This window comes from Capra hircus, chromosome 22 (assembly GCF_001704415.2).
Source record: "Capra hircus breed San Clemente chromosome 22, ASM170441v1, whole genome shotgun sequence".
Classification (NCBI taxonomy): domain Eukaryota; kingdom Metazoa; phylum Chordata; class Mammalia; order Artiodactyla; family Bovidae; genus Capra; species Capra hircus.
In genome coordinates this window covers 14,797,737-14,941,915 of record NC_030829.1, presented here as the reverse complement: position 1 = coordinate 14,941,915, position 144,179 = coordinate 14,797,737, and the positions used below count along the sequence as shown (strand labels likewise).

At 48.1% G+C, this 144,179-nt stretch overlaps 2 protein-coding genes and 1 non-coding gene across 4 annotated transcripts; all 3 read right to left on the bottom strand.

The window, feature by feature from the left end:
• Positions 25,267-44,345, bottom strand: POMGNT2 (protein O-linked mannose N-acetylglucosaminyltransferase 2 (beta 1,4-)). Its single transcript, XM_018038395.1, is given in 3 exon segments — positions 25,267-27,147; positions 27,150-27,575; positions 43,909-44,345. Coding segments are annotated over 2 exon segments (1,740 nt in total). The 5' UTR covers positions 27,472-27,575; positions 43,909-44,345; the 3' UTR covers positions 25,267-25,729.
• On the bottom strand, positions 61,359-137,525 carry FAM198A (family with sequence similarity 198 member A). Of its 2 annotated transcripts, XM_018066909.1 has the most exons (6): positions 137,437-137,525; positions 124,308-124,396; positions 78,625-79,911; positions 63,711-63,833; positions 62,535-62,638; positions 61,359-61,999 (listed from the first exon to the last, which is right to left on the bottom strand). In XM_018066909.1, exons 2-6 carry the CDS (start codon positions 124,341-124,343, stop codon positions 61,798-61,800), a joined length of 1,752 nt encoding a protein of 583 aa, XP_017922398.1. In that variant the 5' UTR covers positions 124,344-124,396; positions 137,437-137,525; the 3' UTR covers positions 61,359-61,797. The 2 variants fall into 2 exon arrangements, with proteins under 2 accessions (XP_017922398.1, XP_017922399.1); XM_018066910.1 differs by lacking the exons at positions 124,308-124,396; positions 137,437-137,525 and adding an exon at positions 110,620-111,007.
• On the bottom strand, positions 143,075-143,147 carry TRNAG-ACC. The gene has a single exon. It is a non-coding gene; the product is annotated as a tRNA-Gly (tRNA).

The following is a 144,179-nucleotide window of genomic DNA, read 5'->3' as shown; positions in this document are numbered from 1 at the left end:
GGGCTCCGAGGTCCTTGCTGCCTGTAGGGTCACCTGGATTCCAGGCCTCCTGCCTGTGTCAGTCCCGGAAGGCAGTGTGCCCCCTAGCTTCAAGGAGGGCGCCTCAGGGCTTGTCCTCAGCTGTCGACTCTGTGTCTCCTTTCTGGAAGCTGGAAGGGACTTCACAGATAAAACCCCAGAGCTCTGTGCTCCTCCCACACCTTGTGCTCTGGGGTTTCGACAAGCAGACCCTGGGCTCAGTGTTACAAACATTACATCTTTGCTCGCATCCCTTGCCTGCACTTCCTAACAGGGCCAGGGGCCCGCTCATCTACAATCCGCTGCGTGCTGCCCTTTCTCCTCGGGGGCTCCTTGCCCTTCTGTTCCCTGTAACACACTGGGTCTTGGCTCTCTCCTCCACTGGGCTGCGAGTGTCCTAAGGGCAGGGAGGCTGTCCTGCCCGTCTTTTCAGCATCGGTGCCTCTGCCCGTGCCGGGCATGTGGTTTGCAGATGAGTGGGTGAGCAGGCAGGCGCTGCCTTGAGAACATGTGGTCCACAAAATCTCACTACGTCCCTATCACTTTCCAAGGCTGAGAGGCCCCTTCTCAGACTCAGCACAGCTCCTGGAATTCTCCTGTATACCTGGGCCCAGTGGCATACCTGCTTTTTCAGTCTTTGCTACCTGCCATCACTCCGTCCCTTGGGGACTTATGGAGTCTTCTTCTGTCTCAATGATCAGTTCAGCCTCCTCTCATCACCTCTATAGGCAAGTTGGCATGAGAAGTAGGACAACAGGCTTAGGCAGGCATGGTTACTGGACCATTCATCTTTTATCCTGTTTCTTAGGGCTACCGTAAAAATGTGCTTCAAACTGGGTGGCATAAAAAACAGAAATTCAAAGTTCTGGAAGCTAGAATTCCAAATTCAAAGTGTCAGTAGGGTGCATTCCTTCTGAAGGCTCTGAGAGTGAGCCCGTGCCTCCCTCCCAGCTTCTGGTGGTTGCTGGCAATCTCGGCTTCTGGAAGTATCATTTCTCTGTCTCTGTCTTCACTTAGACCTCTCCCCTCCATGTCTGTGTATCTAAATCTCTCTCTCTCTCTGTTCTCTTATAATAACACTAGACTTTGGCCTACTTTTGTGGGCTGTGGGTCCAATGACCATTTAATATTCAGACCACTCTATGGTACAGTTTGGCCAGCTCAGTGTATCTGGTGACATTGGCGGGGGGGGGGGGGCGGGGGGTGCCCACGGATGCTGTCTGAGGGACTGGAGGAGCTATCTCGGGCTCAGCCACCTGCTGCCTCTAGTCAGGGGAAGGGTTTCTCCAGCCTGCAGGGACAAAGATTGCTTTCTGACTCATATGTCCATTTTTAGTAACGCTAAAATCAGTGGATTCAGGTGTTAGCAACCCGATCTGTATCTTAGAAAGTTCCTTGCCAACGTTTCACCCAATGGTTTCAGCATCTGTTAATGACTGGTACCTAAGTACATCACTTTAACTAAGTGCATCCTTCCACCTGCATCCATGAGCTGGAATTCTCTAAAAAGAACTTTCATCAGCACTATTTGGTTACCCTGAGGAACAGTCCACGCAGGTGAGACAGGACAAATGCTTTGATTCTTCCCCTTTCTTTGTTGGGATCCAACATTTGAATGTTAGCAACATTAAAAGACTGACCAGTAAAGTTTTTTTCTATTTATGTATTATTATAAATTGATGGATTTTAATCCAGTCCACTGTAATTTCAGCCTATGGCATTGATTTCTTATTTAAGACTGTTCCATTTTTAACCAGTGGGAGACCTTCGAGTTGACCCCTGGATGCCTCTGATGTAATTCCATTGGTATCTGATGGCTTCTTCCTTTTCCAGCATAACCACATGCCCCAGGACATCTGGGACAGTTTCTGCCTCAGGTGTGGAATCAACTGTTTCTCAAGGAGCCTGGACTCCTTAAAGTGAGAAATAGTATCTGGAAACAACAGTTCAGGCATGAAGGCCCATGGACAAGAGGAGCCTGGTGGAATACAGCCCATGGGGTCGCAAAGAGTCAGACAGGACTGAGCGCACACATCAACCTTAACAGCAAACCAAGCCAGGGAAACACATGCTTCTTCTTCAAAAGAAACAAAAGAAATAATGACTTCCTGATATTTTCTATTTAAATTTAGGATCACAGCGCTTCTCCACTATTTCTTTGGGTACGTCTCTTTCCTGTTCTCCGCCCCCCACCCCCTGCTTTTTAGGTCTCTCTGATTTGGGTTGAATCAACTTAACACCCCAATTCAGGTGGGTTCAGATCGATCCCTTACTCCCCTCATCTTATGTTCCCACCCAGGCACCTCCCAGCTCTGAAATGTAACAACAAGTCTGATATTTCCCCCACTAAAGCTCATGTGCAGAAATACGATGGACCTGAGGGGATGTGGTGAAAATCTCCCTACCCAGGACCAGCTTAAGGTCATCGAGCCACTGGACTCCATAATGCCAGCCATCCCTGCAAACACTCCCAGCCTGCCCAGGAAATCGCTCCTGGCAGAAACACTTCCCCAGGGACATGAAAAGCAAACGTAATTAAATGAGAAGGGTAGTTAAGAAGGAATCACCGGCGATCCCATTTCTGATAGTCCCCTGAGACTAAGCGGAGTGTTTGCTTTTCCATTCTTTTTTAAAAATCTGATCCAGGTTAAATTATGTTCCATGGCAACTTGCATCAGTGGCGTTGTCATGGTTACAGGTGAACCTGAAAGCGAGCTGTGAAAGTGAGCCCGGGCTCTGGGCTCTTGGAGCCCCTGTCTTAAAGAGACATCCATTTGCCTTCTGGTCCAGGCTAGAAAAGTAATGAGAATGTGTGCCATTTCTCAGCGAGGCCGAGCCTGCGGACTGATGCAGGCCAGGGAAAGGTGGAACCACAGGTTCTTCAAATAAACATTCTCCTCCAGCAGCCTGAGCCGGGTCCCAGGACACCTCACACAAATTCCCCACACTTTCATCTGCGCAGCGGGGACAGGAGAATCACTGAGTGAGCAGCTCTCTGATGGAGAAGCCGTGAGCCACTCCCAGGAATTCCCCTTAGATGAAAGGTAAGGAGCGTATCTCCCTTCGTCTTTGGCAGTGCTATCTAACAGAAATAAAATGCGAGCCACCAACGTGATCCACACATGTCAGTTCACATTTCCTAGGAGTCGCATTTTTAAAATGCTACAAGAAACAGATAAACTTAATTGTAATGATTTAAACTTAACCCACTGTATCCAAAAATACCATTTCAACATGTAACTAAGATAGAAATTAATGGGATATTTTATACTGTTTTTTTCATACTAAATCCTTGAATTCCGGTGTGTATTTCTCAATTCAGATGCCAAATTCTGATTGAAAATACTTGATCTACATTGAGATTTCATAAAATTTACAGTTGAAATGGTCAAGTCACATACTTGTTAACCCAAGCATACTTCAGTTTTTCAATTAAAAAACTGAGTATGTTTTACTACAATGAGGTACCACCTCACATCAGTCATTAAAAAATCTGCAAATAACAAATGCTAGAGAAGGCATGGAGAAAAGGGAACCCTCCTATACTGTTCCTGGGAATGTAAACTGGTAACATCACTATGGAGATCAGTATGGAGGTCCCTCAAAAAAACTAAAAATAGAAATGCCATATGATCCAGCAATCCCACTCCTGGGCATATACCTAGACAAAACTATAATTCAAAAAGACACATACAACTCAATGTTCATAGCAGCACTGTTCACAATATCCAAGAAATGGAAGCAATGTCACCGTCCATCAACAGGTGAATGGATAAAGATGATGTGGTGCATATATACAACAGATTATTACTCAGTCATAAAAAAAGAATGAAATGTGCCATTTGCAGCAACATGAGTGTACCTGGAGACTATCAGACTAAGTGAAGTCAGTCAGAACGAGAGAGACAAATGCCAAGTCTAAAATACGACACAAATGACCTTACCTACAAAACAGTTAACAGACTCACAGAGAGCAGACTTGTGGCTGCTGAGGGGGAAGCGGGTAGAGGAAGGATGGATTGAGAATCTGGGATTCTCAGATGCAAACTGCTATATCAGGTTGGCCCAAAAGTTCATTTGAGACTTTCCATAAGATGATATGGAAAACCCTGCAAACTAACATTTTGGCCAACACACTACCTAGACTGGACAAGCAGCAAGGTCCTGCTGAGTAGCACAGGCAACTGTATTCAGAAGCCTGTGATAAACCACGATGGAAAAGAATATGAAACAGAATGTTCCTACGTGCTTAAGTGAAGCACTTTGCTGTACAGCAGAAATTAACACAGCATAGTAAACCAACTAGGCTCCAACACAATAATTTTTAAAAATACAAATTGAGTATGTTTTAAATCTTAAGCTTTTCTCTTTTTTCAGTTCTACCAGTTTATTGCTACCAACCCACCTCCCTCCACCCTCCTCATGCACGTGTGCCTGCTCAGTCATGTAACACTGTGGACTGCAGCTTGCCAGGCTCCTCGGTCCATGGACTTCTCCAGGCAAGAATACTGGAGTGGGTCGTCCTTTCCTTCTCCATAAATCTTAAGTTTAAATGAACTAAAATGAAAGAAGATCTGAAGTCTTGCCACCTTGAAAGTGCTCGGCAGCCACACGTGGCTGGAGCTACCACATGGGACAGCAGGGATTCAAGATGGTGACTCAGCGTGGTCCTGAGGCCAGCAGCATCAGCGTCACCACGGAGGTTATTAGAAATGTGTCTGGGATCTGCCGCAGAAGCAGTGATGCAGAACCTGCACTCTTGCACACTCCCCAGATCAGTCTCAAAGCACGTTAGTTTGGGAAGCTCTGTTAAAAGGATAAAGTCAAAACTCTTGATTTGGTTTTCAAGACCCCTGCCTCCTTTTCTACTCTCGTCTCCCCACCCCTCAAGCCCTACCCCCCATCAAGCCTTTAGAGGAAACAGCAGACACTGATCCAACACCTTGATTACAGTCTTGTAAGACATCCTGAGTCAGAAGCAGCCAGCTGAGCTGTATCCGGATTCCTGACCCACCGAAACAATGAGACAATGAATGGTTGTTGTTTGGGACTGTTAAATTTAGGGGTACCTTGATATGCAGATAATGAATACAGCAGGTGATGTGAAGGCCCCTGTCTACTTATCCAGCCCCATCACCCCCAACTTTTATCCTGTGGTCCAGCCTTAACAAGCTTTCCCATTTCCTAACAACCTCTTTGCTCTGACTCGTTGGCAGGTTTCTACATTCTCTGTTTCTTCTGCCCAATACACAACCACCCCCAGCTGCCTTCATCAGTCCAATTCCTACTCATTCTTCAGCGCTCAGCTTAAATATCACTTCCTAAAGGAGACGTCTGAGCCCATCCCTGAGCTCCGGGGCTGGGTGAGGGCCATCATGGTGCCCACCACACCCTGAGTTGTATTTGCTCATTCAAGTGTCTGTAAACAGACCTCAGTAGACAGTGACTCCCACCACAGCAGGGACCATGTCTGTCCAGCTCACCACTGCACCGAACGCCCTGAAGCAGGGACAGGGCCTGGCAAATAGAAAACAGTCAATAAATATTGGTCGAGGATTATTGAAAACTAGGAAAAAGAGACTGAGAAACTAAGAAGGACTGGATGGCAGAGGGTGGGCTGGAGTCACTGGCCCCAGGACAGTAATGAAAACCACAAGCAAGGAGACAGAAGTTCAAAACGTCTCTGGGGTGGAGCTTAGGAGATAGGAGTTCACGGGGTGTAGTTGTTAGAAAGGCAGTTGAAACTGTCCTCTGCGGTTCAGAGAGAAAAGGGAGTTTCTTTCCATGGATCCCCAGAAGTGAGAGAGGATATAGCCTAGGCCTGGTGTGGAAGCAAGAAGAACTAGGAAGAAAAGGGGAAGATGCAAGGTCTGGGTGCTTAGTTTGATCAGATTGAGGGGAAGAAGGTTGTGGAGCTGAAGCTGTGGGCTACTGTCCTTTGTTCTGAATACCTGCTTCCTGGGGTCCCATTCCTTCTTCTAACCCTGCAACACTGAAACCTCCTCCTGAATCTCTCCAGAGATTCTGAACCACATGGAAAGAAGACAGGGAGAGTGAAAGATATCTGGGGACATCAAAAAAATAGAGAAAACGAGAGAGATCCATACAGATGCTGCTGGAGATGCGGATCCACTGAGATTGCTGGCGGGTGGGCGGGGGGATGGACTTCTATTTTCACAGAATTTTCCAATAATTAAGAAACACAGACTGCAAGCAGTCACTACTGAAAGTCGAAATGCTGAAGGAGAGCAAGATATTTGTGTACTCTGATCCATAAATGCTGTGTGCACATTGATGAGCACAAACAATCCTGTACAGGCAGCAAAGCACCAGCTGGCGGGAGACGGGTGACTCACCGTTCTTGACGCTGAGCCACAGCAGAAGATGTCCAGCTTTTCTTCAGCGTAGATTTTCTACCTTGATTGGATCTCGTTTGATTTTTATGTTGCTGCAGATCAAATCACATGGTAACTTACCGCTCATAATTTGCATAATTGATTTCATATCGATTTTACCCCACCTTCGTGCAATCAGAGTTGTGTTTGTCTTCTAGGAAGTTGCCCCCACCCTGCACACCTCCTTCCCTCTCCCAGTCTTGCACAAAGTCCCAAACACTTAAGTCAAAGGAAAATCAATCTGGCTGGAAGGAAGTGAGAGATAGGGAGTCAGGAGGAAATTGATGAAAACACAGGAGGACAATAAGCCACCTTGTAACTGCTGCACTATTTTCTTGGTTATTAAAAAAAAAAATCATCATCTCCTTCAACAGGCCTGTGCTGCTCTGCAGAGAGCAGGTTAAAGGAAAGAAGGCATAGGAAAGGCCATGGACCTCAGGAAAAAGCCTCTGGACAAGCCATTTCTTTCTTCAACCATCTGTCCCTGGTGATGCCAACTGAAAGAAACCCCAGAGAAACCAGAGTGGAAACCCAGCAGGGGCCCATCCATCTGTTTCATTTGCCCATATAACGCGGGTCTCATCCTTGGCAGCACATTGGAAACATCTGGAAACCTTGGGAGAGGGAAATGATATCAGTGATCCCAGCCCAGAGCGGTCAAATCAGAATGAGGAGAGGATCCAGGTACAGGTATTTTAAAACATTGGACAAGTGGTTCTCAAACTTTAAAAATCACCCAACAAATTTGTTTAAAAAAAAAAAAAGGGGGGAAGGTTTAGCAGAGCCTCTGATTCAGTAGCTCTGCAATGAGGCCCAAGTTCCCAGCGCTGCTAATGCTGCTGCCTGAGGACAACTCATTGAGAACCACACTCAGAAAGACACTTCCACTGTCTGGTACCTTCTCCCTCTGGCCTCGCCTTGACCCTCACTTCCCCCTCCCCCTCTGTTTTTGTGGTTACACGCTCCTGATCCCTGGCTTCTCCCTGGATCTGATTATAATGTGACTTCCCCAGTTTGATCCTCAACACACCCTCCTGGACATGGTTTTATACTCACTCTCCTTTCTCTTCCGTTAGCCCTGACCTCACTGGACCCCAGCCCAACTCAGGGATACTATTCTGTTATCAGCCCACATGACTGGAGCTGCTACTGTGGTTGCACAGATCCCCACAATGGGAAGGAGGTTTCAGATGGGAATGGCCTTTAACTGGGTGGTCACATTCCTATCTTGTCACAGTGTTATGACATTCCCATACCTTTCTGGTTACACTATTCTCAGGAGACAAAAGTACTTAGAAAACGTGCAATCCATTTCTGGGGTCTTAATGTGTCATTTGCCAAAATTTTATGACCCAAGTCCGGTTCTGTCTATCGTGAACCTCGATTTTATGACCCATAAAATAAAGGGACTTAACTAAAAGCATTGCTAAAGTCTTTATATATTAACATCCATAATATAATTTCCCTATGATCTGAAAGAATGAGCAATTAGCTCACATTAATGGTATAATTAGGCTAACCCTGGTGGAATAAAATATATTAATCTTTAACAAAGTAAAAACATGCACCCATGGCAACAAAGAAAATCATGGGCTTATTAAAAATAGAAAATTACCATTTAAAAGTGTCAGCGTTCATCTCAAAGGCACTTAAAGGAAAGTGGCTTTGGCCAAGGCAGATGAATCAGCAATCTCACTTCAACCTACTTGTGATTCTTGAGAGAATTGCTGTCATTTCCCGAAAACACTTCTTATTACCAGGACAGCCACAACCTTTAGCAAGTGACAAAAAATCAAGTTCCAGAACAAGGCGCACAGTATGACCTCACGTTGCATGCTGATGTACCCACACTGGAAAACAGTCTGGAAGATGATACGGCAAAAGACTAACTGTGGTGCTCTTCAGATGGTGAAACTAAGGGTAATTTTAAATTGTTTTAGCTTATACTGGCTTTTACTTTTGCCCACAATGAAGACATCATTACTGCTTCAATAAAGGAAATACAAAAGGTTTTTCAAAAAACCTTTTATTTCCAAACTGGTACTTCCTGAGTAGTATAAGCTTTGTGGAAAGAAGACTGTGCCCCAGGGATCGTCATCAGCAGAACTCCAAGGGTCCTCAACAGAAGCAAGTTGCATTCCCAGGGGGCATTTGTCCAAGTCGTTATTGCCTGCCCAGATCCCCATCCTTGGTGTCTGTCTTCAATGATGGCCCCCCCCAACACCCCCCAAAAAACAATGGATGAGTTCTGCATGTTTTCAAGCTTCAGTACATGTAGAAACTTTGATTAGATGAGAGAGCTTTTCCAGTCTTTAATTATTATGGAATCCATAAATCTTTTATAAAAAAACCTGCTTTCCATAACTAAAGCAAGATGCACTATAAGGTAAATGTAAGACCTTGGAGAATATAAAAAAGAAAGTGGTATAACTTTTTGCAATGGTATATTTTTTCCCTCTTTCTACTTTCTCCTGAGCAGCATATAATGAAATTTTATTTTCCTTAATCCAGTCTGATCATCTTTGTCTTTTAAAGGGGAATATAGTACATTCATATATACATATATGTCGACTGAATAAAGATGCACCATGTGAGAGGTGCGATTAAGTTTTATGGGGGGCAACATGAGGACTGCAGCCTGGGAGACAGCACCTCAGACAGCTTTGAGAAACTGCTGCAAAGAGGTAGTAGAGGAAGGTCAATATACATGATTTCAGTGAAGGGGGAATTTAGTGCAATCAAGCACGTATTTTACAAAAGGTTTTCTGCTAGTCATGAGAAGCTGTCCTCCTGAAGGGATTTAGTGCTTTTCTAGATATGAGGAGACGCAAGGATTGAAGTAACGAAGTAAAGTGAAGTCGCTCGGTCATGTCCGATTCTTTGCAACCCCATGGACTGTAGCCTAACAGGCTCCTCCATTCATGGGATTTTCCAGGCAAGAATACTGGAGTGGGTTGCCATTTCCTCCTCCAGAAGATCTTCCCAACCCAGGGACTGAACTCAGGTCTCCCACATTGTAGGCAGACACTTTACCACCTGAGCCACCAGGGAAGTCCGATGCAAGGATTGGGGTCATGAAATCAGTTCCTGAAAAAATACCTAACTATCTAAAGACCTGTTCCACTAGTTTCCCTGGAGCACAAAGTGCCTCACTCTCCACCCTGAATTCCCCTCAGGGTGTGCTGAAGGTCAACAGCTGCAGCGACCGCAGAGGCAGAGGGCAAATGCCCCTGGCAAGTGCCAATTTGTAGTTAACATTTATATATCCTGCCCAGGGATCAAACCCAGGTCTCCTGCATTGCAGGAAGATTCTTTACCCTCAGAGGCACCAAGGAAGCCCATATTGGAGAAGGCAATGGCAACCCACTCCAGTACTCTTGCCTAGAAAATCCCATGGATGGAGGAGCCTGGTAGGCTGCAGTCCATGGGGTCACTAAGAGTCGGACATGACTGAGCAATTTCACTTTCACTTTTCTCTTTCACGCATTGGAGAAGGAAATGGCAACCCACTCCAGTGTTCTTGCTTGGAGAATCCCAGGGACAGGGGAGCCATCTATGGGGTCGCCGTCTATGGGATCGCACAGAGTCGGACACGACTGAAGTGACTTAGCAGCAGCAGCATATATATATATGCAATTTTAAGCTAACATTTAACTCAAATTTTAAAATTTCATTAAAAATTATTTTTATTTTTAAATGTTTAAAGATGTCTTTTTTACTTCCATTAATTATTTTGAGAAGTCAGCTGTCATTCTTAATATTACTTCTTTAAAGGGAATGTGCTTTTTTCCCTTTGTCAGCTTTCAAGGTCTTCTCATTATTTCTGCATTATGGCAGTTTTACTATGATTTACCGATGCATGGTTTTGTTTCAGGTTGCCTTACTTGGATTTCGTACAGCTTCTTGGTGCTTTTTATCTGAGTTGATATCTTTAATCAGTTTTAGAAAATACTTGATGCTTTCTCTCCAAATATTGCTTCTGTGCCATTATGTCTTTTCTTCCAAATTTCCAATTTTATATATATATATATATATCAAACCTTTTGCTAAATCCCATATGTCTCTTAAATTCTTTCCGTATTTTTCTTCTATTTCCTTTCATCATATTTCTTCTGGGTCTTCTCCACTAACTTACTATTTATTATTTCTCTCTTCAGATATCTCTAATATGCTATTAAACTTACCCATTGAGCTCTTACTTTCCTTTATTATGTTTTTTAGAACCTCCATTGGACTCTTTTAAAAATACATTTAATTGATAAAATTCATTTTCACATCTATTTTCTTAAACAGTATTCACAGGAATTTTAAAGACCATGTTTGATAACATTTGAATCACCTCTGGATCTATTTTATCATTAACTTTATTGAAGTAGAGTTGATCTGCAATGTTATATTAATTTCTGCTGTACAACAAAGTGATTCAGTTATAGATATGTATATATTCTTTTTTGTATACTTTTCCATTATGGTTTATCACAGGATATTGAATATAGTTCCCTGTGCTATACAGTAGCACCTTGTTCTTTATAATTCTCTATATAATGGTTTGCATCTGCTAGTCCCAAGCTCCCACTCCATTCCTCCCCAACCCCTCCACCACTGTGGCAACTACAAGTCCGTCCTCTATGTCTGTCTGGAAGCCTGTTTTTGTTTCATAAATAAATTCGTTATATGTTAGATTCTACTTGTAAGTGATATCATACAGTATTTGTCTTTCTCTTTTTTAACTTCACTTAGCATGGTAATCTCTGGGTCCATCCATGTTGCTACAGAGGGCATTACCTCATTCTTTTTCATGGCTGAGTAGTACTCCATCATACATGCACCACGCCTTCTTCACCCATTCATCTGCTGATGCACATTCAGGTTTCCACGTCTTGGCTATCGTGAATAGTGAAGCTAGGAACACAGGGGTCCACCTATCTGCTGAATGATAGTTTTGTCTGGATATATGCCCAGGAATGGGACTGCCGGCTAGTAGGTTTCAGTTACTCACTCATATCTGACTCTTTGCGACCTCATGGGTTGCAGCACGCCAGCTTTCCCTGTCCTTCACCATCTCCCAGAGCTTGGCCAAACTAATGTCCATTGAGTTGGTGATGCCATCCAGCCATCCTGCCCTCTGTCATACCCTTCTGCTCCTGCCTTCAATCTTTCCCAGCATCAGGGTCTTTTCTAAAGAGTCAGCTCTTCACATCAGATGGCCAAAGTACTGAAGCTTCAGCTTCAGCATCAGTTTTCCAGTGAATATTCAGGACTGATTTCCTTTCAGATGGACTGGTTTGATCTCCTTGCAGTCCAAGGGACTCTCAAGAGTCTTCAACACAACACTTCAGAAGCATCAATTCCCCAGCACTCAGCCTTCTTTATGGTCCAGCTCTCACATCCATACATGATTACTGGAAAAAACTATAGCTATGACTAGATGGATGTTTGTCAGCAAAGTAATATCTCTGCTTTTTAATATACTGTATAGGTTACACAGAAGAACAGTACAAAAAAGATCTTCATGATCCACATAAGCACAATGGTGTGATCACTCACCTAGAGCCAGACATCCTGGAATGTGAAGTCAAGTGGGCCTTAGAAAGCATCACTATGAACAAAGCTAGTGGAGGTGATGGAATTCCAACTGAGCTATCTCAAATCCTAAAAGATGATGCTGTGAAAGTGCTGCACTCAATGTGTCAGCAAATTTGGAAAACTCAGCTGCGGCCACAGGACTGGAAAAGGTCAGTTTTCATTCCAATCCCAAAGAAAGGCAATGCCAAAGAATGCTCAAACTACCACACAATTGCACTCATCTCACACGCTAGTAAAGTAATGCTCAAAATTCTCCAAGCCAGGCTTCAGCAATATGTGAACCGTGAATTTTCAGATGTTCAAGCTGGTTTTAGAAAAGGCAGAGGAACCAGAGATCAAATTTCCAACATCCGCTGGATCATGGAAAAAGCAAGAGAGTTCCAGAAAAACATCTACTTCTGCTTTATTGCTATGCCAAAGCCTTTGATTGTGTGGATCACAATAAACTGTAGAAAATTCTGAAAGAGATGGGAATACCAGACCACCTGACCTGCCTCTTGAGAAATCTGTATGCAGGTCAGGAAGCAACAGTTAGAACTGCACATGGAACAACAGACTGGTTCCAAATAGGAAAAGGAGTACATCAAGGCCGTATATTGTCAGCCTGCTTATTTAACTTATATGCAGAGTACATCATGAGAAACGCTGGGCTGGAGGAAGCACAAACTGGAATCAAGACTCCCAGAAGAAATATCAATAACCTCAGATATGCAGATAACACCACCCTTATGGCCGAAAGTGAAGAGGAACTAAAAAGCTTCTTGATGAAAGTGAAAGAGGAGAGTGAAAAAGTTGGCTTAAAGCTCAACATTCAGAAAACTAAGACCATGGCACCTGGTCCCATCACTTCATGGGAAATAGATGGGAAACAGTGGAAACAGTGTCAGACTTTATTATTTTGGGCTCCAAAATCACTGCAGATGGTGATTGCAGCCATGAAATTAAAAGACACTTACTCCTTGGAAGGAAAGTTATGACCAACCTAGACAGCATATTAAAAAGCAGAGACATTACTTTGTCAACAAAGGTCCATCTAGTCAAGGCTATGGTTTTTCCAGTCGTCATGTACGGATGTGAGAGTTGGACTATAAAGAAAGCTGAGCGCCGAAGAATTGATGCTTTTGAACTGTGGTGTTGGGGAAGACTCTTGAGAGTCCCTTGCACTGCAAGGAGATCCAACCAGTCCATCCTAAAGGAAATCAATCCTGGGTGTTCATTGGAAGGTCTGATGTTGAAGCTGAAACTCCAATACTTTGGCCACCTGATGCAAAGAGCTGACTCTTTGGAAAAGACCCTGATGCTGGGAAAGATTGAGGACAGGAGGAGAAGGGGAAAACAGAGAATGAGATTTGTGGATGGCATCACCGACTCAATAGACATGAGTTTGGGTGGGCTCCAGGAGTTGGGTGTTGGACAGGGAGGCCTGGTGTGCTGCAGCTCATGGGGTCGCAAAGAGTTGAACACGGCTGAGCAGCTGTGACAGTGCAGAAATGGCCGAGAGGAGCTACCCCGTGTCCGAGGCCAGAGACAGCGCACAAGAGGAACTACCCCGCGTCCGAGGTCAGGGGCAGCAGCCGAGAGGAGCCACCAGGTGCCCAAGGCCAGGGGTGGTGGCCTGGAGGAGCCACCACGCGCCAAAGGCGAGGGGCAGTGGCCGGGAGGATCAACCCCACGTCCAAGGAGTGGTGGCTGCCTGGGCACAGGTTCCCACGTTGAAGGTCAGGAAGGGTGGCGGTGAGGAGACACCCCTCATTCAAGGTAAGGAGCAGTGGCTGCGCTTTGCTGGAGCAGCCGTGAAGAGATACCCCATGCCCAAGGTAAGAGAAACCCAAATAAGATGGTAGGTATTGCAAGAGGGCATCAGAGGGCAGATACACTGAAACCATACTCACAGAAAACTAGTCAATCTAATCACACTAGGACCACAGCCTTGTCTAACTCTATGAAACTAAGCCATGCCCGCGGGGCAACCCAAGACTGGCGGATCATGGTGGAGAGGTCTGACAGAATGTGGTCCACTGGAGAAGGGAATGGCAAGCCACTTCAGTATTATTGCCTTGAGAACCCCATGAACAGTATGAAAAGGCAAAATGATAGGATACTGAAAGAGGAACTCCCCAGGTCAGTAGGTGCCCAATATGCTACTGGAGATCAGTGGAGAAATAACTCCAGAAAGAATCAAGGGATGGAACCAAAGCAAAAACAATACCCAGTTGTAGATGTCACTGGTGATAGAAACAAGATCCGATGCTGTAAAGAACAGTATTGCATAGGAACCTGGAATGTCAGGTCCATGAATCAAGGCAAATTGGAAGTGGTCAAACAAGAGATGGCAAGAGTAAACGTCGACATTCCAGGAATCAGCAAACTAAAATGGACTGGAATGGGTGAATTTAACTCAGATGACCATTATATCTACTACTGTGGGCAGGAATCCCTCAGAAGAAATGGAGTGGCCATTGTGGTCAACAAAAGAGTCTGAAATGCAGTACTTGGATGCAGTCTCAAAAATGACAGAATGATCTCTGTTGTCTCCAAGACAAACCATTCAATATCACAGTAATCCAAGTCTATGCCCCAACCAGTAACGCTGAAGAAGCTGAAGTTGAACGGTTCTATGAAGACCTTCAAGACCTTTTAGAACTAACACCCAAAAAAGATGTCCTTTTCATTATAGGGGACTGGAATGCAAAAGTAGGAAGTCAAGAAACACCTGGAGTAACAGGCAAATTTGGCCTTGGAATGCGGAATGAAGCGGGGCAAAGACTAATAGAGTTTTGCCAAGAAAATGCACTGGTCATAGCAAACACCCTCTTCCAACAACACAAGAGAAGACTCTACACATGGACATCACCAGATGGTCAACACCGAAATCAGACTGATTATATTCTTTGCAGCCAAAGATGGAGAAGCTCTATACAGTCAACAAAACCAAGACCGGGAGCTGACTGTGGCTCAGATCACGAACTCCTTATTACTAAATTCAGACTCAAATTGAAGAAAGTAGGGAAAACCGCTAGACCATTCAGGTATGACCTAAATCAAATCCCTTATGATTATATGGTGGAAGTGAGAAATAGATTTAAGGGCCTAGATGTGATAGATAGAGTGCCTGATGAACTATGGAATGAGGTTCGTGATATTGTACAGGAGACAGGGATCAAGACCATCCCCATGGAAAAGAAATGCAAAAAAGCAAAACGGCTGTCTGGGGAAGCCTTACAAATAGCTGTGAAAAGAAGAGAAGTGAAAAGCCAAAGAGAAAAGGAAAGATAGAAGCATCTGAATGCAGAGTTCCAAAGAATAGCAAGAAGAGATAAGAAAGCCTTCTTCAGCGATCAATGCAAAGAAATAGAGGAAAAGAACAGAATGGGAAAGACTAGAGATTTCTTCAAGAAAATTAGAGATACCAATGGAACATTTCATGCAGACGGGCTCAATAAAGGACAGAAATGGTACGGACCTAACAGAAGCAGAAGATATTAAGAAGAGGTGGCAAGAATACACAGAAGAACTGTACAAAAAAGATCTTCATGACCCAGATAATCATGATGGTGTGATCACTCATCTAGAGCCAGACATCCTGGAATGTGAAGTCAAGTGGGCCTTAGAAAGCATCACTATGAACAAAGCTAGCGGAGGTGATGGAATTCCAGTTGAGCTGTTTCAAATCCTGAAAGATGATGCTGTGAAAGTGCTACACTCAATATGCCAACAAATTTGGAAAACTCAGCTGTGGCCACAGGACTGGAAAAGGTCACTTTTCATTCCAATCCCAAAGAAAGGCAATGCCAAAGAATGCTCAAACTACCACACAATTGCACTCATCTCACGCGCTAGTTAAGTAATGCTCAGAATTCTCCAAGCCAGGCTTCAGCAATACGTGAACCATGAACTTCCTGATGTTCAAGCTGGTTTTAGAAAAGGCAGAGGAACCAGAGCTCAAATTTCCAACATCCGCTGGATCATGGAAAAAGCAAGAGAGTTCCAGAAAAACATCTACTTCTGCTTTATTGACTATGCCAAAGCCTTTGGCTGTGTGGATCACAATAAACTGTGGAAAATTCTGAAAGAGATGGGAATACCACACCACCTGACCTGCCTCTTGAGAAATCTGTATGCAGGTCAGGAAGCAACAGTTAGAACTCGACATGGAACAACAGACTGGTTCCAAATAGGAAAAGGAGTATGTCAAGGCTGTATATTGTCAGCCTGCTTATTTAACTTCTATGCAGAGTACATCATGAGAAATGCTGGACTGGAAGAAACACAAGCTGGAATCAAGATTGCCGGGAGAAATATCAATAACCTCAGATATGCAGATGACACCACCCTTATGGCAGAAAGTGAAGAGGAACTAAAAAGCCTGTTGATGAAAGTGAAAGGGGAGAGTGAAAAAGTTGGCTTAAAGCTCAACATTCAGAAAACAAAGATCGTGGCATCCGGTCCCATCACTTCATGGGTAATAGGTGGGGAAACAGTGGAAACAGTGTCAGACTTTATTTTGGGGGGGCTCCAAAATCACTGCAGATGGTGATTGCAGCCATGAAATTAAAAGACACTTACTCCTTTGAAGAAAAGTTATGATCAACCTAGGTAGCATATTCAAAAGCAGAGACATTACTTTGCCAATGAATTTCTGTCTAGTCAAGGCTATGGTTTTTCCTGTGGTCATGTATGGATGTGAGAGTTGGACTGTGAAGAAGGCTGAGTGCCAAAGAATTGATGCTTTTGAACTGTGGTGTTGGAGAAGACTCTTGAGAGTCCCTTGACTGCAAGGAGATCCAACCAATCTATTCTGAAGATCAGCCCTGGGATTTCTTTAGAAGGAATGATGCTAAAGCTGAAGCTCCAGTACTTTGGCCACCTTATGCGAAGAGTTGACTCATTGGAGAAGACTTTGACGCTGGGAGGGATTGGGGGCAGGAGGAGAAGGGGACGACCGAGGATGAGATGGCTGGATGGCATCACAGACTCGATAGACGCAACTCTGAGTGAACTCCAGGAGTTGGTGATGGACAGGGAGGCCTAGCATGCTGCGATTCATGGGGTTGCAAAGAGTCGGACTCGACTGAGCAACTGAACTGAACTGAACTGAACTGAGCAACTGAACTGAACTAATAGGTTGTTCATAGCTTTTCTTCCAAGGAGCAAGCAACTTTTAATTTCATGGCTTCAGTCACTGTCTGTAGTGATATTGGAGCCCAAGAAAATAAAGTCTGTCACTATTTCCATGGTTTCCCCATCTATTTGCCATGAAGTGATGGGACCAGATGCTATGATCTTCGTTTTTTGAATGTTGAGTTTTAAGCCAGCTTTTTCACTCTTCTCTTTCACCTTCATCAAAAGGCTCCTCTTCACTTTCTGCCATGAGGGTGGTGTCATCCGCATATCTGAGGTTATTGATATTTCTCCCAGCAATCTTGATTCCAGCTTGTGCTTCCTCCAGCCTGGCATTTCGCATGATATACTCTGCATATAAGTTGAATAAGCAGGGTGACAGTATCCAGCCTTGATGTACTCCTTTCCCAATTTGGAACCAGTCTGTTGTTCCATGTCCGGTTCAAATTGTTGTTTCTTTACCTGCATACAGGTTTCACAGGAGGCAGATAAGGTGCTGGATCATATGACAATTCTATTTCTAGTTTTTTGAGGCATCTCCATGCCATTTTCCATAGCGGCTGCACCAACTTATATTCCCACCAACAGTGTAGGAAGGTTTAGGGAAGCCAGTTTTTTAAAACTGCATTTCACTTAGTCACTAATGAAGTTATCTTTCCAATTATTTTACTATTCATTTCTATTTTTCTTTCTGTGTGTGGTGTTTTTCTTTTGAGATATCTGTTCTTCCCTTGCTAATTTGTTAAGGATCTTTGAATCTAATTAGTGTAATCAATCTTCTGTTGTTAGTTCTGTTGTAAATATTTTCTTGCAGCCTGTCATTTGTCTCTTGACTTTGTTTATGGAATTTCTTGCCAAGTGGTGAATTTTAATTTCCATGTAGTCAAATCTGTTCCTCTTTCCCTTTAAATCTTCTGAGTTGTGCGCCTTCTTAAAATGGCTATCACTATTTTAAGATTATTAAAATAATCTATGTTTTCTTCTAGTATTTATACAGCATTTCATTTACATTTACTCTAAATCCATATAAAGTTTATATTTAAGAATGGGGTGAGGTGAGGGATCTAACTTCAGTTTTATTCTCCCCCCTCAAGTTTTATTCTCCCCTACTCTTTCTCACCTGATCTGAAAGCATACTCTTACAATATACTAAATTCCCACATGTACAGAGGTTTGTTTGCAAACTCTCTTCTCTTCCACTGATTTTATTTTGCTATTTGGTAGAATAAAAAAATACTGGAGAAGGCAATGGCACCCCACTCCAGTACTCTTGCCTGGAAAATCCAATGGACGGAGAAGCCTGGTGGGCTGCAGGCCATGGGGTCGCTACGAGTCGGACTTGACTGAGCGACTTCACTTTCACTTTTCACTTTCATGCACTGGAGGAGGAAATGGCAACCCACTCCAGTGTTCTTCCCTGGAGAATCCCAGGGACGGGGGAGCCTGGTGTGCTGCAGTCTATGGGGTCGCATAGAGTCGGACACGACTGAAGCGACTTCGCAGCAGCAGCAGCAGCAGAGTAAAACATCCTCATCTTTTTATTCTACTTTAATTCCCTTCTTTGCCATTTTTGTGCATTTTCCTTTAACATAATAGTGTCAGTCTATAAAGCATGACACCCGCCCCCGCCAAACAGTCCCCAAAAGTCCACTGGTGTTTTGACTGGGACTGTAATGAGTTTTTAGACTACTTATGGTTTTGACTCATTTGCAGTACTGTGTGCTCTCATTCAGGGATATGGTTTATCAATACACTTGTTTTATAACTTCCAGTAACATTTGAAAGTTTTCCTCAACAAACAAGCTCATTTTAAAGATAATTTGTAATGTTTACTGCTACTGAGAATGAGTTCCTTTTCCTGTTTTCTAGACAGATTTCTAGATATATATATATTGGAGTTTTTAAGTAGAAAATAACATCTTCAAATAACAATTTTATTCTTTTATTCCTCAAATGTGTATACATGTGCATGTAATATTATCTTCAATTATTTTTGTCATCTTACTACTTTGCTCAGGATCTCTAGAGAAGAGCTGGATAAGAGAAACAACAGCAAGCATCTCCATCTTTTTCCTAGCTTTAATGAGAGCATCTTTGGAGTTTCACCATTGACTATTGTCAGGGTTAAAGAAAGTTTCTGAAATGTGTCTTTCATTAAGTCAAGTTAGTTTCTTTTTATTTTTAGCCTGAATTTTTTAAAAATCAGGAAAGGGGATTGAATTTTATTAAATGCCTTATTAAGGTCTATAGAACAGAGTTTTTCTCACTTCTTTTCTAAAGCTTAATCAGCTTCACATTTGAGAATAAATCTACGTGGCTGAAGTATATTACAAAATGACAGGATTTAATTTGCTAATATGTTGTTGAGAATCTTTGCGTATATATTTATATGATCTAAGGTTTCTTTTTTGTGTGGGTTTCATGGCTGTCTTGTTATTAAAGTGAAGCAGGCACCATGACATAATTTCTTTTTCGTCTTTTTGGTGGCTCAGTGGTGGGGAGTCCACCTGCTGATGCAGGAGACACGAGTTCCATCCCTGACCCGGGAAGTCTCACATGTCGAGGAGCAACTAGGCCTCTGCTCTAGAGCCTGCGCTCCACAGCAAGAGAGGCCACCGCAGTGAGCAGTCCTCGCACGCGACTAGAGAAAGCCCACACAGCAATGAAGAGCCAACGTAGCCAAGAATAAGCAAGTGAACAAGTTTTGTCCCCATCTTCTTAATGTTCTGGAACAATCTACACACGAGTCACGCACTTCTCAAAGGTCTGAGAGCACTCTCCCATAAAACCGTCTGGGACTCAGCCTTTCTCTAGATGTTTTATCACCTTTTTAAGGTGCTTCCAACCTACTGTGGGAGAGGGGCAGTTGGAGGCCCATAATCAACTTTCATGCTTGGCATGTTTTCTCTGTTCTTTCCAAGGTTCGGTTCAGTTCAGTCGCTCAGTCGTGTCTGATTGTTTGTGATCCCATGAACCGTCACACGCCAGGCCTCCCTGTCCATCACCAACTTCCGGAGTCCACACAAACCCATGTCCATCGAGTCGATGATGCCATCCAACCATCTCATCCTCTGTCTTCTCCTCCTGCCCTCAATCTTTCCCAGCATCAGGGTCTTTTCCAATGAGTCAGCTCTTCACATCATGTGGCCAAAGTATTGGAGTTTCAGCCTCAACATCAGTCCTTCCAACGAACACCCAGGACTGATCTGCTTTAGGATGGATTGGTTGGATCTCCTTGCAGTCCAAGGAACTCTCAAGAGTCTTCTCCAACACCACAGTTCAAAAGCATCAATTCTTCAGTGCTCAGCTTTCCTTATAGTCCAACTCTCACATCCATACATGACCACTGGAAAAACCATAGCCTTGAGATGGACCTTCATTGGCAAAGTAATGTCTCTGCTTTTTAATATGCTGTCTAGGAGAAGGCAATGGCACCCTACTCCAGTACTCTTGCCTGGAAAATCCCATGAACGGAGGAGCCTGGTAGGCTGCAGTCTATAGGGTCGCATAGAGTCAGACACGACTGAAGAGACTTAGCAGCAGCAGCAGCAGGTTGGTCATACCTTTCCTTCCAAGGAGTAAGTGTCTTTTAATTTCATTGCTGTAATCACCAACTGCAGTGATTTTGGAGCCCAGAAAAATAAAGTCAGCCACTGTTTCCACTGTTTCCCCATCTATCTGCCATGAAGTGATGGGACCGGATGCCAAGATCTTCGTTTTCTGAATGTTGAGCTTTAAGCCAACTTTTTCACTCTCCTCTTTCACTTTCATCAAGAGGCTCTTTAGATACACTATCAAATGATGATGCCCTTCCTGGACTCAACCATTTTCCACTTTAACAGCCCCTGTTCTGCCTGCTGCCTGAAGTGTCCCTTCACTCCCTCCTGCCTGATGGACCCGCACTCAGTCAGAGGTCAGACTGAGACAACTATCACTCTAGAAAATGCTATGGACAGAGGAATATGGAGAACATTTCATTGCCAGGGCAGAGTAAGGGCTCCCATGTTGGGTTAAGACTCATTTTGCCTTTGTGACTCAACCTGCCCTTTCCAAGAAAGAGAGTTAAAGGGAGTTCCTGGTGGTCCAGTGAGTAAGATGCTACGCTCCCAATGCAGGGTGCCTGGGTTCAATTCCTGGTCAGGGAACTAGGTCCCAAATGCTGCAACTAAGTTCACAAGCTGCAACTAAAAGATCCTGCATGCCTCAAACAAGACACGGGGTAGCCAAATAAGGAAAGAAGGAAGGAAAGAAAGAGAACTAATACTGTCTCACTGTGGAGAGACTGAATATATTAATACAAGCAGACAATGGCCAGACACCTACGACAACAGAACTCTAACCCACAACCTCAGCCGCCATCAGCTCAGGAACTCAAACGACAACACCTGTGGCAATCAGCCCAGAACGGTCAGGACTTGACCATAACTCCCAGCTTCACTATTTTTTGTCCCCATTTTTCAACTGGACCAACTACAGAAAATCAAACACGCTCCCCTAATCAATTACATGGGATGCCCCTTTTCTAGTTAGCCCACCTCCAATTCCCCCAGCCCACAGCCTCCAACAGGGCATCCCTTAAGCCCCCCCTTGTTCCCACTTCTCAGTCTGCCTTGAGGTCTGAAAGCAAATGATGCTACCGAGTTCCTTGCTAGAGCAGTCTCTGAATAAACAGCCTCTGTTTGGGTGATCTCGTTTGGGTGGTCTTATTTTCACACTGCTTGCCTATGAGGCCTCAACAAAGGTTGAGGGTGATCTAGGTGAAAGCAGCTGGCCAGTGCTCTGTGAGAGGTAACTACTAGGCCCCAGAGCAGCTTTCCCTTATATTAAAACAGGTCTGGGTGGCTGCCTCGGAAAAAAGGGGAAATCTGCTCAGCAGGTGGGTGGGTGGGCTGGATGGTGTCTGTGTATGAAGAGCTTCTATGGACACCAAGCCAGAATCTTTCTCTCCATGAGCAGGGCCCCAAGTTTCCAGCAAGCACTTTTCAGTCCTTACGTGGACAGGTCCATTCAACACAGATAGGGGCCACATGGCAGGTACTGTGTGGCCCCTCCCAGCCTGCCCAATGCACGTCCACCATGGGACAGGGTCCAGCTCTCCCTCCTAGCCCACCCAGCAGGGACACTGCCTCAGGCCTCCCTTCAACGCTGGCCTCTTTTTCCCCGCGGTGTGTGTGTGTGTGTGGGAGTGGGTGGGTGTGGGGGGTGTGGATGTGTGTGGCTCCAAGCTCAGCTCTGCCCAAGTCCACAGAACTCAGTGGAGCCCCAGCCCCACCTCAGCTACCCTCAGCTGAGAACAGCTTCAATTTGGAGTATAGTCCTCTCTATGTGCTGGACCTTATGCCTCTGAAAATCTTTTTTTCTTAAATACCCTTAAATTTTTTACTTTTTTTTTTTTTTTCCAGAGGACTGAACTTGAAGGCAGCAGTTTGGGGTTCAGGCCTGGGCTTGGCCACATAATGGTTAGCACCTGACGAATGCTTCTAAGTACCAGCTAGAATAACCAGGGCTTCCCTGGTGGCTCAGACAGTATAAAATCTGCCTGCAATGCAGGAGGACCGGGTTCCATCCCTGAACTGGGAAGATCTCCTGGAGAAGGGAATGGCAACCCACTCCAGTATTCTCACCTGGAAAATCCCATGGACAGAGCAGTCTGACAAGCTACAGTCTGTGGGGTCGTAAAGTGGTGGACATGAGCAACTAATACAGATACACATAATAACCATGGGCACTTACTGAGCGATGACTACGTGCTAGGCATTGTGATCACGTTTACATGGATCAAAGCATTTGACTTCACCACCATCAATGGTAAGTGTGATGACTCTCCATTCCACACACGAGGCACAGAGGGGTTAGGTGACTTGCCCAAGGTCACCTAGCTGGTAAGTGGAAGGGCCAGAATTGAAGCCCAGGTGGGAACTGTGTTATCAAGTCTTAATCCAGGACCATCACTCAAAGGCACTCCCACTGCCCTCCCTGCCACTCTGACAGCTCCTCTTCCTCTAGTCCCTCTGGGTTCAGAGCTGATGACGAGGCAGGGCCAGTTCCTGGAGTGTGAGCAGCCAACTGACTCTGGCCAAGCACAGTCACATGAATTTGGCTTCCTGCCTGCTGCTCTTTGCTTGTTAAAGTCTGCTCAGTGTGTGAACTGTGTCTTTTCTGCAGAACCTGAAACTTCATCTACTTTTTATCCTTTTCAGAAAACACTCTCAGCCTCAGTGCTTGCTGGGGCTCCTTGCCCCCGGCTTCCACAGCCTTCACCTCTGGAATGAGAACGACATGCCAAGGGAAGCAACCAGCAGGGGATGGTGAATCAGGATGTTCCCATCAGCCTTAGAGAGGCTGCCAGGCCAGGAGCTGAGATGGGTCTGCAATATGGGGATTGTGGGGGTCTGCTTAGCTGCGGATGAATCAGCCTTAAGGAAGAAGCTGGCTGAGGGGCTCTGTAGAGACCATCACTGGTGGAACCGCAGACCTGATTCCATTCCTCAGCCCACCACTCCTGCAAGGCTAGTCCAAGGAAAATGACGGTGTTTCCAAGCAGGAGAGGAGGATGATTCACAACCTTCCAGATAGAATCCCAACAATCCCCAAGTTCTGAAAACCAAAAGCCTTTTCAGTTTTGGTGCCAAAACTCATGTCCCAGAGTGAATACACATGTTTCAGTGCAGACATGCCAGTGCGTCTGGTTCCGGGAATCCAGACTTTGGAGGGACTTCCCTGGCGGTCCAGTGGCATAGACTCCACACTCCCAATGCAGGGGACCCAGGTTCTATCCCTGGTCGGGAACTAGATTCCACATACTGCAACTAAGAGTTTGCATGCCAGATGCCACACCTAAGACCCAGCACAGCCAAATAAATATTTTTTTTTAATTCAGATTTGGAGTCACATCTGCTTTTCAGGGTTTGGGAATGGGACTCTGGACATGTAACAATATATCAGACATCCAGTGCGATGCTAAAGGTTTATATAGATGATTTCCTGAATGCCTTACAACCACCCCAGCCTATGATCCTCATCCTACAGATTAAGAACTCTTCAGCCAGTGACCAGCATACTCACCTAACCCACAGTGTTGCCTCAGCAACTCCTGGTCAGTCTGGCACAACTCTTGCAACCAAGCTACAGCTCGAGGCCCCACCTCCCTAGGCCCCTTTTCCTTCTTTCCCCAACAGGAGTCAGGTCTGCACCGCTGTCTCCCTGTGAAGAACAGGCTAAAACTCCTTCTCCTTTCCTAAGGACAAATTTGACCTTGAGTTAATTTTCCAGCTCCCTTTCCATGAAGGCTAGATAAAGGCTCAATGTCAGCAGTGATACTCAGCAAAACTGTGGATGGGTAAAAACCACCTCTGATCTGGACTGGAAGGACCCTGGGTGAACAATGAACTGTTAGGACACCACAGCGAGGCCTCCCTGAGCACGATGGCTCCTATGCCCGGGCAGCTTCCTTGAGGGAACCTGGGAACTTGCCTATTCGCTGCTTAGAAGATGATGGGCACTTCCCTGGTGGCTCAGTGGCTAAGACTCCACCTCCCAAAGCAGGGGGCCTGGGTTCAATCTCTGGTCGGGGAACTAGATCTCACATGCCACAGCTAAGACCCAGAGCAGCCAAATACATCCCTCCAGAAAATATACGTATATAAAAAAGGTAACGGTTCCTATGGGGCTCCTAAGCCAAAGCGGCTCCCACAACTAGCTATGGGGGTGTCACCTCCTGAGCAATCACGTGGGGAAGAGAATGGCCCCTGAGCCGATGTGTGGACTCCTCCTGTGGAAGAAGTCACGTGGTGTGGCCATGCCAGCCTGCGGAGCATCCTGTGTAGTGTCCTCCTAAGCGACTCCCACACCGGGTGTGCATGGCCTGCTGTGTCTGAATGTCTAGTGAAGCCTAACCAGACCCTGGCAGACGCTGCTTTTCCTCCTCACAGCCCTCTCCTCACCTACTTCCAAGCTTTCATCCCCCACAGATGGAAGTGGGGCACCCGTTCCACACCAGGATGGAATGCAGCCAGCCAGCCTGGCTTCCCGGGCCTCGATGCCACCTCTCTGCCATGGCTCCTCGGCTGACAATCAGGATGAGAGGGCCTCTGGGTACTGGCTGCTGGACCCTCTTCCTGCCCACCAGTAAAACACTTGACCAAGATATTTATAATCATTTAATGAGTGTTCCAAACATACCCTTCGTGGGGCTACAGGTGAGTTTCACGACAGTGGAAGCTGATGTACATCCACACCCACCCAAACAACCACAGCATTAGCAGCAGTTTCCAGAAACCCGACACCAACCAGAAAGATGTCAAGGGGAACAGGATGATCACTCAGCCAAAGAGGTTCTTTGGGATCCTTACTCTCCTCTTTCTCCTCCCAACTCAGGCTTTCTCCAGGGTATGGATGTTCAGCATGGGAGAAGAGGGTGGGGAGGTCCCATCACACTTGTGCAAAGAGGCACTCTGAGAACCCCACACCTCAGATGCAGTGAGATGACCCAGAGACAGAGGTCTGGTCAATAAATAAATAATTCCCAGAAGCCACCCCTGGGGTCTGGCGGGCCCAGGGTCTCCGAGGCAGAGGAGCCCCCACCCCAGGAGGCCTGGCCAGGCCGCTCGCTACGTGCTGCACACCAGCACGTCTGCAAAGGGTCCCAGCAGTGTCTTGTTGAAGATGCAGCGGATCCACACCAGGTAGGTAGTGAAGGGCTTGATGTTCTCCGTGAAGGTGTGGTTCTGCAGGGCCAGCATGTAAGGCACGTAGGTGTTCTCCCCCTGCTCCTGGAGCCACACCTCGTACTTCACCTCCCTCACCTTCAGGTACTTGAGGTTCCACGGGATCTGCCAGGAGACGGAGAGGCGGGCCTCGGAGGCGCCCTGCACCGTCGCCTGGCACCGCGCCTCCCGCACCTTGCCAGGGTACAGGCTGACCGTCCACTTCTGCTTCCTTGGCCTCGGATGGCCCTTCACCACATGCCGTATGGTTTGGATGAGCGATGGGATGTCCACCTTGGTGTCCTGGTAGATTCGGAAGAGCCACTCAGGGTTCCGGCAACAGAGGTGCCGGGGGACCTCCCGGCTTTGCAGGATCCGGGCCTGCTCGGCCCGGTCTAGGTGGGCGATGCCCCCTTGGTCCCAGGGCCGCTCGGGATGCGTGACCGTGTTCTCTGGCATCGTGTTCTGCCAGGCTATGTACTGGAGGTCCATGCCAGGCAGTGTGGCCAGCGTCTTATAGGGGGTGTAGTGGTCAGGGTTGACAGCATAGGGGAAGAGCTCCACCACAGCCGCCCCGCGGGGCAGGAACAGGGCCGTGACCAGCTGGGCCCCGTGCATGCTGACCAGCATGGAGGCGTTGCTGACCAGCCGCACCACGTCTGCAAAGGCGTGGTCTTCCAGGGACACCGTCACGGTCTTCATCTGGAACTCCTGGGCCAGGGCCAGCAGCAGCTCTGCCTCATTCAGGATGAGTCTGTTCTGGGTGCGGCTGAACACCAGGATGTACTCCTCGCCCAGGGGACCCCCGGCCTGGCTCACATTCAGCTTTTCCATCAGGAAATGCGCAAACTGTCGGATCTCGTTGCCAGAGACCAGGATGTTGGCCTTCGGGCCCTGGGGCTGGACGAATCCATACTGGTACCAGGTGGTGACCTTGGAGAGGCCCACGAAGGCATGGGAGAAGCAGAGCAGCCGGCCTAGGGCCTTCAGCTGCGCCCGCAGGAGGGGCTGCTTGGGGCTGAGCAGCTTGTAGAGGTCGAAATGGGCACCCTCTCCCCAGCCCTCCATGAAGAAGAGCCGGGCCTCGTGGGCCAGGCCGGGGAACTGCCGAAGGGTGTAGAAGAGGGGCAGCAGGTCGTCGTGGAAGACGTGCATGAGGTTGTCAGGGTTGAAGCGGTTGGCGATGAGGGCCACGTCGGGCACAAACACGGGCTTGGGCATGAAGCGCAGGGCGGCGGCAGGCAGCTCTACGAAGTTGAAGTACTGGGTGTTGTGGTCCTCCACAGTGGACAGGTCTAGCAGGGCCGGCTGGAAGCGCCGGAGCCCAGGCTGGGCAGCATCACGGAGGCGTTGCCGTGGAAAAAGATGAACTCCTCGGCCTCGCTGGAGTAGCAGAGCCACTTGAAGCGGCAGAGGCGGTCGGTGTGCGTGCGGCCGGTGCACACCATGTGCGTGCCGCCCTCGGTCAGGATCTGCAGCGCCTTCGGGTAGTCGATCCGCAGGCCGGGGGCGGAGTCGGCGGCCCGGCGGCCGACGGCCAGCTCCTCCTCCAGGGAGGCCGCATGCTCACGCAGCCGCACATGTTTCCAGAGCACGGCAGCCAGCACGGACACCAGCAGGGCGTTGAGCACGGCAGACAGGTGCATCCTAGCGCCGCCTGGGGCCCTAGAGAGACGACGGGCCCGGGGAAGCAGCTTGAGCCTGGCCGGCTTTACCCATCCCTGCGGGCTCCCGGAGGACCGGCAGAGGCCTGCGGGAGGAGAGAAGGAAAAGGAAAAGGTCTACATGGTGTGTCTCCAGTCACCCTGAGCACCCGCCTGGTGCCAGGCGCTGTGCTGGCCTCCGCTGAGGCACTGGATGCTTGCACCGTTTTGCACACTTGAAGATCTGGTAGGCTAAACGTGCTTAGTCACTCAGTCATGTCTGACTCATTGTGACCCCATCGACTACAGCCTGCCAGGCTCCTTTGTCCATGGGGATTCTGCAGGCAAGAATACTGGAGTGGGTTGCCATGCCCTCCTCCAGGGGATCTTCCCACCCCAAGGATGGAACCCAGGTCTCCCGCATTGCAGGCGGATTCACATCTGAGCCACCAGGGCAGCCCAAGAATACTGGAGTGGGTAGCCTATCCCTTCTCCAGGAATCTTCCAAACTCAGGAATTGAACTAGGGTCTCCTGCATTGCACGTGGATACAGGAATCCGCCTGGTAGGCTAGACCCTTCTTCTAAAATGTTCACCCACTTCCCTCCCCTGCTGCCTCCATGGGGGAGTACAGATCCTTGCACCTGGCCTTTGGGCTTGGCCGCATAACTTGCTTTGGCCAATGAGGTGTCAACAGACAACATATTCAGGGGCTTGAAAGGTGCTTGTGTGACTGTCTTTGCCCTCTTTATACCTAGGATGTTGCTGTGAGAAGAATGTGATCAGCTGAACTTGCTGGTCCCGGAGGAGAGAGCTATGTGGGGAGCACAGCTGTTGCAGCCATGCCAGGTGTGGCTTGGCTGACCCCCAGATGTGTAAGTGAGTGAAGACTGTCAGAACCATCAGGCAAACCCACCCGGGACTGACAAGCCCGGGCAACAGAGACATCTGAGCTGAACAGATGCCTCTTATCGTATGTCACTGAAACTCTGGAGCTGTTTGTAACGAAACACTGCTGCAAAGAAAGCTAACTGCTGTGTGTGAGAAGCCTCAAGGAAAATCCCCATTAGGGGCCCAACCTCCCTGGTACTGCCAGGGAAGGACTTCACCTTACCATGGGCACAAACGGGATGGGAGGCCTGTGGCTGCCGGTCCCAGGCTGCACACCAGGACCCCCATTATGCCCCATCTGGGACTCATGCACAGGGATTTCCTATTTGGAAATCACACCTGCTGATTTTTATGAGAAGATGGGTAACTTGTCCCCTCACGGGTCCAGTAAGAGAACTGTGTGAGTCTCACCACTGACAAGGGCTCTGTATGTGGAGGCATCACCTCCGAAGGGTTAAACTTCCTGTCCCGCATACTCTTGCCTACAGGGAGGCCTGGCTGGGCTGCGGGCATTTGCTCCCATTTTCCCCTGCTACTGGGAAGGGTATCATACTTGCTCTGAGGCCCAGGACTGTTCAGACAGCTGAAGAATGGGACTGTTCAGTCCTCATGGAAACAGGATGGGTGACACCTGACACCAGCCATGGGGTGAGAACAGGGCACCTGCTTAGCTGGCTTCTGACTGCGCCTTCAGTCAGCCCTGTTCACCTCCAGGGCAGCGCCTCTAAGAGCCTAGAAGCCCTGCAGCTAGGAAATCTGCTTAAGCATCAGTGTTTCTCAGTCTTTTCAAAGCCATATACCCACTAATAATAAAGAAAACCTCTTTCATGTCTCAAACTGATCCGTAAAGTGCAGCAACCCCTTCCGCCAAGAATCTCTCACGCACAAAACTCTTCTATATTATCTGCTCCCCAAGACAACAAGATTTCATCAATTTCTACTTTCTTTAATGAATTTTTTTTTTTTTTTTACTTTTTGGCCATGTCATGCAGCATGCAGGATCTATCTAATCTGTGCCCTCTGCAGTGGAAGTGTGGAATCGTAACTTTTGGATCGCCAGGGAAGTCCAACTTCTACTTTTCCTGAAGTTAGTATTTTATATCTATATCTGTATATATAAAATAATAATGTTGCATATACTTTTCCAAATATATGTGTCCCCATCTAGAAATTCTCCACCCAGCCGCACCAGCTAAGGACTACTTTGCTATTAGGTTGAACCATGTTAAGTTGCTGATACTTGACAATTTCTGACCAGTGTCCCATGGTCCTGCCACTATCCTAACCACCACTGTGTTAAGGATATATATATATATATATATATATATATATATATATAGATAGAGAGAGAGAGAGAGAGAGAGAGAGAGAGAGAAGAGAGAGAGATTGTACTACCAAGGCTGCTCAAGAGCGAAAACTTATGTACCCAGTGTAACATGATTGCAGCTGGAGTTCTGACATCTCTCTAGATGGTAAGAGGAGAAACCAGGAGTCAGAAAGAGGCCAAGAGGACAGATAGTTAACTCATCCTTAGGATGGGGAGAGGAAAAGAACTGAGGAAGTAAAGGCAAGGACAAGAAGAGTTCAAGAAGATAATGCAAAGGCAGGGAAGGCAAGGTGTCTCACTGGGGGTTGGTGAGACCATCCTGAGAGCCTCAGCTCAGATCTGGGCCAGAGGACTGAAAAGAGAGTCGTGACTGACTGACAGGTGGGAACTCCAGCAGGAAGAACAGCTGGGACCTATGTATCTTTCCATGCACATGGGCTCGGGGCTCTGGCCAGTGGGGGAGCGGGGCTGAGCGCAGTGACACCACAGCAGCAATGAGCACAGTCAGCACTCGAATTTCGATTTCTAAACAGCATTCTCCACTGAAAGGAACCAGGGCTCCCTGGAGAAATAACTGCTTCCAGGGCCGGGAAAGGAAAATTACAAGATGAGCTTAGAATATCTTATAGTGCCAGAATGTAAGGAAGTTCTCAAAAAATGATGGGAACATATCCAACAGACACAGGATCCAAACTGAAGGAGCTCCCAATGGCTGAATCTGGGACAATTTGAGGAACAAAGTTAAAAAGCAATAGTAATGGATTACATAACCCACAGAATAAAATAAATACCCATGAGTCAATACTGATATGAATAGATAATCGAATAAATAGGGAGAAGACACAGATCTTATAGTAGAATGCCAATTAATAAATGTAGAAACAATAATGGAAATAGAACATCACCAGTTGGCAAACATCACAGTGATAACTGTTTCAGGCAAGATTCACTGATGGCTGCTAAAATTAGTGGGTACAAGTATGGTGAGAAACAGGAAACCTGCACAGTCTCTAAGTACCTCCCTATGAGATACATATTAACTTCAAAAGTAAAAATAGAAATTTTACAGCAGAGCAGACATTGTCTGAACCAAATAATCACCATTAACATCACCAATAACAATACTGACACCATGTACCTCTTATAATGTGCTGAGGAGGGTACCTCATTTCTGGAGCCTTCCTGCCCAAAATAACATAACTTCGATCTATATTTCTAAATGGGGAAAACTTGGCTCTAGTTCTGGTTCTGGCTCTGAAGGTGGTCTGTTAATTTTAATTAATATTAATTTTAGTTAATTAAGCTAATTTTAGTTAATATTAAGATTAGTTAACAAAGAAAACATAAAACCCAAATTGAAAGATATTCTACAAAATACCTGATCAGGACCCCCGCAAGAGTTAAACATCATAAAAGAGAGGGGAAGACTGAGGAGGTCCAGACTGGACGAGAGGAAGGAGACATGACAGCTGAATGCCATGTGGGGTCCTGGGCCAGAAAAAGGACATTAATAGGACAGCTGGCAGAATCTGCGTAAGGCTCAGAGCTGTGTTCATTTCCTATGGCTGTGTAAGATGTTAACATCAGGGGAAGCTGAGTGAGGTGTTTTTGTAACTTTCCTCTAAGTCTCAAACTATTAAAAATTAGGTAAGAAACAAGAGAAGTGAGTTGAAAGTCACAGTTGTGTCCAACTCTTTGTGACCCTGTGGACTATACAGTCCATGGAATTCTCCAGGCCAGAATACTGGAGTGGGTAGCCTTTCGCTTCTTCAGGGAATCTTCCCAACCCAGGGACTGAACCCAAGTCTCCAGCACTGCAGGCTGATTCTTTACCAGTTGAGCCACAAGGGAAGCCCAAGAATACTAGAGGGGTTAGCCTATCCTTTCTCCAGTGGATCTTCCCGATCCAGGAATCAAACTGGGGTCTCCTGTGTTGCAGGAGGATTCTTTACCAATGGAGCTATCAGGGTAGCCCACAAATAAGACAACATAAGTATTTGTATGTAAAACAACAAGTACGTGGTTGGTTCTAAAATATTGCAGCAAAAAAGGCATGTAGACAGGTGAAATACAGATACTGATAGTTAAAGATGATGATGGAGTCTTTTTTTGATTCTCTTTTGAGTCTGTCTGACATTTAGTATAGAAAAAGTTTAAAACGAAACCATAAAGAATAAAATGACTATTACAAAATGACAGAATATTGGAAAGTGGATGAGTAATAAATTAATACTCAAAAAATAAAGCTGTGTCTGGCGAGACAGGAGGCAGATGGGTGTAGCACAAGCTGATGCATGTTTTGCTCTGATCACAGACAAGAACGGCTTCCAACAGCAGCTACAGCCAAAACAGACACACCCAGGGAATATCAGAAAGCAAGACTCCCAGGAAATGAAGAAAGGAAGACCACCTCCAAGCTGAGCAGGCAGCTTGGCCCCCGAGTACTCAAAAGCATCTCTTATGAGCATTCTGCTACCTGGCCCTCCCCTGCGGTGAAAAACAGGCTTGGCAGCAGGTAGGGGTGTGGGCAAGGGGCCACGGGCAAAAGGAGGACCAGGGGGCTGTGTGTGCCGCAGCCAATCCCAGTCAAGCCACTGAGGTTGGGGGCCTTGGGACAAAGCTTATGGGAACTAGCAAACATGGGGGCCTTGTGGGGCTAAAAGGCAGCCAGGCAGAGACCACCCTGGAGCTTGGGGAGTGGGAAGGACTGTTTCTAATCAGATGCTACGTCCTCCACCCACCCTCAGGCCCTGCCCACAATCGTACTGACTGAAGGCAGGACAAATATAGACTGGCCTACATGGACCTCTCATGCACACGTCAGGCTCTCCCGTGGGAGACCCTTCCAAGAGGGAAAACAGGAGGGAAGGTTTGCTGGGAATGGACAGGACATTTTCTGATAAGTAGTGTGGTGGATAAAGCATGGAGCCCTGAGGGTCAGACTGTCTAAGTTTTTACCACTTTGCCAGTTACAGGCCAGGGGACTTGCACCAACACCTGATGGGGCCAGTCGCATAAACCCCCCAATCCCATCCTACCCAGATGAGACGGCCCTAAGCCATAGTCTCCATGGGCTTCCAGAGTTCCCTAACAGATTAAGTGGATTACAGAGTTGCCTGCAGTGGGAACTGGCCTTCTTCCCTGCCCTGTCTCTCTTCTCCACTTCCCTGTTCATGTATGCTGCAATCAAGTGCAAATAATCTACTTGCACTTGAATCCATGTCCCACGATCTGCTTCTGGGGAATGTTAATTAACATGGAATACTACTGCATTTTGCCCCAGTGGAGACAGATGGAGGGCCACCCTTGCATTTTTCCCTGCTGTGAAACAGCCGAAGTGTGGTAGTAAGAATGCCAACAAGAACTAGGGCAGTCACTGCTCATTATAAAGTCCTGCCAGTCTGTTCCCTGGTTCCCCTGTGTCTGTCCACTCTCAGCTGCACAGCAGCAGCCTGCAAATGCTAGAACAGAAGGATCAGGCAAAAGCCTCAGAAATGTTTTCAAAAGATAACAGATGGAGGCAAAGGGGACATTAACCAGATCCCTGATTCTAAAGAAGCCAAAGTTCTCCCCAGTCCTGTCTGCTGGCTGAGGAGATACAGCTTTTCTGGACCATACAGGCTGCTGGAAGAGGAGGGCAGGGTCCCTGTGGCCACCCCCCATGGAGTCCTGTTACAGAGGCAAATAAAAGAGGCCTGAGTTGGCCTCCGAGACACCTTCTCTGATTGTGGGGGGGAGGGCTGACTACAGAGCTGAGTTGTTTGGAAATAAATTTGCATGGAAGAGACAGTCCTTCTTGGCCTTATAATGTGTGCTAAAGAACACTCTTGAGAGTCCCCTGGACTGCAAGGAGATCAAACCAGTCAATCCTAATGGAAATCAACCCTGAATACTCACTGACACTTGAAGGGCTCAAGCTGCAGCTGCAACACTTTGGCCACCTGATGTGAACAGCCGACTGACTTACTGGAAAAGACCTCATGCCGGGAAAAACTGAAGGCAAAAGGAGAAGAGAGTGGCAGAGCATGAGATAGCTGGATAGCATCACTGAGTCAACGGACATGAACTTGGGCAAACTCTGGAAGACAGTGAGGGACAGGGAGGCTTGAAGTGCCACAGTCCATGGGGTTGCAGAGTCAGACGTGACTTAGCGACTGAACACCACCACAAATCCCTAGCTTGGATGGTGTCTTCAGCACACCTGTCTAGGCTGGGGGTCCCAGGAGGGAAAGAGCCTGTCATCCAGGGGGCAAGCGCTGAGAAGATCCCCAGAGGAACCCCTCCTGAGGCCTGGAGGCAGGGCCGTGGTGGAAGGCTGTGCCCTTGGATCGTTCATGACGTACATCCCTAGACTCCTTCTTTCACTCTCCTGACGACAGGCTCAGTTAGATGTGGGCAGGCCCGGCCTTGGCCTGGCGTAACTATCTCTGTGGCAGAGCCAACAACCGAGCAGGCTGGACGTCGGCCGCTGAGCTCCTCTCCGCGGGCAGCGCTGGTGGGGGGCCTCCTCTCCCTTGGGTGCTGCATTTAGGACCCAGCGGGTATGAGGCACAAAGAGCTTAGTGGCTCAGCCAGGACGAAGAATGATATGGAGCAAGAATGTTTTTCAATGGTATATTTTTAGTGTTAGAATATTTTCACCAGAAACATATCAGGTTTGGTAGATATAAGATGTTTACCTAACTTTTTTCTTTAATTTTGCTGACAAGTCAATCAATAGAAAAATGGATTCAAACTAAAAAAAGAAAAAAAATACTTTTCAAAAGAAAGGGAGTAAAAAAGAAATGAGATTTAAAACATGCTTAAAACAGCCCTCTAGAAACTGAGGCAGACAGAGGAAACCACCAATTCACCCCACCCCACCCCAAACTGCTTCCCTCAGCTCCTGGACATGGATTATCAGATTCTTACAGACAGTGGGATCCCACCTTTCCAGGATCCCACCTATTCCAGGAAGCACTGGAGGAAGGTGCTGATGCTGCCGCCACACCTGCAGACACAGTAAGACCTGCAGGATCCCTACTATGGGGGCTCCCAGCCGAGGCTGCTCACCCATCCCTGGGTGCTGGCTCCACTCCCGGGGGCCCTGCCAGGCTCCAGACGCAGGCACAGAAAAGCCGTTCACAAGGGCCCCGGCATCTGATAAGGAGTAAAAGCCCCAGGAATTTCCGGCCTCGAGCAGAGGGTGCAAATTCACATGCTTACTGAGGCCAAGAACCAGCGGTCTCTAGACAGCGTGCCCCAGAGACCAAACACCCAGATTCAAGTTCAGGTTGACGAGGGCCTGGCAGTACAGTGGCCTGGCGGCACCTTCAGTATCAGTTTGCTCCAGCTGCTATAACCAAGGACTGCAGACATTTCTTTTCACACAGTTCTGGAGGCTGGAAGTCCCAGACCCAGGTGTCAACATGTATGGTTTATCCTAAGGCCTCTCTCCTGGGCTTGCAGATGGCTACCTTCTCACTTGTCCTCAGGTGACCTCCTTGTGTGCACCGAGGGGAGAGAGCTCTCTGGTCTCTCTTCTTGTTACTGGGACACCAGTCCTATCAGATTAGGGCCCCACCCTTATGACCAGGCTCCTCTGTCCATGGAATCCCTCAGGCAAGAACACTGGAATGGGTTGCCATTTCCTTCTCCACGGGATCTTCCCGACCCAAGGATCGAACCTGGGTCTCATACATTGCAGGCGGATTCTTTACCGTCTGACCTACCAGGGAAGCCCTTATGACCTTAGTTAACCTTCATTACCTCCTTAAAGGTCCTATCTCTAAATACAATCACACTGGGGGGTCAGGGCTTTGATTATGAATTTCCAAGGACACAATTCAGTCTGTAATACTACTTTTCTGGTTTTCCAGAGAAGCCAGAAATCCATTTAAAATGGGAACTGTCCTAGTCTGTAATTTCTGGCCACTGCTCCACTTGAGTGAAGATGACAGGCAGGCCCAAGGACTGGGGCTGCTAGCCTTGTTGCTGGTATAACGGGTCCAAGGATGTGAGCTCTGGTCTTAAATGAAGCCCTCTGCTGCTGACCTGGCCAACTGTACTGGGTTCCCAACTGCCAGGACCAGCCGCTGGTCACTGGTCATGCCCCCAGGAGCAGGGCGGGGAGGGTAGGACTGCCAGCACCCACCAGACCCAGGCTCAGAAGACTGGCAGGGCCAGGCCAAGACGAGGGCTGGCGATAGTGTCTAAAGAAGGTTTTCTATTAATAGTACAACAATTTTACTTTAATAGGTTGTTCATACCCCCAACTGAAAAACCAGAGAGTTCTTGTTAATTATTGAAAAATATGCTTTTACCCTAAACGCAGCTGGAATCACTGGTGCTGAATGATGGAAGCTTCCTGTCCTGCACCGATTCGTCTCACGCGTCGCCAGTTAGCGAACAGCACACAAGCTCCAATAACTCAAATGCCCTCAGAGTGATCTCTCCCTGGTCCTTGCCCCTCCTAGTTATGGCTACCAGAAGCAGAACATGGAACTGCTACTCCTCTATCATGTTTATGTGGGGTCCAAACTTAGATCTCCATCAATGCTACTGACAAGCCTGAACAAACACTGACAAGGCATCAGGGTTTCTGCCAAAAGAGTTTACATTTTGGCCAAATGTTGGCAGCCTCTGAGTACTCCTTGTAAAACCTAATATTTAAGTGATCAGGCATCTTTAACATTTAGTTACAAGTTCACATGCTTAGACCAAAAACTTAACATGGATAATAACTCCTCAGTTTAGCATAAAGAGCAAAGAAAGGCGAAGATGGAGACATTCATCCTCTATCAACAGCTAAACATAGTGACTCTTCTTTCTTATCAGCAAAATTGGATAGAACTCCCAGGGTGGACCGGTGGGGCTGAGGGTGAAGCAAAAGAATTCCAGTCTGTGTTACTCTGGCACAATGCGCAAAGGCAAGCTTTGCTGAGGACAGCCAAGGCTCCAAGGCACTCAGCACAGTCGGGACAGCTGAACAGGTGGAGGTGAGTCCCACCTACCACCAACACAGAAACCCTTGCTCGTACAACTTGCTATGACACCATCTGGCTTTTGCTTCACACCCACGGGTCACTTGCAAGTTAGAGCCCCCTGTGTTGGCCCTTTCTGGCATAACAGAAAAGCATTACTAGGCACCAATGTGGTCACAAACAGGGATGAAGCAGGAAAAAAGAATCGAGTGAGTGGCTGCTGTGATGCTCAGAACACGCCTGCACGACTGACTGCATCAAGAGGGTCAGAAGGCCACTCACTACAAGCAGCATAAAACATTCACCCAGAAGAAGGGAGAAGTGTGCATGACAGGAAATGGTCCTGGTTCAACCTGAGGCTATCCACGGAAGCGACCTAAAGGGTGGAGGGGTTTTGAGCAAGGTTTTGGAGGTGTTTTTGTGGTCGTGGGGGTTAAGATGACTGCCCCTGTTAGGTGTCCACACGTCCCTGCTGGCAATAACTATGGCAAACTTCCATCCACAGCAGACATCGCTGCGCCCAGGTCTTGCATCTGCCCACCAAGCAAGCCATGAGGTCACCCAGCTATGGGCTCCTCTCTCTCCCAGGGCTGTGACACGCAGGCCCAAAGCCACATGCAGCTGAAAGGGCAGTGAGTTACAGACAGGCGCGGAGTGGGCAGCGTCAGGGACATGCGTTTCACCGGTGGAGCCCCCAGGGCTCAAGTGATCACCTGTGAGGCCCCTGCGGCGGGGGAGCCAGGCAGTGCCAAGGTCACAGCAGTCCCTGCCAAACACTCGGGGAGCCTGGAGCCCAGCACGAGTGATAAGGAGGCGAGAGGCCTCAGCGAGGGTTTTCCTTTGGCCTCATCACCAAGATGTCACCCTCATCTCCTTCCTTGCTTCATTACCACCACCACATCAGAGCCGACATCGACTGGCCAATCACGAGGTGCCGGGTTCTCCACTTTATGTGGTGATCTTCGCTTTATAGATGGTAGAACCGAAGCCCACTGAGACCTGCCCAGGGTCCTGCAGAAGGCAGCGATGAGACTAATGAAGGCGGGCTGGCTCCAATGTCATCTCTGTTACCCGTTTTCCTTCTTTTTATCTGGAAATAATCCCAGACTTAGGAAAAAAACAAAACAAAACTGTGTGTATAGTACAAAGAACTCTCCTACAGCCTTAGCCTTACCACCAACTGCTAATCTGACACATTCATTGTACCATTTTCTTTTTTTCCGAACCTTTTAAAAATAAGCCAGAGACATCTGCCCCTTTAGTCCCTACCACTTCATCATCTGTCTCCTAAGAATGAGAACATTCTCTCATAATCACACAAAATCGGGGAATTAATATTGTTAGTAATTTGTGGTCTCCACTCTGTGGCCCAGAATCCAAGCCAAGGCGAAGCCTGGTGGCCAGGTAGCACGTCTCACTCGTCTCCCCTAATCTGGGCAGCCTCTCAGACTTTCATGGCCTCAAGTTTCTAATGGAGTCAGATATTTTCTGGTATGTTCCTCAGTTTGGGCTCGTTTGGTGTTTCTTCATGATTAGACTCTAAATATGCACCTCTGGCAGGAATCAGAGTCTATGTGCCTAATTGTTCATATGAAACTATTCTATACAAGTGCTTCTGGGATTCTCCCAGTGGGACAGCCAGGATCAGCAAAGATCCAGAAACCCCACTCTGTGTAGGATGCAAGGAGAAGTAGGGCCCTCTTCCTCGGGGAAAGGAAGCCCCTGGACCTTGGGCACTCCTCAAATGCTGAGGGGCAGAGCAGCAAGAGGGAGGCTGCCGCAGAGGGGGGCTGCACCCCTCTCTAGCTGAGTGGGCACACACGCACGCTGGCGATACATGCAACCTAGTCCCCGGGCTGAAGAAAGGACGTGTAGCTCCCGGCTGCCATGGCCACCAGGGCCCTGAAGTAAGGCCTGCGGAAGCAAGTCATGGGGGGATTTCAGCGTGGGAGACAGGAAGAGGACTTCTCCAAGGCTTAGAGCTGTTCTAACACGGAGGAATCAGCGACTGTACTGAGCCCCTTCCCTGCCAGGAAGTGGCCTGGAAAATCAAGGTCAACCTGTGAGGTGGACACAGGGTCCCCCAAGGCAGTCTTAGCATCACCTGGGATGTGGAAATGCAAAATTTAGGGCCCCTCCAGATCTGCTAAACCAGAATCCCTGAGGGAACCCAGGAACCCGTGTTTTTAATAAAGCTTTCAGGTGACTCTAGTGTGAACTCAATTTCAGAAAGTCCTCTAAGATTTCCGTAACACTCCACAATTCTGCAATTCCCTGCTTCTAAATACCCAGCAGGGCATTTCTGTCCAACCCAGGATAAACCACCAAGGACAGCCCTCCCCGTCACAAAGGCTAGTAAATCCTCTCCCCAGCCTCTGCGAAAATGATGTTCCGGGGCAGCCTATGTTCCTGGGGCAGACTGAAAAGGCTGCCATATTCTAAGCCCCACTTTGAGAAAAGTTTCCCCAGCTCACACCTTCCCACACAAGCCATATCTTATAACGCTGAGTGGCAAAACAAAACAAAAGCAGCCCAGTTCTCCAGGCCACAGCTAAATGGATGAGAGCGCGGAGGCTGGGCCTAAAGCAGCCACCGGTGGAGCTGCCCGAGAAGTCAGATCAGGTGGTGGTGGTGGTGCTGTTACCAGATGCCCACACCTGCAGGCCTGCAGGGAGGGAGGTCGCTCTCCTGAGAAATGGACTCCTGAAGGGAGCAAGGCTGGACTGCTTCTCTGGCTCTAACAGGGGCCACTGTCACTCCTCTCGGAAGCTCTGGGACCAGCCTAACCCTGGTAACTCCAGAAGTCCCCCAGGATGTGCCTTGATTCCTGCCACAAAGCCCTACTACTGAAGGTCCCCAGGGTGTTCCTTGTCACTGGGTGTCCGTCTGAACCGGGAACAACAGTGATGGTGGCAATACAGCAGACGTGGTCCCCAACCCCTCCCTGAAGCCTAGCCCAGGGCTGAGTACCCACTGCCCAGCCAGGAAAGGGCCCTCTGTTCTGCTTTCCAAAGTGGAGAAAAGAGACAACTCTTAGCATTAAGACTCTACTGATGGGACTTCCCTGGTGGTACAGGGGATAAGAATCTGCCTGCCAATGCAAGGGTCACGGGTTCGATCCCTGGTCCAGGAAGAGCCCACATGCCACGGAGCAACTACGCCCATGCGCCTCAACTACCGAGTCTGTGCTCTAGGGCCTTTGAACTGCAACTACTGAGCCCACGTGTCTGCATGACAAGAGAAGACACCACAATTAGAAGCCACAATGAAGAGTAGCCCCCGCTCGCCACAGTCAGACAAAGCCTGCACAGAGCAATGAAGTCCTAGTGCAGAAAAAAATAAAATTAATTAAAAAAAAAAAAAACTACTGATGGTAGTCACCAATGGCAGAGTGAAAGGTGTGGTTTCCTGACAGACCCTGGGTGCTGAGTATGTAGGTGAGGACCTGCAAAGCCAAACAACATGGAAAGACTGGGACTTCCCTGCTGGTCCAGTGGCTAAGACTCTGTACTCCCAATGCAGAGGGTCCGAGTTCAACCCCTGGTCAGGGAACTAGATCCCACAAGCCTAACTCCTAAAACTAAGGAGTCTGCACACTGCAACGAAGACCTGCTACAGCCAAATAAACAAATAAAACATGGAAGGATTGACAGCTGTTCTGAAACATGTCAGGAAGAGGATACTGGCCTCTGGACAGGGGGTGGAGGTTAATGCTGCCACCACCTTACTTCATGTGCACCTACTATGTGCCAGTCACTATTCTAAGCCCGTTCTCTGCCCACTTCCACTTAAGCCTCAATGCACAAGCCCTCTAATGCAAGTACTTGTGTTATCTCTGTTTTCTTTTAATATGAAAAACTAGAGCTTTGTGGGGTTAAGTACTTTCCTCTAGGTCCTCAAGCAGAAGCACTAGAATTCAAGCCTGTGCCTGACTCTGGGGTTCGCAGTAATTCAGACACAGAAGCACAGTCGGTGATGGAAAAGCAGGAAAGACCTCAGAGCTGTGAGTTCTCCTCATGCAAGGAAGGGCAGAGCAGCTGTGGACAGCTCTGGAAACAAAGACCCATAGGCCCTCAGCTGTAACTTAGCAACCCAAGGCTTCTTGTGTGTAACCATTCCCCACCCATCCAGGCAAATAGCTCAGGGAGCTGTGGTCATCCTCTCACCCAGAGGGAGGTGTGAGGCGCACAGTGGAGTGACAGTTACCCCACCCACACTGGTGCTGTGCTGACAGGGTTAACCCACATATTTAGAATGACAAAACCAACAATTTTTAGAGCTACAAGAGCCCTTAGAAATTATTTGCTCCAACTCTTTATATTATAAAAGGTCTTGAGGGGCAGTGGGAGCTCTCACAGGGGCCAAGATGAAAGTAGCGGGGCTGGCTTTCCTCAAACCCACAGGCAAATCCCCTCCCCAAAGCAGAGGTCAGGCCCAGAAGAAGCACACGCCTCCGGGCGTCTTCCCAGCTTCTAGACAAGATCACTTCTTCTCCAAACCAGGCTTCTGGTCTCATCCAGATCACGCCCTTCCCTGGCCCTGCGGTCCATGATGAGAGCCGCTAGGGCCGAGAGGGCCTTCGGCTGCCTCTTGCTAACGCTTCACCCTCCAGCCTTGGCCAACCTCAGACACGGAGAGGAAGCACCCTCCACCAGGCTGCAGGCTCCTGCCTCTTCTCCAAGCAGCCGAGGCTACCTGCTGTAACACCGGAGGCTGCCCCAGGTCACAGGCGGGCTTCCAGAACCGTAAAGACCCCAAGCAGCAGGGGAGGGGAAGTAAAGGGCTCCGGTTCTGGAGTGAGATGCCAGGATGTGAGCTCTGGTCCTGACACTCAGCAGCTGCATCATCGTACACCAATTCTTCTTTTAAATTTTTCCACCACACGAAAAGGTGTACGTAATTAACATACACAACACTCTAAGGGTGGTGATAAGTAGATACCCAGGAAACCATCACCATAATTTATGCCGTAACCTATCCATCACCTCCGAAAGTCTCCTCTGTCCCTTTATTTACTCATTTTTGTGATAAGAACACTTAACGTAAGCTCTACCCTCAAAGCAAAATCCGAAGCATATAGTACAGTATTGTGAACTGTAGGCTCACGGCTGTATGCTGTGCAGCAGGGCTCTCAGAACTCGGCCCTCTAGTCTATCTGAAACTTTACACCCTTTCACTGATACCATCTCATTTTCCCTCCCTACAACCCCTGGCAACCACCATTCCACGCTCTGCTTCTCTACATCTGACTATTCTACATTCATCCTTTAAGTGGTATTATGTAGCTATTTGTCCTTCTATGTCCACGTGGGCCGATTTTTAAACCCTGCAAGCCTCCATTTCCTAGTCTGAAAAACAGACAATTATACCGACTTTACAGGGTGGTTTTATGAATTCAAAGAGAACTCAGGCAAAGCACAGTGCCTGACAATTATTTTTGTGTAATTATTACTAACCATAAAAATGCCATAACTTCCATTCACTGGCCCTGACTCCAGGCCAGGAACAATGCTAAGTGCCTGACAAGAATTATATATTTGTTCCCTGTTACAAATCTATAACAGGTATTAACCAATCTCATTCCACGTTTGAGGACGTATGGTCAGAATTATTCAGAGAACTGCCCACTGTCCCACAGCTATCAAGTGGTGAGACTGGGATTCAAACTCAAGTTTGGTTTCAAAGCCTATGATGACATTTTTGGGCTCTGCCTTTCATGTTCATGATTTTATCCAATTAAAAAATTTACTAGGTGATAGACCTGGGGGAAAAGTATCCACTGACAACCAACTGAGAATAACAAGGAACTTCGGGGACTGGAACATTTGATAATTTAATTTTCTGGTTAGCTCAGTATTCACTAGAAGCCTATGTTATTGCTAAGTATTTTCTAAAGCAAGGCTCAGAGCAAGAACTTGCCAACCAGAAGGTCAGTTTGAAAAATGCTCTGACACCTGCCACATCGAGGCCACCAGGACACACACACAGCTGCAGTCCGGGGGAATTGCACTTGCAGTCCCCAGCAGCCCACCCTCCTTTGCTGAGGATCCCCATTCTGCTTCTCCTCACCCTCCCAGGGCCCAAGACTCAGGATCTGATGCTCTGTCCATCTCTGGGGAAGAGAGGACTCCCCTGTGCTCCTTCCTGGCTCTGCCGGCAAGTGGGACTCAGATCTCTCATTTGTAATGTGCAAGGATGAGTTGGAGAAAAGATCTCCAAGATCTATGAGAGTCAGAGTGGGCAGCTAACTCCAGTGATACAGACCTTGGTTCCAATCTCACCTCTAACATTTTCTGTTTGATAGCGACCACAAATGCTAATATTTGCTGCATGTTCACTGGGCACCAGACACTGGGCTTCCAACTTGTAAGTATTATTTTATTTAATCCTCACAGCAACCCCGTCTTGCAAAGAAATAAGAGGTTCAGAGAGGATAAGTGACTTGCTCAAGGGCTCACACTTAGTAAAGGAGAGCCAAGATTTGAATGCCCTGCACACGTAGCAGAACATATCTGGTAAATGAACCCTATTCTGTCTGTGCTGGGAGCCACCAAATCCTGAGATAGTTCACCCCATAACCATTCCCATGCCATTCTCGATTCCCCCAAAAGTAGGTTCTGAGACTTGGCTGGCATAAAGAAAGCCAACCCTAGCTGCCCACCACCTGGCAGGACTCTGGCCTGAGGGCCCTTGACCTTAGCAGAGGATATTCATCAGGAGATCGGCTCCTACACACATGTTGGGGACCGAAGCCCATTGTGTCCCTACTTCTGAGGCTATCCCGGCATTGTCAAGCAGGCGATGCCAGGCTGTCATCACCAGACACACAGTGAGCACCGTACTGAGCTCCCAAGGAGCCCCGGGGTCACCTGCGGGCTGTCCCGGTACTGCCTTCACAGGAAGCTTGGGAGGGCCAGGACCCCCTCCGTGCTTCTCGCCTGGCTCCCCGCCACCCGCGCCTCATGCGCACCATCTCCCAAGCAGAAGGGCGTGGGAACCGGCTGCCGGTGCCAGCCCCGAGCTAAGGTCTGTAGCTGACACGCCGGGGCCCGCGGTACCTGGACCTCGAGGGTCCACCTCCCCTCACCCTCGCCACCTCCCGCGCCTCCTTTGGCCCCAACCCACATCACTCGTCCCAGCCGCAAATCCCCCTCCACTCCTTCTCTCCAATCCTCCGGGGGGAGGTCGCAGGGCCGCTGCTTCAATTCCAAACCCAGCTGTGTCGCGGAACCCTTGCCCTCCGCGAGCGCGCGCACCTCACCTGCACCCTACAGCCCGGGCTCCACGGGGCTGAAGCTTCCAGGCAGGCCCTCCGCAGAGATGGCTTTGGGTGAACCCGTGCCCGCCGCTGCCCCGGCCGCCTGCTCGGAGCCGTTGAGGCCCAGGACGGGAGCGCACTCCTCCGAGGCTCGCAGGTGCCCTACGTGCGCCTGCCCAGCTGGCGGGCCCCTCGCGTCAGCTGTGCACGTGCGCAGGCTCGCCGGTTCCACCGCCTCAGCCAGAGGCCGGACCTCTTCCTTGGCTCGCGGAATTCTGGGAATTGCAGTTTGCGTCCGATGGTTGCCGGCTCCTTCGACCCGGGGGATCCTGGGAGTTGTAGTTTGCTCCTGGAGAAGTGAAGTTGCGCTTCGTGTTTTTCAGTGGTAAGTCGTGTCCGACTCTTTGTGACCCCATGGACCCTCCAGGCTCCTCTGTCCATGAGGTTCTCCAGGCAAGAATAACGGAGTGGGCTGCCATTTCCTTCTCCAGGTCGCTTGGTGTTAAGTTTATACAATTATGGGAGGCCCCATAATAAATGCAAGTTTAAACCGACAAGGAAATGTCATTTATCAAATCAAAATACTACTTTCACGTGCTTTTAAAAAATATATAATACTTGGGAGGGGGGCGCGGTTCTCAGGTGTTCGCATAGTCGTGTCCGACGCTTTGTGACCCCATGGACTGCAGAACGACAGGCTTCCCTGTCTATCACCAACTCCGCAGCCTGCTCAAACTCATGTCCATTGAGTCGGTGATGCCATCCAACCATCTCATCCTGTGTTCTTCCCTTCTCCTCCTGTCTTCAGTCTTTCCCAGCATCAGGTAAAGAACCCGCCTGCCAGTTCAGGAGACATAAGAGACGTAGATTCGATCCCTGGGTCGGGAAGATCCCCTGGAGAAGAGCATGGCAACCCGTTTCAGCATTCTTGCCTGGAGAATCCCATGGACAGAGGAGCCTGGCGGGCTATAGTCCATGAGTCGCAAAGACTTGGACACAGCATGCACACACACTGCAGGGGACTTAAATACAAAAGCACCATTGCTCTGCTCCAGTCCCCTACCCCTACTCTACCCCATCCCACAGACCTGCTCCTGAAGGACGACCATTCCCCACTTTGATGGCTGCTGCATATGGCATTTACTGATGACTGACTGCGGTAGTGACTAAACAAATCTACACGTGATAAAATGACACAAACTGTACACAACTTTATACCAATGTCAAAACCTGGTTTGGATACTGTACTCTAATTATGTGAAATGTAGCCGTTGGGGGAATCAATCTGTAAATATTTCAAAATTGAACAATGTAAGGGTTAATAGTCAGCCACCTGTTGCTGTGGCTAAGCCATGAGAAAATCACCATGGGAAAAGCAAAATACAGCAATACAGCATAACCCTAATAAAAGTACATCGGTTGATCAGTTGGAGTTGTCATGCCCTGCTAAGCTAAGGAAAAACATAGTGTGGACCTTGGAACACCATGTCAGAGCAAGTTCAGAACACTGCTTGTGCACACACTAAGAAGTTTTCCCAAAGGCACACGTGAGTCTATGACCTTCAGCTAGGTGACAGCCCTTGTGCAAGAAAATAACAAATATAGTTTACAGTAACCAATCAAATGGCAGACATGACTGGGGACCCAGAAGGCTGGTTTCATCATAACACAACAGACACCTTCCGCTTGCCAAGACACTAAATAAAAGTGATGTGGCTCTAAGGAACAGGGCTCTTGAGCCAAGAGGTCTTGAGTTCCCCAGTTCCATCTTTAAAACTTTAATTCTGTCTCTAGTTTCTTTTTCTCAAACTGCATCGACCACTTTCAGTCCCTACCTGCAGTGCTGGCTGCAGCAAAAAGTTTTTTAAAAAGAAACAAAAAACAAAAAAAATGGACATTACTTAGGTCCTCAGCTGTAAAGGACAGATTAAAAAACATCATGGACCATCTAAGAAATCGTTAAGAGAAAGTTTCAAAATAATATTCACTTAATGCTTGGAAGATATTTCATATTCAGTTCAGTTCAGTTCAGTCCCTCTGTCATGTCCAACTCTTTGTGACCCCATGAACTGCAGCACACTAGGCCTCCCTGCTGCTGCTGCTAAGTTGCTTCAGACTCTGTGCGACCCCATAGACGGCAGCCCACCATGCTCCCCTGTCCCTGGGATTCTCCAGGCAAGAACACTGGAGTGGGTGGCCATTTCCTTCTTCAATGCATGAAAATGAAAAGTGAAAGTGAAGTCGCTCAGTCATGTCCGACACTTCGAGACCCCATGGACTGCAGCCTACAAGGCTCCTCCACTCATGAGATTTTCCAGGCAAGTGTACTGGAGTGGGTTGCCATTGCCGTCTCCTTATCCATCACCAACTCCCAGAGCCTACCCAAACTCATGTCCATTGAGTCAGTAATGCCATCCAACCATCTCATCCTCTGTCATCCCCTTCTCCTCCCGCCCTCAATCTTTCCCAGCATCAGGGTCCATTCAAATGAGTCAGCTCGTCGCATCAGGGGGCCAAAGTATTGGAGTTTCAGCTTCAACATCAGTCCTTCCAATGAACACCCAGGACTGATCTCCTTTAGGATGGACTGGTTGGATCTCCTTGCAGTCCAAGGGACTCTTTAAGAGTCTTCTCCAACACCACAGTTCAAAAGCATCAATTCTTTGGCATTCTGCTTTCTTTATGGTCTCCAACTCTCACATCCACATGTGATTACTAGAAAAACCATAGCTATGACTAGACGGACCTTTGTTGACAAAGTAATGTCTCTGCTTTTTAATATGCTGTCTAGGTTGGTCATAACTTTCTTTCCAAGGAGTAAGGGTCTTTTAATTTCATAGCTGCAGTCACCATCTGCAGTGATTTTGGAGCTCCCCAAAATAAAGTCTGTCACTGGTTCCACTGTTTCCCCATCTATTTCCCATGAAGTGATGGGACCAGATGCCATGAGCTTCATTTTCTGAATGTTGAACTTTAAGCCAACTTTTTCACTCTCCTCTTTCACTTTCATCAAGAGACTGTTGATGAAGTTCTTTTTCTCTTTCTGCCATAAGGGTGGTATCATCTGCATATCTGAGGTTATTGATATTTCTCCCAGCAGTCTTGATTCCAGCTTGTGCTTCTTCCAGCCCAGCGTTTCTCATGATGTACTCTGCATATAAGTTAAATAAGCAGGCTGACAATATACAGCCTTGATGTACTCCTTTTCCTATTTGGAATCAGTCTGTTGTTCCATGTCCAGTTCTAACTGTTGCTTCTTGACCTGCATACAGGTTTCTCAAGAGGCAGGTCAGGTGGTCTGGTATTCCCATCTCTTTCAGAATTTTCCACAGTTGATTGTGATCCACACAGTCAAAGGCTTTGGCATAGTCAATAAAGCAGAAGTAGATGTTTTTCTGGAACTTTCTTGCTTTTTCCATGATCCAGCGGATGTTGGAAATTTGATCTCTGGTTCCTCTGCCTTTTCTAAATCCAGTTTGAACATCTGGAAGTTCACGGTTCACGTATTGCTGAAGCCTGTCTTGGAGAATTTTGAGCATTACTTTACTAGCGTGTGAGATGAGTGCAATTGTGCGGTAGCTTGAGCATTCTTTGGCATTGCCTTTCTTAGGGATTGGAATGAAAACTATTATATCGTATTTAATTTTAAAAAGTACCAAAACAGGCAAAGTGACTTCTTTTTAAAAAGAGTATATTGCGCAAGAGTCCAGAAGGATATCACCTGTGTGGTGAGATTAAAGGTAATTTTTATTTTCATCTTGTTCATTTTATATGTGTGTATATATATATATATATATACAGACACTCCTGGAATGAACATGTAATTTAAAGTTTACATTGTTTTTAGTTTTTAAAAAGCTCATAGGTTGAATTTATGGTTCTCAACAAGAAAGCCAGGGATGGTCTGCTGACGGAAAGAGGAACCAAGCAGCCTAGGTGGAGAGGGACTGGGTTCTGTCCAAGGCAGAGTTTTCTGGATAAGATCACAAAGGACATGGCCTGTGGGTTCCCTAGGACCAAGTTTGCAGACAAGGATGATGTTTCATTTTACAAGCCAGTCATGTTTTTAAAACTAGTCTGGTGTGGAGCACCAAAAAAAAGTGCTTTATTTACTGGCTGTTTGTTGTTGTTTAGTCACTAAATCATGTCCAACTCTTCATGACCCCATGGACTGTAGCCTGCCAGGCTTTCCTGTTCATGGGATTTTCCAGCAAGAATACTGGAGTGGGTTGCCATTTCCTTCTCCAGGGGATCTTCCCAACGCAGGGACTGAACCCACGTCTCCTGTATTGGCAGGTGGATTCTTTACCACTGAGTCAATATCCTCCTATTTTAGTTGTCTAATACTGCATAACAAATCTCCCCAAAATGCAATGGCTTAAAGCAACAATAATCATTTATTATATCTCATAGTTTTTTGGGTCTAGAATCTAGAAGTGACTTTGCTGATTGGTTCTGCCTCAGGGTCTCTCACAAAGTTGCAACTGGATGTTGGCTGAGACTGCAGTCAGCTGAAAGCTGTGTGAGACTGGAGGATCTGCTTCCAAAAGGGCGGGTTCGCATGGCTGGAAAGTTTGTTCTGCATGTGGGCCTCTCTCTACAGCCTCTTGAGTGACCCTGTGGCGAGGCAGTTCCCCAGAGCAAATGGTACAAGAGACCGAGGCAGAGGCCGAGAAGAGACCGAGACAGAACGCCTCTCATGGCCCGGTCTCCAAGCCCTCACGTGCTGTCCCATCTGTGTGTTCTATTGGTCACGCAGGTTGATGCTGATTCAACGTGGAAAGAGATTAGGCAGCGGTGCGGCTACTGAGCAACAAGGTTGCTCTAAGACCTTCCTGGAGACTGGCTACTATATAACAAGAGGTACCATCTGTTCAGTACCTAGGCTATGCTTGGCTTTAGATGGAAATCTCATTTAATCCTCACCACAACCCTATGCAGTAGATTCTGTATGTCCCCAGTTTATAGATGGGAAAGGCTGAGAGTATTAAACACTTTGCCCAGGGCCATGCTGCTGGCAGGTGGAGGGAGGGGAGGAAGCCAGTTAGTGTGACTCCATCCCGGCCTCTCCACACCCTCCCGGGCCTGGAAACCTCCACGACACTTTGTCCATCTCCCTCCTCACCGCCAATCATATAAATTCCTGCCATGTTTATCCTCCCCCTCATTCCCTTGCAACTTTCCCTCTGCAGTCCTGATTCGGGATGATCCCCCAAAATAAAAGTTTGTTTTTTTAATGCATGTTTGTTAAATTAAGAGAGAAACTCTAGCAACCTCTATAGTCTACTGGGCATGCATGCTCAGTCACTTTAATCAGACTCTGCGATCTTAAGAACTGTAGCCCACCGGGCTCCTCTGTCCATGGGATTCTCCAGGCAAGAATACTGGAGTGGGTTGCCATGTCCTTCTACCGTACTCAGTTTTAAACCCATGCATCTGCTGTATTAGAATCTTTAAAAAGAATCTGCAGGCTCAGACCAAATGGTGAAACAGGAAGCCAAATAATCTCAATGGAATCTGTGCCCAGATCAGAAAACGAGGCCAGGGCAGGCCCGGGAGAGCTGGATTAAGAGGAGAGGCGGAGAAGGAGAGTCCTTCCACTCAGTCGTTAGTCCCGGGCTGGTCTCTGGCTAAGGCCACAGAGTGCGGTTTTGGAGGGCTTGAAAACTATGCTTTTAGAAATTTAATCATTACTTTTCAGAAAAGGGAATTGTTGTAAACCTTCTCCAGTGTATGTTTTTAATTCAAGGTTATATCTGCCCAGTTCACTGATGACACATTACATCGTTTTGCTAGTATTTGGGCTCGCCAAGCCTGTTTGCTGAGGGGACATTCCACTTCTCCCACGGAGAGCACTCCCTGCAGATAAGCAAGGGGTATAATCAATGGACATGAACTTGGGCAAACTCCAGGAGATGGTGAGGGACAGGGAAGCCTGGCATGCTGCAGTCCATGGGGTCGTGAAGAGTCGGACACGACTTGGTGACTGAACAGCAACAAATAATTAGGGCTTTTGTGAGTCCCCCCTGCTGTATACTGACTTGTAGAGATAATTAAATGCTCCTGAGGGAGAACGATAACTACAAAAGACACAGCTCAGTTCAGTCGCTTAGTTGTGTCCGACTCTTTGTGACCCCATGGACTGCAGCACGCCAGGCTTCCCTGTCCATCACCAACTCCTGGAGCCTACTCAAACTCATATCCATTGAGTCGGTGATGCCATTCAACCATCTCATTCTGTCACCCCCTTCTCCCACCTTCAGTCTTTCCTAGCATCTCGATCTTTTCTAATGAGTCGGTTCTTCACATGGCCAAAGTATTGGGAGTATCAGCTTCAACATCAGTCCTTCCAAGGAATATTCAGGACTGATTTCCTTTAGGATGGACTGGTTGGATCTCATTGTGGTCCAGGGGACTCTCAAGAGTCTTCTCCAACACCACAGTTCAAAAGCATCAATTCTTCAGCGCTCAACTTTCTTATAGTCCAGCTCTCACATCCATACATGACTACTGGAAAAACAATAGCTTTGACTAGACGGACTTTGTTGACAAAGTAATGTCTCTGCTTTTTAATATGCTGTCTAAGTTGGAGAAGGAATGGCAACCCACTCCAGTACTCTTGCCTGGAAAATCCCATGGATAGAGAAGCCTGCAGGCTATAGTCCATGGGGTTGCAAAGAGTCGGACACAACTGAGTGATTTCACTTCACTTCACTAGGTTGGTCATAGCTTTTCTTCCAGGAGCAAGCGTCTTTTAATTTCATGGCTGCAGTCACCATATGCAGTGATTTTGGAGCCCCCAAAATAGTCTCTCACTGTTTCCCTTGTTTCCCCATCTATTTGTCAGGAAGTGATGGGACCAGATGCCATGATCTTTGTTTTCTGAATGTTAAGTTTTAAGCCAACTTTTTCACTCTCCTCTTTCACTTTCATCAAGAGGCTCTTTAGTTCTTCCCTTTCTGCCATAAGGGTGGTGTCATCTGCATATCTGAGGTTATTGATATTTCTCATCCAGCCCAGCGTTTCTCATGATGTACTCTGCATATGCTTGACGTACTCCTTTTCCCATTTGGAACCAGTCTGTTGTTCCATGTCTGGTTCTAACTGTTGCTTCTTGACCAGCATACAGATTTCTCAAGAGGCAGGTCAGGTGGTCTGGTATTCCCATCTCTTTCAGAATTTTCCACAGTTTGTTGTGATCCACCCGGTCAAAGGCTTTGACATAGTCCATAAAGCAAAAGTAGATGTTTTTCTGGAACTCTCTTGCTTTTTTGATGATCCAGCAGATGCTAGCAATTTGATGTCTGGTTCCTCTGCCTTTTCTAAATCCAGCTTGAACATCTGGAAGTTCACGGTTCACATACTGTTGAAGCCTGGCTTGGAGAATTTTGAGCATTACTTTGCTAGCATGTGAGATGAGTGCAATTGTGTGGTAGTTTGAACATTCTTTGGCATTGCCTTTCTTAGGGATTAGAATGAAAACTGACCTTTTCCAGTCCTGTGGCCACTGCTGAGTTTTCCAAATTTGCTGGCATATTGAGTGCATACTTTCATAGCATCATCTTTTAGGATTTGAAAGAGCTCAGCTGGAATTCCATCACCTCACTAGCTTTGTTAGTAGTGATGCTTCCTAAGGCCCACTTGACTTTGCATTCCAGGATGTCTAGCTCTAGGTGAGTGATCACACCATTGTGCTTATGTGGATCATGAAGATCTTTTTTGTATAGTTCTTCTGTGTATTCTAGTACTTTTCTGAAACTGAAGCTCAAATTATTGCCTTTAATTAACTTTAAGTTTTGGAAGAAGATGTAAAATTTGCCAAATTCAGCATCATCCCATTCTTTCATCTTCTCTCCCCCAACATTCCCCTTTTCCTTTTGCTCCTGCCAGTAACTGTTACCTAAATTATCCTGCCCATCCAGGCTTCCAGAAGATTTTACTCTGAATGTGAGAGAGAAGTAAGGCACAGCAAATGCCTTTGCATAGAAAAAACAGTGCTTTCAGTACACACACCTGGGAAATCCTAACTGAGCAAACTAGTCTCCCCACACCCTATACAATCATCCTAGGTCACTGGCTTGTCTTTCTCTGGTGTCTCATTTACTCAAATAGCTGCAGTCACCCCAATGCTAGTGGTAAAGAACCCGCCTGGCAATGCAGGAGACGTAAGAGATGCAGGTTCGATCGCTGGGTTGGGAAGATCCCCTGGAGGAGGGCATGGCAACCCATTCCAGTATTCTTAACTGGAGAATCCCATGGACAGAGGAGCCTAGTGGGCTACAATCTATAGGGTTGCAAAGAGTTGGACATTCAGAACGCACGCCCCCCAAATAACGTTTTCCCAGGTGGCACAGTGGTAATGACACTGCCAATGAAGGAGACACAAGAGGCATGGTTTTGATCCCTGGGTCGGGAAGATTCCCTGGAGTCGGAAATGGCAACCCGCTCCAGTGTTCTTGCCTGGAGAATTCCATGGACAGAGGAGCCTGGCATTCTACAGTGCATGGCGTCACAAAGAGTCAGACACGACTGAGCATGCACACACACACACACACACACACACACACACACACCCCTTGAGTATGGCTGCTCCTGAGATCTCCAACCCAGTGATTTACTTCACTTTTTCCTGCCTGATGTCCTGAATTACTTGAAGGATAATTTTGCTGTAAACTAAAGAATTAAAAATAGGGAACAGTGGCAAAGTGAAATAAATCAGACATAGAAAGACAAATACTATATAACCTCACTTATATGTGGAATCCAGGACCCCCTCCCCCCCAAAAAAAAACCCATAAGTTCCTAGACACAGAGAACAGACTGATGGCTGCCAGGGCCTGAGGTGTGGAAGGCGGGTGAAACGGGTGAGTGGAGTCAAAAGATACAAACCTCCAGTTATAAGTCGTGAGGCTGTAATGTACAGCATGGTGACCGTAGTTAATACCATACTGCATATTTGGAAGTTGCTAAGACAGTAGATCTTAAAAGTTCTCATCAAAAGAAAAAAATTCTGTAACTATGTATAGTGATGCATATTAACTAGACATATTGTGGTGGTCATTTCACAATATATACAAATACTGAATCATTATGCTGTACACATGAAACTAATATAACTCTGTATGTCAATTATGCTTCAATAAAAAATTAAATGCTAAAAATAGGGTAGGTTGTAATACCTAGTAGATGACTTACTATCTGTGGTATGAGGGAAGAGGTACTATCATACACTACAGATGAGAATATAAATCAATGTGAATAAGTCAGGGACTACATTGGGCTATTAGCAGCAGAGGGCAGCCTACATAGACATACAGTCGCTAAGTCGGGTCCGACTCTTGAGACCCCATGAACTGTATCCCACCAGGCTCCTCTTTCCATGGGATTCTCCAGGCAAGAACACTGGAGTGGGTTGCCATTTCCTTCTCCAGGGGATCTTCCCGACCCAAGGATCAAACCCAGGTCTCCTGCATTGCAGGCAGATTCTTTACCTCTTTACTGACTGAGCTACAAGGGAAGCCTGGTATAATTTAAAACAATTAAGACTTTGTTTGCTGAAGTCTGAGAAACAGCCCAGAGCTGTTTGAAAGCTCTAACAGGGCTTTCAAGGACCCAGACTCATTTGGCCTTCTTGATTCCCCATCCTTAGTACACACTGCCTATCCTCAAGGTCATAAGAAGGCTGCTGCAGCTCCTACCATCACAACAGAGATCCATATAGAAAGGGGAAAAAGGACAGGAAGCAAAAAAGGACTTTCCGGGAAGTCTCACTCAAAACTTCTGCTTACATCTCATTGGCCACTCCATCAGCATGGAAGGCCCCAAAATATAATGTTTTGATTATTAAGGGAATTAGGGTGAATGGATATTGGGTAGATTATTTGCAGTCTCTGCCATGAGATGCAGCCTCTTGGGAGGACAATTCAGAAATAGCTATCAAAATTTAAAAATTTAAATGTACTTACCTTGACTCACAAATCCCCCTGCTAGAAATTTATACTGTAGATGCATTCTCATATATGCGCAACTGCTTACACACCACAAGTTGTTTGTTCCAGCAGGAAAGGATTCAGGGACATGCATTTTCACTAAGTGTAATGTCTCAGTGAACGTCGGGCTCTGACCCATAACTTTAGCAAGTTCTCTTTCCAAGGAGGAGGTGGGTAGAGACAGGGAGCAGGAGAGTAGGTCAGGGGGAGGGGGGTCCATCTCTTAGCCAAACCAGTGAAGTGGATATCAATCTGCCTCCCAGTGCAAAGGACACAGGTTCGATTCCTTGTCTGGGAAGATTCTATATGCTGCAGAGCAACTAAGCCCATGAGCCACAACCACCGAGCCCAGGTGCTGCAGTTACTGAAGCCCAAGTGCCCAGAGCCCATGCTGTGCAACAAGAGAAGCCACTGCAATGAGAAGCCTGTGCACCCCAACTCAAGAGTAACCCCTGATCCCACATCTCGAGAAATTCTGCGCACGGCAACGAAGACCCAGCACAGCCAAAACTAAATAAATATATATTTTTAAAAACTGGAAGTGTTCCTCTTCCATTTTTCTTCCTGTGGTCCATTTCACTTCTCCTGGAGTGTCTTTCGGTGAAAATGACTAACTTCACTCACCACTGACTCTATCTAGGGCAATCTCTGGATGAGCCAGCCCTTCATGGGACTCCATAGTTGTCTGTCATCCTTAACTTGGTTTCTGCTGTGTATCTCCATCTGCCTTCACCAATTTTTGTTCCACTGTCCAGAGGCAATATGACTGAAGAATGCATTACATACAGGTGAAACCTCAGAAACTCAGCAAGACGGATAACGGCTCTGCCTTGCAAGGATGCCCCGGGTGAGCTCACTTGCTTAGTTACCCAATGAGACTCTATTTTATTTTCCAGACTACCTAAACAATCCATGGTGTACCACATACAAATTCTAGCCAGAGAATATCTGCTGACGATGACAGTAGTTGATTGGCGGAGGTCCAGCTACAGGCAAGATGAGTCTCACCCAGACGCTACATGGAACAGCGCTGCTCACAGATGGGAGTCTCCCGCTGAAGCTCAGGGGGGCTCTGGGTCTCTACTTCTACAGGGGGAAGATCAGACTTCAACAATTCCCTTCCTTCAGCAAATACCCTGTGCAACACGTTGTTTGGGATATGTATCAGCATTTGGGGTGGATCTTCAGTGTGTGTTTTCAAACTATATAACCTCAGAGAAGGCATCTGGGCCAAGTTCCATTCATCAAAGACAAGGCTGAAGGCTTGCTGGCTTTGCTTCCTTTAATTTTGGAAAAACCCTTCTAGCCTGGCTAAATCTACCTGATTCATAGCCAAGCTGGAAGGGGACAATCATCTGAAAGACATTCTAAAGAATTCTGGAGGAAAATGTCTGTTTGTCCTGCTCTCATCAGACTGCTATCACCCACTCTCTAGTTCACAGGAGAAACTGCCAGGCCTGGGCCTGCTTTGGGGTGGGAGAGTGGAGGTCAGACCCTTGAACTTACTGTGTTCCGTACTTTGTTCTTCTGTCAAGAACTTGATCCTGGCTTGTGAAAGAGACATTTTGCAAGAGCGGGAAGAGTACTGAGGCTGACATCAGCAACGTGACCTGAAGGGCAGGTGATCTGTCTCACTGGCACGTGAAGGGTCATCACCCTCAGAGAAGGGAGATCGTTCCTGAAGATGAGGGAGGAGAAGTCTTGAAACAAATCAAAGACAGCTTGTTGGAGCAGAAAAGTCATTCCATTCCTGAGGCAGGGAAGGAAATCCAATACAGCCTGCTCGTTTCCCACTCCTGCCCGTAGGGTTTGCAGAGAGCTCCCTCCTTTGTTTCTTCTCCAACATCAGACTTCTGAAGCCCAGGGAGCACACTGATGATTTGGATCATCCCCACCTACAGGAATCTGTCACTCCCCATGACCTTCATCTGCTGTATCATTCTCTTAAGTCGGGTTCCTCCAAAATAAGAATTTGAGGGAAAGCAGTTTGAGAGGCAATACTATGAAGCTGTAGCCAAGGGTTGGGGAAGTGATACAGGGAGTTAACAAAGGTAATATGGGGGAATTATTAATCACACCACCACTGTGGGAATCAGTGGCTGGGCCCCACCGGCGAGCTCTGGAGACTGAGGAGAATCTGTCTCCCAGTCATCTTGTGTGAGAAGGGTGTGAACAGAGGCTTTTACTCTTCACCTCCTGTCCATTTTGCAGGAACTGCTTCTAGGAGTCTCCCAACCTCCTTCTGCACCACATCTGTGGAGAGAGACCTCAGATGGAGAATCCCAGGCACTTTTCTTCAGAAGCTTTCACTGTGCCAGGGCTGGGGGGGAGGCTGAGGGGCTGTGGACAGCCTCCGCCGTGCTTTTCCTTCCTTATTCACTCGCTCATTGCCCTGTATGGAGCCCTGTGCCAGATCCTGGAGCTGCAGTGGAGAACAAGGCAGACGCTGTCTGCCATCCCCTGGAGCGTAAAGTCCGGCAGAGAAGTCCAATGCTGATTAAATAAGCATGCAAAGATGTAATAAAATCCGTGAAAAGGGAGGTAGGAAAAAAGAACTGAGAACTCTGTGAAAGGACAGCAGGAAAACATATTCTGGTTGGAGATGTCATGGAGGGCTTCTTTGAGGAGGATGTGAGAGTTATCTAACTAGAGATGGCAGAGATATGCGAAGAGAATTTCAGGCAGAAGAAACAGCATATGCAAAGGCCCTGAGGCACCAGAGACCATAGTATTAAAGCTAGAGGTCAAAGAGCAACAGGAGGCGTTGGAGGGAAGGAAAGCTGAAGAGGGAAGCACGCAACATGCCATGCAGTGCTGTGTGAGCTGTGCTCAAGCCAGAGCTGTGCTCTACTCTGGAGCAGTGGGCGCCACTGAAGATTGGTAAGCTAGGAAGTGACATAATCTGACTTTAAAACTTAAGAGATAGTTTAAAAAAAAAGAAAAGAAAGAAAGAAAAGGTAGCTGTTGGGCAGAGAGTGTGTCAGAGTGAGAAAGAGTGGGAGAAGTCATGAAGTCGAGAGCTATGTTAGGATTTCTGCTCCAGTCCAGAGTAACAGGGACTGGATTTATCCTCTAGCCTGAAATAGTTACAAAATTGGACAAAGCATATGAAACAGTGGTTTTGAAAACATCAGGCACGCTTAATGATGCACAGTGAGAATTAAATGAGGCAGAGTTTACGATTTCCCCAGCTTACTGCATGGAGAGTTTCTAGCCCACAGGGCCAAAGAATAGAAAACGAGGCTAAGTTCTGAGCTGAAAGAGCTGAAAGTCTTGGTAGTCAGAGTAGCCAGAGTTCAAAGGGCAGAGTACTGCAGAACAGAGATCTCAGAGGTCCAGCCATAAAAAAGAATGAAATGATGCCATGGGCAACAACACAGACGAACCTAGAGATGGCCATACTGAGTGACGTCAGACAAAGACAAGTCCATCACCTATATGTGGAACCTAAAAATAAAAAAAGACACAAATGGGCTTATTGACAAAACAGGAATAGCTTCACAGAGAAAACAAACTCCTGGTTACCAAAGGGGAAAGGGGGAGAGGGGTAAACTGAGAATTGGGGATTAATGGATACACACTACAATATATAAAATAAACAACAAGGATCATCTGTATAGGGATTCAATATCTTGTAATAACCTGTAAAGGAAATATCTGAAAAAGAAAAAATATATATGCATATATCACTTTGCTGTATTCCTGAATCACTGTAAATCAATCATACTTCAATTTAAAAAAAAATAAAATAAAGGGGGAAAAAAAAGAAAGTTCCAGAGCTCAGGAGAGGGTTCCCCCCGCTAAATTTTTGGTTGAATATTGATCAGTGTATGTGTATGAGGAAACTCCCAAAGGCCAAAGAAAGAACCACCTAAAGGGATTGGAGGGAAGAGTGCCCAGAGCTCTCATGGGGCTGAGAGATTTCAAACTTCCCTCTGAATAATTAGTACAACAAGAGAAGATAGAATCACTGACAATGTAAAAGACTTGAATATGTAAGTTAAAATGTAGAAGATTAATCAGTAAAGATGTAGAAAACAACCAATTTGATTTAACTGATATTTAAATAATACCCTGAAATAGTAGAATATTCATTTTTTCAAATGCACACAGACCATTTATCAAGTCAGACAATATTTTGGTACATAAAATAAGTTAATAAACTTAAAAGGATTCAGGTTAAAAGTAGGTTCTCTCAACAAAGTGAAATTAAATTGGAAACCAATGATGGAAACATACTGGGAAAATTCCCCAATTTTTGAAAACTAAATAACACATTTATAATTAATTCATGGATCAAAAAGTAAATTAGAGAATATGAGCGAATGAAAACAATAACCCAACATTCTAAATTTGTGAGATGCCACTAACAGTGAAGAGCAGTTTATAGCACTAAAGGCCTAGGTGTTTTAAAAAAAGTTTTCAAATTGATGACTTCAGTGTCTACCTTGAAAAACTTTTTTAAAAAGGTACAAATTAAACCAAGAGTAAGCAGATGCGAAGGAAATTATAGATCAGAAGAGCAGTAGAAATAGGAACAGAAAACAGAAAAACAAGAGAGAAAAACCAGTGAAAATATGAATAAAATTGATAAGCCTTTAGCAAAACTGAGCAGTATAAAAACAAAAATTAAAAGATTACCAATACTATGAGAGAGGTGACATCATACAGATTTCACAAATATTAAAAGACGGATAAGCAAAAGTTGGGACTTCCTGGCAGTCCAGTGGCTAAGGTTCCACACTCCCAATGCAGGAGGCCTGGGTGCAATCTCTGGTCAGGGAATTAGATCCCACATCCCACAACTAACGATCCCACATGGCACAACTGAAAATATTTCACTTGCCACAATGAGCTAAGACCTGGCACAACCAAATAAATAGAGTCTTAAAATAAAGGAGAGTTACGAATAATTTAATACAATAAGTTAAAAGCCATAAGAACTTGAAAGATAAAAAAAGTATCAAAATTCTAGAAGAATAACTTGGAAAACCCTATAAAATATCTAAGAGAGAAATATTAATAACTGGACCTAATCAAAACAAAAAAACTTTTTCTCTTCAAAAGTCACGAACATGAAAAAGCAAGCCACAGACTGAGAGAAAATATTTGAAAACATATATTTGACAGTGGACTTGTATTTAGAATGTATGTATGCATGCTCAGTTGCTTAGTCATGTCCAACTCTTCGTGATCCCATGGACTGAAGTTCACCAGGCTTCTCTGTCCCTGGGATTCTCCAGGCAAGAATACTGGAGTAGATGGCCATTTCGTCCTCCAGGGGATATTCCCGAACCAGGGACTGAACGCACATCTCCATCTCCGGCATTGCCAAGAGGATTCTTTACCACTGTGCTACCCAGGAAGCCTTTTTAAACATGAAACATGATACCGTAAAACTCCTGAATAGACCATTGGCAAAATATTCTCTGACATAAATCACACCAATGTTTTCTTAAGTCAGTCTCCCAGGCCAACAGAAATAAAAACAAAAATAAACAAATGCAACCTAATCAAACATAAGTTTTTGTACACCAAAGAAAACCATAAAAAAAAATGAAAAACCTATGAACCGGGAGAAAATATTTGCAAATGATGCAACTGACAATGGCTTAGTTTCCAAAATATACCAATAGCTAATATAACTTAACAACAACAAAAACAACCCAATCAAAAAATGCCAGAAGACCTAAAAGAACATTTCTCCAAAGAAGACATATAGATGGCCAGGAGGCAAATGAAAAGATGCTCAACATTACTAATTATTAAAGAAAGAAATGCGAATCAAATCTACAGTGATATATCACCCACACCAGTCAGAACAGCCATCATTAATAAATCTACAAATAATATGCTGGAGAGGGTGAGGAGAAACGGTAACCCTCCTACACTTGGGAGGGTTGGTGGGAATGTAAATTGGAACAGCCACTATGGAAAACAGCATGGGCCTTCAAAAACTAAAAAATAGAGTTGCCATATGATCCAGCAATCCCACTCCAGGGATTCAGATAAAACTATAATCCCAAAAGATACATGCACCCTAGTATTCATAGAAGCATGATTACAATAGGCAAGAGATGGAAAAAATCTAAGTGCCTATCAATAGGTGATTGGTTTAAGACGTGATCAATAAATGCAATGGAATATTATTCAGACATAAAAAAGAATGAAATATTTCCATTTGCAGCTACAAATGGACCTAGACAATATTATACTTAGTGAAGTAAGCCAGAGAAGGAAAGATAAATATTATTTCACTTATATGTGGAATCTAAAAAATAATACACAAAAAGAATCTACATGCAAAACAGAAACAGACATAGTAAACATAGCAGACATTGTAAATAAACTTACAGATATAATAACAAACTTACAGTTACCAAAGGGGAAAGCAGATGGGGAGGGATAAATTTGGGATTAACAGATACAAACTTTTATATATGAAACACGTAAACAACAAGGATTTACTGTATAACACAGGGAATAATATTCAATATCTTATAATAACCTATAATGGGAAAGAAGCTGAAGAAAAAAATACATATAACTGAATGACTTTGTTGTATACCTGAAATCACACAATATTGAAGGATAGTAAATCAACTATCCTTCATTAAAAAATAAAAATAGCTTTCCCTATCAGATGAATAAAAACAGTAAGTCTGAGAATATCAAGTGATGATGAGGTGTAATGAAACAATTAGTCCCCTACCCTCTGGTTAGGAATGTAGACTGACACCACCATTTTGAAAGGAATTTGGCAGTGTCTCTGAAAATAAAGAATGCCCATTAGCCCATTTCTGCTAATTCAGAAATCCACTCATGGAAATATAGCCGGCAGAAATACCTGCACATCATGAAAAGATGTTCGTGGCAGCATTGTCCAGAATTGGTGAAAAGTTAGAGCCATCTAAATGTTCACCATGATGAGAACAGCTAAATGAAATATAATATGCCCCTGCATGGGAGTTCCTTGAGGTCATAAGTAAGAACTGAGTCAACTAGACCACAAATACAGAATGTAGTATTCGGCTGTAAGTTCGTTCAGGAAGTGCCAAAGTAACTTTCCTCCAGACGCTCTCACTTTTTATCTTGTACGCTTCTATTATTTATGAATTTGTTTTTAGTGAGCATGTATTACTTTTACAATTCTTAAACCAAAACATAAATGAACAAAAATTGAACATCTAAAGGCTATAGAGACAAAAGGCTCAGGGTTCTAAGAGCTGAGTTCACTTTCAGTCAGAGTAATTCTGGGCCACAGGTACAATTCAGTAAAGATCCTTGATGAGGCTCATATCACGTGTGCATGCGGGCAGGTCCACACACCATGCATACATACCCACACACCTACACACATCATGCATGCATACCCACACACCTACACACACATACACACACACTCAGAGTTGTCCAGCTCTGCGTGTGCATGTGCAATGCATGACTTTACAGTATCTGGAGCAGTTCATAGAACATTCTGTGTATTTATTGGTGCAGGAGAATAATCAGCCAGCTGAGCTGGCAGAAAGGAACCTGATGAGATTGAAAACCCAACACCCATCACCTCCTCCACCAGCCCAAGCATGCGACACATCCCACGGCGTCCATGGTGCCCTCCTGGTTTCTGACTTTTCCCTTTTGTCTTCGAGACATTTTCAACACAAGAAATTGTGGCCATGAGGATGGGCGCTTATCCCCTCAGGTCGTGTAGTGAGTGACTCACCGGCGGTGAAGCGAGTCCTGGCGGACGGGGAGGGGGTGGGGTGGGCGGGGCTTACGAGTCCCTCCAGGACATGGGGTGGGGCTGGGCGGGGCTTACGAGCCCTGCAAGGCCGCGGGTTGGATGGGCAGGGCTTACGAGTCCCTCGAGGACCTGGGGTTGGCTGGGCGGGGCTTACGGGCCTTAGTCCGGGAAGATTGTTAGGTTGTGCGTCCGGATGTGGTGCAGCAGGACCTGTGCTCGCTGCTCCAGGGTCTGGAGGACTTGCTGAAGGCCCTGTCTCCCACCTTGGCTTTCCCAGAACACTGGGTCCATCTGCAGCGACTTGAGCAGCATATTCTGTAGACACCCTGATTCCAGAACCTTCATGACAGGCTCAGGAAACCTGGAGGAAGGTCCCCCAGCCCCGGAAAGAAAAGAAGGGCAAAAGCCCGCTTAGAGAGTTTCCACCCACAAAGTCCCGGGGACCACCTGCTGACTAGTTGTCCGGGGACTCCTCCACCCACTCTGCTGTGACAGCAGACACAGGATGAAGCTTTCAATGGGTCCCAGTCCCACAAGAGGGCGAATCCACTCTGCTGGCCTGAGCAAAGTGAGGAGGAGCCCTGGGAAGGCCGAGGTGTGGCAGGACTGAGCAGGGAAGGTGGCTACCCGGCCAGCTCCCTGCCAGGCAAGGGAGCCTGCCCACTCCCCAGCAGGGCATCTCGTGCTGTGCTCTGGATACCAGGGCCATCCTGGACTTCAAGGGCCCACTGCCTGTTAGCTTTCCCAGGACTCCCCACATCCTCCTGAGGCTCATCAAACAGCTTCCATCTGTCGGACAGTGGACTTCTCGGGAGCCATGGTTCAAGGCCGCGGGGTCTACGACAGGGCCCCTCAGCTCAGTCCCTGAACCTCAGCCCAGCCCCTTCGATGCTCACCTATCGATGCCCTCGAGAAGCCGGAAGTTCAGCTTGTGCTCCGGGTGCTGAAGGTGGCCAGCGTTATCAATGTAGACCAGACGAGTGGGGTCACTGCTCCGGACCTCGGGGAAGAAGATGGACAGGGACAGAAGATGGACGCGGTGCCCCAGGGTGCAGCGGCTCAGGGGCCCCTAAGCTGTCAGTCACACAATGCACCCTGCTCCTCGCCCAGCTGGTTCCCCCACCACACAGAGCAGTGAGCTCTTTCCACCCGGTGCTGTGCTCAGGGCGGCCAGGCACCATGTCTGGTGAACCCGCCCAGCAACCCTGAGGCGAACAGCCACTAACACCAGCCCCATTTGACAGAGGCAAAAAAGTTAGGTAATTTGCACAAGGTCACACAGCTAGTAAATAGCTGGTTGGCTCAAACCTGGACCCATAGTCCCAAGTGGCAACACCATTGGTGAAACCACAAAGTGGAGGCGTTGATTTCTCTTCTGGCGACTGAAGGGGAGAGGAGCCCGAGGCCAGGGGGCCTGATGCTCAGTCCCAGGCACCATCTGATGGCTATGCTCCATGGCCAAGGGGGGACGGCGAGGACAACCAGCCTCACTGGGGGAGACAGAGCAGCCCTTCCCCAGGGTGGAACTTTGCCCCTCCTGCAGGAGCAGCAGCTCTTCTGCCCCACCAGCCCCTCGCTGATGGTCTCAGCACAAGGCTTCCCACCCTGGGTTCTAGTTTTCACTGGAAGCAGTGTTTCCCAACAGCCCCAGCCTGTGAGCCGATAGGGTCCACGACAGATCCCCGTCACTGCCACCAACGAGACATGCAGCCTTGGAGGGCCCCTGCCCCGCTCCAGGTCATAATTTCCACGTTTACTGGCACAATGACGATGCCCTACTAGATACACACATACCACACTCAGCTGCCAGGACCCGAGGGCGTCCCTGGAGTCTTTAGGAGACAGAGGGGCTGGTGACACTGGTTCCAGCCCATGCCCTCCTCAACCACATACTCCAAGCTTCATTTTTGTCCCTTCTATATATTAAGGCTTCCTGAAAACATTCAAAGGGTTCTCCTGCCGAAAAGAACAGGATTGTGACACCCAGAGTCACGTGACCCCTGACCCTCGCCACCAGCGTCTGCTGATGGACAGACAGGAAGACCCGAGTCTGGGGTGACCCAGGGACATACCAGGATGTGGACCAGCCGCAGCTCCCCAGGGTTCCGGCATTTCTCTCGGAGTCTCTCTTCCACACAGGGGTCCGAGGGCTCGGGCTCGAAGCCACAGCAGTAGCGATCCAGGCGGTCATGCACCTGTGGGGGCACCATCCTCTGAGGGGGGCGGTCTACATGTCCAGCACTCGGGCTTCTTGAGCCCTGGGGCCACCCTCAGGGATCTCTGCCCTGGTGAGCTCAGCTGCTGGCCCCCAGCTGTGATGGGCTTCTGCTTGCTCCTCTGGCCAGCTCACCCTGCGCCGGAATGGCTTACTCACACTGCATGGATTTCCACCCAACATGCGGCAGGTGGGATCTTAGTTCCCTGACCAGGGATTGAACTCAGGCCCCCTGAGGTGGAAGTCCTGCTGCTGTTTAACCTATACTACTGGCCCTGAGCTCCGGCCTGGGGCCTCCCAGTACAGACTATCTGTCCACCTGGGGAGACTCACACGTGACCACTTTTTCTTGAAGCAGCAAATGCTACCGTAGGGATTCCTCCTTTTTCGGGGATAGAAAGATTTTAATGACTGTCCAGGCAGCTCCTGACTCTCAAACAGCACTTCCACCCTGCAGGAGGCCTGGATCAGAGTCAGGAAGGAGAGCATTCCTTTTCCTGACTCATCTGACACTGGATGCCTAAAGTGGGAACAAAGACACAGAGTCTTTCCCTCAGAGATGATCATGAGAGATGGTCTCTGTCCCTGGTTCTTGGCACAGAGCGCCTAAAACCCCTGCAACTGGCTCTGTGATATGAGTACGTTTTGATATTCATAATAAACCCTCCGACCACATCAGAGTTTAATAAGATGACTCATGGGGCCCTGAGATAATTGCAGGCTGATTGTTAGATGGACAAAGAATAGAGAGTAGGTGCTTTCCACCTGACCCTCCAACCTCAGGGAAGAGGAGGGGAGCTGGAAACTGGGTTACAGAAACTTTTGAACTATATTCTAGGGAGAACACACCCACCCACCAGGAGGGTGATGCACCCCAACTCCACATACGGGGTCATGGACTTGGGGCCTTTTCAGACTTCACCGCACATACCTCTTCTACTGGCTGTTCACTGACATCCTTTATAATAAACCAGACCACTGAAGTGGGTTTTCCTGAGTCCTGTGAGCCACTGTAGCAAATTATTGAACCCAGGGATGGGACAGTCATAAGAACCCCAGATTTTTAGCCAGTCGGCCAGAAGTACGGGGGGCTCAGGACTCGTGACTGGCATCTGAATCAGAAGTCCTGTGGAGCTGAGCCCTTAGCTTGTGGAATCTGACATTGACTCCAGGGGGAGAGAGTCACCCAGTTGGGGTTGGAGAGTTGGTGGGCTCAGAAGAAGGCATCACCCAGAGGACCAGCAACATCATTGCCTCTCTGTCTCATCCAGTTCTCACTGCAGGCTTGCAAGGGAGATATTATTGCCCCAATAACACATGGGGACATGGAGCCCAGACCTCCCCAAGGTCATACACGAGGAAGTAGTCCAGCTGGGGTCTGAACCCAGGTCTGCCTGGCTGGAGCCCAGCACTCTCTGATGTCCTCCACTGCCTCCCTGAAGGTCAGGGAGAGGGAGCCACTTGGAGGCCAAACTCTCTCCACACACGGCAGAGGGACCAGGGGCAGGGAACACACAGATGACAGCCCCCAGGTGCAGCACGCATCAAAGCCAGGCCAGCGACCTCACAGTCCACTCAGCTCAGCTCTGCTCAGCGCCGGCTAATGAAAGGTCTCACTCCATTTCCATATCCCTTTGGAGGTAACTCTTGTGTGTTCTGAAGAAATACAAAATTGATTTCCTTCTACACAAGCCAGAAAATAACTATAGCTCTATTCACCAATCAACCTCATGAAACCAGACATCCAGAAATGAGACAGTGTTGAACAGTCCCAACTACTGTCCCCAAACATTATTTTCCCCATTTCATAACAATTCGGTGCGGAGAAGTCCCACCCCGGGCCTAGACCACTGCCCCAGACAGGCTGAGGGCCTTTCTGTAAGGCCGCATCATGGAGTGTTTCCAGGGACAGCGGACCAAGGACATCACTGACACCACAGAAAAGGCATGTTTAGCCTGGAGGACCGGCCTGGCTTGGCCATGATACAAACAGCCAGAGCCCTGTCCATGCAGCAAGCCCGTTAAGCCCCCGAGGTGGACAGTCACTGCTTTAGCTTCCTGGACTTTGAATAACAACAGCCACAAGTAACAGAAAATTCTGGTTGGAAGTGACTTTAACCACAGGGGAAATTAAGATCTGCAGCAGGAAGCCTCAAGAGCCTTGCAATAGGACAGGCTTGAGGGTACCTTTAAGCAGCTCCCATTGTCATGATAAGGACTCAGGTTTCTTTCTGCTCTTCACTTTACCCCACAATGTTAAGGACATCCCTCTGTTGTCTCAGGAAACCTGCAGGTGGCCCCTGCGGGTAAGTTTTCCCTTGTGAGTGTGGTAAGTCGCTTCAGTTGTGCCCAACTCTTTGCAGCCCCAGGGACTGTAGCCCGCCAGGCTCCTCTGTCCATGGGATTCTCTAGGCGAGGATACTGGAATGGGTTGCCGTGCCCCCTCCAGGGGATCTTCCTGGCCCAGGGACTGAACCCGTGTCTCTTACGCCTCCTGCACTGGCAGGCAGGTTCTTTACCACTAGAGCCACCTGGGAAGTCCCCATGTTTTTCCCTGTTCCTGTCCAAAGAGAAGGAGACAGAGAGAGAAATAGAGACAGGAAGGAGGGGCGGGGGGAAAGAGAAGCCCTCCCCCAGCAATCATGGAATAGCAGTCCTTCCTTTCAGTCTGATTGGACCAGATCTGGACCCAGGCTCATCCCTTGTCCAGAGGCCACCACGGGAAGACGGTGATGTACTGACCTCTGAGCCCAGGAATGGGGAGAAAGGGAGTCACACCAGGGCCCTCTGCAGAAGAGACAAGAGCGCTCCACTGGGTCCACCAGAGCCCCCGAGTCCTCACTGGCTCCTACAGAAGTGTTGGCAGGATGGGGCTGAGGACAGAACCCTGTGGCACGCCCCCAGAGACCTCCCAACCTTCCAGACAGTTTTTACATCCACTCGAAGACAGTAACACGCCCCTATATTTCTCCATATTGTCCTCGAACTTGGCAAGGGGTGGAGTCCTCCACACATTCCTATGTAGGCCTGTCCTCGGCAGGAGCCCTCCAAGGCCGCCTGCACAGAGGTTTAGGGCAGAGATCAGCAAGCTTTTCCCACAAAGGGCCAGACAGTAAATATTTTAGGCTTTGCAGCCCATACGGTCTCTGTCACAACTACCCGACTCTGCCTGCGTTGTGCATATTGTACATATTCCAGATAATATGCAAACAAATGGCCGTGGCCATGTTCCCAAAAAAAAAAACTGTATTAACATACACTGAAATCTGAAGTTCATAGAATTTTTAGATGTAATGAAATATTCTTTTGATCTTTTCAACCATTTGAAAATGCTAAAACCATTCTTAGCTCATGGACTGTACAAAAAAAAAGAGGGGAATTTGGCCTGCAGTCTGGGCTGTGTCTGTGACCCTGGTTTGGAGCCCAAAGGATCTGGGGGTGAATCGTGGCTCCTCTATGTCCTAACTCTATGACCCGAGGAAGTTATTTAACCTGATGTTCCCTCAGGGCCTCACTGGGGACCACACAAGGTGAGGAGGGTGGCTGTCATACAGAGACCTGGAAGAGACAGGCCTAAAGGCCTGCAGGAATCTCAGGGATTCCTCTCTCTGACAGCCCTGGCCATAGCCCTGTGAAGCAGTCTAAAATAAAGCCGTGTCATGACGGTCTAGCCACTCTCCTCTACGTGTGTGCAAGGCCTGGTTTCTAGAGCCCAGACAGACTTGTGAGATGGATACCACCTGCCGAGTCATCTCTGGTTGGGAGAGTAAATGCCAGGATGGTTCTAGCAGGACTGAAATCCAGCGACTGCTCCAACCGCATGTCACATCTGATGGCACAACCAGACAAACCCCCTTCCTCAGGCCAAACGCTCCCTGTTAGCAGGCCATTCTATGTGGATTTTAACTGGATGCAGTGCTTATTTCCAGAAGAAGCTACAAGGACTGTCGGGCCATATGACAGGGGCAGCGCTGGCACCCCCAGATGTACACCCATTTGAATGTTGAACGGGGGGGCTGGCCGGCCCAGGTGCCAGAGTGAATAATCCGCCACGCTGTCTGGGAACTTTTTCCCACTGAAGAGCAACTCAGTTGAAACAGTTGAAACAGCAGCAGCCAAACAGGGCCAGGCTTAGGCTTCATTCCCACACCCTAAGGCATCAGGATTTCTTCTTCCCCCTTTTTAACAAAATGAGCAGTTACCAAGGAAAAAATGGTAATCTTTTGCAGTTTGGGCCTTCTAGCAGTGTGTATGCTAAAGAGGTTTTTGTTTAATTTAACAGTTGTGAAGCCCTTACTCTGTGCTGGATCGGGCTCTGAGTGCTTTACCTATCACAGTTCACTTAACCCTCCCAGCAGCCAGGAGGCAGGTACAGTCATTATCTCCATTTCAAAGACGAGGTAACTGAGTGACAGAGGCCAGAAAACATGCCTAGGGTCCCACAGAGTGAAAGCGGCAATGCCTAGACTCAGACCCGGGCAGTCTGGTTCTGACCACTGAGTTGGACTGGGTGGCAGGCACATACATCGTGACACTAGAGGTCACAAGTGCCTCGATACCAGAAGATGTGGTTCAACCGGATCCCCAGCTCCTGGCACTTTCTCAGTACAACGAGACTTGGCTGAGGTTTTCGGAGTGCAAGAATGAATGAATGAAGCGCATGGCTGGCTGCCACCCGGAAGGATGGTGGGGGAGGCCTTCACATGAGGACTGACCACTGAAAGCCTGCCCCTCACATGAGCCTGACAGCGGGAGGCCTGCCTCTGGGGCCCCCAAACAGGACATCTAGTGGGGCAAGACACTGCAGTCTGCCAAGAGGGACACCAGGCTGAGCCGTGAGGTGAGGACGCCCAGCACAGGGCACGAGGGGTGACCCAAGTCCTCTCACCCATCCACCAGGCTCCTGGGCCAAGACTTCAGCCAGTGCCAGATCCGAGTCTGGTGGATTCCAGAAGAACTGCCTGCTGCCCCCGGTGGCCCGGGGCCCCTGTGCAGGACCCTCCCCCACCTGGGGACAGTCACGGGCCCAGGGTCTTCTGGATTGAAAGGGTGGCTCTTGGCTGGGTCGGCTTGCTGCCAGACAGCCCCGAGGTGGCAGCATCTCTGTCCAAGGAGGGCAGCAGGCTGGCCCCGCACTGAACAGCTGTCTGTTAGAGAATTCGGAGGCTTTGGGGAGGTGAGGGTGTGAGGAGGAGTGGGTCACTTCACACTGACTCTTACCATCCTCTGATGACTCTCTCTGCAGTGCTCCCCTTGTGTCCTGACAGAGGGTAACCTCCCCGGAGGCCCTGGGCAGGGGAACCTCTGGATGCCTCATCTGCCCCAAGCCGGAGGCCAGAGGTCACAGCACCAGCTCTGGATGTGGGTGAATATACCAGCTGGTGGGCTTTGAGGAGATGGTCTGAGAATTATTATTTAAAAAGACAGGCGTGCGTGCTAAGTCGCTTCAGTCATGTCGGACTCTTTGTGACCCCTATTGACTGTAGCCCACCAGGCTCCTCTGTCCATAGGATGCTTCAGGTGAGAATACTGGCGTGGGTAGCCATTCCCTCCTCCAGGGAATCTCCCCGACTGAGGGATCGAACCCACATCTCTTACGTCTACTTGCACTGACAGGTGGGTTCTTCACCACTAGTGCCACCTGGGAAGCCCCGCTAAAAGGACTAAATCACTCTAAATTTTACACATCAACACAAAATCCAGCACCTGTGAAATGACGTATCCACCACAGCAAAGTACAGTTCCAACCAAGAAAGCTACAATGAGTCACCAGGGGAATACCTTTCCCAGAAATCAGTCCCCACATCAATACATTAGACGGAGGATGTGTGTAATCTGTGACCTCCTCCACTGATACTCAAAAGGCATCTGATGTCATTTTTACATCCATTCCTGACAAGAAAAACTCTTAATAAGGCAAGAATAGCAAATAGTTCTTCAGCCAAAAGTCAGCATGATATTTTATGGTGAAACACTAGAAACTGTCCCAAATCTGTAGAGACAAGTCATGTCCAGCATCCCATTACTATTTACCATTGCTCTGGAGGCACCATGGTTGTAGCAAGGTTAAGAAAAATGAAAGAGGAGGCAATGAGAACACAAAGTGCATTCGTCACAGAAGAAATGACCATATACTTGGAAAACCCAGGGCAACTGTGAGAAGCATTATTAAGTGAATGAGTAACCAGTAACCAAAATATGATGCAAAAACAATATCCTTCACACAGACCAGGAGCTATGGGCCAGAACGTGTTGAGACAGGCTGGGACCTGGGACCATTTTCCAGAGAGCTTGAGCTTGCACCTGGACAAATGCCTCCCCAAAGAACGGAACCCAAAGAAACTATAAGGGGCTCAGGGACTTCCCAGGTGACCCAGGGGCTAAGACTCCATGCTCCCAATGCAGAGGGCCCAGTTTCAACCCTTTGTCAGGGAACTAGATTCCACATGCAGCAACTAAGATCCGGCTCAGCCAAATAAATGATTTTTTTTTTTTTAAAAAAGGAACTACAAAGGATTAAAACTAACTGCTCACAGGCCCAATGGGGCAAATTATGAACAACAAGATACAAAAAGGTCACAAACCAACTGCCACTTCTGGGGAGCTGGGAGCAAAAGCAGGGTTACTGCTGTGATCCCTGCTCACAGCACCATGGAGGGGATGGGCAGGGGAGGCATCTTCACCCTCACTCCCTTTAAGGGACCGGCTCGCCCCTGCCTTGGGAAGAGAGCCAGGGCAACAATTTCTTATTTTCACTCCTGTGTGCTACAGCTCGAGCCCCAGTAAAGCCATGCCTGAAGTTCTCAGCCGACTTCTTATCAATTTCTGTTGATCAAGGAGTCCAGAAACCTCAGTTAGTAACAATATAATAGAAGGAAAAGAGGCCCTTTTCAATGGTCACAGGATGAAATATCAGTATCATCCCAACCTGAAAGTGAAGATCCAGCTCAGGAAAACATAAAGATGCTTCTGAGGAACAGAAATAAAATGAAAGACACAACCTGTTCTTGGCCTAGAATGACCCTGTATCTTAGGATGTAAATTCTCTCTATATTAGTCCACACAGATTTCATTTGATTCCAGTGAAGTCCCAAGAGGACTTGGGAAGGCAAAGGAAGTAACAAGCTGACTGAGAAGAGTATTCAGGAGTATTGGGAAAGATCTTTAAAAAGAGCAAGGAGACCAAGAACCCCCAGTTATTAACATAAAATATAAAGTGTGATAATTAAAACAGTGTGATTCTGGCACATAAATAGACAGACCCTTTACTGGAACAGAAGAGTCCACAAATAGACTTGCGTACATATGGAAATTGGCTATATGGAAAAGGCAGCATTTCAAATTGGGGGAAAGAAGGATTATTCAACAAATGGTGCTGGGACATTTGGGTTGCCATCTGAAAAAAAAAATCATTATTTTGCACCTGATCTCTTACTCCAAAATAACTTCCAGATGGATCAAAAATATATAAAAACACATGGGAGGATTTTTTTTAAAATAACCCTGAAATGAGGATGGTCCTTAAAAACATAATACACTAACCTAGAAGTCATGAAAAATTGCCTGATAAGTTTAACAGCATAAAGCAATTTTTAAAAATTTCTGCAAAGCAGAAAGACTAGAAACAAAGTTTGATGACAGTTGAGCCTGAGAGCAATACCAGAACGCAATGAAAACAAAAGACTGACTTTCTTAATCTATAAAAAAGCTCTTTTTCCATAAGAAAAAGACCAACAATCCAACAGAAAATGGGGCAAAGAATATGAACAGTTAAAAAAAAAAGATTTTTAAGAAATCTAAGCAGAGGCTAAGGCAGGAGGAGAAGGGGACTGCAGAGGACGAAATGGTTGGATGGCATCACCAGCTCAACGGACATGAGTTTGAGCAAGTTCCAGGAGATGGTGAAGGACAGGAAAGCCTGGCGTGCTGCAGTCCACGGGGTCGCAAAGAGTCGGACATGACTGAGCGACTGAACAACAAAGCAGAGGCAGGACGAGGGCGAGGCAGGGAAGTGCTGTCGGCTGTCAGGATGTGCAGAGCAGGCTCACCCGAGATGCGCGCTCCTGAAGGAGTCTGCCCTGGAGGCCCCTCCCTTGCCACAGGAACTCGGCTTCTATGGCTGCGTAACAAATGACTGCCAGCTCAGTGGCTTAACATAACACACTTATTAACTCACAGTTCCTGTGGGTCAGGAGTCCATCCCATTTTGCCGGGTACTCTACCTGGGGTCTCACACTGAACTCAAGGTGCTCCATCTCTTTCGTAACTCAGGCTCCTCTCCTGTGCTCAGTCGGGCTGCTGGCAGAAACCATTCCTCGTGGTTGTAAGGAGATCTCAGGGGCCTTCCAGAGGCCTCCCTGACCCACAGCAGCTCACAGCCTGGCTGTTTACTCCTCGAGGCCGGCAAGAAAATCCTCTGATGCTTCATCTTTGAAAGACTCTCCTGGCTGGTTCAGGCCAATGGGAAAGTCTTCCTTCTGATTAACTCCAGATTAACTGATGAGTACCTCAATAATATTGTAATAACTCTGCATGGTGACAGACTGAAACTAGGCTTATCTTGGTGATCATTTCATAACATATAGAAATACCGACTCATTAGGTTGTGTGCCTGGAACTAGCAGACTGCTGTAGGTCGATCGTGCTTGCTTGCGGGCTCAGTTGCGTCTGACTCTTTTCGACCCCATGGACTGGAGCCCGCCAGGCTGCTCTGTCCACAGGATTTTCCAGGCAAGAATACTGGAGTGGGTTGCCATTTCCTACTCCAGGGGATATTTCAATCAAAAAACAAATAAATAAAAATACTCAAAGATAACTTATTGGTAACTTAGTCACTGAAATAAGATTCCATCATATTTACAGCTCTCATTCATTCTCAAGGGCAGGAGTTCACACTAAGGGGATGGGTATCTTGGGGACCATCTCTGAATTTTGCCGATCACACTCGTCCTAATTGAGGCCCTGCTCTTAAGTATATGTAAAGATGCTTGATGTCGCCCTTAAATACCCCTGTCCGGGTGGGCTGCTTCACCCTCCGTGGCTGGCCGCACCGTCTGTGCAGGAAGAAGGAGCTCTGCACCCGTCTCTTGGGTCTGCTGTGGGCCTTGAAGGAGCTCATGCATGGGCACCCCATAAAGGTGCTACGATTATATTTCAGGTCTCGGACTGGAAGCTTGAGAGGTAGACAGTGGTCATGGATCTGGGCTCCTCTCTAACAACACCTGATGTTCAGGAATGCCAAGCCAGAGAAGAATGACGTGAACCATAGATTTGCACTCAAAACAGGGAACAAACACAGGGTCACAAATGACTGAACCCGGCCCCCTGGGAAGGAAATGGGCCAGCCTCATCCAGAAGAGACCCAGAAGAAATGCCTTTTCCAGAGTCAGCTGAGTCAGCAAAGAGGGCAAAAGCATGCCCTCTGTGGTCAAACTGCGGCGGATCTGATCCCAGCTCCAGCGCTTAAGGCCACAAGTTACTGTGGGCAAGTTCCTTAGCCCTTCTAAACCTCAGTTTCCTCATCTGTGGAATGGAGCTAAAACATACTGTCCACTCCCAGGGCGGTCACGCATCAACACGTGTGAAGTGCTGGCACAGTGCCTGCTGCAGAGGGTGACAGGCGACGCCATACACCATCACCTGTTCTGGAAGCACGAGTTAATCACGTGCCTGCTCAAGGGCTGGACCAACGACTGTCACGTAGTTTTCCACCTCTGTATCTCCGGGACCCGAAAAGAAAAGGAGAAGCCTGTGGGATTCTTTTCAGTCTAGAGGAAGGAGTGGTATTTGGGCAAGCAGAACACAGCAGCACCTAAACAGCAACTCATACAGAGGCCCTGGATTCCTCCATTCATTTGTTCATCCTTTCACCACGCGTCCAAAAGCTGCTTCTCCAGGATCCAACCGAGAGCTTGGCCCTGTGCTAGGCGCTGCGGATGTGACCAAAACAGAGAGACAGAAGTGAACAAATAAAATAGAACTTACTGTGTTGGGGAGTCAGAAAGAATATAGACAGGCTAGCACGAAATAGAAAGAGGCTAACAACAGAATGTGGAGGTTGGGAGAGTGGAGGCCCGGGGAGGAGGATGAGAGGCCTGTCTGAGGCCCTGCACCTGAAGAAACTAACCAAGGCCACATGCCAAGAGGCGGGGCTGAAGGTATCAGACAAGGACGGATCTGTGGCGCCCTGAAGCTCCTGATATCGAGGGCACTGAGATGCTTTGCCTTATTGTAATGGAGAAGGGACACAGTCTGACTTACTGTGCTCTCTGCCTGAACAGTTGCATGTGAATTTCTGAGGTCTCCCTCCAACTTCCAGCTGCTATAGGCTCTGCCCGGGGGGCTTTCTCCAAATGCCACGGAATTAACACCTCCAGGAGCAGCCCACAACCAAAGACCAAGGGGAGATTTGGCTATCAGTACCTCGTGTTCCTCACCTCTTGGTGGGCTAACTCTGAACTTGCACTTTATACCATTGCTCAGAAATTTCCTGTGGATCAAGCCCCAGTCACCCATAGCAGTGACCTGTTTGATGCCATGCCCTCTGCTGGCCGCCTTCTAGCTGTCTCACTTTCATCCTCCCTACGAAGGTTTCCTGGGGTCCCCTCCCAGAGGAACTACTGCACTGGACCCTGGTCTCAGAGTCTGCACGGGGGAACGGAAACCAAGACATCACTCCAGCTTCTGTAAGGAGACCTGGTCGGAGGGGACGAAAGTGGAGTCGTTAGGGAGACGTTAGGGAAGAAGAGTCCAGGTAAGAAAAGATGGTGGCCTGCACCAGGATGGCGGCACCTGAGGCTTTCTGGGGTCTGGATTTTCCGGAACATGAAGGCCCTGCATCAGCAGAAGCAGCAGGATGACTTCCATGAGCAAACACCACCCTTTCACTGTCTTGAGTTCTCTGCAGCTGCTCACCCCGTGCAGCCAAGCATATGCCCTCCAAGATGAAGCAGGGTATGAGAAAAAAGAAGCCTCTCTAGAAGGAAAAGATACAAATGTGCCCATTTCTGTCCCCCATCTCCCCCCACACACACATCCTTCCCACCCTCTGGCCTCTGGCCTCTTGAGTCCAGGCACGACTGCCCTCAGGTTGTTCCTGGCTTCTGCTCAGTAGGGACCTGGGTTCCTGGGCTGGGAAACCCACAGCCCCTCCTCACTCCAGCCTGCCCGTGGTTTCTAAGAAGGCAGCACCCGCCAGCCAGGGGTGTTTGACTTGCCTGGTGTTCGGCAAACCTAGGAAGAGGTGGCATGAGGCCAGCTGAGTGGCGTCTGACCACACGCCCACCTGTGTGTGCTCTGGCGGCTGAACCGCCCACCGCCATGGCTGGGCTTGGCAGCTGAGGAAGGGCTTCACACCGCAACCTCCAAAGACAGACAGAGGGGCTCTGTGTGGGCAGAAAGTAGCTGCGTGCACATCAGCTAGATGGGGGATCACAAGGAGGGGCCTCAGGGCTCAAAGTCCCAGCTGTGCCGACAAGCACCCCCTTTTCCTGCCCTCACCCATGGCTGGCTGAAGAGGACTATGTGAGAAGGAGGGTGAGCTCTGGAGCCAGACCATCCAGGCTGTGTCTCAGCTCCACCAGCCATGAACTTAGCCAAGTCACTTAACCACTTGTGACCTCAACTGTCCAACTTCAAAACAGGGAGAAGCCTAGAATCTCTCTAGCAAGGCTACCATGAAGACTGGAGGAGTTAATTCCTGTAACGTGTTGGGGGCAGTGCTTGTGTATTACTGAGCTTGGGCCATCATCAGGCGCTGTATTAAGTATATTACGTCAATGATCCTGCATGCAGAAACCACAAAGGGTCAGTGGTGTCATCTGATGGAGGCCAGGCTCCCCCAGAGACAGACCTCAGTGAAGAACTCAGAGCGAAAGCAGTTATCTGTGAGCTAATTCAAAAACACAAGCAAGGATCGGGGAAGGGAGACAGGGAGGGCCGGCAATGAGCTCTGTGGGTAACCGTGGCTCAATCCTAGTAGGTGACTCTGAGAGACACGTGGAACATGCCCCACAGAGCCACCCCAGCCAGGGAACCAGGGCTTTTACAGACCACCTCCCATCAGTCATAGGATGGCTGTTCCTGGAGGGAGCATGGCCAGCTCTTCCAGTTTACCCAAGACTGTAGTCTGTGGTCTGGGAAATGCCTCCCTCCCAGGCTCGAGGACAGGTCACGCTGTCTGGAGGGCACTAATCCCTAGCCCTCAGCCTGTCACACACAGGCAGAGCAGGCTCAGGGCCCAGAGCAAGCCTGCATCAGGAGCTGGTGATTAAGAGCTACCACGCGCTCAAGGGCAGAAGGCAGGGACACCCAGTCCCATTTAGAGAGAAGTGAAGTTCAAAGACACTGGCTAGTCTGCTCAGGGTCACACAGTGGGATGTGGCCAGTGGGCAGGGGGTTCAAACCCAGATCTGTCTGGTGCCAAAGCCCATGCCAACCACCAGGCCCCATGCTCCTCCCTCCACAAAGCAGCCATGACACAGACTCGAGGAGCTGGAAGTATTGCGGGAGGCCAGCTTGTCCAGTCACAGGAGACAAATACCCATAGGCAGATAGATAACATCCAAGGGTTTAGGGTTGGGTGTCAGACAACAGGGATTTCCAGGTGGCTCAGTGGTAAAGAATCCGCCTGCAATGCAGGAGACACGGCATAGAGCCCTGGGTTCTAGAACATGGGTTCAATCCCTGGGTCTGGAAGATGCCCTGGAGGAGGAAATGACAACCCACTCCAGTATTCTTGCCTGGGAAATCCCATGGACGGAGTCTGGCAGGCTACAACAGTCTGTGGGGTCAAAAAGAATCAGACACGACTTAGTGACTGAGAATGCTCACAATCACATCAGACAATAGGAGGTGTGGTCTTTGGCAGAAAGGGGAGCATGGCAACATTTAAAGGGGCAGCAGCGACTCAGCTCAGGCTCACTTCTGCTGCTTGGGAACAGAGGCCCCATGTTATTAAACCATCCAGTGTTTCAAAGGAAGTGGGATTTTCATGAGAAATCTCAAAGTATTAAATGTGGTCTGAGAATCTTCTAAAATACATTTCCAACCAAACTTGTCTGAATAACACAGGGAGCATCAGTCCCTGGCTACCAGTTATGATGTTGAACTTGACCCATGGCTCATCCAGTCACCCCAGCAGGTAAATTTAGGGCTAATATTGATCTCTTCCCTCAACAGAGGTCCCTACAGGAATGGGGCTGCCTTTGTATGCATACATATCCACCCACTGTGTGCTTGAATCGTTTTTTTTCTTTCTTTCCTTCTGACCGCATTCCCCGACTTGTGTCTCCACAGCTGACATCCAGCTCATACGTCCTGGAGCAGCCACATCAGTTGTTAACAGGCCACTCAGTAAATATCTGATGTCTACAGTCCCCCTGGTAAGCCCTGTGCCCTAACTGCCCAACCCCTTCCCTAGGATACCCCAAAACTACAGGGTTAATTTCTGGCACAGCAGGGACCTCAGCTGGCCCTGTGGTTTCCTTCTCTCTCCAGGGTCCAAGCGAGACCAGCATCATCCCTTTATTTCTCCCCTCTCTCATTCTCTCTCTCCTCCACCTCAACTCTCTTTTTTGAATTACGCAACCAACTTGAATCCTTCTTGATTCAAGGATAAATTTTTAACTACCAGCTCTCCGGGAATAAGGAGGAGTCCTGATTTGAAGAATTCTCTGATTCCCAAGGTATAAATACTCCTGCCTGCATGCGTGCTAAGTCGCTTCAGTCGTGTCTGACTCTGTGCGACCCTGTGGACTGCAGCCCGCCAGGCTCCTCTGTCCACGGGACTCTCCGGGAGAGAATAGTGGAACGGGTTGCCGGCCTTCCTCCAGGGGTCTTCCCAGCTCAGGGACTGGCGTGTCTCTTGTGACTCCTGCATGGGCAAGCAGGCTCTTTACCACTAGCACCACCTGGGAAGCCCCATAAATACTCCTACCCTGGCCTGTTTCAAGCTGCCAGCAGGCACGAATGTGGAGTCAGCAAGAGACATGACATGCAGTAGCTCAGCACTAAACAGTATTTACTGCTGCTGCTGCTGCTAAGTCACTTTAGTCGTGTCCGACTCTGTGCGACCCCGTAGACGGCAGCCCATCAGGCTCCCCCGTCCCTGGCATTCTACAGGCAAGGAAACTGGAGCAGGTTGCCATTTCCTTCTCCAATGCATAAAAGTGAAAAGTGAAAGTGAAGTCACTCAGTCGTGTCCGACTCTTAGTGACCCCATGGACTGCAGCCCACCAGGCTCCTCCGTCCATGGGATTCTCCAGGCAAGAGTACTGGAGTGGGTGCCATTGCCTTCTCCGACAGTATTTACTAGGTAGATGCAGAAAACCTCAAGAGCTCAGATAATAGTAAAATGCAAAATAATTGTGAAGTAATGAGATCAGAGTATTGATTACCTTTGTTTCTAATATAACTTATTATATTGTTAGTTTACATAATTTCAATAATGCCTGTTTCACAACCGGGTCATGCAATTCCTGAAATTCAAGAATGAGCCTATATGAGCTGGTTTTCAGCACACCAATGGATGAATGAATACAAGGCAGGAAAATAACAAAAAAGGGTGCTGGGTGATCAAAAGACAAGGACTAAAATAAAAAGTTGAGCGTTAAAAAAAAATGGTAAAAAAAGCAAACAAACAAACGAAAGTAAAAGACAAGGGTTAGGGGGAGAGTCACCATCCACCCTCACGCAGGCCATTCCAACGTCTCAGTTCACCTAGAGTCCTCGTTTCCGCGGCGCCCCGCCCCGGCCCTCCAGGCCCCGCCTACCTGCAGCAGGAAGTCAAAGAGGGCCAGGCGTGCCCACTCAGCGTGGTGGATGCCCAGGCATGGGGCATGGCTGGGTCGGCCACAGCCATGTGCCAGCAGGGCCTGGTACTGCAGCCAGCCCAAAGCCAGAGAGTTCTGGTCGTCCTCCGGGTCACCCAGGTGCTGCACGTCGGGCGCCCACCAGATGACGGGCCGGGCGCCGCCATCCGTGTAGCGGTAGGGCAGCAGTGGGCTGTGGAAGCGCCTGGCCACCGCGGGCAGGCTCCGGCGCAGCCCCAGCACGCGGTCTACGTGGAAGGACAGGACCTCGGACAGGTCCCCGGGCCTCTTGATCAAGCCACAGAGCCCCTGGGAGCAGAGCTGACTGAGCCCAGGAGCTGCATCCTGAAGGGACCCCTCGCTGGAGAAACCAACTAGCAGCACCTGCCCGTGGCCAGGCACCCGGGCTTTGCCCACCACCTCCCCCTGGGCCAGAAGCTGGAGGGTCTGCACATCCTGCTCTGTGAGCCACGGGGGTACCTGCTTGCTGGTCCTGAAGCCACTCGACAGCCCAGGGGTCTCAGTGTCACACCAGACAGACCCTTGCAGCTCCCTAACAGAGCCAGGCCACCAATGAGCCCCTTTGGTGGGGGCAGGACCCCCCACTTGTTGGCCACCAGTCCAGGCTCTGTTCCCTACTCCTGGCAGACCCCCGCCTTCTGGAGGAGGCTGGAGGATCAGTCCAGCAGTAGCTCTCTGAGTCTGTAAGGCTAACATGTCATGCCCTGCAAGGGGGCCACCTGGGGTGCTTGTCTCACTGAGTGCCTCCGGGAGGGGACCATGGTGCCAGGGTGGGTCCAGGTCTTTGGCTCCTGGACCCCTGATCGCCTCCCCCTGCAGGAGCACAAGACGCCGGGTACTGAGTCTCAGGTCTTCTGGAGATGCCAAAGTAATGTCATTCCCAATCCTCCCTGGATGGCCGCTCTCCTTCCCTGGGGACTGTCTTCTGCTGTCCACGTGCCCTCTGTGGCCTTGCTCCTCAGCACACACCAGGACGGAGCTCCTGGGCAAGGCCCAGCTTCTCCTCAACCTTCTTGCCCTCTGCCTCCAGCTGGAGCTCAGAGCCTGCCGACTCTGGGGGGCAGGGGCATCAGCAACCCCCTGGGGCTCCATGGGGCCAGGATCTGGGCCAGCGGCTGGGCGCTGTGTGGGCAAGCGGGTGACAGTCACCACAGACAGAGTCATTAAGAGGCAGAATGCCATCGCCAACCGCCTCTTGCCACGCAGCTTTCTCCAGAGCCAAGATGCCTGGGGGATGGGGGTAGAAAAAAAAAAGCTTAGGACCTTGAAAACATCAGCCCTGACCCACAGAATAACGGGACAGTGAATGAATGAACATCTTGGGTGAACAAGGAGGGAAAAGTGTGAAGCCTGGGCTGGGGGAAGGGGAGCGTGACACCCAGCTGTCCTCAAGACAGGAGCAGGCAGCCGTGCTCCTGCTTCAGCGCTCAGCCTGCTCTCTCTCAGGACAGCCCTGCAGGGGAGACCAGGCTTCTCTCTGAGTAAACTGCTGTTATGACTCAGATTTCTGAACATGCTAAGAGCCTTTCGCCATCTGTTCCCCACACTGAGTGCTGGCCCCTTCTTCTCGCCTCCACATTAAGCCCCTCTGTGGACCTGCAGTTTCTCCCACAAACATGCCCTTCCCTTTCCGGGGCACACAGCCACCCGGCCGCAGATGGGCTTGCCTGGCCTCCCTGGCAGCCAAGTGTGACCTTGGGACTAAGTCCTTGCCCAGGGCCTGAAGCAGTCACTTTTATTCGCCCCATCTGTTCAAAGGGAGGTTGGCTCGCCTCTCTGGGCCCACATGTGGCCGAGTCAGCTCTGGACGGTTGGCAAAGGACATATCCTGGGGCAGTAGTTTTTCAACACGTGGTCTCACGACCAGCAGCATGTGGAAACAAGTTTCCAGGTGATTCTGATTCTTGGGCACCAAAGGGCCACGAGAAGGAAGGAGCTTGGAAGCTTGCGTGAGCCCATGGGCACCGAACTGGCAAGGGTTGTTTAAGTCACTGTGCTTTGGGGGCCCTGCAACTGTGAGCCTGCAGCACCACCTCCATCCACACACGCTCCAGCAGTCCAGGCACCCTGACCCTGGACCAGAGCTGATGGGGCCACCCAGGGCCCTGACCTACACGAGGCCAAATAGCCCCTCAGCCCCTACCCTGCCCCCGGGAACCAGAACTTCTGACAGGTCAGCAAGGTTGGCTTTGTTCTGCTCATGAACTTGAGGTCAGGGGCACATGGCAGACCAGCTACTGATGACCGCAGTGACATGTCTACTGAGAGTGAGTCTGCAGGGAGAGAGAACAAACAGCCCCAAACCAGACACCAGATGGGAGGGAGCCCCTGCCCAGCCACCGGAAGTTTCTGGTTCCGGTTCCGAGCCTGGCCCCGCTCTGCGTTCTTCTCTCACCAGGTGGATTTAGCCCAGTTCCATTACTTGAGATGCCGTTCGTTTAGTCTTTGTTCTGCTGTGGTATTTCACGGTATGTTTTCTGTATTTAAAATTTTTGAAGTCTTCACTATGCTTTCAGTTACCTTTACTTTTTTCATGGTGCATATTTCTTATCACATTTAGGACATTTTTATTTGAATTCTAATAATTGGACCCTTCATGACTATACGCCCTTAAATGTCCAGTTCTTTAAACACCAGCTCTTAAATCCTAGAAAGAACAATCATAAAATTAGCATATTTCCTCTTCCCACCCCCTACCGTTGGATCGCTGTTCAATTTTAATCACTGTGCTGCGGGCTCAGTCCCTCAGGCATGCCTGACTCTTGGCGACCCCAAGGACTGTGGCCCGCCAGGCTCCTCTGTGCATGGGATTCTTCAGGCAAGAATACTGGAGTGAGTTGCCATGCCCTCCAGCAGGGGATCTTCCCAACTCAGGGACTGAACCCAGGTCTCCAGCACTGCAGGCAGATTTTTCACTGTCTGAGCCGCCAGGGAAACCCCTTAATCATTAGTATTATCTTTTTAAATGTTTGCCTTTGTACAATTAAAAATGCTTACATTTCTACTCTATTTTGTCAGCTTTAAATGACAGTCTTTGGCCCCCAGTTATTACTCAGGAATAGCATGCTTATTCTTTCTCCCACCTTTTCCTTCATTCACCTTCCAAAGTGTTATATTTGGGTTATTTCTGTACTGTTAGGATATAAAACATGTCCCTTCTACTCTATTACTTCAATATTCATATTTGTTTGGTCTTCGTTCTTCAGTTAGCTTTATTCTTTGCATACTCCTGTCCCCTTTGCCCTAGTTTTTCATTATTTCTTGGTTGATTGAAGTTAAAACTCCATAATTTTCCTCAAGAAGTACTCATGGGAACAATAGTCTCTGGGTTCTTGCATGTTCAAAACTATTTTTCTATTGCATTCGTACCTGAAAGAAAGTTTGGCGAGATATAAAATACTGCTCACAATTACCTTCTTGGAATAGCTTGTAGGTCCTGCTCTACAGTTTTCTAACATCAGATGATGCTGTGGAGAAATCTAAGATTAGACTGGCTCCCTGCCTAGGAGCCCTAAGAATTTTTTTTTCTTCCTTTTTTCCCCCCATTGTTTCCCCAGCTTTACTGAGGTATAACTGACCAAATAAAAACAACTGTGTATATTTAAATTATCGAACATGACGATTTGATACATGCATATACTGTGAAATGTTCACCATAGTTGTTAGTTAACACATCCATTCCTTCACACAGACTTGTTCCTGTGTGTAGTAAGAACACTTAAGATCTACTATTTTTGCAAATTTCAAGTAAACGATAACGTATTACTAATACAGTCACCATGTTGTACATTAGATCCTCAGAACTTATTTTACAGCTGAAAGTCTTTTTTTTTTTTTTAAGATGCTACATACAAGTGATACTACACAGGATTTGCCTTTCTCTGTCTGGATTGTCTCACTTAGCTTAATGTCCTCCGGGTTTATCCATGTTTGTTGCAAACGGCAGGGTTTCCTTCTTTCTTTAGTGGCTGAGTAATATTGCGTCGTATGCATGCGCGCGTTTTCTGGATCCATTCACCCACTGAGAGATGCGTAGGTCATTTCCACGTCTTGGCGACTGTGAATCACGGTGCAGTGAACGTGGCGGTGCTGGTGTCTCCTCTGGGTATGATTTCTCTCCCTTCAGATATATCCTCAGCAGGGCTCCTCCAATTCTGGAGATCCCCCTATTAGGGGCTCCAGGGGCCTCCTCTCTATGGAAGGTGCTTCTGTGCCCTGTGTTATGTTCCCCTGGACCCCCGGCTGATGCCAGCTGCCCTCACAGTGGACAGTCCCCCTGCACACTGCCAGCTTCCCACCTCAAGCCCCAGAGTCATTCCCTGCTTTCTTGCCCACTATCAGGGAGACACAGAGAAAATTAACACCTTTGGGGACAACCCTTAACCAACAGGGGACAAAAGTCAGTGGGTAGGGCTTCCCTGGTGGCTCAGTGATAAAGAATCCGCCTGCCACTGCAGGAGACTGGTTCGATCCCTGGTCCAGGAAGATCCCACATGCCGCGGAGCAGCTAAGCCCTCGTACCGCAACTATTAAGCCTTGGGCTCTAGAGCCGGGGAACCACAATTACTGAAGCCCGGGCACCCCAGAGCCCGTGCTCCTCAACGAGAGAAGCCACCTCAACGAGAAGTCCATGCACCGCAGCTAGAGAAAGGTCATGCAGCAGCAAAGAGCCAGCATGGCCAAAAATAAATAGATGTTTTTAATGCTATAAAAACAAATTAGGGGGTAAACACCTAATTTGTCCCACCTGTTCAGAGGGACAATTCTGAGTGGCATTCTGTACGTTGCCACAGGATATGCCCGAGGGATAGAGCCTCTATTCTATAAAACAGATGGTCCTCGTCTCCCTCTAAGATGCCTTTCTTTAGCGGATGATCCTTTTGAAATGAGAGTCTAATTTGTTGTCCTTATTTATTACATATGTTTTAATATGGCTTTTATTATTACTTAAAGAACACACGTATGTGTAATACACTTCCCAGGGGGCCCACTGGTAAAGAATCCGCCAATGCTGGAGCTGCAGGAGAGGTGGGTTAGATCCCTGGGTTGGGAAGATTCCCTGGAGGAGGAAACGGCAACCCAACTCCAGTATTCTGGACTGGAAAATTCCAGGGACAGCAGAGCCTGGGGGGTCGCAAAAGATTTGGACACGACTGAAGTGACTGAACACACACGTGTAACACATGCACAGGGAAGCACTGTGAAAAACTCAAATAATGCAGCTGGTCCTCCAGAATCATGGGCTCCACATCCCCAGATTCAACCAAGTGCAGGTACCATTACTGATGTTAACTTTTCAGTTGAATATGAGTTATTCTCTCCTTTAATCCTTAAAACAACGTAGGGAAACGGGAATGACTCAATTCCTATTTTACAAAGGAGAAAACTGGGAAGTCCAGAGTGCTCACTTGCCCAGAATCACAGGCTGGCCAGAACAACAGCATTTTTAATTAAAAGTAGGAGTGGCCATGGACAAAACCCATGTTTGGGTTTCTTTTTCTCCCCTCTGAAAAGAAAAAAATAGGTTTTCAAGTTGGATTCATAGTCTAGATTCTCAAAGTTCTGGATGCCACTAGGGAAACATAAATCATCTTTTAAAAATGTTTCAAGAAGACAGGCTGTTTTGATCCTTCTCTCGGCCTCACTTGGCCTTGGACAACCTGGGGAAAGCTGGCAGTTGTGCAGTTGTGCGGAGAGAAAGGTTCAAAATGACCGTGAGCAGATGTCCCTGCAGGGCCACCCAAGTAAAGCTTTGGGGAAAAAAAAATACTTGCTTTGATTGAACTGTAAAAACATCCTCTAAGGAGAAATATTCAGCTGAATAATACAGAGCACATCAGAGAAAGGAGTAAAGGGAATGATGCCTCATGTCCTAGAAAGTTAGCTGGTGGAACCTAACCGTCCCCACTGCTGCACACGCGCCAGTGGAACCTGCCCCCCGCCATCTAACACAGGATGGGAGACACGCTCGCGATGCTGGCGGCAGGAGGGAAAGAAGATGGTTCTACTGTTGTTCTGCGTCTCCTCCCTGCTCGAATCCCACCTCCCACCCTTTCACCAAGACTCCCTCTTGATTCCTCAGAGAAGATGCCCTCTTCCCCAGCAGCCCCGCCCATTCACAGATGCAGAGGAAGAGGGGTGGATAAAGAGGGGAGCCAGAAAAGCTTTGGGGAAGACACATTCGAGTTCTAGATCAGCTTGTGGCCCTTCTGGGCTGTGTTACGATGGGTAAGATACACAACCGCTCAGCCCTATTTCCTCCGTTATAAAATGGGGGAGAATGAGATAATCCCTCCTTACAAAGATTGACATGAGGAAAATAAATGAGGACCACTACATGGTTTGGTACATTTACATGATGGGATCAGGGTTTCTGTCCCCGCTTTCTGAACTCCCTCTGTTTTTCAGGGATCTGAAAAATACCCAGCACCACTCCTTCCTGGACTTTGGCATATTGTAATGGGGACATTTGGGAGCACAGCTCAAGGTAGAGGCAGAAAGAGAAACTCTTTCATCATAAAGCCACAAGTGTAAGCTAGGAGAAGGCCACCTGGGCAGTAAGAAAGGTCTCGCCCTGCAGAGGCTCTGTCCAGAGACAATCCAGGATGGGACAGGAAGGAATCACTTGTCTTTAAAGTATGTGGGGAGCTGAGGAAAGGGCGGGAGCCAGAAGGACACATGCACGAAGGCTAAAAGGAAACGACAGAGATTTGGGGTTCCCTAACAACTGTAGGGGGGCTTCCCTGGTGGCTCAGTGGTAAAGAATCCGTCTGCCAGTGCAGGAGATTCCAGAGATGTGGGTTCAATCCCTGTGTCGGGAAGATCCCCTGGAGTAGGAAATGGCAACCCACTCCTGTATTCTTGCCTAGGAACTCCCATGGACAGAGTACAGTCCACGGGGTCACAAAAGAGTCAGACACGACTTAGTGATTAAACAACAGTAGTAGGAAAGGGATCCAGGAGAGTAGTGAAAGGCTCAGCCCCCTGAGAAGCTGTGCTGGGCTTCTCAGCACACCTTCAGGTGGGGATGTCCCACCTTCAGAGAAGCCGTGGCGGGATGAAGAAGAAGAACAGGGAACAAGCGATTCCATCTATGATGCCGTCTTTCACTTCATGCTGAAGAGCCGTCTCACCGCTGCAGGGAGGCGATGATGGGAGTTTGGTGGTGGCTCCATGCAGCGATGAGACGGCTCTTCAGCATGAAGTGAAAGACGGCATCATAGATGGAATCGCTTGTTCCCTGTCCTTCCTCCTCATCCTGCCGCGGCTTCACTGAAGGTGGGACACACCTCCCCACTGTCTTTGACCTTGGTCGTGTGACTTGCTTCTGCCAGTGGAATGCAAGTGGACAAAACACAGGCTGCGTCCTGCTGGTGGCGTTACCTGTGCTTGTGTGGCGCTAGCCACCTGGCAGACTCGTGCGCCACCGTGACAGGAGCGTGTTCCAGGCAAGGCACCGAGTAGGCCTGAACCCAGGGCCCAGCCTGGCCCCAGCCCAGCCACACCCACTGGGCCTGGTGAACCCCCAGCCCTGGAACCAAGATAAGGCTGCATACTGTGGGAACCATCGCGACTGTGGGCTGTTTGCAATGCAGCGTGATCACAGCGAACCCTAACTCGTTCAGATCCTTGGGTGACTTCTTTGGGGCTCAGTGTGTGCCCTTGGTCAGAAAGCAGTAGAGTGGTTTAGTAATCAAGCACGGCGCCCTCCCCTTGACTAGTAAGGATGTAGGGGTATCACTACAGAGGCAAGGCTGGCTCTGACGATGACGGTGCAGCCTGGTCACAGACACGTCCCATGACCAGTTTCCCCCCATGATGTGGCCTGGAGGACCCCTTCAGTCAAATGAAAACTGGAGAGCCTTTTGAGAAGAACTTTTGGGGAAAATTCCAACATACACTGGTAGCCTTTGCACAGACACAGTTTAAGAAACCAGAAATATTTGGGGAAAAGGACTCAATTACAGTTTGTACTGAAACCACCAGCGGGAGACTCTCATTTCTAAAGGGCCACAGGGAAAGAAATGCCCTTCTACTTTGGGAAAACTCATCAGGACTTGGCCTCACTTTGGGGCCCTACTTATCCTGTCCCCAGACCACCTCCCAGAATGTCCTGCTGTGAACCCTGACACCCCAGGGCTGTCACAGGAACCGGCTGGCAGGGATGGAGGCAGAGCCATCTTTTCTCAACTCCCAGAGGTCAAAAAACGGTGACAAAAACCCAGTCCTGTGCTGAACTGCCATGGCGGATGGCATAACATGCAGGGCAGGGCCAGTGGGGAGGGTATAGAGACCGCATGGTCCTCTCCCCCTCACAGCAGACAGAATCGCAAAGCACTTGTACAGTGCTTCTCGGCGGAGGTGTCCTGGGTGGGAGAAGGGGTGGAGAGAAGCCACGTGATGTATGTGTATGCGGGGAGGAGACGGATAAAACTCAAAGTTGGCTCTGGTTTAGTCTCCACCAAAGGCATGTCAGCCCCCTCAGTCGTGTCTCCCGACCTCTCCCCTCTACGACACAACCCCCCTGGCTGATCGCTGGTTCACCACGACTCAGACTCTGGCTGAGACTGGCAGAGATTTTGCAATGTGGAATTTCTGTTTCAGTTTTTTAAAGATCAGCCAAATGATTTTCATAACAAAACCATGGCCGGGGTGAGAGGGAATACATAAGCATATTTTCAGAGGGCTGGATTAAAACCACATGTTGATGCTGTGAGTAACACCGCGGGCTGGACCTGCTCAAATTCTGCTTCCCTTGGCTGAACTCAGAATCTAACCCCAGGAAGGGAGAGCTGGGCGGGCACAAGACTCTGGGGGCTAAGGCGGCAGGCAGGGCTCACTGGACCCTCCAGCCACACAGAGCCCCTCTCCCAGGGGATCTCTGGGCCGTGGAGGCTGGAAGCATTTGTTCCACTGTGGGCAGAACCCCAGGCTGCCTAGATCCTAAGCCACCACCCCGCCAGGCCCCTTGCTCAGCTCCTTTGCAAGCTGTGATTTTCCCTCCACATCAGCATCTTCAAGATAAGAAAGGACTTCTGCCCCTGTAATTTCTGGCCCGGCCAGTCTCCAGGAGGGGGGAAACCCAAAGGAATGATAACTAACATTTATTCAGTGTTCACTATGAGTCCCAACTATTTGGAGAACTTTACTTCTATTAACTCATTTAATCTGTATACCAGACTTATGAGGTAGATATGAGAATTATTATCCCATTTTACAGAGAGGAAAACAAGGCACAGAGAATTGAGGGGACCCAGTGCTCACAGACCGGAGAAAGCAATGGCACCCCACTCCAGTACTCTTGCCTGGAAAATCCCATGGACGGAGGAGCCTGGTAGGCTGCAGTCCATGGGGTCGCTGAGAGTTGGGCACGACTGAAGCAACTTAGCGTCAGCAGCAGCAGCAATGCTCACAGACAGAAGCACCATGAGGTGAACCCAGGCCGACTGGCTCCAGAGCCAGTGACCTAGTAGCCGGCTCACCCTGGAAGGGGGCTGCCAGCCACAGCCCCTGCCCCAGCCCTGATTCCAGGACCACACAGGGCCCCAGGGGCAGGCCCTGCTCTCAAAGGCTTAGCTCTTTGGGACTGGTCAGCTCAAGTGTAAAACGAGGCGTGAGTGAGGTCAATGCTAGGTGGCAGCCTTTTCGCACTGGTTAAACTGAGGGAAAATAAAGTGCTTTCAGGCTATATTTATTTTTCTTTCAAAATGAAAATAACTTTGTTGTGTCTCATGTCCTACTTTAATAAATAGAAGAATATCAGTTAGAAAATACCACTATTTGACCCACTCCAATCTGGGCATATTTGAGAGGTAACATCAGAAGCGGGTTTCTAATAATCTGTTATCCTCAAATTAGGTCTAGGGCTTGATCTCAGGACCATGCAGGTGGTTCTCTTGCCCCTTCCAAAAGAAGATGGTGCCAGAGTGCCTTTCAGCTCAAGCATTCTGAAGACTGTAGCCAGGAAATTGGACATATCTGACTTGAGAAGTGAATATAGCAGACCTTATTAACAACAGCCACTCACCAAGCATAGACCATGTACCAGGCACACTCAAAATCTCACAAAGTATGTACTAACATGATGAATTTGAAACTGCAGAAGTTAAGATTTACAGACTTCCTGACTTCAGACTATACTACAAAGCTACAGTAATCAAAACAGTATGATACCAGCACAAAAACAGAAATACAGATCTATGGAACCGGACAGTAATCCCGGAAATAAACCCACACATCTGTGGTCAATTAATCTATGACAAAGGAGGCAAGAATATGTGATGGAGAAAAGACAGTCTCTTCAATAAGCAGTGCTGGGAAAACCAGACAGTTACATGGAAAAGAATGAAATTAGAACACCTAACACCATACACAAAAATGAACTCAAAATCGATTAAAGACCTACACATAAGACCAGATACTATAAAACTCTTAGAGGAAAACACAGACTGGACACTCTTTGACACAAATTGCAGCAATACCTTTTTTGGGTCCATCTCCTACAGTAATGGAAACAAAAACAAAAATAAACAAATGGGACCTAATTACGCTTAAAAGCTTTGCATAGCAAAGGAAGCCATACATAAAATGAAAAGACAACCTACAGAATGGGAGAAAAAAATTAACATACGGCACAACTGATAAGGGATTAATCTTCAAAATATACAAACATCTCCTATAGCTCAATACCAAAAATAAAAAATAAGCACAACATCTAAACAGACATTTCTCCAGAGGACATGTGCTGTGCTAAGTTGCTTCAGTTGTGTCCAACTCTAAGTGATGCTATGGACTGTAGCCTTCCAGGCTCTTGTGTCCATGGAATTCTCCAGGCAAGAATACTGGAGTGGGTTGCTGTGCTCTCCTCCACACACACTCCACCACATCACTCATCTCATGCTTGTTTAGTGTTTTTCACTACATGGCGAGAAGGATGCTGTTTCTAGACGTTCTCACAACCCTGGAAAGGAAGGAGGAATTCTCACCATGCCCATTTTACAGATGAACAAATTGAGGTTCGGAAAGACTTAGTCATTTGCGCCAGGTGGCACACCAACTAATAAAAGATCTGGGATTCCAACTCTTTCAGAATCCCAAGCGCTTTCCCAGCACACAGGAGCCAGGCCTGGGAATATGGGGACATAGGACGGAAGGATCAGCTAAGGCCCTCGGTGCTTATCCAAAAGCATTCCTGATGCTCCCAGATGACATGGGGAAGCCAGTTCCAGGAAAAGGCTTTAGAAGACCCGAGGAATTTCTGGATGTGTCTCTTCGTTACATGAGCTGGGAACCTGATCCCAGGTGAGACACAGGAGATGACGGGCTGCCTTCTCCCTCGGTGAGTACTTAGCAAAGAACGGCAGAGTCCTGAAGGACGCCCTGGAGGAGCTGGACTCTCTTGGTCCAAACACCGGCTCCACCACTAATGAGCGTGTTACACAACGTCAGTTTCCTCACCTGAAAAATGGGTATGACAATGGTACTGACCCCAAAGTGTTGTGGTGAATTTTAATAAAGGGCTAAAACCAGGGCATTGCATGTATTTTGATAGCAATTACTCAGCGCTATTATTTAACCCCAGGATTATTAAATCCCCGCAGCACTTCGCATCTCCAGCACCTTCTTTAGGTTACTATCCTTCACCTTACTCGCTCCATCTGTGCACAGCGGTAATGGTCGGGTCATAGCACTCTGAGGACTGGTAACTCACAGCTGGTTGAGAGGAAGGAGCGTGAGGAGGTCTCGGGAACTGATGCCTCCTTGGAGCCACCACTTGCTCAAGTGGCCAAAGAGCAGTCTCCGGCTCCAGTTCTGCGGGCCCAGTGTGACTTCTGTACATCGGCCATGGAGCCCTGGAGACAGTTAAACACTACTGGAGAGATGCTTGCCATGAGCAGAGGAGGGCTCAGCCATAAAATGCCTTGAAGACTGGTCCTCAGAAGGGCTATGACAAAGCTGCCCTTGGAATCAGGCTTCTCAGCTAAACAATCTGCTTGCAATGCAGGAGACACAGGTTTGACCTCTGGGTCAGGAAGATCCCCTGGAGGAGGGCATGGCAACTCACTCCAGTATTCTTGCCTGGGAAATCCCATGGACAGAGGAGCCTTGTGGGCTGCAGCTCCATGGGGTCACAAAAGAGTGATACATGCCTTAGCAACTAAACAACAACAACAAACCCTTGGACTCTGAAATAGAAATATTCAATCTTTAATTTTGCCTTTAGCAAGTTTATCAGATGGGCAGTCTGTGGGTTGAATAAAAAATAAAGGGACCTTGCTATGGCAGGTGTCATGGGACATTTCCAGACAACCATGGGGCGTAAGTCCATCCCAGCAGGTGGCCTGGAGCTCTAGAGGATGAGGGAGGAGCTGGGCAGCCAAGCCTGCGGCAGGTATGGAACCGTCTTGGAGGCATGGAGGCCCTCCCTCCAGGAAGCTCCATGACGTCATCTGTAGCCAACATGATGGAGCACCTCCTGTGCCCGGTCCATGCCAGCTATTTGACCCATGACAGCTCGTCTACTCCCAGCAACCTCCCTGTAGGGAAGGCATCACGGTCCATGCCAGGCATCGAGGAAACTGAGGCCCAGGGAATTCAGGTCACGTCCTTACAGCTCCATAGCTAAGAGGCAGAGGTGGGATTCAAACCTGGGTCCAGCTGACTACATCAGTGTATGAACCAGACTTCTGTCCCTGCTACTACAGAAGCCTCAGAGAACAAGAGCTGTTTCCGTCTTCACCACCATTCTCCAAGCAAGAACGTAAACCTGGAAAGTTGGCCTCTTCCTGCCCAAGAGAGAATAAAAAGCCTCTGCTTTCAAAGCCAAGGCTTTCAGAGGTGAGTTAAGCTGGGCTTTCTGTCTGATGCTGGGTAACTGAGGTGGGGGCTGGCTTGGAGTCAAACAATTCAATTTAGAAGAGCAAAGCTGTTGTTCATCTAGACATGGTGGATGAAACACCGGCCATTCCTCTCCACTCTTCTGAAACCTCACCCAAAACAACAGCAGGTCAGGAAGCAACAGTTAGAACTGGACATGGAACAACAGACTGGTTCCAAATAGGAAAAGGAGTATGTCAAGGCTGTATGTTGTCACCCTGCTTATTTAACTTATATGCAGAGTACATCATGAGAAACGCTGGACTGGAAGAAACACAAGCTGGAATCAAGATTGCCGGGAGAAATATCAATAACCTCAGATATGCAGATGACACCACCCTTATGGCAGAAAGTGAAGAGGAACTAAAAAGCCTCTTGATGAAAGTGAAAGAGGAGAGTGAAAAAGTTGGCTTAAAGCTCAACATTCAGAAAATGATCATGGCATCCAGTCCCATCACTTCATGGCAAATAGATGGAGAAACAGTGGAAACAGTGTCAGACTTTATTTTGGGGGGCTCCAAAATCACTGCAGATGGTGGCTGCAGCCATGAAATTAAAAGACACTTCCTCCTTGGAAGGAAAGTTATGACCAACCTAGATAGCATATTCAAAAGCAGAGACATTACTTTGCTGACTAAGGTCCGTCTAGTCAAGGCTATGGTTTTTCCAGTAGTCATGTATGGATGTGAGAGCTGGACTGTGAAGAAGGCTGAGCGCCAAAGAATTGATGCTTTTGGACTGTGGTGTTGGAGAAGACTCTTGAGAGTCCCTTGGACTGCAAGGAGATCCAACCAGTCCATTCTGAAGGAGATCAGCCCTGGGATTTCTTTGGAAGGAATGATGCTAAGGCTGAAACTCCAGTACTTTGGCCACCTCATGCGAAGAGTTGACTCATTGGAAAAGACTCTGATGCTGGGAGGGCATGGGGGCAGGAGGAGAAGGGGATGACAGAGGATGACATGGCTGGATGGCATCACGGACTCGATGGACGTGAGTCTGAGTGGACTCTGGGAGTTGGTGATGGACAGGGAGGCCTGGCGTGCTGCGATTCATGGGGTCGCAAAGAGTCGGACACGACTGAGCGACTGAACTGAACTGAAAAAGCTCTTATCTTCAGGAGACAAACTGATAAGGATAAAGAGAACTGGACAGGAGGCACTGATTAGGTAAAATTCAGGAAGTTAGAATACAGGTGAGTGAGTGGCAAAGGCCTTACCCAAGTAACCAAGAAAATGGCTGAAAGCAGGGCTCCTATTGTAGTGAGCTCAGTTGTCTGCTATTCCCCCCCTGCCCAGACACAGACACTCATTTGCATGTGGATGGATCCACCCTACCGATGGCCTGGCCTTTCCCTGAGGTCCTGGAGACAGCTTGTGGCTGCAGACAATAAAAGTGGAAGCTTCCACAGCAGGGGCTACTTGAGGCTCTCTAAGCCACCAACAGGTACATCCTGACAGCCTAACCTCAGGTGCTCTGTCGCTCATGGGCCCCTCCCCCAGGCCCCAAGACTAGTAGGCGTGTGGTACCCAGGAGTACACAACCTGGAAATACAGGGCAAACTCAGGTCTTCCCTGGTGGCTCAGATGGTAAAGCGTCTGTCTACGACGTGGGAGGCCCGAGTTCGATCCCTGAGTTGGGAAGATCCCTTGGAGAAGGAAATGGCAATCCACTCCAGTACTATTGCCTGGAAAATCCCATGGACAGAGGAGCCTCATAAATCCCATGGACAGAGGAGCCTCGTAGGCTACAGTCCATGGGGTCGCAAAGACTCGGACACGACTTAGCGACTTCACTTTCACATTCAGGTCAAGTGGAGCCAGTTTTGATCTCTGGGAGACCGAATCCAGTGCGTAAAATCAAGCGGTCCTGAATTCAGTTTGCGCAGCGCCTTGGTAGGTCTATAAGATCCTGCAATCAACTGCACTTAGCAGCACTTGCGCTTCCCTGGTGGCTCAGACGGTAAAGAGTCTGCCTGCAATGCAGGAGACCTGGGTTGAATCCTTGGGTCGGAAAGATCCCCTGGAGAAGGAAATGGCAACCCACTCCAGTACTCTTGCCTGGAGAGTTCCGTGGACAGAGGAGCCTGGCAGGTAACAGTCCATGCGCTTGCGAAGAGTCGGACACAACTGAGGAGCTTTCACTTCACTAGCAGCAGCCAGCTTAATCAGTAATGGATCCTCATAGCATTCCTCCCTGCTTTGCTGCGTGTTCACTGAGATGGCACTCGTCTCCAATGAAACAGCAGCACGAAAGCCTTCTGCCTCAGGCTCAGCTACTGGGAAACCAGGAGAAGACAAACCAAGACACGTCCCTGTGAAATTTCAGAACATTGGGGGAAACACCCTACCAGTTCCCAGAGCAAAAGAAAAAAAAACCAAAACAGGCTTTTTACAAGTAATCAAAAGTAATCAACAAATCAGAATGGCTCTGGTCTCATAACTGCAATATTGGAACACCATTGAGCCAATCCTTCAAAATCTGACAGAAAATTGTTTCTGGCTTAGAAATTCATATTCTGGTTTATATATATATATATATTCTGGTTTAGAATTTTATACCCAGTCATACTCATTGGAAAAGACCCTGATGCTGGGAACAGTTGAAGGCAAAAGGAGAAGAGGGTGGCAGAGGATGAGATGTTTGGATAGCATCACCAACTCAGAGGACATGAACTTGGGCAAACTCCGGGAGACCGTGAGGGACAGGAAGGCCTCGAGTGCTGCAGTCCATGGGGTTGCACAGAGTCTGACACAACTGAACAAGTGAACAACCACCACCACCCAGTCACACTATCCATCGATTGCGAGGGTGAAATAAAAGCAGCTTTAGATGTGCAGTGTTCCATAACGGTTTACTCCTCAGCAACATTTCACTTGGACCAACGTGGCTGTCAACACAGACACAAAGTCACGCATAAAAACCAAAGTGCAGTGGGGTTCTGACAAGGGAGTTAGATTCTGATGGAGCAAATTAGGCAAAAATGAAGTCTAGATCAGCATTTCCTTTGAAAATTCCTTAAGAAAGAAATTTACACACATCAATTTTTCTCCACCCTTAGAACAAAGGCTGAGTCTTTAGTCTCCAGCAAATGAAACCAAAGAGTTGGGAAATTCCCGTAGCACACTCAGCCTCTGAGACCATTGGTCTTTAGAATCACCTGGACCATCTCACAAGGGATTCTGGGAGAAGAGAGTCTGAGCACAGACCCACCTAGCTCCATTAGCATTTGGAAGAACTAGCGATAATTAACCTGGAGAAGGCAATGGCATCCCACTCCAGTACTGTTGCCTGGAAAATCCCATGGACGGAGGAGCCTGGTGGGCTGTAGTCCATGGGGTCACTAAAAGATACGACTGAGCAACTTCACTTTCACTTTTCACTTTCATGCATTGGAGAAGGAAATGGCAACCCACTGCAGTGTTCTTGCCTGGAGAATCCCAGGGACAGGGAGCCTGGCAGGCTGTAGTCCATGGGGTCGCAGAGAGTTGGTCATGATTGAAGCGACTTAGCAGCAGCAGCAGCGATAATTAACCAGATTTCTGATCAGCAGAGCTTCCACCTTGTGTGTGTGTGTCCATGCACTCAGTCGTGTCTGCCTCTGTGTGACCCCATGGACTGCAGCCTGCCAGGCTCCTCTGTCCATGGGGTTCTCCAGGCACGAACGCTGCTGGTGGGCTGCCATTTCCTCCTCCAGGGGATCTTCCCGACCCAGGGGTTGAACCTGCGTCTCTTACATCTGCTGCATTGGCAATTGGGCTCTTTACCGCTAGCGCCACCTGGGAAGCCCAGTTTCTGGAAATCGGAAGAATCCAAAAAGGAGAGGAGGGTGTGATGTGTGACCCTGTAAAAGGTCAGGGAGTGGCCTCAAGGGCAGCTGGGGGCCTTGAGGGGACACAGCCTCAGGTGGGAGAAGGGTGTCTGAGGAGAGGCGGCAGCCTGCAGGACAAGGCAAGGAAGTGAGCTGACCATCCAGCTGGCAGGAAGCCTCCCTAGCCCGCAGATTCCATCTCCAAAGCAAGCGTGGCTGCCCTCTCACTGGTCACAGAAGTTTTAAAGAGTAACATCGCCCCAGATGCCCCCAGTGACAGTCCTTTCGTTACAACCCCAGGGCCCCACCTGTCCCCACCTTTACGGTTACCTATGTCACCTCCCTAACTCCTCACTGAAACTCCTGGCAAAATCAGGTGTTCCTGGAAGTCAGGAGCCATGGCCCCCGACCCCGCCTTGAATCCCAGCTCTCCTCTTTGGAAGGGATAAAGTCAACTGGTGCCTCCCCCATCTGCAGCTTTGTGTTCATGAACAAAGAAGCAAACGCTGCAGCCCCTTCCGCCCACTTGCTAACAGCTGTGTGAGCTGCTCAGCACAGACTCCTGTTTCCTAACACCCGTCTCCTTTTCCTCGGCTCTGACTGCCCAAGCCGTTTCCAGGCTGGCTGTGACCACATGCTGTTTGCATTGAGCTCCACCCAAAATGATCCCTTATTCTGGACCATAGTTCACCAGGTTCCACCAAGAGAAGCAGCCAGAAGGGCTATGTGCCTCTCTGCGTCCTGACGTGGAACTTCAGACGGTGCCTGCCCCAGGGAGGCAGGCTTTCTAGGCGAGCCCCCAGTGCCCTGTTAGAGTTCTGCTGCAGAGAAGATGTGAAGATGTGGTGCCGGGTGTTCCCGACACTGGGGCACCTGGGAAGTGTATCTGATGGACAGACTGGGGGAGGGGCGGGGGTGGGGAAAGGGAAAAGGAGCCAAGGAGAGGGCGTTCCTAGGCAGGGAAGTGTGGATCAACTCCGTCTCTCTCACGGGACAGGCGTACGCTGGGTCTCTCACCAATGTATGATGGCGCCTCGGGGTCTGAAAGAATGTGATTTCCCCCATGTGCAAGGAAGCATAAATTTTAGTTAGGGAGGTATGTCCAGGGCAAGACTTTAAAAGGCAAAACTAGCAAGGAGGAGGAATTAGTCTTTGACGGCCTTATGGCCCCATTCTACCTCCAATACATCTAAAATGAATTGTCTATAACCTCAGCCATTTGTTGGATGGTTATACAGTTCATCTCTTGGAACCAGCACTCTCAAACAAGGAGTGCAGGAAGGACAGTGTTTACAAAGTATTAATTCTTGCTTGCATTCCGCCCTCGCCCCGCCCCTCCCGCTCCCCACTGCAAGACCCTGAACTGTACTTATCCCTCTATCTCAGAATGATACAGAAGAATGTTACCAAAAAATGCCACAAAAGGATGCAAAAAGTTAAACCTTCCAACTTCTGACATGGGAAATAGAATGGAAATACAGGGACTTGTAGATGAGGCTACTGTCTCTGGGCCCAGAGCAAGGCAGCAGCTCACCAGGCTCACCTACCACCCGCCCCTGGATGACACACAGGTTCAGAGCCAGGCTGCGAGGATGTTGATCCCAGCTCCACTGCATCCTGGCTGTGTGGACGTAGGCCTCCACTTCTGCATCTGTCCCATGGCAATTCTAACGGCACCCCTCTCAGAGGGTGGACCCTTCATTACCGCACTGGGCAGATATTCCTGAGCCAAGCCCTGCTCCAGGCAGGAGGGAAACATCAAGAGCAATGGTGACATTCTGGTGGGGAAAAGAATGTGACTTATCATTTAAAAAAATAACATCGCTCCTAAGTACTCCTAAGTGCTGTGAGAAGTGTATGAGCTATTGTGTGAAAACAAGGAAAATAGAAGCTGAAATATAACTATGTTTACTCAAAGCTGATCATGGGGCTTCTCAGGTGGCCCTAGTGGTAAAGAATCTGCCTGCTAAGGCAGGAGACATAAGAGACGTGGTTTCGACCCCTGGGTTGGGAAGATCCCCTGGACAAGGGCATGGCAATTGGCTCCAGTATTCTTGCCTGGAGAATCCCAGGGATCCTGACAGGCTCCTCTGTCCCTGGGGTCGCAGAGTCAGACACGACTGGAGCAGCAGCACACACGCACAACTGATCGTGGTTTTCCAGCAGGACCCGCGGCGTCACCTCCATGGCGGGTTCCTAGCACCTGCACTAAGAACACGTGCCTGCCTGACCTGCTCCCGAGGGGCTAAACGACGCGTCCTTTATCCCTCCCTCCCTGCTGCTGGTTGCTCTGCTCCAATCTCTACGGTGATTGAATGTCGGGGCTTTTCCAGCCCCAGGAGCCTTCTCCACACCCATGACTGAATTACCATTTTGTTCCAGCTCACAAGAGCACTAGTGTGGAAACACCGCAGACCAGATGGAATTTTCGAGACCCTGTCATTTGTAGGAAATTTTCTCTGGCTGCCTTGGTATTAACGGCCATACAGTTTTGCTCTCAGGCCTGGGAGTGGGGATTGAGGCTGTAAAATGAAAGCAAGTTTCTCTCTGGGCCATTCTGTTCCAGCCTTCTAGAGATTTCTACTCTCTGGCTGCTCAGAGGCCAGGGACACGGCCCCAGAGAAGAGTGGGAGAGGGGGGCAGGTCTGTGTCCTACATACACACTTCCCCCCAATTCCAACCAAGCTCGTGGCAACAGGGGGCCTGAGCCAATTAGGGCCACTGAGGGGAAAATCCACCTGATTCTGCCTTAAATCCGTCCCAGTCACGGCAGGTCGTATGGACTTCTCCAGAATCAGGCCTGGAGGAGAGTTCGTAAACCGGGATCCTTGGGCTGAATCTGGCCTGCAGATGTGTTTCGTTTGGCCTAAGAGGTTTTAAATAAATTTGAGCCAATGTTCAAAACACCAGGATATTTCCTATAAAATTCCAGATTTCCAGCCTCCTATGAAAAGGGAGAAGTTGTGAGTGACAACCTGGGCCCACGTTCTCATACGACTGGAGCGGAGGATGGCTCCCTTTCTCAGTGACACACTCTCTACCGTCCACCGCAGGCTCCACCGTGCCCTGACGTGTCTCCCACGAGAAGGAAGAACAGTTGCCTTTGGACTCTCACTCGCTTTGCTGTTTCTCCAAGAATATAAACACTTCCCTGAGCACAGCTCAATACAACCAGAGAAAACAAAACCTAGATGGGCATTGTCTTCGTTACACCCAGCCCACTTCTTTCACTTATGCCACCAGCCTGGGCGCCATCGGCACTTCCGTTTATACTTCCTGGGCCAGATGGGCACTGTCCAATACGAGAGCCACGAACCACAGGTGGCTATTTCCATTTAAACTCATTAAAATTGAACACTTCCATTCCTGGGGTGCACTCACGCCGTTTCAAGTCCTCAGCAGTCACCTGGGAGTGGTGGCCACCGAAGGGGACGGCGCAGAGTAGGACATGCCCATCTTCTCAGAGAGTCGTCCTGGACTGGGCTCTGGGGACACTTGCTGAGTTCTACGCTTGGGCCGCCCTGGGCGCTCTGGGGAGCTGCCACCTGGCAGAGGTTCACTACCTAACCAGGGAGAAAGCCATCGCCCAGGACGAGAGACGAGGGGAAGCACCCCTCAGTGTCACGGGGACCCTCTCAGAGCCAGAGAAGAGGGGCAGGTCTGTTTTCATGATTAAAGAGAACACTCTGCTAGCCCCTATGTTTCCAGTCCTAGGCAGTCTCCTCGGAAGCTTCCAGAAAGGGGGACTCCTTCAGCCCCTCATGGAGATGCTGCTCGGAGGTCTGCTGCAAGCTCTGGAGGTGCCCCAAGCGAAGCTCAGAGTCAAGATGGGCCTCCGAGCCGGCGCTCCCCGGCAGGACTTTTCCCCCCAGCACTGGCCTCCCCCACCTCCAGCCCCAGCTCCGACACACCCTGCCGCCTGTACGTCCTGTCCCCGTCGCCTCACGGCCGTCTTCACCCTCTCCCTGAATCCATTCTCGCCCACGTCCAGGGCTCCCACCCTCCCCACCCCAGCCGAGTCTAAACAAGACACTCCTGGGACCCACACCCTCAGGTGACACGCTACACAAGAAACTCATTTCCAAGAATATTTACTTATAACAGAAAATTTCCACAGATGCTACCAAAATAAAACAGCTATGTACCAAGCGTGAGAATTTTCAGGTTGATCGAATGGAAAGACTCAGATCTGTGGTTGTAGTTGATGCTCAGTCGCTAAGTCATGTCTGACTCTTTGCAACCCCATGGACTGCAGGCGCCAGGCTTCCCTGTCCTTCAGTATCTCCTGGAGTTTGCTCAAACTTAAAGTCCACTGTAGGGCCCACCTTAAAGGCCTTCATACATTTGAACTGTGTGTCTTGGCAATTAGAGCATTGCTGGTCTCTAAGTTACTCTATTTACTGCTCTCTAAACTGGATCCAATGACAGCAGCCTTAACACTTGAAGGATCGAAGATTCAATACAATCACGGATAAGAGAGCTACAAAGCCCAACACAAACATTTGCTGTTATCAGTTCTAAGGTGAATGACCTCACAGCCAGCACAGAGGCCAGCACTCACTAGAAGTTTGTTGAAGGTTATTTTTTAATCACCTTGGAGTAGAAGCTGAGGAAAGACATTTTTTAGACAAAGGGAGTTCTTGGCATATTTGAAGATCAGATCACACAGACAACCATCTGTACAGAAGCAGAGTTTCCAAATCCTTTAGCACCAAAGATTAGTGCTACTTCAGCCACCTGGCAAAGCCACGGCTTTCTCAGGATGCTTTTTTTTTTTTTATGTACAAATAAAAAGCAGAGGGTTACAAAGGCAATCAATTATACTGAAATATAGTCATCAAAATATTCCAAAAAACAAATCTGTAATATAATAATACATGTGCTTCTTTATTAATGCATTAAATGATGAGATCTATCAACTCATCTAATAACAAATGCAGTTTCAAAGTAGTGAAGAGTGAAGACTATATTTCAGAGACTCTGCTTCCACCTCACGATGTAAAATCTCTGTGATTCCTCTTGGTGACTAAGTCACAGGTCTTGTTAACGCTACTGTGGTTAGCGCCTACATTCATTCTTGAAGAAATGCTGAATTTCAATTTGAGACCAGTGAAAATAAAGATGGAACTTTTCATTATCCAAGTTTAGAGCTCTTTTGAATTCTAGGCATGGACCATGCCAAGACTCCTTGAACTGGTACCATTTGATTCTGCCTTTCTCCAGCTCACCATCATAGGGAGAGACCCACATGGTTGATACAGAGGCAGGCCCTTCACAGTACCTATTCCCTAGTGGGAACTAGGGAACAGGGATACCCCCCAACACCTGCTCCCCTGATGCACCGAAGGCTCCTACTAACAGTCCTAGTGGCCCAGGCCTTTATGCATCTCCAGCCCTATCTGTTGTCCAGGGACAAGGTAATAATCACAGCTCCCACTAACTGAGCACTTACTCTGTGCTGATGACTATTGTATGAGGCAAAGATTTATGCTCATGATAGCATTAACACAATCCCACAAGGAGGTAGTGTTCTCTTATGGGAAACTGAGGCTGAGAGGTTAAAGGATCACTGACTTGCCCCAGGTGGTAAGCAGGCTTTGAATTCAGTTGTTCCAGTTAGAACTCCCCTCTGAACCCTTCATGCTTTCGTACCAGGCACTGGTACAGGCCCTGTGACAATTACGGTTTAAGCCCAGGGGATGGATGAGTGTGAACAAGGAATGGGTGAGTGTGAACAGGAGCCTTTCCTGACACCCAGAGAAGCGACCGAACAGGGTGGCATTGCCCAGACGTCCCTACCCCCTCCCCAAAGGGAAATGAGGGGATTTTAACTAGAGTTTCAGGAGACTGTTCTGAAAGGAAGGAATACAATAACATCTTTGTAGCTGCAAGAAGATCTCTGGGGCAGCGGGAACCGTGGGGAGAGCAGGGGGCAGGGGTGAGACAGAGCTGGACGAGCTGGCTTGTGCGGGGCCTGCAGACCGTGGCCGGGTGTGCTGTCCAGGAGGCCACCACTGCTGGCGGCCAGCCCCCTAGCTGGGATCCAGGTCCCGCCGCAGGTACACACTGAGCTTCTGTGTGAACAGACAACAGAGCCGCTCTGTCCTGGAGAAAGAGGCCTGTGTGTCCCGCCCACCCTCCTCCCTGCATGGGGACGGACATCCGAATGGCCCATTCACGGGCCATCCCAGCCTCCCGCCCTCAAACGGCCGCAGCCTCCACCTCCATGGGGCCCAGACAACCCGGGGAGCGCGACCCACAGCCCTCAGCCCACCTCGGACAGCGCGAGTCCATCACTCCCTCCCACCCGCCTCCTTTCCGCCTGGCTGGAAACCCATCATCACATGGCCCCTGGGGCTGAGGTCCCTCCATTTCCTTTGGAGGAAAGCATGAAGAGGGTTGTGAGTCCTGTGACTTTTGAAATTTTGACCCTCTGGTGTTACAGGTTTGACTACAGGTGGGTCTTCCCTTTCCACTTCAGATAAGAGGCCCCAAGCATCTAAAAGTGCTCGAGCTATGTTTTAAATCGTGGCCACAACAAAGAAGGAAGGCATGGCCTCTGCCTTTAGTCTACAGTCCAGACAGGAACATGAGCACAGACGACACTGCCCGCTAAGTAACTAGCTGGGCCATATTAACAGACGTTTCTGCGGGAGGTGTAAGCCGCTGGCATGTGTATATGAAGGCACCTTGGCATGGAGGCGTGCACGCGTGTGGATCCTGTCCTTTCAGGACACGTGGAGCCTGAGACAGAAGAGACGGAGCGTCTTGAGAATTCTAAGCACGCTGGAAGCACCTTAAAGCACTGCTGCAAAACCAGTCTGGCCAGAAGCAAGGCAGCTCTGCACAGGCCGAGTTTGTTCTGCTGATAAAGTTCCCCCCGCAGGAGCACCAGCAGACATGGGACATGGGGAGCCCAGAGAGGCGGCGGCGTCAGCCCTCGGCTGCCAGGCCAGTGGGAAGCATCACTGCTCTGCCGCAGGGCAGCACGCTGCTGAAACCCAGCTTGGAGCACCATGCCCAGCACAGCCCAGCCCCGTGTCCCCCGGCTGGCATGCTCAGACTTTGAGGGGCATCTGTGGGCTCCTGAGGGTCTGCAGGGGTGAAAGAGCCTCCCTAGGACTGTCCCTTTTGTCTTTGAACCCCAGTCTCCTCATGTGGCATCCATAAACCTCCGGCTCTTAACGCTGATCTTTTTTTCTCTCCTTTTCTCTCCTTTAGTCCTAACCTCTCAGCTGTCTTTAGCCAGTTCTTTGACTGATGGCATTTATGGAAAAATCCCTCCATTGGCTTCTGAACATGGAACCATGAACCTGCTGCCCAAGCCAAGATGGAAGGATGTAATTTTTCCAGATGGTTCTGGAAGAGGTTGTTTGCTCACTGCAAGCAAATGCCCTCGAAAGCCAAACAAAAACTGCCCGCGAGTAAACAGCATGGGACTCAGCCCCTTCCTGTGGCCACTTAGCAGAAACCCAAGCCCGAGCCCGAGCCCGAGCCCGTGGCAGGCGGGGCAGCTGGGCCAAGAGCGATGGAGTAGCTGCCGCCCTGCCCACCACCCAGCAGGATCTGAGGGCCACAAGGAAGGGGACCCCGGTGGCTGCGCTAGCTGAGAGGGCGCCTGGGCGTTGCAGGCGAGGTGGCTGGAGTGGCATGAGTAACACTGTGCTCATTTTTATTGCAATTATCTCTCCTAGTTTTATGATCACAACGGCAAAACCAATTCAGAGGATTAAGGGAGAAATGTCAAACACTTCACCGTGATTCTAAGAATATACCATAGTGATCTATTTTATAGAACTGAAACCATTAGTATCATTTTTAAATAAGTTACTTCTGTATCATGTTGCTCCTAAGGATAGCTAGTTATAGGACCCCGGTGTTCTTTTCTTTTAATGTGTCTATTTATTTGGCTGCACCAGGTCTTGGCTGCAGCACTCAGGATCTTTGATCTTCATTGCAGGACGCAGGATATTTAGTTGAGCCACGTGGGACCTAGTTCCCTGACCAGGACTTAAACCCAGGCCCCTGACCAGGACTTAAACGCAGGCCCCTTGCATTGGGAGCTTGGAGTCTTAGCCCCTGGGCCACCAGGAAGTCCCACGACCCCATTGCTGTCGATCAGTCGCTAAGTCGAGTCTGACTCTTTCTGTGGCCCCATGGACTGCAGCACGCCAGGCTCCCCTGTCCTCCACTCTCTCTCAGAGTGCGCTCAAATTCACGTCCATTGAGCCGGCGATGCTACCTCACCATCTCATCCTCTGCCACCCCCGTCTCCTCTCCTTTTGCCTTTGATCTTTCCCAGCATCAGGGTCTTTCCCAGTGAGTCAGCTCTTCGCATCAGGTGGCCAAAAGACCCCATAAGATAAGGGGTCTTACCTTTATGATGAAGAAAGAGGAGCAAGGCACAGAAGCCTCTGTACGCAGATGCCCGAGCAAGAAACGGAAGTTGCTCTTGACTTGCCCTCAGGTTGCCAAGGGCTGGAGGTTCTCCTGCCCGAACATCCCCCACACTTGCTCCCTCCAGCCACGCCTCCCTCTGGTCCACCAGGGTCAGGGGTCACGACTGTTCCCAGACGCTGCCCCTCCACCCGCCCCCTGCAGCCTCGCCTCCCTGGGAAACTGCTCTCTAAAATGCAAACACAATCCCACCTCTCCAGGCTCAAAAGCCTTCTTGTTGCCCCCTCTGTTCTCAGGATGACAGCACAAATCCTGCCTCTGGCTGGGGGTACCACTCGTACCCCCTTTCCAGGCTCTGCCTCCAGCCCCATTTCCAGAAGGTTCCCCCCAACATCCTCCCGGCCAGCTTGGACAGCTCACTTTTGCCTTTCAGTTCAGTTCAGTCGCTCAGTCGTGTCCAACTCTTTGCCACCCCATGAATCGCAGCACACCAGGCCTCCCTGTCCATCACCAACTCCCGGAGTTCACTCAAACTCACATCCATCGAGTCGGTGGTGCCATCCATCCATCTCATCCTCTGTCGTCCCCTTCTCCTCCTGCCCCCCATCCCTCCCAGCATCAGGGTCTTTTCCAATGAGTCAACTCTTCGCATGAGGTGGCCAAAGTACTGGAGTTTCAGCTTTAGCATCAGTCCTTCCAATGAACACCCAGGACTGATCTCCTTCAGAATGGACTGGTTGGATCTCCTTGCAGTCCAAGGGACTCTCACTTTTGCCTTTAGGGCTTTGCGTATTCTGTCCCTTCTGCTAGACTGCTTTTCCCTCTTTTTGTTGTTATATTATTCTTTAAACTATTTTTAAAATTATTTTTTCAGTAAAACTAAAACTTCTGTATCCAGTTCTATGAGTCTTAGCACGTGGATAGGACCACCACCCACCACAATCAGGACACAACAGTGCCATCGCTGCAAAATCCTCCCTCAAGAACTCCACAGCCACGGGGAGCGACACTCAGGCCTTGGCCCTGGAGACCCGAGTTCTTTCAGAACCACTCAAGGCCTGGAGACCAGCGGAGGCCCCTGCTGCTTCCCCATCCTCCGCATCCTCCTCTCCTGGCCTCTCACTCTGACCTGCCTTCACCCCGCAGTTCACCAGCTGCCACCTTACAGCCCCTTCTGGTCGCTCTCAGCAAGCACTTGTGGAGCCCCCAGGCCACTTCCAAGGATATGTGCACATGGTGTGTGGGGCATACAGGGAGGGCGGCCTGGGGGTCACCCACAAACCTGGCTCCATCCTTACCTCGGGCCAGGCGGCCCATCAGACACAAGCCCGTGTAGTAGACACATCCAGATGACACAGGGGTTGTACCCCGAGCCCCCCAGGTGGAAACACTTTAGCAGTCATATCAGAAAACTAAACCAAGCAAAGACAGCCCCGGAGGCTCAGGCGGCCAGGCCTCAAGGAAACGGGAAGTGCTCTGCTTCAACGTCAGCACCTGGGTAGGGAGGGAGGGCTAGCCCCCCAGGCCTCTTCTGGGGGACTGTCAGCATCTTTGGGGAGGAACTGGGGCACATTTCTCCCCCTCGCCCCTGACACTAAGAGGGACGTCATTTCTCGTGAGGCCTACCCCCACCTCTACGTTATCCCTTCCAACCCAGTGCTTTTGGACCAACTCCTGCTTGGTCTGGTTGGGGCCAGAGGATTGTTTAAAGCCTCTGCTTCCCAGGCCAGCCCTGCAGAGCCTGGTTTCTGTATGTAGCAGAAGCTGCTCTGTGAGCCGGGTGCCCACAGGAGAGGGTATCGAATTCCCTGCAGGCTCCAAGGGCTGGAAGCCCTGATTCTCAGTTCTGATTCCAAAACTGGTTTAACTGCTTCTCCAGCTGAGCCTGAGAACCTGAAGGCTTCACCCAGACCTCCTGTAGGGTCATCTGCCAGGGCGCCCGGACCTTAGACCCCGGGGGCTGCAGCTGAATGGGGCTGCCTGCTCACCCAGCCAACACTCAGCAAGGAGGCCCAGGGCACACAGACAGGGCAGGCACCTCCCAGGGACTGGGTACTGGTGAGGAGAGATATAAAAGGAGCCGGAAAACTATCGCAGGTCAGAATCTGTCTCCACTTGTCCCATAGTTAGAGTCCCAGGGGCACCTCTTATCCAACAGTTGGCATTAGATAAAATACGTCAATGACTTCCTTACTGTTTTAGGTCCTGACAAAAAGAAAATCTATTTCTGTGGGCTCCTTATACCCATTCTTATAGCACCTTTGGGGTACCACGGGGTTTCACCTCTGAGAGTCCTTTGCTCCTCATAGCAACCCCTAGGTATAAGCCCATTTTATAGATGAGGGGCCTGAGATTCAAAGCATTGGAGTGCTTACTCAAAGCCACACAGTAGCCTAGTCTGGCACAAATCTCATTCTGATTTCAAACCACGTGCCTCCCACCCTCCCACCCCGCCACTCCAAGCTGCACCAGAGGCCTCAAGGATATGACGAACGAGGAGACCTGGAGACCTGGAGAAGGTCACACCCCTTCTCCAGCCTTAGCCCCTTCACCTACAGATTCCCTTCTAGATCTTAACCTCTAGGGACAGGAGCTCTTGGTTCTTCCAAGGAGAACTGAGCCGTGTGTGGGCTCCCCTGGGATGCCCTTCTCCCCACGGCTGCCTGATGACATGCTCATAGTAGAGGAAAGACAGACAAGAGGAATGTCCTCCCACACCCACACTCCGGGTCCTCGAGGGTGGCTGCAGTAAAATCCTTGATGAAGCGTCTGAATCAATTTGTTCCTGTGACACTGCTTGATTCCCATTTCCATGGATGATCAGAAGCTGGCCCCAGGCTGTCGAAAACAACCCCAAAGTGGAAATGACCTGAAGTCCACAAGCAAGGAGATGATTATCAGAACCATGGTATTGAGAATTCCCTGGCGGTCTACTGGTTAAGAACCCACCTTGCAATGCAGAGGGCGCAGGCTGTGTCCCTGGTCGAGGAACTATGATCCCACGTGTCGCAGAGCAATTTGGCCCATGTGCTGTGCTTAGTGGCTCAGTTGTGTTCGACTCTTTGTGACCCCGTGGACTGTAGCCCGCCAGGCTCCTCTGTCCATGGGGATTCTCCAGGCAAGAATACTGGAGTGGGTTGCCGTGCCCTCCTCCAGGGGATCTTCCAGACCTAGGGATTGAACCCAGGTTTCCTGCACTGCAGGCAGATTCTTTACCATCTGAGCCACCAGGGAAGCCCAAGAATACTGGAGTGGGTAGCGTATCCCTTCTCCAGGGGAACTTCCTGACGCAGGGATCGAACCCAGGTCTCCCGCATTGCAGGTGGATTCTTTAACGTCTGAGCCCATACACAGCAACTACTGAGCTCATGCACGCTGGAGCTCACTCACTGCAACAAAACATCCCACGTGTTGCAACTAAGACTTGACACAGCCAAATAAAGAAATAAGTATCACAAAAATAATAAACATGGTACTGAGCATTGAAAGTAGGGTGATGAAGACCTTTTTAGAGATGTACACATCGCAAGAACACATTTTTTGGATAGAAACTGGGGTAAGACAGATTGCAAAACTGCATGTTCTGTATACAAGTCTTAAAATAATACTCAAAGAGAATAGAGGATACACCAAAATGAGAACCATAGTTACCTGTAGAAGTTGGCGGTGACTGTTATACAGAATGTATTGTATTTCACATATGTTGTTATCATATATATTTTTTATCCCCAAAGACCGAAAAGAAAAAAGAAATTTAAGTTTGCAGTAATTAACTCCTATCAATATTTTTCATCCAAGCTCAAAGTCTTCAGCATACATCAAGTCTGCCACCATCACTGTACGGAAAGTGGCAAGGTGGCAAGGATCGCACTCTTAGCTTTAGAAATAGGCACACCGAGCCCTGGCTGAGATTCACAGCCCCTTCATGATGATGAAAAATGCCCTCATAGGGCCCACAGTTCAGTGTTCACTTCTGAAAAAGGACATTCAAGGATTCCAGACATTTAGTTTATATTTCTAACACAGGCTTCCCCATTTTAGGTACCTTGGGGGATCAGTAATATGTTAGTGTTCAAAAATTACTGAATATACAAATAAGTTGGGGAAATTCACATTTCAGCTTTAATAAATTAAAAGAAGTTTCTCTGTGGGAGGATCCTCCAAGAGGGGCATATAACATACATCATTTCCCAGCTGAAGTTCACTGAAGCCTTCTATTTTAGGGCTGCCTCTAGGAGCAGCACTCCCCTGGTGGCTCAGGTGGTAAAGAATCTCCCTGTAATGCAGAAAACCCAGGTTCAATTCCTGGGTCGGGAAGATCCCCTGGAGGAAGGCATGGCCACCCACTCCAATATTCTTGCGTGGAGAATCCCACGGGCAGAGGAGCCTGGAGGGCTATAGGCCATGGGGTCCTGAAAGAGTCGGACACGACTGAAGCGACTTAGCATGTACGAGCAGCATCTGCAGACGCAGGGACCTCTCGGTGAGCGCGGTTCCTCTTCCCTTCAGTCCTCCAGCCCTGTGGTTCTCAGTTCTGGTTGCACAGTGGGACCATCCAGGGAGGCTTCATTTTAAAACATCCCTTGGTCTGGGTCCCATTTTGGATTTGGTCTTGGAGGGTCAGGGCTGAGTCAGGCGTACATGAAGGTCAGGGCTGAGAACCACTTCTCCCCCACACCTTTTAGCTACCCATGCTAACAGGAGGTCCACACCAGGGCTGGGATCCAGCCTCAGAATCATTCAGGCATCAACCATTTTGGGAGCTAAATGGCACCTCAAAGGGCATCCAGTTCAATCTCTCACTTTACAGAGGAGGAAACTGAGGCCCCCAAGGGACTCATCCCCTGCCCCCTCCTTTACTGGCTCCTGCCAATGCCAGGTTGCTCTCAGGCCCCGCCCCCTCAGGCCTCTGGACCACGGGACCCTTCAGTTGGAGGGAGATTCTGTTACCACAGGCTGACCATTAGGCTTCTCTCTGGCAAGTGGACCCCAACACAGACAAATCCCAATTCAAGTTCTGGTCCCAACATGCCCCAGAACTGAGGGTGAGAAGCCAGGAGCCTGCTGGCTCACAGGAATAGGAAGCCTGCCCTGGCTGTGGAGCAGTCATACCGTCAGGGTGCCCAGAGGCTGCCCAAGCAGAAGCCGAGTAACTTCTCCCTCCTCACAGCCTCCACCGCAGGAAGCCCCAGAGGCTCTGCCATGGACAGAAGGCTGCTGTCCACAGCAGTACCAGCCCTGAGTGGGTGGCCTTGGCCCCTGCTCTCCTCTGTAAACACTTTGGGCCCTGAACAGGGAATTCTGTGGTTAAAAAAAAAGAAAGAAAGAAAGAAAGAAAGAGATCTCCACACTTTTCACATCCCATACCTCTGATCACTCACTCCCCCTTTCCAACCTTAAGACTCCATTATTAATTCCTCTTTAGAGTTTTGAGCGGGGATGGAAATCTCTGAGGACAGGGGAGAAGGTGCTATGCAAAGTAAAGTGAAATACACACACACACACACACACACACACACACACCCCGCCTCATAGGCCTGTTCCCTGAGCTCCCAGCTCATGGTGACCAGCCCTCTACCTCTGGTCCTGTCACTGCCAGGACATTGGGGTCCATGGGGAGCTATTCTCCCAGAGACCACCCATCCTGCAGAGGAGTCTCTAGGGGCCTTCTAACTCCAGGCCCACAGCTAGGCTCCTTGAGAAGTGTCTCCACTGAGCTCCAAACTGCCCTCTACAAGTATAGCATGGAAAAGCTGTGCATGGAAGCAGACAGGAGAGCCCCTCCGGGTTCCCTCAGAGTTCAGACTCATCCTAGTAGCTGACACCCCCAGGGAAGGACAGCGAATTGAAAGAGGGGTGGGGCGGGGGCTGCAGGCAGCCTCTGTGTGTGTGTTCAGTCTCCTTAGTCGTGTCCCACTCTTTGCGACCCCATGGACTGTAGCCCGCCAGGCTCCTCTGTCCATGGGATTTCCCAGGCAAGAATACTGGAGTGGGTTGCTGTGCCTTCCTCCAGGGGATCTTCCCAAGCCAAGGATCGAACCCATGTCTCCTGCATCGCCTGCATTGCAAGCAGGTTCTTTATTGCTGAGCCACCAGAAAGAACCTGCAGGTAGCTTCTAACGTGGAAGCAGAGCTGAGCAGCCAGTGCTGAGGGAAGCCCCTTTTCTGGGGCTGCACCTGTGCTTTAGCTAAGCTGCCTGAATCATATTCTTTAGGGTCTGTATATCCTACTTGTTAATGTGTATGCGCTTTATCAATGGAAGGGCTGCTGTTCTTGAGGTCCTTGACTCCATGAGTGATGCCCTCCAGGGCACCCACATCTGTTCTATGGTCCTGGGAGGCGGAGCCCGGTGGGGCTCTGGGAGACAAGCATCAGAACTCTACCAGGGCCAATTTAATTCTATGATAGTAAGTGCAAGGCACTACTTCTTAAAACATGACTCACACAGTAAGAAGCTAACAGAAAATTCACATGCATCTTTCAGAGGAATAAAATGATTTCAAAGGCGTCTCACCCCTCAGAGGCTGCCTCGGGTGCCTCAGGGAATCCTCTCCCCGCGCTGCCCTGGGGACTGGATGGAGCAAGCGCGCCTCTGCCAGAAGCTTACAGTGCAGCCAGGACGTGCAGATCCAAAAGGAAAGCCGCCCGATCACCGTCTTCCCCGCCAAGGGAAACAGAAAAGCCGATCGCCCCTTCCTAAGTCCCCGCCCTCCTGCAACTTTCAGGGAACAATTCAGGCCCCAGGAAGCCGCGTCGGCTCCGTGCGCCAGGAGAGGGTGCAATGCCCGCGGCACCTGTCTGGGTGCCCACGTTCCCACCAGCCCGGCCGCGCGTCCCCGCCCGCGATTCCTACCATGTCCCCCGCGGCGGCTGGAGCGGCTCCGGGGCGCACTCAGCCCGCTCGCCAGCTCATCCCACCGGCCCGGCCCGCCCCTGGCCCCGTGGATCTCGGGGCTGCTCTGGACGCGGGTTCGGGACCGAGGGGCCACAGCTCTCTAGCGGCCAACTCCGGGGCGGGCGTGCGCGGCGGGATGCTCTGCGGTTAGGCTTGGTAAAGGAGGTCTGGGCCAACGCACACGCGGGACCTGCGGTTCTGCGGGACCTGCGGTTCTGCGGGACCCTTCCCGCAGCCTCGAGCCCTCCCGGATCGGCTACGGACGTCCGCAGAGTTTGCGAAGTCCGGGCCTCGCGGTCCGGCCCAGCCTCCCCACTTCCCCGAAAGCGCGGGAGGGGGGGCGCCTTTCACAATAAAAGCCCTGCCTGGGGCTCGCGCCGCCGCCGCCGCCGCCGCCGCCTGGAGCAGGAGCCCAGGTGCTAGGAAGGACCGGGCCGCGGCCGGCGGCCGGTGACGGGAGAGGGGCGAGGGGCCCTGCGCCAGGCCCGGGGCATCGCCTCGATCTCGCCTCCAAGGGGTGCGGTGCCCAGTGAGCCCAAGGCAACCTGGGGGGTTCCTGCGCAGGGTCGCCCAAACTATCGCCCCTGCAAAGCCTCAGAAAGACAACTTTAACTGGCATCTCTTAGCCTTGTTTGGGCCCGGTCCCCAAGGCTGATTTAGAAGGAAACGCAGAATGAGCATCCCTTGACTACCTCAGGTCATTAAGGAACAGTTTTTCTCCTCCAGAACGAATCGGTGCTTAAGTCCCGGCAGCAAGCGGACTGACACCCACGTCTCCGCGAGGGGCGCACACCGTGCCTGGTGCCCCTTGGACCATCCCCGGCAGGCTGCTGCGGCGCAGTCCAGCGCTCCCTACTGGGGAGACAGGGCCTGGAACCCTCAGCCCTGGAGTTGCGGGCTGGCCCCTCTGTTCATGGCTGGGTGACCTTCTACCTGTGTCTGGACCTCTTTGAGATCATTGTTCCTAAGCAGCCCAACGCCTGTATCTCGGGATTCTTAGCCTGCAGCACGAAGGTGGAAGGTGGGGAGGGAGTCAGCAGGAGGACTCAGAATCTGGGAACCAGGCTAAAATACTACTCTCCAAGACAAACTGGTAAGAGTCATCATCAGATTGTCAGGAACTGGCGTCTCCCCAGGAGTTCCCCGCCACACCACGCTTTGAGGTTGTCACTGACGACAGTGCTTCTTAAGAGGGTCTCCTTAAATTGGGGGTGTGTGGTGGGGATACGACAGATGGAAAGGAATGTATTTCTTTCAGTCCTTATGTTCCAGATGTTTTCCAGAGGTTATTTTATTTCACCATCACAAGCAATCCTAACAGAGAGAATTTATTACCACCTTTTTTCAAATAAGGAAACTGAGGATTAAGCAGTTGAAGTCACTTTCCTGAGGCCAGACAGTCAGTTAGCAGTTTAGCAAACCAAAGCCTATTTGTGAGAGCATGCGAGAAAGACGAAGAAATGGATAAGCCAGGAAGGAGGCTGGATGTGGGGCTGAAAACCACAGTTCGTGTCTAGGGAGGATGGGGAGAACTGGCAATCTGAGTGCTGGCTGAGGAATGTGGAGGAGGAGGGAGTGGGGCAGACAGGATAAACTGCTTTGCCTTTTGTCCAGATGTTTGGGGGGGACGACGTGGTCTTCTGAGTCTCCTTTCCTGACTGTAACCCATGTGAGATGTACGTTCTTTGTCCTGACTTTTTACACAAACATATATGCATAAAAGTAACTAAAACAAAATTTTGTAAATCATTATTACATGCGGTGCACTCCACTGTTTTCTATTCTATTCCACCTTAATTATTTTTAATGGTGGTCTCTAATCACTACTGGGTTTCCCAGGTGCCTCCGCGGCGAAGAATCCACCTGCCAATGTACGAGACACAGGTTCGAAGCCTGGGTCAGGAAGATGCCCTGGAGGAGGAAGTGGCAACCCTCTTCAGAATTCTTGCTGGGAAAACCCCATGAACAGAGGAGCCTGGTGGGCTATAGCCCATGGGGGTCGCAAAGAGTTGGACACGACTGACCATACACACACACACACAGTAATCACTATATAGCCCCACTATCCACTAATGAGTACAGTTTGAAAAACACTGTACTTGGGAGTAGAACAGACACTTCTTTTTTGCTGTTAAAGAGTTTGGTGGTTCTTTTACAGAGTGTATCTATAATGTAGAAAAGGAATTTTAGAGGCTCACACTGGTCAGAACAGCCATCATTAAAAAGTCTACAAATAACAAATGCTGGAGAGAGTGTGGAGAAAAGGGAACCTTCCTACATTTTTGGTGTGGATGTAACTTGGTGTAGCCACTATGGGAAGCAGTATGGAGGTTCCTCAGAAAATTCAAAATAGAATTACCATATGATCCAGCAAGCCCTCTCCTGGGCATATACCCGGACAAAACTATAATTTAAAAAGATACATGCACCCCTATGATCACAGCAGCACTGCTCACAATACTCAAGACATGGAAGAAATCTAAGTGTCCGTCAACACATGAATGGATAAAGAAGCTTCAGTACATATATGCAATGGGATGCTACTCAGCCATAAAAAAGAAGGAAATGACGCCATCTGCAGCAACAAGGATGCAGCGAGAGATGATCATGCTGAAAAAGTGAGTCAGAAGGAGACAAATACCATACGGCATCACTCACACGCAGACTCTAAAATCCAAACTATGGCACAAACGAACCTAGCGACAAGACAGAAGTAGACCCACAGACACAGAGATCACACTTGTGGTTGCCAAGGCAGGGCCGGGGGCGGGGCGGGGACGTACTGGGAGTTTGGGCTGGGTAGATACAAGCCCTTACATTTAGAATGGATTCACAACAAAGTCCTGCTGCTCAGCTCAGGGAACTACATCCAATCTCCCGGGATAAACTGTAACGGAAAAAGAATGTGTATATGGGTATAACTGAGTCACTTTGCTGTTCACCACAGACTGGTACAACATTGTAAATCAACTGTACTTCAATTAAAAAAAAAAATGTCCTTTAGCCGCCTTTCTCAGTGAAGTCTGAGACATATCGGCATTGGTAGGGTAATCATTCTTGTTTTTATTATCTGAACTCTTAGAAAACATGATATTCACAATGTCAAAAATTAAACCAGCACTATCTCAATACAAATTCAAATAGTTAATCCACAAGCTAAATGAAAAATAGACTGTTATTGCTCAAGGTCGCAACACACCTAAGGTAGACCTGCAGTGAAGTCTCCATTTTTGTGAACCGTAAATCAGGGCTGCCAACATCAATGGTAAGGGGGGAGAAATACCCAACAGCAACTACAGAAGGCAGGTGATCTCTGCTAGATCCATTTGACACTAAAAACATTGTTGCTTTTAGCCCCTATTTTTCAGGTAGGCTTATATTCTCCCCCAAACTTCTACCAAGTCATTACCAAAAACTGGGACTTTTTGTGTCTAGAGGAGGGGTTCCCTGGGATGCTAAATTGCCAGTGCTAAAACTGAGACAGTATTGAGCGAACCTAGGAGTTAGTTACCCTTTTGCCTAAAGGAAGCTCAGAGTCTGTATCAGGTATGTCAAATTCCAGAATGGATGAGTTCAACTAGTAATTAGCTACACTTATTGAGCACCCACATGATAAGCTATGTAGTCCAAGGTCTTTTCACGTGCATTTAATTTTTTTAAAAAACATTTATGACAGTCCCACAAGTAGCAGTTACAGTCTCCACTTTACAGATGGAAAAACTTGAAAACCCAGGTTCCACCACTCATGGACTTGAGGAAAGCTGGGAAATGGATTTTTGTCCTTGCCTTGGCTGGAGCGAAACCATATTTGAGTAAACTAAGGGTCAGACACCCTGGCAGAGGAGAGAATTTGGTAAGTCCAAGGGAAAGACAACGAATTATCGAGGGCTGAGTTAGGGCCTGCCAGTCCCTGGGTTCTTCAGTCCCTCCAGGTGGCTGCTTTAGTTTCTGGAACATGAGGACTTTGTTTTATTAAGAGGTGCATCCCTTATGTGGTCATTCTTAAACTTCGCTTCTAATGGCAGGTCAGAGAAAATTTAGACTCCAGGCACATGACCAGGGAAATAACTCATTATTCAAATGTTTAAATATGTTTCTGACCCTGAATTCCAAAATCGTTGTCTGAAATTACTGCTCCAGAAAGCAGTGACTATGGGCAGGCTATTTAACAGTTACACTACTTGTAAGATCCCTTCCCTCTCTATTCTGTAGTCTCTGTGAGAACTGATGAGAAATAATTTACATAAGACATATTTTTAAATGTATTACTATTTGAGTAGTCAAGAGCCAGACTTAGTTTACTACCATGGATAAAAGAATTGTGTCAACACTGTATTCTTTTCTGAAATTCTATCACTAGCTCTCACTTGTAAACCAGTCACAGCTCAGCCAAGTAGGACATATCATATGTAAAGGCTAATTTCCTGGCCTAGCCCAAGGAGTTAAAGATAATCAGTATCTCATTTTCATACTTATTTACCTTGTTTTCCAGGTGTAGGCAACACCGTAAGCATTGGCTATTTCAGATTTATTATTTCCTCATCACCATAGTTGGAGAAGGAAATGGCAACCCATTACAGTATTCTTGCCCGGAGAATTCTATGGGCAGAGGAGCCTGGTGGGCTGCCGTCCATGGGGTCACACAGAGTTGGACACTACTGAAGCGACTTAGCATGCATGCATGCATTGGAAAAGGAAATGGCAACCCACTTCAGTGTTTTTTCCTGGAGAACCCCAGGGACGGGAGAGCCTAGTGCGCTGCCGTCTATGGGGTCGCACAGAGTCGGACACGACTGCAGTGACGCAGCAGCAGCAGCAGCAGCACAGACCTGAGTAATACTGTGATAAAGAACACAGCTTCATTGCTGATGTTTGATGGCTGAGAGCTCTCAAGCCCCTTTCCCCCCTCCTCTCCTATTGCCCCACACCTGGACAGGTCTGCAAGAAACACCGTTAGCTCACGCACTCCCTTGGGGCCGGGGGAAGTCCAAACCATGCCAGCTTCTGCAGGTGCACGACTTCCGACACAGAAAGAGTATCTGAATGGCCAATAAGGATATGAACATGGTACTCAACATCATTAGTCAGTAGGGAAATATAAATTAAAACCACAATATGTGACATCTATGCTAAGACCAGAACGGCTAATTTCAGAAACTACGGAGGAGGAGACTGTAGACTCTCTTACACTGTGAAAAGGAGGACACATCATTATAACGACTCTGTGAGGCTTTTGGCAGCTATTTGTTAAAGCCAAAATATGCCTAACCTATAATGCAACAATTCCACTCGCAGATCAATTAATTAATGCAATATTATATAAACCTATCTATCTATAGATAGTCAAGAGATATCCATGAATATGAAAGTGAAAGTCGCTCAGTCGTGTCTGACTCCTTGCGACCCCACGGACTGAATTTTCCAGGCCAGAATACTGGAGTGGGTAGCCGTTCCCTTCTCCAGGGGATCTTCCCAACCTGGGGATTGAACCCAGGTCTCCCGCATTGTAGGCAGATTCTTCACCAGCTGAACCACAAGGGAAGCCCAAGAATGCAGGAGTGGGTATCCTATCCCTTCTCCAGCGGATCTTCTCAACCAAGGAATCAAACCAGGGTCTCCTGCATTGCAGGCGGATTCTTTACCAACTGAGCTATCAATAGGTCAGTCAAAAGATACAGATAAAAGAATATTCATAGTAGCTTTATTTACAAAAGCCCCAAATCTGAAACCACCCAAATATCCATCAACCAGTGGTACATCCAATCAATTGAATGAATAGGAATCAGTAACCTTAAAAAATAATATCCAGTTCTTTATTACTTCAATTATTTCTTATTTCTTGGTCATGCCAGACAGTATGCAGGATCTTAGTTTCCTGACCAAGGACTGAACCCGTACCCCCTGCAGTGGAAGCCCAGAGTCTTAACCACCGGACAGTCAGGGGATTCCCAGCACTCAGCAGTGTTAGAAAGCCTCTGCAGGCTTCCCTGGCGGTCCAGGGCTTAAGACTCCACACTTGCAATGCAAGAAGCCTGGGTTGGATCTCTGGGTGGAGAAGTTTCACATGTTGTGCAGCGCAGCCAAAAAAAAAAAAAAAGGAAAAGAAAGCCTCTGCTAAACGTAACAACATGGATAAATCTCACTAACAAAATGTGGTAAAAGCATCTGAACATAAAAGAGCAGATGCTGAATTATTTTGTTTGCAATCTATGCTAACCTGCAGTAATGGCTAGCCCCCAGGAGGCGCTGGTCTGGTAGGAGGGAGCCCTCTGAGCTGTCAGGTCTGGGCAGGAGGCATAATGCTAACGTTTGCCTCCACTGGGGCCCGCCTTGCTCTGCTCAGGCCTGCTTACTCTTACATAGCAATACACTGCAACCATTTCGGTATCAATAAAAGTAGCTCTCTTTCATCAATTGTAAGTTGCTGTCACCTCTTTATTAAACATACTTTCAGGAATCTTGTCTCCGTAAGGGCAAGGGCACATTCTTACAAATCACATGAAGAAAGAGAATTTGCAGCTCTGGAGACAGTCAGATCCAAAAAACTGAATTTCAACACTTTGGTCTGAATAACCTTAGACAAATAACGTACCATCCAGCCTCACTTTCCTCACCTATAAAATGGAGATATAATGCCTGCCTCGAGAAGTTTACCAGAACAGTTTTACACAGACAATGAACGCAAGGAACTTAATGCCCAGTGGGCACTCACCAAATGGCAGCAGCGGTCTCCCCTCCCAGCTGCACCGAGGCCTTGCCCACAGAGCCCCCAGAAGAGCTTCCGTGATTCTCCGACCTTGTTTCTGAAACCAAGAAGCAGTCCAGAGGATAAACGCGGGGCAGCTCCCGACCAGCAGGCTTCCGAATGCCGCCTGCCTCTCCTCGAGGTCATGAGACAACGTTTAGCTGATCATATTTAAGACCTGGGGAAGGGGGGAAAACCCTAACCAAATAAACATGTGAAACATGAAAAAAAGACCTAAGGATGAATTCCAATGAAGGATAGCCACGGGTAACTTGATTGCCCTCGTCAGTCACGTACAGCAATCCCCTTAATGGAAGAAAAACGCCGAAATGCACCGAACTTTGAAGCTGGCAGGTGGAATTTCACAGAGATCATCCAGGCTGGTACCAAAACTGTGAGTACGACAGAAGGTTTAAACGATGACGATATGAGCAAGTCAATAGCACCATTCCGTACGGAAGCTGCTCTGTGCGTTGATTCGGCCTGGAGATTTTCCTAGTTATTGGATGATGTCCTGGCAGCGAAAGGGTGGAGGAGAACAAGACGCACTAAGGAAAAGAGGCAAAACTGGGCCCACAATCTAGAAAGAAAAAGATTCAAGGCTCTGAGATCGCTGTGTCTCTAGGGTCTACAAACTTCATGACAAGCGTGAATTCAGAAACCTCTTCTCACAGGCATTTAAATCACCTTGACCTGAAAAGCACTCAAAACACTGTACAATTAAAAAAGGAACATACAATCACCAAAGGGGAGAGGGAAACGAAAGGAAAAAATGTGAGGAAACGGTGCCTCACTTTTCTTTTGGAGATGGGAAATTTGTCATAGCAACCACAAAGAACAGCATGGAGGTTCCTTAAAATCATAAAACCGGAGCAAACAGTATAGCTGGTAACGCCATTACTGGTAAGGTATCTGGAGAAAATATTAATTCCATGACACACGCACCCCAGGCTCGGTGTATCACCCCTGGCATAGGCCAGGACATGGAAGCCACCAAAATGTCCTTGGAAAATGGAACAGATACAGGAATTTCAGTCCACAGGCACAATGAACTACCACTTAGTCATAAAAAAGAAAACTGAAGAGGAATGTTATAACGGACTCTGTAGCAACATGGGTGGAACTACATGTGATCATACCAACAAAATTAACACACGCAAATAGAGACGAACAAGAACCGATGTCACTTACACAGATCATATGGAAACTAGCATATATAAACCCAATTACACACTGACGTAGAGAGTCCCAGAACAAAGAAAAAAACCTATATTTAAAAAGGGGAAATGTAAAAGGAAGGAATAAACTAGGTGCTTTGGAGTCCCACATCAACACTGCTATACATTAACACAAAGTTTTGCTGGGCACTCTGGAATATTCCAGTGGAATAAGAAACAGAAAAATGATTCACATTTCCAGATGTCAAAATGAATGAAGGAACTATTCACCTTAAACCGAATCAACGATTAAAATACCTAGATGCCAGGAAAAAATTAGATTAAATGAAAAAAGGAAAGAAAGAAAAATGACTACTATCTCTGCCGGAGGCCTCCAGGTTCAGGGCTGACGTCACATTTCTGGAGCCTGAGCCCTCCAGACCCTGTGGGGGCTGAGGGAGCTAAAGAGGATGGGCCAGCAAGTGGGAACCGAGGACCAGCAGGGTCTCTACCCCTCCGACTCAGAAGCCAACCTGCAAATCCAGGCGGGCCAAACTACAGCAAACCCATGCCAGGTGCACCCAACACCAGGGGACCCCCTGGGCTGCAAGAGCTCTTAACAGTCCCCGCTCCACGTGTCTTGAGTGGGGGCTTCTACCTCCCACAGCCATCCTTAGAGGCTCCCCGCCTACAAGCGGCAGCATCCTCAGCACAGTGGTTTTGCAGCGGTTGGGATATGTCTTCCGGGGTGAAAGGGACGGGCAGAGAGGCCAGGAGATACAAGCTCTTGGGCTTTGGGCTGGCACACTGCACTCGAATTACAACCCACAAACAGGCCTTTCACTAAGGCTCTGGTTGCCTGAGCAAGCCGAGGTGGGCTGGCAACGTGCTGCCGCCTTGTGGAAACTTTTCGGAACTGCAACCTGGGACCCAGGGCTGATGGACGCGGCACATTCACAAGGCGTTTTTCAGTTCAGTTCAGTTCAGTCGCTCAGTCGTCTCCGACTCTTTGTGACCCCATGAATCGCAGCACGCCAGGCCTCCCTGTCCATCACCAACTCCCGAGTTCACTCATACTCACATCCATCGAGTCAGTGATGCCAGCCAGCCATCTCATCCTCTGTCGTCCCCTTCTCCTCCTGCCCCCAATCCCTTCCAGCATCAGAGTCTTTTCCAATGAGTCAACTCTTCGCATGAGGTGGCCAAAGTATTGGAGTTTCAGCTTTAGCATCAGTCCTTCCAAAGAAATCCCAGGGTTGATCTCCTTCAGAATGGACTGGTTGGATCTCCTTGCAGTCCAAGGGACTCTCAAGAGTCTTCTCCAACACCACAGTTCAAAAGCATCAATTCTTCGGTGCTCAGCCTTCTTCACAGTCCAACCCTCACATCCATACATGACCACAGGAAAAACCATAGCCTTGACTAGACAGAGCTTAGTCGGCAAAGTAATGTCTCTGCTTTTGAATATGCTATCTCGGTTGGTCATAACTTTCCTTCCAAGGAGTAAGCATCTTTTAATTTCATGGCTGCAGTCACCATCTGCAGTGATTTTGGAGCCTAGAAAAATAAAGTCTGACACTGTTTCCACTGTTCCCCCATCTATTTCCCATGAAGGGATGGGACCGGATGCCATGATCTTCATTTTCTGAATGCTGAGCTTTAAGCCAACTTTTTCGCTCTCCTCTTTCACTTTCATCAAGACGCTTTTTAGTTCCTCTTCACTTTCTGCCATAAGGGTGGTGTCATCTGCATATCTGAGGTTATTGATATTTCTCCCAGCAATCTTGATTCCAGCTTGTGTTTCTTCCAGTCCAGCGTTTCTCATGAGGTACTCTGCATATAACTTAAATAAGCAGGGTGACAATATACAGCCTTGACGTACTCCTTTTCCTATTTGGAACCAGTCTGTTGTTCCATGTCCAGTTCTAACTGTTGCTTCCTGACCTGCATACAGATTTCTCAAGAGGCAGGTCAGGTGGTCTGGTATTCCCATCTCTCTCAGGATTTTCCAGTTTATTGTGATCCACACAGTCAAAGGCTTTGGCATAGTCAATAAAGCAGAAATCGATGTTTTTCCTGGAACTCTCTTGCTTTTTCCATGATCCAGCGGATGTTGGCAATTTGATCTCTGGTTCCTGTGCCTTTTCTAAAACCAGCTTGAACATCAGGAAGTTCACGGTTCATGTGTTGCTGAAGCCTGGCTTGGAGAATTTTGAGCATTACTTTACTAGCAAGGTGTTTTTAGGGGCTGTCAATGTCACCTGCCCTCAAGACATCACCAGAGGGGGGTAACCAAAACAGGATTCAGAAACGGCGAGCCTGGTGGGCTGCCGTCTATGGGGTCGCACAGAGTCGGACACGACTGAAGTGACTTAGCAGCAGCAGCAGCAGCCAGAAGCCCACTGCAACAGGTAAACTGACTCAGGGTTTATTGAAACATACAAACACAGGAAAACAGATTCAAACATGCTTATCATCAGGGAAATGCCAATCAAACCACCACCAAGGGCTTCCGGGGTGGTTCACTGCACAACAATCCCCCTGCAAGGCAAGGGACACGGTATTGATTCCTCATCTGGGGAGATCCATATGTCAGGGGTCAACGAAGCTCGAGACTCACAACTACTCCAGCTCCAAGCCCTAAAGCCAGAGCTCCCCCAAATGAGAGGCCACCACAATGAAAGCCTGCCCACCGCAACTACAGAAGAGCCCTCTCCTGCCGTGCCCAGGGAAAAACTCGGGCAGCAGGGAAGACCCAGCACAGTGATGGAATCAACTGACTAAATAAATAAATACAGAAGAATTCAATTGAATAAAACAAAAAAAAATTTTTTTTCAAAACAAAAAAAGAAAGGGAGAAATGTCATCTCTTATCAGTCAGACTGGCCATCTTCAGATTGTCTACAAGCAACAAATGCTGCCAAGGACCTGGAGAAAACTGTGCTTCCTCAGCTCTTCCAGAGATGCAAACTGGTCACAACCATTAGAAAGAAGAGGATGGAATTTCCTTTAAAGTCTAAAGCGAGAGCCAGCAGATCTGGTAATCTGACTTTTGCCTGCATCTCTGGAGAAAATCTTAATTCCAACACACCTGAACCCCAAAGTCTGGTGCAGCCCTGGGCTTAGGTGAGATCACGGAAGCCACGCAGATGTCCTTTGACCCTGGAACAATACAGGAATTTCTGGACTCTCACTCAGCCCCAAGAAAGAAATGGGACAAAGAATGACATAATGACATTTGCGTGGACATGATGGAGCTAGACATGGCCACACTAACTGAATTACTGCAGAGAGAGACAAATACGCGACGAAGTCAGAGGGTCCCAGAATAAAACAAAAAACCTTTGGTTGCAAAAGGGGAGAGGTAAAATGAAGGGTCAAAGAGTTGCTTTGGCGACATACGCAAACTCATATATTCACAGGGAGCTCAGCTGGCTGCTCTGCAACATTCCTAATGGAAAAAGAACAATAAAAAATTCACAATGCCACTGGAAAAAGAAAGTGCAGCTGCAATTCCCCTCAAACCAAAGCAATGATTAATTCACCAAGGTGCCAGTGAAAAATAAAAGTTAAATGAGGAAAGGAAAGAAAGAAAGAAAGATCTAATATACTCCCAAGGTCGCCAGGTACCTGGCTGGCATCACATTTCTGGAGCCTGAGCCCTCTTGGATCCTGAGGCTGGACCCCGCGGAGGCTGAAGGAGCTGAAAATGATGGGCAGGCAAGTGAGAACCCAGGACCAGCAGTGCCTCTTGCCCTCCAACTGGGACCCCAACCTGCAAATCCAGGCGGGCCAACCTGCAGCAAACCCATGGTAGGCGCACCCAATACCTGGGAGCCCTCCTGGGCTGCAAGAGCTCTTAGAAATCCCGGCTCCACGTGTCCTGAGAGTGGGGCTTCCACCTCCCACAGCCATCCTTAGAGTTGCCCCACCTACACGCGGCAGCATCCTCAGCACAGGTTTTGCAACAGTTGGGATATGTCTTCCGGGCTGAAGGGGACAGGCTGAGAGGCCAGGAGATACAAGCCCGTGGGTCTCTGTGCTGGCACACTGCACTCGAATTACAGCCCACAAACAGGCCTTTCGCTAAGGCTCTGGTTGCCTGAGCAAGCCGAGGTGGGCGGGCAACGTGCTGCCACCTTGTGGACATTTGTGGGAACTGCAACCAGGGCTGATGGGCACTGCACATTCCCAAAGCGTTTTTAGGGGCTGTCAATGTCACCTGCCCTCAAGACACCACCAGAGGTGGGTAATCGAAACAGGCTCAAACAGGAAAATGCCAATCAAAAGACCACCGAGGATTTCCTGGGTGGTTCACTGGTAAAAAATCCACCTGCCACGCAGGGGTCACCGTATTGATTCCTCATCCAGGCAGATCCCATATGCCGAGGATCAACAGAGCCCAAGACCCACAACTACTCCAGCCCCTCGCCTAAGAGATAGAGCTCCCTAACAACAGAGGCCACCACAAACAGAGTCTGCCCGCCCACCCCAACTACAGAGCCCCCGCCTGCTACCGCTAGAGAGAACCTGGGCAGCAAAAAACACCCAGCACTGCCGAAAGGCGTCAACGGACTACATAAATACACACAGAAAAATTCAACTGAATGAAAGAAAGGTATTATTTTGGGAAAGAAAAGATAGAGAGAGAGAGACATATAATATCTCACCAGTCAGAATGGCCATCCTCAGATTGTCTACAAGCAATAAATGCTGCAGAGGGCCGGGAGAAAACCATGCCAGCCTCAGCTTTTCCAGAGAAGCAAACCTGGTCACCATCACTTAAAAGAACAGGATGGAATTGACTTTAAAGTCTAAAACGAGAGGTAGGACATTCTCGGTGGTCCAATGGTTAAGAATCCATCTGCTAATGCAGAGGACACGGGTTTGATCCCTGGTCCAGGAAGATCCCCCATGCTCCAGGGCAACTAAGCCCGTGGGCCACAACTACCCTGTCTGCGCCCTCGATCCGGTGCTCCAGGACAGGAGAAGCCACTGCAACGAGAAGCCCATGCACCAAACGTTAGAAGCCAAGGGGCAGCAGCAATGGAGACCCGGCGCAGCCAGAAACATGATAAATCTATAAAACTAGTAAACAAAGAAAACCAGACCAAGCAGACCCGGGAATCCGACTTCTGCTAATGTCTCCGGAGAAAGCAGTAATTCCAACACACCTGAACCCCCAAGTTCGGCACAGCTCTATGGACACAGGAGAGAACGCAGAAGGCTCCAAGATGTCCTCGGACTGGAACGATACAGGAAGTTGGCTCTACTGAGGCCTGGACTCTCACTCAGCTTCAAGAAAGAAACGTGACAAAGAATGAAATCATGACATTTGCATGGACATGATGGAGTGAGGCATGACGACACTAGCTGAACTACTGCAGCGAAGAGAGAGAAAGCCAGGATAGGATATCACTTATGGACAGAATATGAGAACCGGCACGTATCAACTCCTTACACACCAAGCGGAGGGTCCCAGAATAAAACAAGACGAAAGGCAAAAGGAGGGGATCAGAGAGTGGCTTTGGATTCACATATGCAAACTCATATGCCCACAGGAAGCTCAGCTGGGCGCTCTGGAATACTTCTAATGGAAAAAGAACTTGAAAAAAAATCCACATTTCCACTGGAAAAAAGAAAATGGAGCTCCTATTCCCCTCAAACCAAAGGAATGATTAAGTCACCTAGATGCCAGTAAAAAATAAAAGTTAGGTGAGAAGATGAAAGAAAGAAACGCCTACCAGATTCCCCTGAGGCCTCCGCGTCCTGGCTGGCATCACATATCTGGAGCCTGAGCCCTCTTGGATCCTGAGGCTGGACCCTGTAGGGGCTGAAGAAGATGCGCAGGCAAGTGAGAACCCGGGAGCAGCAGGGTCTCTTCCCCCATGACTGAGACCCCAACCTGCAAAATCCAGACCGGCCCGCCTACAGCAAACCCATGCCAGGCGCACCCAACACCTGGGGACCCCCTGGGCTGCAAGAGCTCTTAACAGTCCCCGCTCCAGGAGTCCTGGCAATGTGGGACTTCCACCTCCGCAGCCATCCTTAGAGTCTCCCCGCCTACAAGTGGCAGCATCCTCAACACAGCGGTTTTGCAGCGGTTGGAATATGTCTTCCGGGCTGAAGGGGACGGGCAGAGAGGCCAGGAGATACAAGCCCGTGGGTCTCTGTGCTGGTACACTGCACTCGAATTACAACCCACAAACAGGCCTTTCACTAAGGCTCTGGTTGCCTGAGCAAGCCAAGGTGGGCTGGCAACGTGCTGCCGCCTTGTGGACAACTTCCAGAACTGCAACCTGAGACCCAGGGCTGATGGACGTGGCACATTCACAAGGCGTTTTCAGGGGCTGTCAGTGTCACGTGGCAACCCACTCCAGTACTCTTGCCTGGAAAATTCCATGGACGGAGGAGCCTGGTAGGCTGCAGTCCATGGGGTCGCAAAGAGTCGGACACGACTGAGCGACTTCACTTTCACTTTTCACTTTCATGCATTGGAGAAGGAAATGGCAACCCACTTCAATATTCTTGCCTAGAGAATCCCAGGGATCAGGGAGCCTGGTGGGCTGCCATCTCTGGGGTCGCACAGGGTCGGACACGACTGAAGTGACTTAGCAGCAGCAGCAGCAGCAGCAATGTCACCTGCCTTCAAGACATCACCGGAGGGGGGGTAACCGAAAGAGGATTCAGGAATGGCAGACATGCCGGAAGCCCACTGCAAAAGGTAAACGGACTCACAGGGTTTGCAAAAATGGGAAAACAGGCTCAAACATGCTCATCATCAGGGAAATGCCAATCAAAACACCACCAAGGGCTTCGGGGGTAGATCATTGCCCACCAATCCCCTGCAAGGCAAGGGACACCGTTTATCAATTCCTCAGCTGGGAGACCCATATGTCGGGGGTCAACGAAGCCCGAGACTCACAACTACAGCCGCCTGCCCTAAAGCCAGGGCTCCCCAACAAGAGAGACCACCACAATGAAAGCCTGCCCACCGCAACTACAGAAGAGCCCCCGCCCGCCACACCCAGGGAAGACCCAGCACAGCGATGGAATCGACTGAATAAACAAATACAGAAGAACTCAACTCAATAGAACAAATGGATTGTTCTGGAAAAAGAAAAAAAATGAGAGCGAGACAGAGAGATGTCTTATCTTCTCAGTCATAATGGCCATCCTCAGACTGTCTACAAGCAGCAAATGCAGGAGGAGAAGACCTGGAGAAAGCCGCGCCCTCCTCAGCTTTTCATGGATGCGAACCTGGCCACAGACGCTAGAAAGAACAGGATGCAGTTAACTTTAAAGTCAAAAACCGGAGCCAGACTTCCCTGGTGGTCCAGTGGTGAAAATTGGTCTGCCAACGCAGAGGACATGGGTTCGACCCCTGGTCCAGGAAGATCCCACTCGGTTCAGGGCAACTAAGCCCATGCGCCACAACTACTGAGCTTGAGCTTTCCAGTCAGTGCTCCACGACAAGAGGAACCGATGCAACCAGAGGCCCGTGCACCACAGTTTGAGGAAGCCAAGGTGCAGCAGCAATGAAGACCCAGCACAGCCCGCAAATAAATAATTCATTAAACAAACAGACAGAACCGGAGCAGGCAGATCTGATAATCCGTCTTTTGCCCACGTCTCCAGAGAAAACATTAATTCCAACACACATGAACCCCACAGTTCGAGGAGCCCTGTAGACACGGGTGAGAACGTGGAAGTCCCCCAGATGTCCTTGGACGTGGGAAGGACATGGCTCTATAGAGGCAATGGGCTCTCACTCAGCCTTGGGAGGGAAGTGAAACTGCATCTGACATCTGCACCAACATGATGAAGTTAGACACGGTCACGCTGCCTGATCTAACGCACAGACACAAAACCAAATACGACAGGACACCACGCGCAGAGAGAATATGGAAAGCGACACGTGTAAACTGGTTACACACGCAGTAGAGGTTACCAGGTAAAGCAAGAAACCTTTGCTACAACAGGGGAAAGGTTAAAGGGAGGGACCAAAGAGGTGCTTTGGAGTCACATATGCAAACTCAAATATATTCACAGGAAGCTCTGCTGGGCGCTCCAGAATATTCCCAATGGAAGAAGAATCCAACAATGAATCCACACTTTCACACGAAGAAAAAAAATCAAGTTGCTGTTCACCTCAAACCAAAGCAACGATTAAATCACCTAGATGCCACCACAAAATAAATGGTTACATGAGGAAAGGAAAGAAAGAAACGCCTACTATATTCCCCTGAGGCCTCCGCGACCTGGCTGGTGTCACATTTCTGGAGCCTGAGCCCTCCTGGATGGCAAGGCTGGACCCTGCCGGGGCTGAGGAGCTGTAGAGGATGCCCAGGTGAGTGAGAACCAGCGGTGTCTCTTTCCCTTGAACTGGCACCCCACCTGCAGCTCCAGACCGGTCTGCTTACAGCAAACCCAGGCCAGGTGCACCCAACACCTAGCAGCCCCCGTGGGCTGCAAGAGCTCTTAATAATCCCCACTCCACGTGTCCTGAGAATGGGGCTTCCATTTCCCATCACCATTCTTAAGAGGCGCCCCACCTACAAGCGGCAGCATCCTCAGCACAGCGGTTTTGCAGCGGTTGGGATATATCTTCCGGGGTGAAGGGGACGGGCAGAGAGGCTGGGAGACACAAGTCCGTGGGTCTTTGGGCTGGCACATTGCATTCGAACTCACAGGCTGGCTACAAACCGGCCTTTCACTAAGGCTCTGGTTGTCTGAGCAAGCCGAGTTGGGCTGGCAACGTGCTGCCGCCTTGTGGACAATTTTCGGAACTGCAACCTGGGACCCAGGGCTGAAGGGCACTGCACATTCACAAGGAGTTTTGAGGGGCTGTCAGTGTGTTGGAGGAGACTCTTGAGAGTCCCTTGGACTCCAAGGAGATCCACCCAGTCCATCCTAAAGGAGACCAGTCCTGGGTGTTCATTGGAAGGACTGATGCTGAGGCTGAAACTCCAATACTTCAGCCACCTCATGCGAAGAGTTGACATTGGAAAAGACCCTGATGCTGGGAGGGATTAGAGGCAGGAGGAGAAGGGGATGAGGGAGGATGAGACGGCTGGATGGCATCACCGACTCGATGCACATGAGTTTGGGTGAACTCCGGGAGTTGGTGATGGACAGGGAGGCCTGGCGTGCTGCGATTCATGCGGTCGCAAAGAGTCGGACACAACTGAGCGACTGAACTGACTGAACTGAATGTCACCTGCCCTCAAGACATCACCAGAGGTGGGTAACCAAAACAGGATTCAGAAACAGCAGACATGCCAGAAGCCCACTGCAACAGGGAAACTGACTCACAGGGTTTACTGAAATATGCAAACACGAGAGAGGCCAAGAGACACAAGCCCGTGAGGATTTGTGCTGGCGCACTGCACTCTAATCAGTTCAGTTCAGTTCAGTCGCTCAGTCGTGTCTGACTCTTTGTGACCCCATGAATCGCAGCACGCCAGGCCTCCCTGTCCATCACCATCTCCCGGAGTTCACTCAGACTCACGTCCATCGAGTCCGTGATGCCATCCAGCCATGTCATCCTCTGTCATCCCCTTCTCCTCCTGCCCCCAGTCCCTCCCAGCATCAGAGTCTTTTCCAATGAGTCAACTCTTCGCATGACGTGGCCAAAGTACTGGAGCTTCAGCTTTAGCATCATTCCTTTCAAAGAAATCCCAGGGTTGATCTCCTTCAGAATGGACTGGTTGGATCTCCTTGCAGTCCAAGGGACTCTCAAGAGTCTTCTCCAACACCACAGTTCAAAAGCATCAATTCTTCGGCACTCAGCCTTCTTCACAGTCCAACTCTCACATCCATACATGACCACAGGAAAAACCATAGCCTTGACTAGACGGACCTTAGTCGGCAAAGTAATGTCTCTGCTTTTGAATATACTATCTAGGTTGGTCATAACTTTTCTTCCAAGGAGTAAGCATCTTTTAACTTCATGGCTGCAGTCACCATCTGCAGTGATTTTGGAGCCCCCCAAAATAAAAGTCTGACACTGTTTCCACTGTTTCCCCATCTATTTCCCATGAAGTGATGGGACCAGATGCCATGAGCTTCGTTTTCTGAATGTTGAGCTTTAAGCCAACTTTTTCACTCTCCTCTTTCACTTTCATCAAGAGGCTTTTTAGCTCCTCTTCACTTTCTGCCATAAGGGTGGTGTCATCTGCATATCTGAGGTTATTGATATTTCTCCCAGCAATCTTGATTCCAGCTTGTGTTTCTTCCAGTCCAGCGTTTCTCATGAGGTACTCTGCATATAACTTAAATAAGCAGGGTGACAATATACAGCCTTGACGTACTCCTTTTCCTATTTGGAACCAGTCTGTTGTTCCATGTCCAGTTCTAACTGTTGCTTCCTGACCTGCATACAGATTTCTCAAGAAGCAGGTCAGGTGGTCTGGTATTCCCATCTCTTTCAGAATTTTCCACAGTTTATTGTGATCCACACAATCAAAGGCTTTGGCATAGTCAATAAAGCAGTAATAGATGTTTTTCTGGAACTCTCTTGCTTTTTCCATGATCCAGTGGATGTTGGCAATTTGATCTCTGGTTCCTGTGCCTTTTCTAAAACCAGCTTGAACATCAGGGAGTTCACGGTTCACGTATTGCTGAAGCCTGGCTTGGATAATTTTGAGCATTACTTTGCTAGCATGTGAAATGAGTACAATTGTGCGGTAGTTTGAGCATTCTTTTGCATTGCCTTTCTTTGGGATTGGAATGAAAACTGACCTTTTCCAGTCCTGTGGCCACTGCTGAGTTTTCCAAATTTGCTGGCATATTGAGTGCAGCACTTTCACAGCATCATCTTTCAGGATTTGAAACAGCTCAACTGGAATTCCATCACCTCCACTAGCTTTGTTCATAGTGATGCTTTCTAAGGCCCACTTGACTTCACATTCCAAGATGTCTGGCTCTAGATTAGTGATCACATCATTGTGATTATCTGGGTCGTGAAGATCTTTTTTGTACAGTTCTTCTGTGTATTCTTGCCACCTCTTAATATCTTCTGCTTCTGTTAGGTCCATACCATTTCTGTCCTTTATCGAACCCATCTTTGCATGAAATGTTCCCTTGGTATCTCTAATTTTCTTAGAGATCTCTAGTCTTTCTCATTCTGTTGTTTTCCTCTATTTCTTTGCATTGATCGCTGAAGGAGGCTTTCTTATCTCTTCTTGCTATTCTTTGGAACTCTACATTCAGACGCTTATATCTTTCCTTTTCTCCTTCGCTTTTCGCCTCTCTTCTTTTCACAGCAATTTGTAAGGCCTCCCCAGACAGCCATTTTGCTTTTTTGCATTTCTTTTCCATGGGGATGGTCTTGATCCCTGTTTCCTGCACAATGTCACAAACCTCATTCCATAGTTCATCAGGCACTCTATCTATCACATCTAGGCCCTTAAATCTATTTCTCACTTCCACTGTATAAGCATAAGTGTTGGAGACTGCGAGTGAAATGACACAAAAACAACACACACAAAAGACAGACACCACTCTGGCCAGAGGAAAAAGAACTGCGCAAGCAAGCAAGCTTGTGGTTCACTTTTATATAGCCCACCCTGGGCGGAATTCCAGACTGTATGACCAAGCCTTTTCAGTATAGCACATGTGCATAAATGTTATCATACAGCAAAAGGGACTGAAATTTCTGCTTACTGCAGAGTCTGTCCAGAGCCCTCCTCCTTTTTCTTATCACAAGAGGGAATGTTCCCTCGTTTGCAAGGGACCATCAAACTCAAGGCTATGTCCAGACTCCTTGGCAGAACGCCTCGCTTGCAAGTACGTTCAGCCTGAGCAGAGAGCCCCGTTTGCAGGCACATCTCCACTTTCCCTATTGTGGCTGCATTAACCCTTCATCTCCCCCTTTTTTATTTGCTTTAATAAATTGTAGCATGGTCTGGATCTTCTCTGCTTCACGCTTTAGTTGTTTCCTTTTCCACCATCCCTGGAAGACTAGAAAAGCAACACAACATAAAAGTAATATAAACATAGTGTTCCCAAAGGTAGTCTCAATTAGTGTGGATACATGCCCTAATGGATTTAAGTTATTCAATCCTTCTTGAAGACTTTTCAACAAATCAGACCCCACAATGTCAGGTAAAGTCCTGCTAAAAGTAGACAAAATTTGTCGTTCCAGGTCCATAATTTCTGTAGTGAGATTTTGATGTCCAGTCAAAGATCGTTTTACTCTTTCCCATCCCTCACTCATGTTAAATGGTACAGGTGTTATACAAAACTGAGAAGAATTCCAATCACATTTCAACACACTTCGTGTAGATAAAACACCTAATTGATCTCCAAGCCAGGAAACGGTATGTTGAAGATTGAGCATGTCGGTAGCAAGTTGTGCATCCAAATCTCGCTGTTGTTGCCATAACAAATGAGAGTCTTTATGCCAGTCCCGAACAAAATCAGCTATTTGAATTCCTTGGTGTAACACGAGGCCTGCTACCGCCACTGTTGCAGTTACTGACACGACTGCTAGAATCGAAGCAATGACCACACCAAGCATACGTTGAGATCGATGTAGCAAAGTGTGTACAGCGGCTACTAGATGACAAACAGCAAAAGAATCTGACCATGGTCTAGTCAGATTTATAGGCAACCATACTTCTGTCCGAGCTTTAACAATTACTAACGAAAAATTGGAGTTACAGGCTCGTCTTTCAAATTCTTTCCACCAAGACTGATTTACACATTGAGTTAGGTTACAATAATCACATGACACAGACCCCACAGTATCATTCCAGGTCCAATTTCCATATAACAATGCAAAAGGATATTTTACACATGCCACTGCAGAATAAGATTTATTAATGCCATTGCGGAATAAGATTTATTAACGTGTAAATTAACATGAAATGGACCCGAAGAGTCACCACTATCAAAAATATAGTTTCCTGACCAGACAGTGAGATTACCAGAAACTGCCCATAGTTTCCAAATATCCCCTTGAATGTGCAGATATCCCCGCAATTGTAATTGAGGAGGGACAAGTGCAAACTGCTGCCACTTAACTGTTTCATTACCATTGCCCATCAAAGTGCCATTTGCACGATGCCACCTAAGAGACTTATTTGACCATTTTTCTAAGAATTGCCCATGATCTGGACTCCAATCTACAGTGACAGACCCAGAATAATTCATGACTTTAAAGGGTCGATGACCTCAGCAACGTTCCCACTCCAAAGATTCTAGAGAAGGAGCAAAAAAGTCAACAGGACATAGCGACATGTGTTTTCCATTATGAATGTCTATCGGTTCTGTCGAGGTGTTAAAGCCCCTGGTGGAAACAAGCACAGTAAAAGTAGCAAAATGATAATTATTACATTTTACACCCCATGTATTATAGGAATGATGAGAATGTTCCTTAGTGGACAGACAAAAGGGGTGTCCCCCTATACATAAAGGAATACCTTCCGCTGCAATGGTCAAATTACTAACATTATATTGTTGTTTATGATGAGATAGTTGTTCTGTTCCCCCGCAAGCTGGTGGGGGAAAGAAGGCGGTCTCATTAGTGCATACCTGCACTTCTGGCTCCCCTCAGGAAACTACTCTTACTAATGGGGGATTAGGTATATATGCCCAATATGTATGATTATTTGCCGATACACCGATTACCTGACATGTTACCACCGCCATCATGGCAAGCAAAAGATTGGTAGGATTCAGAGGCTGTCCTGCTTTCATTAACGTCTTTTCTGCTTCCTGGGTCAACTTCTTCATTTGACCCCATGTAGGAGGTGTTGCTTCCCTTGTACGAAAAGTAAAGCTTCTCTGCATAGTAAGCTCTTCGAATTTTTGAACAAAGGGATCAGCCATTGTTGATTTTCATCAATCTCGCTGGGGTCCAAAACCGGTAATTATTAACAGAAATGAAAGCATACCCTCATCCCAGATATATTAATGATGCTGGGATCCAACCTTTCTCTTTATCTTTATACCAAATAGGCATATTCAAGATCTTCTTGTCCTCTTCTTTCCCTTGAAAATGCAACTCTGCTGCTGATAGATTTCCCTTGCTCCAAATATTCAAAAAATTTAGGGTAAGTAAGGTTTTATTCAAAATGTCTTTAGGTTTCATAAATCTCTCCTATTCCCCCTTTTCTATTTTTTCAAGATATTCACGCAAGGTACGATTAGCTCTTTCAATGATAGCTTGCCCTTGACTATGATAAGGAATACCAAAAGTATGAGTTATATGATATTGGGATAAAAAGTGAGCTAATTTCGCGGATTGGTAGGCAGGTGCATTATCAGTTTTCAATTCAATTGGTAATAACAAATGAGTAATAACAGCATCAGCCTTTTCAGAATGTAATGCAGTGGCCCACTGAAAACGTGTGCATGTATCTATAGTATGATGTACGTAAATTACATCCATTTGCCATATCTGATTTGCTTGTTGTCCTCTTACGTTGACACTTGGTGGGGTAAATGGCAAAGTAAAAGGTGCACATATGGAACAAGAGCAAATAATATTTTGAGCTTGTTTTCGAGTAATAGTATGAGATTTTTGTAACCCTTCGGAGTTGGTATGCTGGAAGAGATGTTCTTGTTTTGCTGCTTCTATAGGGTAAAGTAAGGCATCAATTGTAGCATTTCTGAATGATAAGGGTCCAGGAAGGGCGGAATGTGCACGAATGTGAGTAAAGAAAATTAATTCTGAATGCTGCAAGAGCAACTGTTGTACTTGGTAAAACAATTTACCAATAGCTGTTTTAAGGGTCAGTGGAAGGGAGACATGGGGAAGCTGTAGGCAAGAGAGAACAGCATATCGAGAATCTGAAACAATCTTAATAGGAAGTTGGGGAAAATCTTGCAAAACTAAATAGATAGCCCACAATTCAGCGGGCTGTACAGAAGAAAATGAATGGGGGAGAACCTTGGAACTTTCCGGGGTCCAACATCCAGTGGTATTTTTATTTGCATCTGTAAAAATAGTGGGTCCCTTAACTGGAACATCTGAAATTGGGGATTAAGATATCATAGAGTTAGCCCAAAGAAAATCAATCAATTTAGATGATGGATGGTGATTAGAAAACGAACCAGGAAATGAGGCAAGAGAAATTTGCCAGTTTTCATTAAATTGTAAACATCGAGATATTTGAGCAGTTGTTAACTGAGTAACAATCTGGTGTGGTTCACATCCTGACAATCGTAAAATGCGATGGCGACCTTTCCGTATAAGGAAGGCTAATTTATCCATATATGTAGTCAATTTTTTGGAAAAGCTGTTAGGTAAGGAAACCCATTCTATTAATCCTTTCTCTTGAGCAGTTACACCAGATGGAGAATAAGGGGTATGAAATATTATAAACAAAATAGGTTGAGACTCATGTAAGTAAATAAAAAAGCCGTCATTTAGTCGTTGCTCAACAAATTGAAGTTCCTGTAAAGCCAATGGGGTTGAAGTCCGGGGGCTATCCAGAGCTGTATCTCTCTCTAAAGTAGAAAACAAATGTCGTAATGATAAGTAGGAATCCCAAGTACCAGGCATAGCCAATTGATATCTCCCAATAACTTGAAAATCATTTAAGGTTTTGAGGTGGTCTCTTCTGAATTGCAACTTTTGGGGCATTATTCTATGTTGTTCCAATATTGTCCCTAAATATGAAATAGGAAAGTCCTTTTGAATTTTTTCTGGGGCTATTTGCAAATTGTATAGTCTTAAAGCCTCCTGTACTTTTAGAAAGAATTCATCACGTTCGACAACACTAGGAGCTGCTAATAGGAGATCATCCATATAATGATATAGAATATAATTGGGGTATTCTTGACAGAGAGATTGTAAAGAGCGAGCTATGAATTCTTGACATAAAGTAGGACTATTTGTCATTCCCTGTGGTAAGACTGTCCATTGATAACGCTTAACAGGCTGAGCATGATTAAGAACAGGAATTGTAAAAGCAAATTTATCTCTATCTTGTAATTGTAGGGGAATGGCAAAAAAACAGTCCTTAAGATCTAGCACCATTAAGGACCAATTCTGAGGAATAAGAGCTGGAGAGGGGAGTCCCAATTGTAATGCTCCCATAGGTTCAATACATTTATTAACGTCTCGTAAATCGGTTAACATTCTCCATTTTCCAGATTTCTTTTTTATAACAAAAAAAGGAGAATTCCAGGGGGAGGTAGAGGGCTCTATATGACCAAGTTGGAGTTGTTCTTGTACTAATTGTTCTAATGCCTCGAGCTTCATTTGTGGTAATGGCCACTGCTCAACCCATTTTGGAGTATTAGTTAACCATTTTAATGGGAGTGCTCGAAGAATTTGAGCAGTGGCTACTAGTTTTCCGGTGGAATGGTTACAAAAGCCCCCAAAGGAGAGAGAAGATCTCTTCCCCAAATATTAATAGGTATGTTTACAATATAAAAGGTAACAGACACTGATCTTGCATTATGGAATTGGCATTGCAAGGGATGGGTACTCTTCCAGACATCTGCAATAGAGCCCAGTCCCGTCAGCATTAGAGGGCTTTTTTCTTTTTTCCAATCTTGGGGCCATTGTTGAGAAGAAATAACTGAAACATCTGCCCCTGTGTCTACTAGTCCCTCAAAGTTTTTTCCTTGTATAATAAGGAGAGAACAGGGCGAGAATCTTTGATAAGCATTTCCCAAAATATATGTCGCCCAGTACTTCCAAATCCTCCTGTTCGTTCATTAGGAAGAGCCAAAAAGGGATGATAAGGTAGAAGTATTTGAGCAATACGTTCCCCAGCTAATAATGAAAGCGTGGTAGAAGTAGAAACCATAATCAAGATTTCCCCAACATAGTCGGAGTCTATTACCCCAGGAATTATGGTTAGACCTCTCAAAGCCGCACTGCTACGGCCTAATATTAAGCCAAAGGTGCCTTTAGGCAGTGGTCCAAATACATTTGTTTTTAATTTGTAAATGCCTCCTCCTGGTGACAAAAGAACATTCTCAGCTAGTGGCAAATCAGCAGCAGCACTTCCTGAAGTAGCAGACCATAAGTCTGAAATCATCATTTGAGGTCCTTTTAATGAGGCATTGACTGGTAACTGTTGCTGGGAGGGAACAGGGTTGGGGCAGGTGGGACGGAAGGAGGGCAAGGAGGAAAAGTCCCCCATATTGTTCCTGGGCCCCAAGGACTTAGGCCCGCAAGATAGTTTCCCGGTATCGGGTTGCCCATTTTGTCTGTTTTAGATTTGCACTCATTAGTCCAGTGAAGCCCCTTCCTGCATCGACGGCAAGGTCCAGGAGGAGTCTTATTCCTCCCAGCAAGAGATCTGTCTTTAGGAATTGCACCTTGATCAGCTTTTAATTTCCAACATTCTCTTCTCATATGACCAGGTTTTCCACAATGGAAGCAGTTACCTCCCTTTTGTGGTCTCATAGCTTTGGCCAAGGCTGTAGCAAAGACATTAGCCTGATGCTCTGTTCCTCCTACTCCCGAGCAGGCTCTGATATATTCAGCTATAGATGCACCCTGTCCTTTTAATGGTCCCAGTATACGTTTGCATTCAGTATTTGCATTTTCAAATGCTAAAGTTTGTAATAATCTCTCTGAAATTTCATCCCTCCCTACAGCTCATTCCATAGCTACCCTCAGTCTTGCTAGAAAATCAGTATATGGCTCATTGGGGCCTTGCATTGTTTTAACAAAGGAGGGCTGGGTGTGGCCAGCAGGCACCACACGATGCCATGCTCATAAAAAGACCTGGCGGACTTGTTGTAAGTCCTGATTAGAGTACTGAGCCTGTTCTCTTAAAGCCCGATAACGGCCCTCTCCCATTAACTTATCCTCGAGAGAACCAGGGGGATTCTGTCCTTCATTAATCCAAGCCTGCTTTCTAGCTTCTTCTTCCCACCAGCTACGAAGTTGCAACCATTGAGAACCCTCCAAGACAGCTTGGGCAATAGATTCCCAATCTAATGGAATGATTAATTTGCCTTTTCCCAGATTCCAGCATAGCCAAAACAAAGGGAGATTGAGGACCATACTGCGCTACTGTAGCTTTAAGATCTTTAAAAAATTTATATTCCAAAGGAGTGTACTGAACATTTATCACGTTGTCATCCTGCTGTCTCTGGATGGGAAATAATTGTGGAGGATCGATAAAACCACCAGGGGGAGCAGGCGAGTCATCATCATGAAGCATAGACAAAGGAAAGGAGAACCGACAATGTTCCCTGCCCACATCGGGCCGACCAACCGCGGTGGGGAAAAGAGAAGCACAAGGAGGAGCAGAAGGCGCAGATTTCCTCTCCTCCTTACCGGATCTCCACCACTCCTGGAATAGATGGGTCATTTCTTTAATCTCTTTACCCTCCTCTGACGAAACCGAAGAAGCCTCTGAATCTGATTCTGAACAATCAGATGTTTCACCATTTACAGGAGGAGGCTCACGTGTATCCTTGCCTTCAGGCAACACAGAAGCCCCACCAACGTCTGGCACATCCTCATAAATTGCCTCTTCCTTCATTGAAGCATTAGATTTACTCTCATTATCAGTAGATAGCAAAGTCAAAGCCTGTGTTACAGCATTACATAAAGTCCATAACTTCAAAGGGATCACATTACCCTTCTGATGTTGCTTTCTCAATTCTTTTTGAATTATTTTCCATTCCTTCAAATTTAACTGTGACTTAGTTTGATATTGAAACCAATGACAATATTTCTCCACCAAGCGAAAGAGCTCACTCAATAGACAAGTCGAGACCTTAACACCTATGGAGTGGAGAAGTCCTTTGACTAACTCCATGTACTGTGTCCGTACTGATGAGGAATTCCCCATGATTTCCTGAAAGTTCCCCTGCTAGGGTGAGGAATTCCCCATGATTTTCCCAAAAGTTCCCCTGCTATGGATTTAAAATCCCCCCAGGGTTACTCACCCTTTCTGTTTCACTCGAGCCCCACGTTGGGGGCCAGATGTTGGAGATTGCCAGTGAAATGACACAAAGACAACACACACAAAAGACAGACACCACTCTGGCCAGAGGAAAAAGAACTGCGCAAGCAAGCGAGCTTGCAGTTCACTTTTATATAGCCCCCCTGGGCAGAATTCCAGACTGTATGACCAAGGCTTTTCAGTATAGCGCATGTGCATAATTGTTATCATACAGCAAAAGGGACTGAAATTTCTGCTTACTGCAGAGTCTGTCCAGAGCCCTCCTCCTTCTTCTTATCACAAGAAGGGAATGTTCCCTCGTTTGCAAGGGACCATCAAACTCAAGGCTATGTCCAGACTCCTTGGCAGAACGCCTTGCTTGCAAGTATGTTCAGCCCGAGCAGAGAGCCCCGTTTGCAGGCACATCTCCACTTTCCCTATTGTGGCTGCATTAACCCTTCACATAAGGGATTTGATTTAGGTCATACCCGAATGGTCTAGCGGTTTTCCCTATTTTCTTCAATTTGAGTCTGAATTTGGTAATAAGGAGTTCATGATCTGAGCCATAGTCAGCTACTGGTCTTGTTTTTGTTGACTGTATAGAGCTTCTCCATCTTTGGCTGCAAAGAATATAATCAATCTGAAGGTCAGGAATGGTGGTGGTAAGGAGATACCCCTCATCCAAGGTAAGGAGCAGTGGCTGTGCTTTGCTGGAGCAGCCGTGAAGAGATACCCCACGCCCAAGGTAAGAGAAACCCAAGTCAGATGGTAGGTGATGCAAGAAGGCATCAGAGCACAGACACAATGAAACCATACTCACAGAAAGCTAGTCAATCTAATCACACTAGGACCACAGCCTTGTCTAACTCAATGAAACCAAGCCATGCCTGCGGGGCAACCCAAGATGGGTGGGTCATGGTGGAGAGGTCTGACAGAATGTGGTCCACTGGAGAAGGGAATGGCAAGCCACTTCAGTATTATTGCCTTGAGAACCCCATGAACAGTATGAAAAGGCAAAATGATAGGATACTGAAAGAGGAGCTCCCCAGGTCAGTAGGTGCTCAATATGCTACTGGAGATCAGTGGAGAAATAACTCCAGAAAGAATGAAGGGATGGAGCCAAAGCAAAAACAATACCCAGTTGTGGATGTCACTGGTGATAGAAGCAAGATCCAATGCTGTAAAGAGCAATATTGCATAGAAACCTGGAATCTCAGGTCCATGAATCAAGGCAAATTGGAAGTGGTCAAACAAGAGATGGCAAGAGTGAACGTCGACATTCTAGGAATCAGTGAACTAAAATGGACTGGAATGGGTGAATTTAACTCAGATGACCATTATATCTACTACTGCGGGCAGGATTCCCTCAGAAGAAATGGAGTAGCCATCATGGTCAACAAGAGAGTCCGAAATGCAGTACTTGGATGCAGTCTCAAAAACGACAGAATGATCTCTGTTGTCTCCAAGGCAAACCATTCAATATCACAGTAATCCAAGTCTATGCCCCAACCAGTAACGCTGAAGAAGCTGAAGTTGAACAGTTTTATGAAGACCTACAAGACCTTTTAGAACTAACACCCAAAAAAGATGTCCTTTTAATTACAGGGGACTGGAATGCAAAGTAGGAAGTCAAGAAACACCTGGAGTAACAGGCAAATTTGGCCTTGGAACGCGGAATGAAGCAGGGCAGAGACTAATAGAGTTTTGCCAAGAAAATGCACTGGTCATAGCAAACACCCTCTTCCAACAACACAAGAGAAGACTCTACACATGGACATCACCAGATGGTCAACACCGAAATCAGAATGATTATACTCTTTGCAGCACTCTAATCACCTTTCTCTAAGCCTGTGGTTGCCCGAGCAAGCCGAGGTGGGCAGGCAATGTGCTGCCGCTTGTGGGCATTCTGCGAAACTGCAACCTGAGATCCAGTGCTGAGGGGCACTGAACATTCTGTCAATGACACCTGCCCTCAAGACATCTCTGCGGGTGGGTAACCAAACAGAACTCACAAGCCGCAGACTTGCCTGAAGCCCATGGCAACAGGTAAACTGACTCACAGGGTTTAGTGAAGTAAACAAACACAAGCAAACAGTCTCAAACACGCTAATCGTCAGAATACCACTGAGGGCTTACTGGGTGGCTGACTGCTGGACAATCCACCTGCCATGCAGGGGAAACTATCGATTCCTCATACAGGGTGATGCCATATGCCGGGGATCAACAAACCTCAGACCCACGACTAGTCCCGTCCCGCACCCTACAGCCACGGCTCCCCAACAAGAGAGGCCACCACAACGAACGCCTGCCCACCACCCAGCACAGAGGAGCCCCAGCTTGCCACTACTAGAGAGAAACCCGGGCAGCAAAACACACCCAGCACTGCCTAAAGGAGTCAGGTGACTAAATAAACACATAAAAACTCAACTAAATAAATGTATTTTTTGAAAAAAATGAGAGACAGCAAGAGATGTCATATCTCACCAGTCACAATGGCCATCCTTAGACTGTCTCAGTTCAGTTCAGTTCAGCTGCTCAGTTGCGTCCGACTCTTTGCGACCCCATGTCTACTAGCAATAAATGCTGGAGAGGGCCTGGAGAACACTGGGCCTGCCTCAGTTTTCCCAGAGTTGGGATACTGGTCACAACCACTGGAAAGAACAGGATGGAGTTTAAAGTCTAAAACCAGAGCTAGCAGATCTGTTAACCTAACTTCTGGCCACATCTGCAGAAAAAAATATTAATTCAAGATACAGCACCCCAAGTTTCAGTGAGGCCCTCTTGATGTAGGCCAGGACACGGTATGCTCCAAAATGTCCTCTGTATACAGAATGGAAACTGTGGTTTTTCAGTTCAGAAGTTTGACAGGTGGATAAATCAGTTGCTACTCCTAGGGGAGCTATCGGACACACAGTTCCAACAACTGGTTCTAACTGGTGTTGGAACGATGTCCAATAAAACAAAGTCTCTAAGGACTTCCCTGGTGGTCCAGTGGATAAGACTCTGTGCTCCCAATGCAGGGGCCCTGCCTTGGATCCTGGGTCCGGGAACCGATATCCCACATACCGCAACTACTGAGCCCAAGAGCTGCAATGAAGACCCACTACAGACAAATAAATGCATAAAAATAAATAAATAAGACAAAGTCTCTAGCAGACAGGAAAAACACCTAGGCAGTCCACATGATCTGACTTTAAAACACAGGTGATATGGGAAGCCCCATATTCACATGGGTAGGGTAGGGGAGCCTGGAAGTTACCTCAAAGAGAGAGGAAGTTATCCATTGAAGAATCTGGGATTGAGAGCTGATTTTCATCAAATTTGGAAGGTATGATATGACAAACATCATTCCCGTGGGATTCATGAAATTAAGGTTGTGGTGTGAAAGGCACCTATTTTGACACTCAACCTCCAAGCAACTGAGATGGAATACAAAGGAGGAGCTTGTGTGGCAGCTAAGAGAAAATGTGATATTAAGGTGCTGTCCAAGGAAATAGTGCCTTCAAATATAAGCCAGGATCAGTATGATTAATTTTCAAATGATAGAAAACCCAAATCTACGTACTTTAACTAAAGATGTTTATGGGCTCACGTGACTAATAAGTTGAGAGGTCTATGTCAGGTAAGCTTGGGCTAGTGGCTCAACTGATGTCACCAGGGACCCAGGGTCTATTTCACCACTGTATTCTTAGTATTAGCCTCATCCTCATGATCCATATGCTGGACCCAGGAAGCCCAGACTTCCCTCACCCCAATAGAAAAGCTGTGGATACAATTCCAGGCCTCGTACCTTCTTCCTACATATCCTACAAAGGAGGATAGAGAACATCTCCAGTGGTTGTTCTCAAAAAGAAAAGCCTCTCTCTTTCAGAAAGCCCAGTAAATATCTCTTCAGATCTCACTGGCTCTGTAGCCAAGGGGATAGGCAGGTGGATAGACTTAAGCTCAACAGGACCCACTGGTAAAGCTGAAGGTGGAGACAGAGCTGAGCCGAGAGGATGAGAAAGGATACTTTCCCCCAAAACATTTGGGTTACTGTTCCCAGAGAAAAGGGGAAAGGATGCTGGGAGCCAAATAAAAGGTGAATGTTACAGAACCCTGGCTGCGAAACCACAAGACGTGCTCAGAATAGCAGATACTGATTTACACTTGGGCTTCCCGGTTGGCTCAGTGGTAAAGAATCCACCTGCAAATGCAGGAGACACAAGAGACACGGATTCGACCCCTGCGTCGGGAAGGTCCCCTGGAGCAGGAATAGGCAACCCACTCCAGTGTTCTTGCCTGGAAAATTCCATGGAAGAGGAGCCTGGAGAGCCACAGTCCAGGGGTTGCAAAGAAGACAGGACTGAGAACACATGAACATTTGCAACTAAGCAGCTTCTCACACAGGCATCTTTGTAACTGGCTCTGAGTGGCAAAACGGGATTTAATTATTCATTCTGCCAAGAGACTCCTGGCAGGCCAGCTAATTTTCACTGTGTGAAAAAAAAAATCTATTCACTATTTCTCCATCTCCTCACTTTGCAGTCCAGGTTTTGAAATTTTTGAAGACAAAATTGTGCCATAATCAATGACTGTTTTTAATATTTGCTAATTTCAATTTATTAGAAATTATCATCAATTTTTAAAGATAAACCCTTTCTATTTCTCCAAAATTTAAGAATTGAGTATAGTCTTATATCTGTGGATTCAACCAATGGTGGATCGAAAAATCTTAAAAAAAAAAAAATTACAACTTTCCCCAAACAAAACTTGAGTTTGCAGCACATAAATTATATGCAAAACCATGGTATTTTCTTTATCAGCCATGCCACTTGGCTTGTGGGATCTTAGTTTCCTGACTAGGGATCAAACCTGTGCCCCCTGCAGTGGGACTCCTAATCACTGGACCTCCAGGGAAGTCCCCCATGACATTGTATATAAGCGACTTGAACATGTGTGGATTTTTGTGTCTCTTGGTGGGAGGTGTCCTGGAATCAATCCCCCATGGACACCAAGGCACAACCGTATTAATTTTATCCCACTTCTGACTTTGAGACGTGTGCATTGTCACTACAAATTGAAAGGTCTTCCATGTTACAAATCCTTCATCACAGACTATGGAAACTTTATCAGCTCAGGGTTTCCAAGAGCTTGTCTCTGGGCCTCGGGTAAGGAAAAGACCAGTTAGGAATTCTCTAGGTAGGGGCCATCTAGCTCCATGTGCTATTTCTTAATCCTCCTGGAACACCTATCTTTTGCCATGTTTTGTTCATTCTCTCATTGTGACGCTTCTAAAATCTGTCTTATTTCCATCTTTCAGTTTCTAGGGTTGTTCATCCACTTCCATGATGCTCTTCTGGAAGTCCAAACTGTTCCATCTCCATGGGTTCTTATTCCTATTCATTCAGTTTAAGGTACTGACCTTCTCTAACAATATATATCAACTTCACTCTGGAAGCTTTTGCATATTTAGGATTTTAACAATCTCTGTAGTCCTAGTTGGAAAGTCAACCTTATTACAGCTGCTGCTTGCATAAAGTATCCACAGGTAGTGTTGCCAATTGCTCACTAACTGCTCTTTTCTTTTAAATACTTATTTGTTTGGAGGTGCCAGGTCCATTGCAGCATGCAAACTCTTAGTTGCAGCATGTGGGATCTAGTTCCCTGGCCAGGGATTGAACCTGGGTCCCCTGCGTTGGTAGCACAGAGTCGTAGCCACTGGACCATCAGGGAAGTCCCTGATTGCTCTTTCTTAGCATTTATTCCTGGTGCTTCCACCCGTCTGATTCCCTAAATATTGAGTCTTATTCCTTAAGACTTCGTCCTGGGTCCTCATATTTTGCTGTACTCTCTCTGGGGGCAGTACCGTCCAACAGACCTTTCTGCAATAACGAAAATGTTCTACACCTACACCATTTAATAAGGTAGTCAACTGCCACATACAGTTACTGTGTGCTGGAAATCTGGCTGTTGTGCCTAAGGACCTAAATTTTTCATTTAATACCTATATGTAGCTAGTGGCTACAGTATTAAATAGTGCAGCTCTAGATTTCATTATTTCTTCCCATAGCTTTAAATACCTTCTGCTCCTTTGACCACTCCCAAATGTACAGCTCCAAGTATGACCATCACTTCATGGCAAATAGATGGGGAAACAGTGGAAACAGTGACAGACCTTATTTTGGAGGGCTCCAAAATCACTGCAGATGGTGACTGCAGCCATGAAATGAAAAGACGCTTACTCCTTGGAAGAAAAGCTATGACCAACCTAGACAGCATATTAAAAAGCAGAGATATTACTTTGTCAACAAAGGTCCGTCTAGTCAAAGCTTTGGTTTTTCCAGTAGTCATGCATGGATGTGAGAGTTGGACTATGAAGAAAGCTGAGCACCAAAGAATTTATGCTTTTGAACTGTGGTGTTGGAGAAGACTCTTGAGAATCACTTGGACTGCAAGGAGATCAAACCAGTCCATCCTAAAGGAAATCAGCCCTGAATATTCATTGGAAGGACTGATGCTGAAGCTGAAACTCCAATACTCTGGCCACCTCATGCAAAGAGTTGACTCATTGGAAAAGACCCTGTTGTTGGAAAAGATTGAAGGTGGGAGGAGAAGGGGACGACAGAGGATGAGATGGTTGGATGGCATCACCAACTCAATGGACATGAGTTTGAGTACACTCCAGGAGTTGGTGATGGACAGGGAGGCCTGGCGTGCTGCAGTCCATGCGGTCGGACATGACTGAATGACTGAACTGAACTGAGG

What these genes read in the sequence shown, in the direction of transcription:
- FAM198A (XM_018066909.1), bottom strand. Translation starts at nt 124,343, where the DNA reads ATGCCAGCCAGGACGCGGAGGCCTCAGGGGAATCTG. An exon ending in TCTTTGACTTCCTGCTGCAG is followed by an intron (nt 63,834 to 78,624) that starts GTAGGCGGGGCC and finishes GTGCCCCCACAG; the next exon opens with GTGCATGACCGCCTGGATCG. An exon ending in CTTCTCGAGGGCATCGATAG is followed by an intron (nt 62,000 to 62,534) that starts GTGAGCATCGAA and finishes ACCTTCCTCCAG; the next exon opens with GTTTCCTGAGCCTGTCATGA.